Source organism: Macadamia integrifolia, chromosome 9, assembly GCF_013358625.1.
Source record: "Macadamia integrifolia cultivar HAES 741 chromosome 9, SCU_Mint_v3, whole genome shotgun sequence".
Classification (NCBI taxonomy): domain Eukaryota; kingdom Viridiplantae; phylum Streptophyta; class Magnoliopsida; order Proteales; family Proteaceae; genus Macadamia; species Macadamia integrifolia.
In genome coordinates this window covers 422,282-563,639 of record NC_056565.1, presented here as the reverse complement: position 1 = coordinate 563,639, position 141,358 = coordinate 422,282, and the positions used below count along the sequence as shown (strand labels likewise).

At 37.9% G+C, this 141,358-nt stretch overlaps 13 protein-coding genes, 1 long non-coding RNA gene and 1 other non-coding gene across 26 annotated transcripts; 9 read left to right on the top strand and 6 right to left on the bottom strand.

Annotated features, from left to right (window-relative positions):
- Positions 1 to 1,270: 1,270 nt before the first annotated feature.
- On the bottom strand, positions 1,271 to 31,351 carry LOC122088982 (splicing factor 3B subunit 3). Of its 4 annotated transcripts, XM_042658382.1 has the most exons (16): positions 31,092 to 31,230; positions 30,887 to 30,973; positions 29,643 to 29,777; positions 29,318 to 29,397; positions 27,938 to 28,021; positions 24,365 to 24,452; positions 24,047 to 24,210; positions 21,828 to 23,853; positions 14,983 to 15,293; positions 11,967 to 12,282; positions 11,702 to 11,857; positions 10,705 to 10,846; positions 7,951 to 8,027; positions 3,761 to 3,900; positions 2,400 to 2,508; positions 1,271 to 2,028 (listed from the first exon to the last, which is right to left on the bottom strand). In XM_042658382.1, the coding sequence occupies exons 4-16, from the start codon at positions 29,323 to 29,325 to the stop codon at positions 1,828 to 1,830; spliced, it is 3,822 nt and encodes a 1,273-aa protein (XP_042514316.1). In that variant the 5' UTR covers positions 29,326 to 29,397; positions 29,643 to 29,777; positions 30,887 to 30,973; positions 31,092 to 31,230; the 3' UTR covers positions 1,271 to 1,827. The 4 variants fall into 4 exon arrangements, with proteins under 4 accessions (XP_042514316.1, XP_042514315.1, XP_042514314.1 ...); XM_042658381.1 differs by lacking the exon at positions 30,887 to 30,973 and having other exon boundaries at positions 11,702 to 11,821; positions 31,092 to 31,351; XM_042658380.1 differs by lacking the exon at positions 30,887 to 30,973 and having other exon boundaries at positions 31,092 to 31,347.
- Positions 31,352 to 36,430: 5,079 nt separating this feature from the next.
- On the bottom strand, positions 36,431 to 39,892 carry LOC122088604 (IQ domain-containing protein IQM2-like). The gene is made up of 8 exons (XM_042657922.1): positions 39,603 to 39,892; positions 38,531 to 39,201; positions 38,379 to 38,444; positions 38,206 to 38,294; positions 38,007 to 38,097; positions 37,679 to 37,918; positions 37,471 to 37,572; positions 36,431 to 37,352 (listed from the first exon to the last, which is right to left on the bottom strand). Exons 2-8 carry the CDS (start codon positions 39,134 to 39,136, stop codon positions 36,633 to 36,635), a joined length of 1,914 nt encoding a protein of 637 aa, XP_042513856.1. The 5' UTR covers positions 39,137 to 39,201; positions 39,603 to 39,892; the 3' UTR covers positions 36,431 to 36,632.
- Positions 39,893 to 52,970: 13,078 nt separating this feature from the next.
- Positions 52,971 to 58,035, top strand: LOC122088190 (40S ribosomal protein S28). Its single transcript, XM_042657371.1, has 2 exons — positions 52,971 to 53,127; positions 57,643 to 58,035. Exon 2 carries the CDS (start codon positions 57,644 to 57,646, stop codon positions 57,839 to 57,841), a length of 198 nt encoding a protein of 65 aa, XP_042513305.1. The 5' UTR covers positions 52,971 to 53,127; position 57,643; the 3' UTR covers positions 57,842 to 58,035.
- A 3,326-nt stretch (positions 58,036 to 61,361) lies between these two features.
- LOC122088611 lies at positions 61,362 to 65,145 on the top strand. Its single transcript, XM_042657926.1, has 4 exons — positions 61,362 to 62,389; positions 62,616 to 62,864; positions 62,958 to 63,049; positions 64,102 to 65,145. Exons 1-4 carry the CDS (start codon positions 61,730 to 61,732, stop codon positions 64,895 to 64,897), a joined length of 1,797 nt encoding a protein of 598 aa, XP_042513860.1. The 5' UTR covers positions 61,362 to 61,729; the 3' UTR covers positions 64,898 to 65,145.
- A 98-nt stretch (positions 65,146 to 65,243) lies between these two features.
- Positions 65,244 to 65,316, bottom strand: TRNAK-CUU. The gene has a single exon. It is a non-coding gene; the product is annotated as a tRNA-Lys (tRNA).
- A 735-nt stretch (positions 65,317 to 66,051) lies between these two features.
- LOC122090141 (protein SOSEKI 1-like) lies at positions 66,052 to 69,211 on the bottom strand. Of its 3 annotated transcripts, none has more exons than XM_042659989.1 (7): positions 69,053 to 69,211; positions 68,545 to 68,717; positions 68,369 to 68,438; positions 68,160 to 68,287; positions 67,596 to 68,082; positions 67,409 to 67,510; positions 66,052 to 66,552 (listed from the first exon to the last, which is right to left on the bottom strand). In XM_042659989.1, the coding sequence occupies exons 2-7, from the start codon at positions 68,702 to 68,704 to the stop codon at positions 66,366 to 66,368; spliced, it is 1,134 nt and encodes a 377-aa protein (XP_042515923.1). In that variant the 5' UTR covers positions 68,705 to 68,717; positions 69,053 to 69,211; the 3' UTR covers positions 66,052 to 66,365. The 3 variants fall into 3 exon arrangements, with proteins under 3 accessions (XP_042515923.1, XP_042515925.1, XP_042515924.1); XM_042659991.1 differs by having other exon boundaries at positions 68,160 to 68,272; XM_042659990.1 differs by lacking the exon at positions 69,053 to 69,211 and having other exon boundaries at positions 68,545 to 68,855.
- Positions 69,212 to 74,510: 5,299 nt separating this feature from the next.
- Positions 74,511 to 76,708, bottom strand: LOC122088178. 2 transcript variants are annotated; one of them, XM_042657354.1, is made up of 2 exons: positions 76,176 to 76,708; positions 74,511 to 76,118 (listed from the first exon to the last, which is right to left on the bottom strand). In XM_042657354.1, the coding sequence occupies exons 1-2, from the start codon at positions 76,294 to 76,296 to the stop codon at positions 75,784 to 75,786; spliced, it is 456 nt and encodes a 151-aa protein (XP_042513288.1). In that variant the 5' UTR covers positions 76,297 to 76,708; the 3' UTR covers positions 74,511 to 75,783. The 2 variants fall into 2 exon arrangements, with proteins under 2 accessions (XP_042513288.1, XP_042513289.1); XM_042657355.1 differs by having other exon boundaries at positions 74,511 to 76,106.
- Positions 76,709 to 82,263: 5,555 nt separating this feature from the next.
- LOC122088248 (G-type lectin S-receptor-like serine/threonine-protein kinase SD3-1) lies at positions 82,264 to 85,997 on the top strand. The gene has a single exon (XM_042657445.1). The coding sequence runs from the start codon at positions 82,888 to 82,890 to the stop codon at positions 85,369 to 85,371; it is 2,484 nt and encodes an 827-aa protein (XP_042513379.1). The 5' UTR covers positions 82,264 to 82,887; the 3' UTR covers positions 85,372 to 85,997.
- Positions 85,998 to 89,159: 3,162 nt separating this feature from the next.
- On the top strand, positions 89,160 to 95,161 carry LOC122088834. Of its 4 annotated transcripts, none has more exons than XR_006143167.1 (5): positions 89,160 to 89,664; positions 89,730 to 89,888; positions 92,825 to 92,919; positions 93,798 to 93,870; positions 94,839 to 95,161. It is a non-coding gene; the product is annotated as an uncharacterized LOC122088834 (long non-coding RNA). The 4 variants fall into 4 exon arrangements; XR_006143168.1 differs by having other exon boundaries at positions 89,164 to 89,664; positions 89,845 to 89,888; XR_006143166.1 differs by lacking the exon at positions 89,730 to 89,888 and having other exon boundaries at positions 89,168 to 89,664.
- A 3,235-nt stretch (positions 95,162 to 98,396) lies between these two features.
- LOC122090110 lies at positions 98,397 to 100,667 on the top strand. The gene has a single exon (XM_042659953.1). It carries the CDS (start codon positions 98,725 to 98,727, stop codon positions 100,393 to 100,395), a length of 1,671 nt encoding a protein of 556 aa, XP_042515887.1. The 5' UTR covers positions 98,397 to 98,724; the 3' UTR covers positions 100,396 to 100,667.
- A 1,407-nt stretch (positions 100,668 to 102,074) lies between these two features.
- LOC122088753 (probable cytokinin riboside 5'-monophosphate phosphoribohydrolase LOGL1) lies at positions 102,075 to 105,067 on the bottom strand. 3 transcript variants are annotated; one of them, XM_042658077.1, is made up of 8 exons: positions 104,699 to 105,066; positions 104,472 to 104,569; positions 104,339 to 104,369; positions 104,155 to 104,254; positions 103,958 to 104,028; positions 102,433 to 102,576; positions 102,315 to 102,356; positions 102,075 to 102,228 (listed from the first exon to the last, which is right to left on the bottom strand). In XM_042658077.1, the coding sequence occupies exons 1-7, from the start codon at positions 104,792 to 104,794 to the stop codon at positions 102,354 to 102,356; spliced, it is 543 nt and encodes a 180-aa protein (XP_042514011.1). In that variant the 5' UTR covers positions 104,795 to 105,066; the 3' UTR covers positions 102,075 to 102,228; positions 102,315 to 102,353. The 3 variants fall into 3 exon arrangements, 2 of the variants coding, with proteins under 2 accessions (XP_042514011.1, XP_042514010.1); XR_006143130.1 differs by having other exon boundaries at positions 102,315 to 102,576; positions 104,699 to 105,067; XM_042658076.1 differs by lacking the exon at positions 102,315 to 102,356 and having other exon boundaries at positions 104,699 to 105,064.
- Positions 105,068 to 109,785: 4,718 nt separating this feature from the next.
- Positions 109,786 to 112,407, top strand: LOC122088335 (40S ribosomal protein S5). Its single transcript, XM_042657569.1, has 4 exons — positions 109,786 to 109,941; positions 111,325 to 111,596; positions 111,710 to 111,913; positions 112,150 to 112,407. The coding sequence occupies exons 1-4, from the start codon at positions 109,879 to 109,881 to the stop codon at positions 112,202 to 112,204; spliced, it is 594 nt and encodes a 197-aa protein (XP_042513503.1). The 5' UTR covers positions 109,786 to 109,878; the 3' UTR covers positions 112,205 to 112,407.
- Positions 112,408 to 114,896: 2,489 nt separating this feature from the next.
- Positions 114,897 to 120,239, top strand: LOC122088301 (WD repeat-containing protein 44-like). The gene is made up of 7 exons (XM_042657510.1): positions 114,897 to 116,936; positions 117,631 to 117,721; positions 117,826 to 117,983; positions 118,562 to 118,613; positions 118,799 to 118,875; positions 119,054 to 119,147; positions 119,288 to 120,239. The coding sequence occupies exons 1-7, from the start codon at positions 115,350 to 115,352 to the stop codon at positions 120,034 to 120,036; spliced, it is 2,808 nt and encodes a 935-aa protein (XP_042513444.1). The 5' UTR covers positions 114,897 to 115,349; the 3' UTR covers positions 120,037 to 120,239.
- A 1,431-nt stretch (positions 120,240 to 121,670) lies between these two features.
- Positions 121,671 to 136,599, top strand: LOC122089090 (importin-5-like). The gene is made up of 20 exons (XM_042658548.1): positions 121,671 to 123,111; positions 123,408 to 123,611; positions 126,735 to 126,839; positions 127,349 to 127,414; positions 127,500 to 127,664; positions 128,197 to 128,271; positions 128,366 to 128,520; positions 129,357 to 129,492; positions 129,585 to 129,654; positions 129,753 to 129,880; positions 130,002 to 130,058; positions 131,461 to 131,646; positions 131,729 to 131,821; positions 133,743 to 133,828; positions 133,923 to 133,989; positions 134,140 to 134,206; positions 134,320 to 134,456; positions 134,668 to 134,759; positions 134,912 to 134,978; positions 136,032 to 136,599. Exons 1-20 carry the CDS (start codon positions 121,885 to 121,887, stop codon positions 136,194 to 136,196), a joined length of 3,348 nt encoding a protein of 1,115 aa, XP_042514482.1. The 5' UTR covers positions 121,671 to 121,884; the 3' UTR covers positions 136,197 to 136,599.
- Positions 136,600 to 139,510: 2,911 nt separating this feature from the next.
- LOC122088515 (ethylene-responsive transcription factor ERN1-like) lies at positions 139,511 to 140,353 on the top strand. The gene has a single exon (XM_042657804.1). The coding sequence runs from the start codon at positions 139,511 to 139,513 to the stop codon at positions 140,351 to 140,353; it is 843 nt and encodes a 280-aa protein (XP_042513738.1).
- The last annotated feature ends 1,005 nt before the right edge of the window (positions 140,354 to 141,358 follow it).

Below are 141,358 nucleotides of genomic sequence, written 5' to 3'. Positions count from 1 at the left end.
CGGCATAGTTGCAGAAGAGAGCTCGTCAAATCAGGTGAGGAAGGAAATAGTGTGAAGAGATAGAACAGTTTCACAAATAAGGGGCAATGAAATCATTTCATGGGATTAAGACTCCTTCAGTGGCTTCTTGACAACCTTTTCCGTTCACAAAATACTACCAAGTAAAATCATAGATATGGCCCAATGGTTGAGAGCTTGCGGAACCCAACTCCACTCCTCAGTCAAGTCCACTCTACACTCATGACAAAAGGGCAACAGGGATGGTGACGACTAAAGACCCTACAGCAGAATTCTTTGGTTATAGCTCTAAATAGGATTTAAAAGCCACAGAATTTGAACTTTCCTTCTTGTACTAAGTTTCCCTTAAGCTGCCGGTTGAAGAAGGGTTTCTGCACCGATGGTTATAATTACCTGACTCACAGCCCACAGCCTTTCTTAGAGGCAACTTACATTTTTTTTTTCAATGACGAAAGCAACTTAACAGTATATTGTTTGCAGAGACATAACCACCTTCTTTATTGTCTCAACAGTTCATATTCATGATGCGTTATACTGAGATGTGTTCACGCTTGGTAAGAAATCAGGTGAGGGCAGTGATTACATCAAGGATGTGAATTTGAAATCGAAATTATACATCCAAACCGTAAAATCATTTATTAAATGGTTCGATTTTGGTTTTAAAATTGAAATCGTAATTCAATTTTGATTCTAAAGTTTAAATCGACGATAAACCATTAAACCAATTAAAATATACATAATAAGTTTAAATTATTCAATGTTAAATTTACATACATTTCAAAAAAAAATAAAGAAATAAATAAATTTATATTAGACAACTATTAAGAGAAAGCATATAAAAATAAACAACTCAATTAAATGCTACAAGTCACATTCATTTCATTAAAAAATTTAAAGATAAAAAGGTTGTTTGGATTAAAAATTAGAAAACATAAAAAAACCGTTTAATCCGGAACCAGTTATAAATGATTTCGATTTTAATATATGAAACTATTTATTAAATGATTTAATTTTACTTTTACCTAAAAATCTTGTCCCAAACCAAATCAAACCATCTACATGATTAACACCCTTACGTTATATAAGAGTCATAGACATCCATTCAGAACCACGAAGAATGGTGATTTAATAAAAGATGCGAAAGCTTCATTAACTGTAAAGAACAGAATAACAAGCATTATAGCATTTATGAGGTAAAACATCACCTTCATCTTGCACAACTATTTCATGATAATCTTGGATAACACATCACTGCACCATTAAGAGATCTTTGAGATTAATCAAATGAATAACATACCTGGAGAAAGCCATGAACACAAAAGTACATCATCAAGCTTTTTTTTTATGTATTATTATTATTTTTTTTTTTTGGGTGGGGGGGGGGTTTGTTGTGGTGTGAGGTGGAAAGCTACTGTTTATGTTACAAAAGCTATAACTAAATCTCTGAACTCAAAAATGCCCAATTTTAGGTTGAGATTGCCATTGATTCTTCTACAGGGAAGGCATTCAACCGAGTATAATCTCTTCATCCAATAAGTTTTTCTGGTTACAAATAGACAGTGCAATCATACACATTCATTCTCCTATCAGCAGCCGCATGAAGGTCCTGGTGATTGCAGGTAGAAACCCGACTTTATGAACAGTTATTCCAAATTGCAGCTCCTATAATTACTAGGAGTAATCCTCTTGCTGCCACACATGGAGATGTACATAGTACAATGGCTCATGAGATCTTTGCTAACTTTCCTTGCTTGAGCAAAATGTGTACAACTGAGGGTTGAAAAGAGCAAATCTTTTGCCGTTTAATGCTTAGTTAAGGGCGTAATGAAGTCGTTCAAGCAACTGGACAACCTTATTGACAGGGATGGGTGACCGAGAAGGTGGCTTTGAACTTGAAGATCCCACATCCATCAAGCCAAATGATGATACCAGGACAGCTTCTTGTTGCATACTTGTAAGCTCCAAGAACTGGGCAAGCATGTCCCCGTCAAGCATCTTGGGTACATTAGCCTGCAGAGGAACCAAAACATGTGGACTGAGCCTCGCAATCACCAATAGCACAAGGATAAATACCCTTAAGAGGAGAAACACTTCCCCAAATTACCCCTGCGGTAATACTCAATGTGATAATACTAATATTAACATACATAATTTCCTTTTCCTTCTTCTCTGAAAAGTAAATTGACTCTACAGTATAAAAAAAAAATGCACACAAAAAACATGCAAAAATTTATTTAAAACATCATAGCCCTCCAATTAGGATTTCAAGCATATGCACAATCATGGAAACTTAGCTCCGTGAAATGTTCTATAATGTATCCAACCATTAAGAGCTGATCAGAGAAATGCTAATTTCTAAAGGACTCACTGAAGATGCATACCAGTGATTCACGGCCTCGGAACTCACTATGGTCATTTCCAAGGATAGGAGAAGTCAGTGGGTGAACGACAAGTCTAGCTTGTACTGCTTCCAATAGCTCATGTTCTTCCCTGCATATGCATAATAATAAATTTAGAGGGATCCAAATTAAATTAAAACAAGAGAACAAAAAAAAAAAAAAACTATAAAACCATCCAAATCTGAAATGTGACAATAGTGTTTTTTTTTTTTTTTTTTTTTTTTAAATCCAACACACATCAAATAAAGCTTACACAATGTCAAAATATTGACCCTTGCTTTTTGAAGTTAACCATAATGATAAAACAACAAATTCCATCACCAACAGTCTATTGATAGAGAAGTATTACACATTATGAGCATCATCCATCTCACTTGAAACAGAATGCGATGAGTAAGGAAAATAGTCCTTAGAATGCACAAGATCATTAGTCATTATAACAAGCCAAGAACAGACGTACCAGTACCACAAAATTTAGAGTTCATGTAGTAAGGGTATTATGGGTACTCTGTTAAATAAGCTTGTATATTACCTCCTTAGGTATTCTTGTGTTAGTGTGGGGGTATTGATGTAATCGTATATGTTATTTCACAAGTTAGTAAATATAAGGGATACAAATCGATTTCCTTCATTACTTTGAACTTGGTATCAGAGCTGGTTTGAAAGTCGACCAGCATCTTGTCTCTCCATTGTGCCTTGGTTTGGAACTCACTTCCTCGTTACCACAAGAAAAGATTATTACTATTCCACGGTTAGATATCTGATTTGTGAAAATAGAACCAGTATTAATAATGAATTTATGATAACGGTGAGACGGTGATGCTGAACCTGATGATGATATCATCATCATCATAATAATAATAATAATCAACAAAAATAACAATAATGGAATAAATTCTTTATATGGCCTTTAGATAAGCTTATCTACATGGCCCATCACTTCTAAGCCATGTGGAAGGCCGATCTGGCTGATTCTACTGTTGGATAGAAGGAACACCCTCAAATCTTCCATGTGTCAAATTACATGCCTACCTCAACTATTTGAACAACCATCTCGGTATTTTAAGCCGTCAAATTCGTAGAGCATTGATGTAGCAATTCTAATCATTGGATAGATAAGGGACCATGTTGAATGACCATCTGACAAGTTATGAACCCAAAGACAATCATATGGCCCATGTTGTTTTGAATATTTCCCCAGCTGTCCAAATATTGACAAAAAGTTATATGCTAACCATGATTAAGATGCCTTTGTTCAGCCCCATGATTAAGCAATGCATTAATTTCCTTCATTAATATCAAACAACAAAAAGTTTCAACTATTTGGCTGCATTTGATCATACCTTGTAATAGGGATGAAGATCATTACACTTCCTAACAGTGTACTAGCCACGATAGTGTTGTGGGCCAAATCCATGATTGTGTTAGTACTATCATAGCCCTTCAATACATCATCTGCTGGAAGTTTGTATGAAAATGAGCCCTACAAGAAATAATAAGTAATTAACTAAGGATCATTTCAATCTTACCAAACAGGTTTGGATGTGCAGGGAACTAGGTAGAGAAAGAGATCTTCATGTGACAAGTGAAACAAATGCATGAAACAAAAAGCAGTGCACTATATATCCTTTTAAACACCATCTTAAATTTTGACCATAAAGTAATCTGAATGAAAGTATGAAACAACATAAGTAATTTGTCAGATGCTAGCATAAACTATTGCTCATGGCCGAGTGAAACACTTAATTAGGATTCATGAATAATTAAAACAGTCAAATCAAGTTTAGAGGCCTTTTTCGATTTTCTTTTTCTTTTTTAATTGAGGTGATCGAGTAGAAGAGATTTCACTGATGCGAGGTAAGGACATAGGAAAAAAAAAAATAAGAGGAACAGCGTTACTCAAAATGTGCAAAAGAAAACATCTACCAGCAATACATAGAATGTACAGGGAAAAAGGTATAGATTTAAATCCTCCTACCTCCATTATAAGGAATGGATCTAGAGCCATCTCTACAAATTTAGGCAAGTAATGCCCCTCTAATTCTTCGCTACAGGTACCCAAACCATCAAGAGGCAGCCTATTTTCAAGAAATTCTCACAGTTGGTCCTAAGCTCCCATAAGAAACAAAAATTTACATGTCTTGTACTCCATTCGTAACCACCCAAAAAATTAAATAGGCAACACCACCACAACATACTTGTCCATTTGCTATAATGCACTTACATAGGCCAAGAAAAAAAATACAGAATATGATTCCAACACCCCCCAGAGGGGGGTAATGATGCCATACCATAGTGGATGGAATAGCTTCAGACCACCCACACAATCTCACAATGAATAAAATAAATGAAGCCCTCTTTTTTTGTTTGCAAGTCATACATACATTTTCCACATCAAATTCTCAGTTGTGATAACGGAGCAAGTTCCATTGGCTTCATTGCGCGTAATGATCAGTACTATAGTACATAAAACAGCACTGATTTTGGTACTAGGCCATAAAAGAGCTGATATCAAGGTGGCCAACACTCCGGACACACCTCTCCTCTTTAACAAACCTATTTTAATTCTCTGAGCTACATCATCCTCTATATCACTTGCCTTTTTTACTTATGATTGAGCCCAGATACCTAAAACACATCACTTTGTGGAATCTTCCTCTCATTAATATTCACCACCTCTTCCACTGAAATAAGATCAAACAAAAATAAAAAAACTTTTTCACCAAATATCTCTGAAAAACACATTCCCCAGTAGATTTAAGCCTTCTACATCATTCAAGGCACAGACTTGAGAATTTGGGGCTTTCCTACACAAGGAAGGCCTTAAGTCACTTCATTTTTCCCCAAAATTTCTTGCAGGATTTAAAGAAATCAAGTGACATATTAGAACCAAAAAAAAAAAAATCATGGATTTGCATGATACAATGATGCATGAGGTGATTTATGCACCCCAAGAAAAATAGTAGTGCCCTAACAACACCCTAGGAGGCAGCTCGAAAGCTTCAAAACCAGATATAAGAGAAAATACAGAAACCAAACGAGACCAACACCAAACTACAGCAATGTATCTATCTAACAATGGGAATTCCCAACTTGACCTAATAACTCCATGCTTTGCAAGAAATCCGTAAACATGGACCCAACCAATCACAGTTGCTAACCTAATCTGATTGGTTGAGAAATGCCAATCTAGAGAGAGAACAGATCTACATATCCTTTGAATGATCTCATGGACTTGAGACAAATAGTCCCTGAAAAGCTGATATTCCTCCCTTCCCACAAACACCACATGAGTTTCCCCTAGGGCTAAAGCGGGCATACTGCCAAGTCCAAATCAACTCAACAACATCCTTAGGAAAGACCAAGTCCATATGAAAACTCAGCGAGAAATGGAAGCAAACTTTCCTAGCAACTGCAGAGGAAAAAGATTTTACATTTCTATGTCAAATAATTATATGTTAGCTACTAGGACCTAATCTACAAATATAAGTTGTTAGGCCTATTTTTGCATATGAATATTACTTAATATTTTTTCCAAAATATTACTTTGGTTTAAATCAATTTAAGATAAGAGATGGATCTATGCATTTAAATTAGATCTCCTAGATTTTATCACATTTTTATTCCAGAAAATCATATCTTTCCCACTTAATTTGATGTATATATTTATGTTGGTTCTATGATACATAGAAAATTAGCCTGCGGTCTAGATTATCCTAAGTTAAACCGAGTCTCTATCGCTCTACTCAAAGATCCAAATATGAAGCTTCATACACCTCAAAATTCATTCTTTTATTTGTTTAAAAAAGTCATCAATAATAAATTTAAGATAAATTACAAAAAGGTGAGAACTATGCATCTTAACTTACTATTCAACATACGGAAAAATATGGAAACAGCAAACGATTTATTGTGGTAGTTTTCATTTCCTTCACATAAACTAATACCTATTCCCAATTTAATCATAATAAACAATAATCATATAATAAATATTCAATATCATGAGGGGAATTTGTGGTAATGGAAATTTTAGTTTCATAAGCAACAGAAATTTCTCTCTAAAAAATATCTGTTCTGTTAAAATCAGTAGGAATAACAGTTAAACTAGGTTTCAAAATCAGAAACCTTTTTGGATGGCCTTCTCATGTTCTCTATCATTCCTCGATTTTGATCTTTGCTAAAATATCATCATCTAAAGTTTCAGAGTCAAATTCCAAGCAAAGCACCAGATTTTGCTGTGTTCATAAAATCTTCCAAAATCGCTCAAATTGACAGTTCCAGTGAAAGTTTTCAATCTTGCCAGATCATTTTGGTCAAACCAGGAACGCCTAGAGAGAGGAATTGGTAATTGTTACAAAAAATGGGTCATAAGACTCAAAACATGGCCATATGTTTCTTCAGGCTCCAAAAGTCATGTTATACAGAAGATTTATCCTCTACAATTTTTGGGGGTATGAAATTTGTGGGACCGAGGATCTCTGAAGGATGGAAGCAGCTGTTTTAAAAATTAAAAGGTACAAGGATTTCTCTAGTGGAATGGGTTTCAACTTTAAAAGAGTTCAAGCTGATTCTCTCAAGGATGATTTCAGATCCATAATATGGGAGTAATCTATTTTTATTTGTGAATTTGACATGGGATTGATTTACTTTTATTTGTGAATGTGACGTATATTTTCGTATTTGGTGTGCATAGATCATACATAAGTAAAGATGTACAACTTTTTCTTTGCCTTAAAATACTAATGCAAAATCCATTAACTATTTGAAATAATGGCAGATGTAGTTAACAGTGACAGAAGTGCCACAACAAAAAGATATATGACTACTTTACTTTAATGAAATAACAATACATAACTACCTATTTAAAAAAAAAAAAAAAAAAAAAAAAAAAACCATAACTTTTACACTTTTTTTTGGAGGGGGGGTGGAGAGAGGGCCACATGTCAGATATAGCCAGACAGTAATGAAATGGCCTCCGTCACTTACGGTGCCAGAAACCTGTAACCTAATGTTTCCTATGAATCATTTCAGAATATTTTACAGCATTTTCATTTTTTTTTTTTGGATTTTTCAATTAAGGATCAGTGAACTCAAAACCGGCTTGCCAAAAACAGCAAATCTAAAGTAGAGTTGTATTATGCATCCATAAAATCTTGGCTATGTTTTTCCAAATTCTGTATTTTCTGTTTGCCCCCTCCCCTGTTCTTTCCTCTTCGGTGGTTCGGTTTTCAACGCCATGATTTACACTCTTTGACAAGTGCTCCATTCTCTTCTAGATCAAGTAAAACTTTCTACCACCCAACTCCACCACCCCCCCCCCCCCCCAAAAAAAAAAAAAAAAGGGAGGGGGAGATATGTGAGTAGATGAAGATTTTTTTTGGCATTCATTGAATTGCATCACTAATGATGGCACTCACCGCAACCCACAATATCCAGTCTAATGTGATCATACTATGTTAACTAGACCCAAAATCTGCAGAAATAATTTCAGCAAATGAAACTCAGATTGCAACTCAATAGTCATAAGAGTTACCTTTGTGATGCTCATGGCTATCTCCCCTATGTAATATGAACAACTTAGAGTTAAGTTGCACTCAGGGCTTGCATTATCTGAGATGTAAATTAAAAGACAATAGGAATATATAAGAATGCAGAAGAAATGAATATTACAAGAATATATAAAAATGTCATTTAAGAGACTAAAACAGCACTGCTGCAGTGAAAATAAATTTCAACTGAAAACGAAGAATACAGAAGAGAGAGAGAAAGAGAGGGGTGGGGGAAGCTTGAATAGAGCAGAGAAGGTTCAAAAACCATCATCATCTACCAACCATTAACTTCTGATACACAATCCATAAAAAAAATAATAATAATAATAATAATAAAAAAAAAAATAGTGTCTGATGTTAGTACTAACCACAAGATAGAGCAGTAAGGATGACCAAAGACAAGCTTACCTAAGGCATCATCACAAAGAAGACCAGAAACTAAAAGAAAATGTTTTATTAGTCAGTGAACTGTACAATCCATGTACTTTTAAGCATGGTATCACAGTACTGGCATCAGATATTTTAAATCATGGTAGCAGATTAAAATAGGAGACACGGAAAACATTCTGGCAAAATATCAAAAAAACCACTGGAAAGGAAAAACCTAAAACAAATGCATTCTAAGGGAGGCATATATAAAGACAAAGAAACTCTTAATGATATATGTTATTGTTGGAGCCAATATTAAGAAATGACAGATGAAAACTACAAAAACTTATCAAAGAAAATTTTGTGCAACTCTAGGCATACAAATATAATGGTTTAAAACACTGGAATTCAAATAACTCTGAGATTTCTCACCAGTTGTCATGATCGCCCGAATAAAATCTGTATTGTCTCCAACAATATAGAAAAGAAAACCAAGGAAATATAGGAAAAATACGAAAGGGAATATTTAGGGAAACAGGAAGAATGTGGGGGAGTAGGCCTAGTGGCAATGAAGAAAATTCCAAAAGAACTAAGATTTTTGAATCTTTCTACTTAAATTTGGACAGGCTCTAAAAATCCTTTTGGAATTCTGACAAAAGCTTTGTTCATGATTTAGGTCAAACTAAGACTTGAAAACTTACAATTGCAAGTCCAATCCTTCACCAAGCCATACTAGCAAGGAAGTACAGCATGAAATAATTTCCAAACTTATTAAAAGCAACAACATAAGAAAACTACAAATAACAATAGAATGTCATTAACTTTTACAAAGGACAAAAGAGAAGAACAAGTTTATAACATGATCCGAACCATAGGAGTTCAATCCATACTGACAGAGAACTATGGTACACACTATTATAGTATTACCCCTCCCCCCCACTGATCGGGTCATAAATATTCATGAAATCAATATTCAATTGTTAATTTTAATTAGGTTTTCATGATTAATTTGACCACATATTGTGATGATCTTTGATTGCATGGCTTTCAAGAGATGTGCACAGGTTTGATGCTAAATGGACGGAGATGGTTCAGTCTAGAAGCAAGGGCAAAGGATCAAAGGCAGAGAGAGAAGAAGAGAATATAAAAAAAAAAAAAGAGGGAAAATTTAGGAGAGAGAGAAAACCCCACGATTCTCCCTATCTCCCTTTTTCACACGTTCTCCTCCTTCCCTCTCCTACTTTCTCTCCTCCTCTCCTTCTCCTACTTTATCTCAGCATTTTCTCTCTCCTTGTCCTAACTCCTAACCATCTCCTAAAATTTCTCCTAATCTTAGTCGATCTCTCCCTTTCTCTCCCATCTCACACGCACATCCCCTTCTCTCTTTTCCCTATTTTTTTCTCCCATGCCCATGGTAGCTATTTCTCCCTAGAATTTCTCTCTGTCTCTCTCTCGCCCATAAATCCCTCCCAATCCTTCTCTTTAGAGACACTCTTCATGCTTATTCTTTAGGACTTAGGCTGCCATATCACACCCCTCTCATACATCACCCCTTGCCAGTTTTTCTTTCTTGGTTCTCATAGCTCTCCTTTCTTCTTGGATTGCATATTCTTGTAGACGGATTTTCCTGGACAGCATTGCATTGCGCCAAGGGTTCATCATCACCATCATCATTGCTGCCCTTCATTCATTAGTACTATGAGTGGCTAAGTCTTCTTTTTATCTTTAGGTTTAGATGAAGTTTTGAGTTATTGTTATTTAATTTCTAGTTGGAATTCATACTTGATTGCTTGATGTTAAAGACCCCCTCCCATTGTGGATGATTTTTAATAGTTAAATTAGTTTAAAATATTTGTTTCTGTGATTAAGTTATTCTATTCAAGCAATCGTATTTTATGTTAATTTTTTATATACACTAATGATGGCCTTTAACCAATCAAACTAAGCGTGCTAAGAGAAAGTGATAAACGATAATGCTTGATAGGATAGGTCATACTTAGTGTAGTCAGAGATTGTGTTTTTGTGGTTGTTTTGGAACTTGTAGTTTCAGTGAACCGAAGTATGAACCATAAATTGGTAATAATACCAAAACGGATTCAAGACCTAAGGATAGCTTCTTCTCATTAATTCTTGTTCTTGTTAATTGGCTTACTTAGTTTTAATTTCAATTCTGAATTTTACAAAATTTGAATTTTAAAACAACGTTCCCTCGATCTTAGTAGATTTAGCCTTCTAGTTCCCTATGGGTTCGACCCCTTTCTTACCACTATCTCATAGTTTAGTTAGGGTTTATTTTGATTCGTTCAAGACAACGATCACCCACAAAAAAAAAAAAGGTATAGAAATTTATCCAGAAAGGGTTAAATCACCTTCTAAATGGTTTGTACATGACAAGACAGCAATGCTCCCCTTACGATCTGAGACAAAAGCAGTGTCCATGTCCATTAGAGTACAGTCCGCAACTAATCTCTGCATTGGATCACAGTAGAGCTGCTCCAGTTTTCTGAGATCCTGGTACATAAGAAAGCACAGTGGGCAAGTCCCAGAGGACCAGAATCACCCATCAGATCTATATCCTGTTTTGCATATCTAAAGAACATAGTCAACACACTAGTAATAACATGATACAATCTTCTTAAGAAGAGGAGGCAAGATATCTGTAACTCTATATTAATAGATTATCCTAAGCACATCGACCTATGTCTTAAAGAACAAACTGTTGTAGTGTTCCCGTGCTGACTGACCATTCCAAAGTCTGATTCAAGAAGAACCGAAATCCACCAGTACATCATCACTAATATTAAGGATATAAACAAAAGATGAAAGAAAAAACATTTGCACTAGCAGTTGAATTGTTGCTCATTAGGCAAGAGTTTCAGGTGTGCATTCCCCACTAGATTAATTATTTGAGTTGACACCATAAGGATGGTCCATACTCCAACCTTTTCGCCATCCAACCTTAATGGTCTGCCCTCCAAATTGAACGGATCAACCAACCTCTGTGATCAATTATCCAATCTCCTTCTCCCACAATCCATAAAAATCTGGATACGACATTTATATACTCCTTAAGATAAATAATTTGTAACCGTGCTTTTTACCCTTTACATATAACATGTTTCTTATTCCAATGAGGGTAAATACTGTCATTTCACATATATTGTGCAAGATAATGACAGTTTTTAATAATGGCATAATGATAAGTCACTTTCAAATTACTTTTGAAAACCCTTTCATACCTCTAATTTAAAGAACTTTTTGGAAATGAGACAAGAGACAATTAAAAGGTGTCAACTTCTAAATACACCTATAAAGATGTCATTTAGACAATGCCTTTATTTAAAGACTTAAGCAGTTCTAACATACCTCTTGATAGGAATAGAAAAGAATTCCGTCACGGCAATCACCAACTGCAATCCTTGTAAATTGGGTGGTTAAACATGTTATTGCAAAGCGTGTCCTCCCCAAAGCAAACTTTCTCACCCGCTGAGGATTCTCATTCAAAAAGCCATATACATAAAACTGAGAGAAAGAAATTTGACATCCCCATCAGCTCTTCGCATGATGAGAAAATTCAATAGACATATAAGCTTGGAATCTTGTGAACATATATAGTTGACTGCAGACTTACAATATTACCAGCAGACACCAAGAAGTAACGGTCGAGATATGGACATACAGAAAGTACCATTCCAGGCATATTGGTTTGGTAAGCTACACGCCACTGCCATGCTTCAGATTCTTCAAGTTTAACTCCCTCACAGCTATTATCATCAGGGCTACTGCAAAGGCTACTGCTTGAAAGTTGTTCAGTGGCATACCCAACTATTTCACGAAATGGTGACGTTAGTTGAGTAGATGAACTTGTCTTGGAACAAAAAATCCATGAACTGCTAGCAGAATTTTGTGTATGCTCAAGGCAGAGGACAAGTAGACGCCCCTTGGTACTGTCAAGAAACGAATAATTAGAACAACTATAGAAATGCAACATAGGCATATATTCGTATTTGAGGTTTTGGCAAAAGAGTTTGCATTGCACGAATAAGAATCAAGGCATGAATCAAATTGTAACACAACATATACAAAACCACAAAGAATAGGCATGCAAAGAACTGTATTTCCCCCAAAATTAGCTACACTATATTGTTAATCAAGCATCCAAATGGCATAGAGGAGTATATCTAATAGAAACTGATAAGTTATTTACCTATAAGAGCAAAACTTAAAATGAAGGCATGCAATTGACAAGATATAGTGATAGGAGAGCTGCGCCATAAAGTACAAAATGAGCAGGAAAAAATAAAAATAAAGCAAGCAAAGTACTATAACATTCCAAACTGATATTAATCGCATGACTTCAAGATTGCAACAACATATATGTTCCGAATTGAATAACAGAGGAACTCATGACATTTTTGTATAATGCCATATCCAAACTTTCCAAGTTAAAAGGAAAGAGAGTATTACCAGAGTTCTGAATATTAAAGAGTGCCACAGGATAAGAAGGAACACCCCTCATAACCTGAAAGGGATGAGGAGGGAGAGAACTCAGAGAAGAGAGAGGTGTTACATTGTCATTCCCACCCCCCCCCCACCCCAACCCCACCCCCCCCCCAAAAAAAAAAAAAAATTGAGTAACTATAAAATTCTATTGGGCACCCAGCAAACACTAAATGTACAGCAAACATGTCACACCTCTTAAGGGAGAAAAGAAAGCAAAAACAAAAATCTGATACCCTCAGAAGCCCCCCAATATACGAGTCCCCCCCCCCCCCAACCCTTCTCTGGCCAATAAATCACCAAGAGCCGCCATACCCCCATCCCCTAACGAACAAAATGTTCTTGTGTCCACAAAAGGACCTAGCAACTGCAGATACTGGGGCTAAAAAGTCCTCATTCTGCTGATAAGAGAAGAAGAGAGATAAAACGGCAAGAAACTAACACTTCGAATGAAAGAACAGACACGAAACTTAAGAGAGAGACTTAAGATTCAGTCGGGGAATCTAATATGAGACGATAGATTATGAAGTCAAAGCTGAATGTTAGGCTAAAACTGAAACCAGAGTAGGAAAATTAGCAGAAATCGACGTAATCAGAGAGACAGAATTATGGGAGACAAGGAGAACTGGAGAAGCTCAATAACTCGTAAAAGAATGGATCAGATGGCGACAAACTTTAAGTTGATTTGCCTTCAAGACAGGAACTTGTAATTATGTAAAAATATTTATTTAAAAAAAAAAAAAAAAACTAAACAAACGGACAAACGAACGAACGAACAAAAAAAAAAACACACACACACACACCTTGATTTAAAGAATGCGATTAAACAAAGCAGGCATAGGACGGCAGCTATTAGAGGAGTTTAAACTTTAGATTTATTAATCAGAAGAGAACTATTAGGAAACAATAATAGAATTTTAAATATTAAATCTCATATTTACTCAATCAGAGAGTGAGTAGAAAGCACTAACAAACACTGATAAGACCAAAACCTCCCTAAAAATAGGGATCAGGAACAGAAACCAACTAAAGAACTAATACACCAATCCAAACCTGGGATTTCAGCAGCACTCATGTGCGCACATGCACACACACAAGCATCCATTAATTTCACTAACTAAATCAGAATTCATTAATCATCAAGAACCATAAGGTACAGCAAAGAACTAACCCTTAATGGCTTAATTATATACTAGACTGACCTCTAAAACCTATTCAAACAATGACTTAAATTAGAAATCAAAATGCTATTAGAAAAACCAAATTCTAGACCTCTATTGGACTGGCTGCCTTGCCAATTTCTTTGTTAGCACTTTCCTAGGTCAAAGCATTTATTCTTAATTGTGAAAGGGCCTTATGATCTTTGCTGGATTGGGAAGGGCTCTACACATATATTATGGTGATCTTCTTACCGTGGCGGCGAGGCTGAGGACAAAGACATCATTGTCTTAGATTATATCCAGTCTTCTGATCATGGACCAAGCCCTATCTTTAGAGCAAGTAACTCGCAAAATTCTTTTGTCGGTTCTTTCCTTTTGGCATTGGATTGTACAGAATGCCCCTTAATTGTAGTTTCAAGTTCAATGATGCATTGCCACCCTTCCTGAGGGAAGAAGGCCCCTTTATGAGTATCAGGCAGAATATACCTCCCTCGAGGCTGTTTGATGCCCTGTATAGTTTGTCGTCCTGCATCACTGGCCCTAATATTTATTTGTTATAAGTCATAACCTTCTTGGAAAAAAAATAAAGTTGTCCTGCCATACTTGTACCTAACTAAAACAACAAATGTTCAGACAACTATACCCCTGTTGGCCTGTTCCATCAAAGTAAATCTACCTAAGGTATTTGATTCATCCCTATACCCTTCCAGTCTGACTACCCAGGGTATGGGGGGGATGACAAACAACATTTTTGTATTTAGAGGTTCAGGGCCATACATTGGTGGAACCTACTTGTCTAAATAAGTAACTTGGAAAAATATATCAAAAAAAAAAAAATGTAAAGCTGTCAAAGGGCATTTACGGTTTTCCTGTCACATTTTTCCAACTGAATTTCAGAAGTTTTATGATTAAAGCAGCAACTAAATGGCAACTGAATTTTTGGAACTAACAGGAAAACATATGATAAGCTTCTGGTAGGTATTTAACCTTTCAGCTTCCCCACTGGGCATTATAGCTCTTCCAGTAGACAGACTGGTCCCAACCACCAAGACTTGTTCATTTGCAACCTTCACTAACTGCATAGATTTTCCAGTTTCTCCAGGTTCAAGCTTGTACGTTGAAAGAACTGAACCACTAAGAGGATCTACGCAGCAAATGTCAGATGAACTTGACTCCGTGTTTAGGTCTGTCCTCATAACAAGTAATAATCTGCTTTCACTGTGATATAAGACCTTCCGAGGAGTACCTCCAAGATAAAACTTCTGGACATTAAGCCTCTTACAGTGAACCATCTCCACCTGTACTAGAAATTTAAGAAAAGTGACTTTTAAGGCTAATAACACAGAATGCTACTGATAAAGACAACTAACATAACATATAAGAAAAGCCAGCCCCTAACATGCAGTCACAGCAGTTCAAAAATTTCATTAACAGAAACACAGAAGTAATCCAGTTTCTGCCAGTCTGCAGACATCTAAAATGTTATATATTTGAAATCAAATGAATGCTACAGGTAAAAAAAATTTGTTTTGATGTTACACGTTTTACAAATGATGCCATTGCTTTTGCATGATTAACAAACAAAATGCAATCAGCAGTCCAAAACTTTTTCTAGGTGTTGGAATAGGAATTAGTGTGCCGCAGGGGCACGTTGGGGGTTTCCCCCCTCCACCGACCCTAATTAGAGTGGGGCGCTAGATGGGGGGTTATAATTATAAACACTTTGTTTGTTTTGTTTTGTACTCTTATCATGACTTATCATGATAGTCATGACTCCTATCATGAGTCTATCATGATTTTATAATATAAATAGAAGACTTGTGTGATCAGTTGAAGACACACAATCATTCTCCCATTCTTCCTGTTAACATGGTATCAGAGCCAAATTTCTGATCTAGGTTTTCAGTTTCTAAGCCCCTTCTCCTTCAAAGACTCGCAGAACTTCACTTTCCTTTCCATTACCTTTGTTAGCCTCCATCTTATCTTACCTTTGTCCCATTAACTCACCATAGGGCAGCACTAATGAGGTGATTCCTATGAATCTAGTGGTTGTCCTATAACCTACCTCTTACGCTTGCTGGTAGAGGCCTCACTGGACATATTACAGGAAAATTGAAGAAACCCTCTAATGAGGGTACCTCTCAAGATAAATGGGTCACTAATGACTCCTTGGTAATGTCCTACTTGATTGGTTCTACTCATCAATCTATTTCTCGAGGATTTTTTCTATTAGATACTGCTTCTTAGATTTGGGCTGCTGCCAAGGAAACTTATGAGCAACTAGGGAATGATGCTCAAGTATTTGAACTTCACAAGAAAGTTCGTATCACTACCCAGCAGGAACTCTCTATGTTCAAATATTATGCAGAACTTCGAGCTCTACAGTATAAACTGGACCATTATGCAGATTATCATCCAAAAAATGTTGAAGACAGTACTGCTTACACCAAACATGTGGACAAAATTAGGTTGTATGATTTCTTGGTAGGCTTAAACATCGAATATGATCAGATTCGTGTTCAGATACTTAGCAAATCTGTTGGTGTATGATGTCTTGTATTCCGTCGCAGTTTAATCCAGGGAGTATTGGTGCAGCACCTAGCGGTCCCGCTAGCCGGTTAGCGGGCCGTGGGGGTTGCAAGGGGGGCATCCTGCCCCCCTTGCATAGCAGGGGGTGTAGGGGGGGCAGCCCCCAGCTCAAATTTTTTATTTGAGGGCAATCGTAGTTTAATCCGGATTAGGGTTTTTTCGCTATATATTTGTAGCGAGGGTTTCTTTCTCTGTGATGCAAGCAATACTGAGAGGTGTGAGGACGAGCGCTGTAACCCTATTCTCCATTGATAGTGAAGCAGTATCTCATCTCACCGGGTACGTAGGCAACCTTGCCGAACCTCGTAAAATCCGTGTGCATTGTTTGTTTTGTTTTTCCATTATCTTCTACATCGTTTTAGGGTTGCATTTCTACAAAATCTCCCTTCCCTACTCTGGAACAGTCCTTTGTTATAGTTTATACGGAGGAATTTCGCCGTATCTTTATGCTACATACTCCTACTACTGAAATATCAGTTCTACAAACTAGATCCACTATTACCTCTGAAGGAGCAAATCGAACTAGTGAGTCTACCAAGGAGATTGTTAAATGCGAGCATTGCCACAAACGATACCATACTAAGGCCAACTGTTGGAAGCTCCATAGAAAACCTACTGATTTTGAGGCAAAGCGTGATCAGGGTCGATCCAAAACTAAAGCCCATCAAGCTAAGACTATAGACATTCCCCTTGCACCTGATATTGGACTCTCCCAAGAGGAACTTCAGGCTTTCAAACGTATGCTTAAGGCTTCCAATTCAATCCCTTCAGGTTCCAATTTTGCTCGCTCAGGTATCTTATTTGGTGGTCATTGTGCATCAGTCGTCTCCACTCCCTGGGTTATTGACTCCGATGCCACTGATCACATGACCGGTTCCTCCAGTTTATTTCACCAGTATTCACCCACCTCGGGCAGAGATTAAATTAGGGTAGCATATGGCACCCTATCATCTGTCTCCAAAAAGGGTTCTATTAAGTGTTCTTCTTCTATACCTCTGTCTTTAGTTTTATATATCCCTAATTTTACTACTAATTTGCTATCCATTAGTAGTCTTACTAAGGACCTGAACTATAAAGTAACATTTTTTCCTTTCCATTGCATATTTTAAGATCTGGTAACGGGGAAGATGATTGGATGTGGTAAGGTGCAGGGTGGTTTTATTTGCTTGATGATGGTTGTCTCCCTACTTCTGCAGCATCACCAACTCCTCATCAGCTATACTCTGCTTCTTCTGAATTGACTCAATGGCACTATCGTTTGGGACACCCACCAATTGGGATCTTATCTCTTTTATTTTCGCATTTAGTTAAATCATGTACTAGTGATGAACTCTTTCGCGAGGCTTGTACTCTGGCTAAACAGATTCGTTCTAGTTATTTACCTTTAAATAAAAGAAGCTTTTCTATTTTTCATTTGGTTCGCTCTGATGTGTGGGGTCCATCTCGTTAGACATCTATTTCTGGGAAAAGGTGGTTCATGTCCTTTATTGAGAGTCACTCCGGAACTACTTGGATTTACATGATGCAACACAAAAGCGAAGTGTTCGGTTGTTTTCAGCGGTTCCATAAAATGATTCAAACTCAGTTCAATGCAACTCTTAAAATTCTGAGTACTGAAAATGGAAAAGAGTACATGAAGGGTCAGTTTCAAAAATACCTAGCTGATCATGGGATTCTTCACTAGACAAGTTGTGTTGACACTCTTGCTCAGAATGGTGTGGCTGAACGCAAGAATAGGCACTTGCTGGATATTGCTCGATGATGTTTGCTAGATTGGTTCTACCTCAGTATTGGAGTAATGCTATCCTCACAGCAGCCTACTTAATCAATCATATGCCAACTCTTGTCCTCAACTCTCGAACTCCTGTTGAGGTTTTTCAAAGGACTACATCCTTCCTGGTTCCTCCAAATACTTTTGGGTGTGTCTGCTATGCTAAAGATCATCATTCACCACAAAAATTGGAACCTCGAGAAATGTATCTTTCAGGGTTACTCTCCTACACAGAAGGGATACAAGTGTTACCATCCTCCTACCCGGCGTACAATAGTAACAATGGATGTTGTGTTTCATGAATCTGTTGGTTACTACTCATCGTCACCTCTTCAGGGGGAGTCTGGAGTTACTACTGAAGAAGAGATTACTCTGAATCTACTTGCTCCACCAATATACCCACCATCATCACCTCAGGATCCTCATGCTCCACAAGATAGTGAAAGGTCAGAAGCGATTGTTCCAAATCAAGGGGAGATGACTCCATTTCAGAGAACTATTGGTGAATTCTAGAGACAGATTGATGACTCCACTCTTTAAGTGGGTGTTTGTGGTAAAACAGAAGATCGATGGTTCTGTTGACAGATACAAGGCAAAGCTTGTGGCCAAAGGGTTCACTTTGACTTATGGAATCGATTACGAGGACACATTTGCACCAGTTGCCAAGTTGACCTCTGTGCAAGTGTTACTCTCATGTGTTGTAAACCTAGGATAGGAACTCCAATAGCTTGATGTAAAGAATGTTTTCCTCCATGGAGAGCTCGATGAGGAAGTTTATATGAAAATCCCACTAGGTTTCTCTAGTACAAGAACTTAAGGCAAGGTATGTAAGTTGAAGCGTGCCCTCTATGGTTTGAAGCAGTCACCTAAGCGTGGTTTGGAAGATTTCACAAGGCCATGACATCTGTGGGTTATAAGCAGAATAATGCTTATCAAACATTGTTCATAAAGAGGTCCAGTGAAAAAGTTATTATACTCATTGTCTATGTGGATGACATCATGGTAACAGGAAATGATAGTACTGAGATTAATCATCTCAAGGGTATTCTGGGTAAAGAGTTTAACATAAAGGATCTTGGAAAGTTAAGGTACTTTCTTAGAATTGAAGTTGTCAGGTCCTCAAAGGCATCTTTCTCTCTCAAAGGAACTACATCCTTGATCTATTATCTGAGACAGGTATGTTGGCTTGTCATCCTTCTGATATTCCTATGGAAGCTAGTAGCCATCTCAAAGAAAAGGAGGGTGAACCAATTGACAAAGGCCGCTACCAATAGTTGGTAGGAAAACTGATATATCTCTCACATACACAGCCTGACATTGTTGTGGCTGTAAGTGTGGTCAGTCAGTTGATGCATGATCCTTATTCCTCTCATATGGAAGCTATTATGCATATCTTACGATACTTAAAGTCAGCTCCAAGAAAAGGGATCCTCTTATCTCCTCATAATCACCTCCAAGTTGAAGCTTATATAGATGTTGATTGGGCTGGCTCACCTGACAGAAAGTCTATCTCTGGTTATTGTACTTTTGTCGGAGGGAATCTTATCACTTGACGCAGCAAGAAGCAGAATGTGGTGGCTAGATCTAGTGTTGAAGCAGAATTTCATGCTATGGCACAAGGGATTTGTGAGTTACTATGGTTACGTACACTATAGGATGATATTGGTGTACCAATTCGTCTTTCTATGATGCTTTACAGTGATAACAAGGTTGCCATCAGTATTGTTCATAATCCAGTACAGGATGACCGCACCAAACACGTGGAGATTGATAGACACTTCATCAAAAAGAAGTTAGATGCTGGTTTGATTTGTGTTTCTTTTGTGGAGTCTGGTGATCAAATAGCTGATGTGTTCACTAAAGGACTGGTTGGAAAGCTATTTCATCCTAATTTAGTCAAGTTGGGCATGTGTGACATCTATACACCAACTTGAGGGGAAGTGTTGAAATAGGAATTAGTGTGCCACAAGGGCACATTAGGGTTTTCCCCCCTCCACCGACCCTAATTAGAGGGGCGGCCAGATGGGGGGTATAATTGTAAACACTTTATTTGTTTTGTTTTGTACTCCTATCATGATAGTCATGACTCCTATCATGAGCAGGGTCTAAAGTATCGGTCCGTATCGTACCATATCGGCCGATACGATATGGACCGATACGATATATGGAATTTTTAAAACCCTTTTATATCGATACGTATCTTACGATACGCACCAATACACCACCAATACGATACACACTGATACGCACTGATACGTACCGATACTCTATGGAAAATTCAAAATCGAAGTGAAATGTACGTTTCGGTATGTATCGGTGCGTATCAATGTGTATCGGTATGTATCGATCGATACACATCGATACGGTCATAAAATGGCCAAGATAGGTAATTTTTCAAAAAAACACAATTTTTTGAGGTGTTTTTGTTCCAAAGTTGCTGCCAACCATTTTTCTCTCTAACTAAAGTGGAAATCAATGTTGAGAACAAGGATTTTACATTTATGGGATAACTACACACCTTGGATTCTTATTGCGATACTCTTAATTTACTGTTTATGCATAATACATGTTATATGTAGCTTTTTTTAACTATTTTTTTATGCAAAAATGTATAAAAAAGTGTTTCCTACCCATTTACGTGCTTATCTTAGCATATCTCCGATACGACACGATGTCCTCCGATACGTGTCTTAATTTTGGCCGACCGATACGGCGACCGATACCGATACTTCAATCCTTGATCATGAGTCTATCATAATTTTATATTATAAATAGAGGACTTGTGTGATCAGATCAAGACACACAAGCATTCTCCCATTCTTCCTGTTAACACTGGGAAAGAAAAAAAAAAAAAAAAAAAAACAGGAATTGAGTGTCTCCAATATCTCCAAATAATAGAAACATGAACCAAATTCCAAAGAGATAGTTCAATATGTAATGGTTAACTAAGATGACAACTCTTAGTCACAGTTTTCAGAAACATGAAGAATGCATTTAAAGAAAGGTGGTTCAAAACGCATTACCTAACAAGAACTTGGAAAAATATACTGCTATTAACAAAGGAAGCAAGTTCCAGAAATTAGATCGCTTTCTACAAGATCTTCAACATTAACATTGCTACCTGTGTGACTATGTCAAAGTTGAGCAAACAGTATCGCTTCACCATATCATGAAGCGAACTATCCTATAATTCCACCTTTCCTTTTTATTACATGTAACAGGAAAAGGTATACTTCTGTAATCAATACGGCAATACCGGTTCTTCAGGTCAAAATGGTTCACATCCAATTAAAAAGCAGACAAGGAAGTAAAATATTCATTGTCTAGGCCTCCAATGAAATTATTCAATTGACAATGAAGAACAACTCTTGCAAAGAACATCTTGACGTTGAGAACTTGAGATATTCGACCAGCCAATAAGGAAAAATAACCCTAGAAAGGAATACTTCACAACAATAAGAAGAAATCTTACCAAATGAAGGCTGTTCTCTGCAACAAATAAAATTCCCTTAGGGCACTCCATAGAACAAACAGGGGTGACATGAGTTGCAGGTTGGAATGAGATAGACGTATATGAGAGACTGCGCCTTGCAGTTTGCAATAACCAAGGCCTGTCACTAAGAGCAATTATATCTGCATCAAGAGAATCACTCAAAGGAACCAGGAAAACAGGAGTAATTCCTATCCGACGGATGGCAATTAATTGTAGATCAACGGGAACATTGTCCCCTGCTCTTTGACCCTCGTTACTGGCACAATATTGCTGCCCAACCAAAGCTGGTGTGGCCATACTTGAAGGAACAGCATCCACATTTCCAAAGCATGAAGGAATGAAAGGGCTTTGGTTAGGCAATTCTGATGGAAATGCCATGGATGTAGCAGGCCACTCCATCCTAAGAAGCATTCCATTTCTCAAACCCGCAAGGATATAAAGTCGATCAACCAACACAAGCCTCACATCTTGAGGGACACACCCACTGATAGCAGTTCCTAGTGTATTGGTCAGGGAAACAACCCCTCTAGCAAGGACTCGTATGCCTTCTTTAGGTACAAACGACAGAATTTCAACTGAAGGTTTATGTGTACCAATAACAAAAGAATTACCAATCTCAACCCCAGCTGGTGTGGCAACCTCACGACTATTATCACCCATATTTAAAGTTGGTGGTTTGCATTCAAATCTTTTTTGTGGTATAGCTATGCAGGATAACTCATTTTGCAGCTTCACATGTTGCATTTCATATATTTCATAACGATACGCTGATAATGACCTGACCCCAAGAATATACAAGAAGCAGGGATTAGAAGTAGCCACAATTATCAAACTATGTCCAACTGCCCCTGAACTGATACTTGCTTTATCAGGGGACCATGACGTACAAATCGCAGCAGATAAAAAGATGCCTTCAGGATGAGCCGCAACTGTTGGCAAACAAAGTCTCACTGCATTTCCATGGATTTGGACCAGCAAGCCATCACCCACAAGACCACATGCTAAAGTGCAGACATCAGGCTGGAAACCAACTGCTTCGGTCACATCAGTAAAGCTTACACCAACTGATAGCACCCTAGTCTCTTCAACGAATGATAGCACTAAAAAGGAATGATAACGATCGGTTACTTTCATTCTCATAGTCCATGTACCAGTAATGCCTTGGTAAATTGGAGCAGTTCTCAAAAGCTTTTCTACACTGATACCACTACGAATAACCCTTAGTGATCCCTCAGGAGCCTTTCCACAGCAGGCAAAAATCTGGTCTTGGTTTTCATCATGGTAATCCACAACTGTCATGTCCAATATTGGAGCAATGTTTTGAATAGGGCTACTATAAACTAGCTTTCCATTTTCCAACTTTAAGACCATCCCATCCCCCATCTCTACAAGTGCAGCAACTAATTCACCTTCAACCCACAAAAGTGCCTTACAAGTTGGACCTCGGTAAAGACAATCAGATAAGTTAACTCTAATGCCTTCAGGATCAGAAGAAACTTCTATCATAAATAATTCGCCTGTATTCAGACAAAACATCAGCCTTGAATGTGTTGAGTTTCCTGGTTCCCAACTCCAAGCATTCACACATTTGGAAGTAGAATTCACTTTACTGCTTTCACTGTCTATACTCATAGGGTCATCACATTTAATGATTTCCATTTTTGAATCTCTGAGCTCCAGTAATGCACGAGCAGCAACATTAAAAATACCTTCATCATCAACATCAAGTCCTTTACATGGCTCTTGAACAGAAGTTTGTTCCTCGACTGGTGTAGATAAAAGACTTAATGTTGTTTTGTAAACACAAGAGGGGTTGTGAGGATCTCTAAGATCCATCAACAGAGCATCACCATCCCTAAACAAGAATGCAAACCCAAAAACATGAGGCACTTCAACGATGTCAAGTGAAAGAGGCCCGGCTTCGGTATACTGAGAAATAACATAAAGAGCATCTTCCCTCATGTTCCATTCCAATAACAACAGCTCATTCAGGATTCCTCCACTCCTGCAGTACCAAAACTTAGTCTTTCAAGTAGTCAAGAACAACCTTACTGTAAGAAGTCCCAATTTTTAAGTTAAAATGGGTAGGAAGTTACATAAACCATGACATGGAAAAGTTATTCTTGTACAAGACAACTGTTTGAGCATTGAAAGCAAGAACATAAACCTCCAGATATAGATAGTTAACAAAGCCATACCTGTTCAAAACAACTGCTACTATAGGATTGTATCCATCCCGATTGAGTTGACTGCAATCTTTTGATATGAAGCACATGCTCCAAATAACACCACAGATATTGGTTCTCTGGATGTCCATTGCACTGCTTGTGTCCCCATCAATTTCAGGTGGATAGAATATTTTCTGAAATTATGAAACGTGGAAAAAATCTTTAGAACTTAAAATGAGCAATATATCATATCATAGTAGCCTTAATGTAAGCACACAGGCTTGTCTACTAGCACTGAAACCCTTCAGTGTTGATTAAATAAAAAATGAATTAATCCAATGGTTCCACCTTATCAATGATATTGTTGCGAGCTGATATAGAAACAGAAAACAAAGCCAATCGGTCTTCATATGCACTAACAGCAACGAAACAGCCACTGCAAAGTGTGAAAGTTAGAAACATACACAAGAGTTCCAACGCAATTTATATTTGCTTCCCGTTGGATTATTTAAAAAAAAAAAACAAAAAAACAAAAATGGAAAACAAAAAATTAATGAAACTAAAATTCATCAACTAAATAATGGAGAAATGAACTACAGATTTGAAACATCAGAGACCAAAGCAGGGAGTTGGGGTGCCTCCATCTAAATCAAATTCCACGAGTTGTTAAAAGGAGTCGAAATGATTAAATTACTCGGATACATAGATGTATTAAAGGCGTTTCAAGCCCGAAGGGAAGATGAAAAATGATGGGAAATTAACCGAAACATTTTTCTTAGATTCTTCAACTAGTTCCGGGTAGAAACTAGAAAAGAATCAAAGCATCCTCAGATAAAGATAAACATAGATATAGGCAAACTCTCCAAGGATGAAAATCTTTCTTTGGATGGTCAGCCTGGTGCAATTTCAAGGTATATTATTCACAGGCATTAGTTTCCATCCACCTTATAGATGTGTGATGTAAAAGCAGGTTGAAGAACATGTGAACTACCCATTTGTCCACTGGAATGTGGCCATAGACATATGAACCATCTTCCTACTCTATATGGAATGGAACGTGACTTCATTATCCTTTTGGGCTTAGAGGTTAAAATATATAGAATATGGTCCATTCGCACTTTATAGTGGCAAACAAGAATGTTAGCCAATCCCTACTTAGAACCATGCAGAGGGATCGGCTGTGAATTCTGAATGTTGTTGATACACTGCGGATATTTGATAGGCAATGTATCTAAGATTACACACCAATTGAGGGAGAGAGAAGAGGAGGAGGAGGAGCAAATAGCTCAGAATTTCTCTCCAAAGATTCAGGTTGGGCAGGACAGAATTACTCTCCAGAGTTTCTGGCTGGTGGTATTCTTTAGAAGTTATAGTTTCAGAGAGAAACATAGACATCAAATCCTCCAGCATGGGGTTATAGATTCTATCCCAGGTTACACACTGGGGAAGAGAGAGAAGCGCATCTCACCACTTATTGATTTCAAGATCCTAATATGCCCATTCTCGTGATTAATCATGTTTTCCTCCATTGCTCATTATTACTCTAGCCAGCAAAACATAGCAAGCTTTTGTCTAGTGAATGCAATTTCAAATTATTTCAACATCTTTCACCTATCAACAATTAAGGAGGTTTTTCAGATAACACTACTAAGTACTAAGAGCTACTATGAATAAGTAAAACCTAATCATTTCCAATTCTAGTTTGTTCACATAGAACTATTCCACATATTATGGATGGAATCAAAGTCCATAACTTAGCAGAAGAAATAAAAAGGATCATCCAAAACTGTTCATTCAATAATTTTATGGTTCTGTGTAACCAATGATTGTAAGGGCATAGTTGTCGTGGAGGGAAGCCAAGCCAAAGCAGTGTCTAGGCCCCTAAACAGCACCTGGTTGCCTAAGGCATTACATATAAAGGGGGGGGTGTTCAGGTGTAAAATATTAACGTTTCTTCTTAGTTTTTTTGAATGGGGACTTGTGTAAAAGAACATATTTGGTTCCTTTTACTCATAAATATAAGGGGTTAAATGGCCAAAGAACGTACTCTGCTTAGACAAAAAATATACAGTGAAAAACAAATCGATTAGAAAAGAAGGCAGAAGATGTGTCTCCTTCCTCTGTCCTCCTTGATGCCTTGATGCGTAACAATGGAGATAAAGCTGAAAACCGATCCGAAGATGGATAATATGTGGAACAATTAGGTACTAGATAACCTGCCTCCTTTCTGCTTCTGCTGCTTCCTCTTGTTTGATGTAGATCCAGTCCACAATTGGACCTCCAAAGTTGGTTCACATCTGGTCCAACTTTGCAGTCCAATTAATTCCTCTGTGAAGCTGTCGACCAGATTTATTGAAGGTTTTGCGCCAGCTGTATAGGTATATTCCACCTGCAGATGTGAACTTCCAGGATTTTCTTCTTCTACAGCTAACGTGGATTTATTTCCCAGAATTTATAAGAATCTCGTGGGGCCCAGCCCGACAGCTGTATTTGCTGAACTACTACTGGCGGTAAAGGTTCATCGTGGGTCAAGGACATTATTTAGGGAAGAATAAAGCTGGAAATTAAAGCTTGTGGCCAAGGAAAACTGCCTTACGTGGACTGATTGAAGACTCTTTTTCAGATTCTATTTTTAATTGATTAACTATTAGTTAGGAGTTTTCCTTTGTAATCAGTTAGTCTCCAAGAAGTGTCGTACGAATAAGTCCTATTTTTATTTTCATATTTTGTAATTCCCATTGATTATTAATACAAGAAGAAGGGTAGACCAGCCCTACTATGGAGTTTGAGAAAAAATTGGTTTTATGCCATGGCTGTGAGATACAGTTGAGAGAGTGAGATGCCCAGGTCTTGAGTGGGTGAGAAGCCCAAGGGAGAGAGTGGGAGACTCAGTCCAAACCGATCTTCTTCTTTTCCCCTTCTCCCCTTCCATCGGCTCTCTTTTCTTTTCTTTATTTTATTTTCTTTGGCAATATTACTTCTGTCCGAAGGTGCTTACAGACTCCTTACAAGCTTCAAATTCTTATCTTTTATTGCTTGCTGCTGACTCACAGAACTTGTCCAAGCAGCCATGGTTCTGTTTTCTTCAACAAATTCTGCTGCCACATCAATTCTTCAATTCCGGGCAACCATCCATTATCTTTGGATGAGACTTGGAGGGCCACATCAGCACACCAAGAACTTCATTCAACCAGAAGTTCAGACCTCCTCCTTGTGGCCTGGTTATCGAGTTATAGAAAAATCCCCAAATTCAACCAAATTTCAAGATCTGAAGTAATTTGTGTTCTGTCCAGAATTTTGGTATGATAACTTTGAATTGTTTCCTGTCATAAAACCCTAGATTCGATTGGGATTTGAGCCCCAATTGCGGGTTAATTATTTGAAATTATTTGAGTTCTGATTACTACTATTTTGTTCTCAAATGTATCCTAATCTGTGACCTATCAGCTATGGTATATTGTTCTGGCTTGATGTACCTTCGTCTGGAGCATTTTCTTATTATTTTCGAGTGACACGTTGATCCTGCCTGGGTTAGGTTGTTGAGACAAAGCCTTACATTATCCTTCTTCCATTTTTTTCCTCATTTCCAAATTCCACCCAGCCCACCACCTTTTCTCCCCCTTTTTTTTTTCCTTCTTTTGGTCTAGGCGCCTTCGCTAAAACGCGGACTTACCGCCCTTGGGCTCAATGGCTGCCTGGCCACCAAGGCATTGCCTTGACAACTATGCCATGTGGTCTCCTGCTTTAAAAAATCCTTTTCAGAAAAAATACAATTGTACAAGGTTTTCACCCATGAAAGTTGATATAAACAGTAAAATTTATGCACGCCAATCCAAATATGGCCTAACCAGAAAATTTGACTTATCAAATAATTTAACCAAAACCAGCTTTCAGGAATCTCTATCTGTAACACCAACTTACTTGGAATCAACAGCTAACTTTCTTCCTAACTGATGCCTTTGGTTTCCAGGGTTGGAAAGTTGAACATGTGCAACTGGGAAGAACCTATGCAAGACAAAATAATAGATAAACAACATAAGTTCTCTTCACACTCAATCAGACGTATACTATACATGTGTAGAGTAGTTTTATGACCAGGTGGAATTAGCAAGCTTAGATGATCAGGCACCCTGATGAGCTACATCAAGGGCTGATGGCCACTTCAACCATTGGATTGGTGAAGGAACCCTTCGACTGGTCATATGTCAAATCTCATGGCCCATCATTTCAGCTGCTTTGCAGTTTCAGGCTTCATCTGCCAAAATGTCGATATTTTTAGCCAAAAACAGCCAAAAGAGAAGGCTTTATTTTGGAAGACATGATATACTGCTTTTCAGCTGAAATTTCACCATGAATGGGTGATAAGGGCTACATGTGGACCTTGTTCCAGGTTCAAGCTCTACACATTCCAAATGTGGGTGCCTCCATTAGTGGTGGACTCCACACTCATCTCACTACTTCAAGTTTGAAGCCAAAACGAACATGGAATATTGCTCAAAAGTGGCATCCAAGTGATAAAGAAAGATGCCACAATATTAAGGACCTCTTTGGTTTTTTTTTTTTTTTTTTTTTTTTTTTGATATTTTTTCATAAAAACGTTTTGATTGCATTTGGTATTATTTATGTGGAGCTTGTTTCTATTTAAAAAAAAAATTGATAACACACGAAAACCAAAAAGAGATCAAGAGTCATTTATGTGTTTTGGCCAAAATTGATTTTTAGTTATTTTTGCGCTGAACTTTAATAAGCACGTGCTTAAAGTCCCAATAAGGAGAGGTAAAGTAGTCATTTGTTTTGTAATTAGAAATCCAAGCCCCTTGCCCCCTCTCTTCAGTCCAAAGTGGAGAAAGTTAGTTGTAAGGAAGATGGGTGAAGGGAACATCTCTTCACCCATTTCTTCAAAAAACCATTTTGCACATAGGGATACCAAACTATTTCTCACAAAAAACCATTTTTGTCAAGTAGTTCCCAAACCATTTTTATGTTTTGATAAAAATTGGTTTTCATTAATGATTTTTGTTAAAGAGGTAAAAATCAAAAAGAAAGATGATACCAAAGAGGGCCTAAAATCACCAAGTGAAATTTCTAGTCTTGAAGCTTCAGACTCCCTTCAGAGCACATTCCAATTGTCATTTCGGGATAAAAATTAACTGGAGAGATAGGTACAGGATCCTCCATGGCATTGACCCACCCATGTCTGTCATGTGGCAATTTGTGAACTTTATCAAATCTCTCACCCACTGGGATGATTTTACAAAACCCTAGAGAAAGCGAGAGCTATTAAAAATATACATATTTTACCTGTGCATTTCATTGCAAAATGCAAGAAAAGAGAGCTTCCCAGACTCAGAAAGAACCACCAGAAGATCTCTTCCCTGTGTCTACAAAAGCAAGAATTACTCGCCATAATTAATTTAACTTCAACAGTTAAAATTCTGATAACTCTCTTTCAAATAATTTTGTTTAAGTTCTTTTTCATAAAAGACATAACTAGATAGAAACATCTTATAACATGATAACATCCATCCCCATTTATCTGTCCACAGAAAATACTTCGTAATACAAAATGCTTCATAATAAATCAAATGTGCTGGAAACTTAGTAGCGTAAAAAAAAACAAACAGACCTGTGGAATTGGTGCATGGAACTTTTCATTCCAGCGCACAATTGCAAGATCCTTTATTGTTCCAAACACAGCCTGTTCACAAATAGACTGTACCACCCCATCCTCACCAATTACTACCAACTCTATAGATGTTTCCTGATCAGAATATCGTCAAGACATCAAATACCATATAAAAAATATTGTTACAATGAAAAGGATCAGCTAATTGTTATATAAGCATATAAAATTCAAAAAACAACGTAACGGTACACCGCCCTGCCAAAAAAATCAAGCCAAAAAGGAACCACAAGTTAGCCATGTAATACTTCTAAGTTCTAAATATGTCTATCCTCCATTGACTAGAACAAGCAGTTTATTCAAGACATCCCACAGCTAAATCATTGCCCACTGGGCCCAAGTGGTATTCTGACAAATATTCTCCCATTTGGATCATACGGACAATGTAAAGAGTAAATGGTTTCCACGAGAATGTGGATCCTACATGTTTGATGTTTCTACTTTGACAATAACTGCATTCCTGCTAAATGCACCGAGCTTTGTTTGCACCATCAAGTTCTAAAATGCCCACTGAAGAGATGTGAAATGTGAACAATGTCTCAAATATGAATAATATTTACTATCCACATTTCATTTTATGAAAAATACTCAAAGACTGGATATAATGTAAGAACTCAACTCAACTCACTAAGCCTCATTCCAACTACATACCATATGCAATTCTTTAAGAAATAAAAATGTGTGGCATACATTAATATACAGTCATCAAATTACAATTTACCCTAAGTCATCCTATAATATTTGTTTTGTGCTATGTTCCACAATTGATTTGCCACAAAAAAAAAAAAGCATGTTCCACAGTTGTACATCAGGAGCAAACTTTCAATTAACTACCCTACAATATCACCAGACACAGAAGTGAAACAAACTAACTAAGACCTAGGCAGGAGCAATACTTCACGCCAAGAAATAACTTCTTGTTTCAAGCTCCTGTTAAAACAACGGGCTTCTTCAGAAAATGCATTTGTTTCTACTTAATAGAAATGGAAAAAAACTAAGCTCCCATTACTTCCGCAAAGTCGACTCTCTATGGTGCATAGATTGAAGGGTTTTATTTCAGGTAAGACTCTCCAAACTGGAAATTAGGCTAAACTCCCAAAAGACAACCACACCCTAAGTTTGATTCTCTTCCAACTTTTTGTACCATTTGAAATTAAATTTGAAACCCACGAAAATCTATCCCATACCAGGGAACAATTGAAGAGTGAAGCAAACGGCGAGTGACGGGCATCATCTCCTAATGATGGTTAAAGATGTAACACTCGCTATTGAATCTGGCAAAGAAACCAATGGAACTAATAAAGTAGGGTGATTTTGAAATTCATCAAAGGTTTTAAAAGGTATTGAATGACATCGCAGAGAAAGTAAGCATTTTCTTTTCCGAAATAGAACCTTCCCAAAGACAACGTCGAATGACGAAGAAGAGCGGAGATGTCCACGAACGGCCTGAAGAACTGCAGTTCCCTTAAGCACGCACTTTGCTACATAATGGACGCCTTTCGAAACTGGTCGGGACTGAGCAGAAGGCGAGTCTTCCTCTGAGGTAGCCATTAACGTTTGTCCCAAAACAGATCTCCTCTTAACAAATGTTCCGCGGCCTACTGCTTCCAAATACTTCTATTAACTCAATTACCCAAACCCACCACACAGAGAGAGAGAGAACCCGATTCTGATTCATCCGGGTTTGACCGGTTTTTATTGATCAAACCATGTTAATTTAAAAGGTTAAGGGTGCGAGATGAAAGTCTCATGCACGATTTTAAATGATAGAAGGAAATGAGGAATCCTCTTTTTTTCCCACTCTATTCGTCGTTTTCCTTTCTGTTACTTACGTACTTGCTTCTTTAGGATTTCTTTCCATGCCATGAATCCCCAAATTGGTTCACTTTCTTCCATCAGAGCTGGCATTTGTTAGGAACCTTCCCCACTTATGTGATAATACAAATATGAAAAGATATATTGATCAATTTCAATCCTTACCTCAACTTCATTCAAGTATCCAGGTGGGACCATAGGAGTAGCAATGGACAGATGACAACATAAAATGTTCCGAGTGAAGCACAACTTGTTGAAACTGTGAAAGTTTCAAAGCAAAGCTATGATCTTACAACAGTTATCTAAGACCTTGGATTTGTCTTAATATACTTTTGAGTAATATCCACGTAAAGCTTGAAGATTCTATATACATAGGTAAATTGCACCGGTTTAGAATACGTTTAATCTAGCATGGGCTACATAAGCCCCGAGTAGTTTATCGGATAAATTATGTTGTCAGGCATTCCTGGCCCACAAAGCTAAAGTTCTATTAAAGAGCATTTCGGTTCTGAACCACCATCCAAGCACTATTACCTTCATTTAAAAGAAGATCAATGAGGATTTCCTAGGAAATCAAGTCATAGGCACGGAGGTTCATAACTAGGTCGACTACTCCAAGAGCACTCATCCATAAAAATTAGTCACTAGCACAAAAAATACTCGAGAGATGTAACCTAAGGGTGTCAATTTCAAACTGAAATTGAATACCGAAATCGAAAACAAACCAAATTAACCAAACCAAAATCGAACCTAATTTATTCGGTTTAAATATGTGAGTATGCTATCTGGTTCAGCTTGGTTTCAGTTTAAGGTGTCAGAATTGTCGGTTCAAATCGAAAATCGAACCGAATTACTCTTATTAGGGGTGTCAATTCCTAAACCGAACCGGTAAAACCGGCCGGACCAAACCGATAACAACACGGACCGAACCGAACCGAAGCCTTATTGGTTCGGTTCGGTTTCGAGTATTGCAACCCCAAAACCAAACCGAACCGCACCGAAAACCGGATGAACCCGAAACCGGCTCAAAACCCGGACCGAAGCCGAAACCAAACCGGTAAGAAACCGAAACACTCCAAAATTCATTAAAAAAAAATCAAAATTTGCATAGTTTTGTATACATTTGTATGGAAAGTCGAATCCAAACTAGACCAAAAACCAAAACCAACCCGGTTACAAATCGATTTAAGAAACCGAAGACAAACCGAAATCAAACTGCACCGAAACCGGAATTTGCTTATTGGTTCGGTTTCGGTTTCAACTTTCCCACACCGAAACCGACTCAACCCGGACCGAAACCGAACTGGACCGACCGATTGACACCCCTAGCTCTTTTCATTCAAGAGTGTTTTCTGCAAGTTTTTTTTTTTTTTTTTTTTATAAGTGTTTTTTGCAATTTATCATCACATATTTACAAGCTAATATAACTTTGGACTTAACAATGGTCATAAGGCCCATAACTTAAGCCCACTATGGCCTTTGGTCTATCACAGTCATAGTTCAAAAGTGGAACAATTTTCATGACTGAATTAAAACTGAGGTATAAAACCGAATTAAAACTCCATACCATAACTGAAATCAAACCAAGCTGAATTGAATCGATTTGAGTATCTAAATACGGAATCGAGTCGATTCTCGATTCGATCATGATCCACTTATCATCATTTGGAACCGAGCCAAATAACCGAAACTGAACCAATTGACATGTAACCAACGGGAAACCACAACTGAATCGGTGACTTGGTTCCTAAGTTATGTAATACTCCACACGGCACACACGCGTTAACATTCCGTGTGAGAGAGAACAAAAATCACAATCTTATAGAACGAATTAAACACAGGTTTCTTTCCCGCGTCCCCTCCCTTTCATTCGTAGTTCTTTAAATGAGGAATAAAGTTGCAGATGGTTTATTTAGTTTATATCTCTATCTCTCTATCTGTGGCTTCAATTTTTCTAGATGACTAGCAGAACGAAAGCAGTGGATTGCTACCGTAGGCGAGGAGTTTGAAACTCTTTTGATCAATGCAGATATCTCTGGTGGATCGTATCCATGGAACAATCAAAAACAAGGTTCGAACTTTGATTTGTGAGGTTTCATCTGAGATCAGAGGATGAAACTCTTCCATCTCTAATGGTTTTTGTTAATTGTTAAAACTGCAAGAGTGAAATGTATAGAGTCTACTGTAGATTCATATATCAATTTTAAAGTGATACGGTTGATCCAATAGTATATACATCCATTGGAACAGTCTTTGTGTTATGGTCCTAATCACACATTGGTTACACAAGTGATTTGATGTGGGTTGTTGTGGTCTTGGGTTTCCTCATCGGCTTATCTTATAAGTCGAGGGTTTTTCTCTCTCTGTAATGCAAATAATACTGAGAGGTGTGAGGTACGAGCGCTGTAATCTTATTCTTCATTGATAGTGAAGCAGGATCTCATCTTATTAAGGACATAGGCAACCTTGCCAAACCTCATAAATCGGTGTGCATTGTTTGTTCTGCTTTCCATTATCTTCTGCATGATTTTAGAATTGTGTTTCTACAATTGCCCCCTAGTTTTATGCCATCTTGTATGTTTCGCTGTGGAGAGTGCAAATGAAAAGTGTTCTCCCTCCCATTTTATTATTATGGAATTACTTTTCCAATTATCTTCATTTAGGGTCATTTATTTTTATAGAATTATTTTTCTAATTATTTTTCCTACTGATTTACCTCATGGCTGGATAGATAAATGTTTTGATTTATGCAATTATTTTTTGACTGTGGTTGCTGAATATCAAAAGCTTATTACGCGGAATCCCATTATTTTTTTTTTTTCTTGGAACGAGCCATCTAGGGCCAAATTGAATCAGAATTTAATGCCCATGACTATTGACTAGGCTAGATCACTGAAATCTAAATGATTTGTCAATTTTATTGAGCTAACCATTTTCACTTTCATGTCATGGTTTCATGAAAATGTGGAGGAAGAAGATAAGAATCATCCAAAACCTATAATTGTGTTGCAAAAGAATATAGTCTTATCTCTTTTCCCAGACAATGAAGCTCGATTCAAATGGCACTAACAGTATAGTTCTTTCCTTAATCTAATATAAATAAATATATATATATCCCATATATCTATATATATATATATATAAATATATAAATAAAAGAATAAAGGTACGATCTTAACTTGAAACAAGCTTTGTTTATTGCAATCTTGTCTGTACTTAGTATATACTTTTGTCTTGGAAATGACTTGCAAGATAGACTTAATTAGTAGATAAATCTGTGATATGATTTTTTCGTAGACCACCCATGTTCACAAAGTTATAGTATTATATAGAGAGTAATAATATATCTAATTGTCTATATATACAATTCCCTTCTTCTTAAAGAGAGCATCACGAAGATAGTGGGAAAGGGGGAAGGGACCCAAAACACTCCAGAGAGAAACAAATCTGCCAATCAATCTTGGATGGATGCATGCCTACCTGCATGCTGTCTTGTATCTTTGGTATGATGACTTGGAGTAGTACTCCTAGGATTTGTTGTACAAATTAAAGGAGAGTTGATTAATTTCTCTTTTGTTCACTTTGCAAACATCACATGCTCAAGTAGTTTAAAATACATTTAATATATTTATTTTTTCAATATTTGCACATGTGCCCAAGGTTCAAAATCTTGGATTTTGGTTAGTTTTTGACGAAGATTTAGGCTAGAAAATTGGGTAAAAAATTGAGCCAAAGCAAGAGAAAATTACGGAATTTTCAAAATTCCGGTAATGTTAGGTTTCATTTCGGGGGCAATTGAGACATCCGAGATTTCAGAGTTCTTGAAGCATGAAAAAAATATTAAGATATTAAAAGTTATAGAAGTATAACCTAACATTGGTTATAGAAGTTCTTCATGAGGAATCCCTTTGAATTCAAAAGGGTAAATATAGAGTGGTAGGTAGTAAAATAATCCATTAATATTGCTTTTTCTTGAATGTGTTGACCTGGTTGGATGGAAGTTGACAAAATATCCTCATCAATTGATTGTAGTTTCATATTCATCCCATATTTCAAGTTGGGAAGCCAATGGTAAAACATCAGTATCCAGTCCTAATCAGTGCCTTAATTTAACCTGACACATATGTTCCCTTCAAGCCCTATCCACCAAGAAACCTAAAATATTCCAACAAACAACCCCTTAGAATACTGACTTTACTTGATAAATTCTGATGTGAAGGTTTAGTTGATGGATGAAAAGTTTTTAATTGACTTTACGCGGCAAGAATGGAAATGAAATTCTTCTACTTTGAAACACGTTTTCTATTCTTGCATCCCACACAAGACTTCCTCCAATCACAGTTAAAAGCATTTAGCAACTAACACTTAGCTTCTTTTACTTCCTCACACGGTTTCTAACTTTCTTTCTTATATCACGGACAAGACTTCCTCCAGTCACAGTTTAAGCATTTAGCAACTTAAGAACTTACTCTGTATCTACTCTGTATCCAAAATAAAGTCAATTATGCTAAACATATAGCTTTTAATTAGAGAATTAATAGCTTAAAAAATTTATATCATAGTTTCTTATACAAGGGTTGATTGTTTCTTCTGATCTATCTCTAAGCTGTAAAGCCTCTCCTCAAGAGGGTTTTGAAAATATGAATATGGAAAAAATCAGGAAAATTTATATCATAGTTTTCTTATACAAGGGTTGATTGATCTTCTCATTTTCCTTGTTCTCAAATCCATTGGTAAGGATTTATATTGAAAGAGGGAGATCCTGTGATAATTGGTAGAAATTATAAATGGCATCAGTAGAGCTGATCCATTGAAACAAGGAATCATGGGCTTCAAGGGTTTCAAAAGAAAGTTTTGCCTCCAATTGGTTTTGTCTGTCATAATTTAACCCTATCAGACATTGTAAGTTCTATTGATAACACTTCCGAACACCTGAGTTTGTTATTCTACTTCATTGCTGATTACAAATTGTCCAACTTCTTTCTTTGATGGGCATTCAGACCCAAAATATTCTACAAGTTATGTAAAATTTTTCACTGGTGTTCTACAAAAAGATAAAAAAATTAAAGGAATGCCTAATAACTTATCTACACAAAAGAATTTGTCTGAGATTTTCCCTCATCTGAGATCAGATCTTGTGGTTGCTGTTTTTGCTCTTCGCAATGTGCTTGGTGTTGACACCTTTGGGCTCAAGCCTGTTGAATTCCTAGGAGAGGAGTTAGCTCTAGCACTTCTGGGAGACAAGTTTACTTGCTCCAAAACACGGAATTGAAGCTCCGAGGGGTAGTCCCTCATACAGCCAATACGGGGACCAGCTCCTGTTGTCCATTTGCAAGATAACTGTTTTCCCAATTGATAAGAAGTCATTCCTTTATGTGAATTAATCCTCCGAAGGATTGATTCCTTGGGAACTATTTCTTCTTCATTTTCTTCATGATCTAAGTTCTGCTTAGGAACCATGTAAACTTGTTCTGTCCCTAATGATTTTTCAGCTGTTTCATAACCACCCAATAGAGACTCTGCTGAGAATTTTTCCTCTCTTGTAACTGCACACGGATTGCTGCACTCTGGTCTCTCAAATAGATCATTCCTTTTGGGTATTTCAAGGTTAGCCAATTTTCTATGCAAGCTAAGAGACCTCTTTGACTCTGCAGATTCTGCCTCACTTTTTGTATCTTGTCCCATTGAATCCGTTTTCTCTTGTTCCAAGTCTTCGTTCATGATGTCTTCTGTATCCAAATATGTCACCTTTTGGGTCAAGTACTCCCCAGATGAGTTGCTTCTAAAAACTCTCCTACTATGTTTGCTCATAGATTCTTCTTCTTCATCAGGACTTTTCTGAAACAGAACAGGAAATAAAGGTGAATCAGTGAGTGCCTATATGTTTCTCTTTTTCCTTTCCCCACTGGAGATATCTTAGATATTATTGAAAGCGAGGTAAGATTGTTTTTTTTACCTTCACATCGGAGAGATCCACTTTATGCTCCTTGAGGAATTGCACAAATTCCGCAAAATTTTCTTCTGTGGGTCGATAATGCCCACTGTGAGGCCACACAGCCTGTTAAAAAAAATTCAAATAGACACTTATTTTAGCAACATATCATTGTGGAAAACAAACCAGAGAAGATACACAATCTAATTGAGACATTGGCAGTCTTTAGTACCTTAAGTATACCATTATTTACAACCAATCTTCCTGCTGCAGAAGTGGCACCTCCAGCCAAGAAACTTGAATGCTGAAACCGGCCTTTTATCTTCTGGCCGACATACAATGTCTTTGATGTGCTGAGGACAAATATCCATTTAGCATCCTTGGCTCCTTCATTAGTGTCAAGGAGTTTCCCTGTCTGCTTGTAGAAAAATTTTCCTTCCTCCACCACAACCTCATGAGTCATTCTTTCTGTCTGCACTACAAACAAATATTTATTTGTAAGAAGACCCATTTAATCTAGGGAAAAATCAAATCAATGCTAGGAAGGAAGGCTGGCTCACCGGGCCGAGATACTTGATGCACTGTTGTTGAAGCTTTGATCGAGTGCATATGTCCACAAGATTGACCTCCTTCCCTTCCCCTATATCAAGCCTGCATTTTTTTAAACAATTCTTACTTCTCAAGTGAACTATTTTTTGAATCTCAGAACATAATTTAAACAATTCTTGCTTTTCAAGTGAATTAAGTTTTGAAAATTACCAGTAGAAGAAGGGTTGTCTGCTGTCACAATGGAGCCAATTAACATAATAGAATTGAAGATTATGTCCATAACGATGCCTTGGATCAATCTGTCAAGAAGAATAATATCAACATTAACGAATTGATACTCAAAACCAACATTTTGGAGGTATTGCTAAAGGCCCAGGACTGACCGCCTCAAGCCAATGCTGTAAAGCAAGTTTCCGAGCCTTGTCATCCTTGGACAAACCTTTACCCACCTGCAAAAGAACAAAACCTCTGGTTCAGATAAAATTTAAATTTTATCTATAAATAGAAAAAACATATCGATTCTACTAGAAATTACCTTGGCAGCTCGGGTTCTCGCTCTTGACCATCGTGAAATTGCAGTCTCTTGTTTATCAATATCGAAGAATGAACTTCGCTTGAGTTCTGCGAAGTCCAACAACTTCCACCATTGGTGCTCCACAAGAACCGCACAGTCTGCGAGCTTTCTTCTGGTTCGGAAGCTTTTGTATACTTTCTGCAACTTAAGTGCGGCTTCATGCTTGGGGCTGCCTGAATCCAACGTGGGTGTGTGGGGGATCTTCTCAATATTTGTTGCTGGAAATGGGTTAGTGATCTCTTTGCTCTTAGAGCTGACGGATCTAAGGATCACTTCATTCTCGTCCTTTATTGAGATCATGGTTTCCTTATCAAAGGAAGGAGGCTTTAGTGAGATCATGGTTTCCATTTCTGGCATTTTAAAGCTGACTGAACCTTCTAAGAGCATCTTTCCAGAGCCAAGGGATTTCAGTATTTTGGGTTCTGAATTTCGACCATTGAAACTGACTGATCTTACTGTTGTGCTCACGCTGTCACCGTCGAAACTCATGGATCTCACAGTCATAGCTTCAAAGCCATCATTCAAATCCTCAGAATCAGCAAAAGGGCAGGAAAAAAATATCCCCATATACCTAAACAAGAGGAGTATGTTTTTTCTACTGAAATCCTGTCTGATGGAGGACCAGATCTTCCCTGTTAAGGCAAGAACATATGAGCAAATCTTATAGCCAATAAAGAGAAAACAATTCATCTAAAGCTTATTTTTATTAAACTATTATCGCCCAATAACTTGAAAATCATTCTAAAAAACACTAAATTAAATGCTGCAAACCCAAACCAGACAACGAAACCCAATTTGAGTATATTTTGAAACCCAGACTCCCATATGATCAACCAAAGAGAGTACCCATATCCAAACAACCCAAATTGAATAGAAAACGAACAAAACCCATTTGCATATTCTCTACTTTCCTCCAAATAACTTCATAAAAAATCTTAATAAGCAAACCATGAGGTACCCAATACAGATTATCCAATGACAGAAATAAAAACAACCCATTAAACCATGTAAAACGTAGGGCTAAATATTTTACCTGGAACCTGCCGATTGACACGCAGAGATGAGTTAACTTTCTGTTTTCCGGTAGTGAGGGGTTTTGGAGGTGGAGATAGTAGAAAGAAAAATATTTGGATACAGAAAGAGGGAGAAGAAGAAAACACAAATGAGGAGATGCAGACTGGTGGGGGTATTTATAAATGCAGTAGAACCCGAATCAAAGGGGTTGGTTTGGATATTACAGAGTAGCTTCCATCGCTGAAGCTTGCTTTGATTTTTCAAAAACGTTGGCTCATTCGGCTTATCTTCTTCTTACTTAAATAGAGAAACTACGGAGAGAAAAGAGGATACAGGGTAACAAGTAATAACAGATTGACTTCAGGGTCTCTTCTTAGTTCTCAACCCCCCCCCCCTTCTTCTTCTTTTTTCATTATTTTTATTTTTTTTATTATTATGACCACCTCATCTAACACATAATCTCATATTTGATTAAGATTCAATAAGCCACCCACCAGGTTTTTTATTTTTTATTGTTTTTTGTATTAAAATAAATTAATTCATTTGTAGGCGAAGCCCTTCAATTCATCTATTTTTTTTTTTAGGTTTATTTTAGGGGAAAGCTTATGGCCAGGAGGATGTTCACCCACCATTCTAGGATTTTAAGTACTCTCCTTTTAATACGGGATTAAAAATACCAATAGGGTTACTTATCTCTTTTTTTTCTTTTTCTTTTTTGCATTTTTTTGCTATTGATATTAGATAGAAAAGTTTAGTGAATACTTTAGCTAGATCTATCAAAAAAAAATAATAATAATACTTTAACTAGTAAAAATTTATTCATGTTATACAATTAAAACCTTTTAATTTTTTTATACTGTTGTTTGCCATTTTTGCTGTACAGTTGTACTAGGGAGATATGAAAGATATCAACAGTAACTAATCAAAGGCTTTTAATTGGACCTAGACCTGGACCAACAACAATGTAAAGATTTCATTAAAAAAATAATAATAAATAACGTGAAGGAACTTTTCAATATTTTTGACTGCCTATGTATTTTGCGACTGTTTAAGAAAGAGGGAGCATTGAACATTCTATGCATTTTAAGGAATGCCCCAAGTAATGGTTTTGAATGTGACACTAAAAAGCAAACAAAGTTTCTCATAAAAGTCTAGCCTCTTTAATCATTAAGAGTTTTTTCAATAAGTGAAACATTTGAGGTGTAACTATGCATGCAAGGTTATAAGTAGTGTCAAAATTATCTGTAAATGTTGTATTGGTGTAGTGAATATGGGGAGGTTGGAAACTTTTTGAGATGTATGCCCATATGTTTTCAGTTGTCTAATGTTCATTGCACCTGACCGTTCACTATAGAGGATATGGATTTATAAGTATTATTATAAGAGGCCATACTAATCTCTGGTGGAATTGATATCGATACGTTAGTATTAGTATAGTTTTGGGCTATATTAGTCTAAGATTGAAATAAATTTGAAAAAAAGACCATCTATTGATTGATACCACTCAACACTGAGACAATCTTTTTTTTTTTTTTTTTTTAATGACAATCAAAGGTATTTCTTATTAACAATATAAAACATAATCTAATAGAATAGTAAGTTTTGAGTGGGTCGATCTTGGTCTTGCCTCCCCTTCATCAACTACATCCATCCACGACACCCCAACCCTCTTGAGTCCTAATTAAATAATAATGTTTTGCATAAAACAGTATATATGCATGCATGCATGTATGTATGTGTGAGTTATTAAAATGTCACTAAATGGTCCAAGTCAAATTGGTTCGACCGAGATTTATTTTCCCTAAAATGGAGGGAGGAAATAGCAAATTATAATTATTGTATATAAAATAAAGGACGTCGGGACAGTGAGAAGAGTCGGTCACTGGTCTTCACCGTCACCGACTGCGTCCAACTCCGACCAAAAGGTAAGAGGCGAAAAGTGGGGAGAAGAAAAAAGTGACTAAAAAGGGAGAAGTCAAACAAACCTCAAAAACCTTTTATGGGGTTGGTGGTGCGGGGAGAGAACGATCTTATAGATAGACAATTCATTGTCATCTCCAACTGTCTTTTCGAATCCCCATGCATCACCACCTCATTTTTTTTCAATTTAAAAAAATAAAAAAATAAGGAAAATAAGAGCAAGTGAGGGTACTTGGTACCGTACAGAGACTTTCAATGTTGCACTCTAACTCTCTGCTATATCTGATTCCTTGTAATTCCCAATTATCCTCCAAATGGATGCTCGTACTGTTTGCATTGGTCTAATATATGTTCTGGGAGAAATTGTGGAATACATTTTAGTTGAATCTCATTGTATGGGGTTGATTTCTATCCTCTTCAACCAAAGTCCCCCTCCTCCTATAAATGTGTTTTTTATTGTGCAAAATATTCAGCATATCTCTACTTATTTTCAGAATTATTCTTTCATTTATGTTCTGAAGAATACCACTATGGTTGTTGATTCCTTGGCTATGAAGGAATTGTCATTGAGATGTATGATAAATTGACCTATATCCACTCCATGACTAGTTCATATTTGTAATATTGACTCCATGTGTAGGGTACACCTATTCAATAAAATTTCTCTTTAAAAAAAGAAAAAAAAGAGAGGTTGCACTCTAACTACGTACACCTTTTATATATCAACGTGGCAGGACAGCGAACAACCATGTGGATAAACCCTTGTGCTATGTTTGCTAGCCTAAATAGAAAGACGAACGTCGCGGGTAGTTTCTTCTTGACTGCATATTATATTTGAAGATCCGTCAGTGGCATTTTAGTAGTTTTAAGTAACCGCCAAGGCTTTAACGAAAATTAAAAAAAAAAAAAAAAACCGGCCAAGGCAGCTGTATAGCACAACACACACTGTGTCCTACATTTATTATGAATGATTTGAGGGTTGACTATTAGGAGGAGGAACAGCTGTGCTGTACACCCTTTTTCCCATTTTTAATAATTTTTTAAAATTATTTGTTTATTTATAGGGTGGTGGGGTGTGGTGGACTTGTAGTTTTTCTATAAAAGAAATATTAAAAAAAATCTTCTCAGTCGTACTATTCAGCTCGGACAGATGTTGGAGTTTGCAGTGAGCATCACCGATTCCCCGACCTAATGACGACATCTCTTAGAAGTTAGAAGTACTAATCAAAACGCTCTCTCCCTCTCTCTCTCTCTCTCTCTCTCTCTCTCTCTTCTCTCTCCCTGCCTCCTTCTGTGTGATATATTAGAGGAGGCAGTGAGGCACTACCAATTAAGTACCAAGTCAAAGGGGGAGGGAGAGTCCATCGAGGCATCAGCACAACACAACGCGTTTTCTACTTGTCTTGTGGGCAGCACCGACGTTACGGTCAGTGGTCGACTGGTCCTCCCATCCCTGCGTAATGTTACCGTACTGTGATTTAAAAAAAAAATACAACAAGATCTTCATTATCCATCTACATCCTTCTTTATTAATCCGACTTTTGTCAGATAGTGAGAGGGAGGTTATCCAATGCACAGTTGCCTTACCACAAACACCCCGTCGCCTCTCCACTCCATGTACGCTCCATGTACATGCATGATGCAGACATGGTCTTTTGTTCTAAAATATAATTGTTAGATCAAATACCAAGAAACATAAATAATAAAGAGACAATAGATCTGTACAACATTGAGATTTAACGAGGTTCACACACGAAGGTGGTGTGCTACGTCATCAGGCGAAGAAGAAGATGATTCACTATGCAGAAGAAAGATTACACCCTAGCAGCGGCGAGAAAAAACTCGCCCTGAAACCCTAGCTGCGTGAAAACCCTATAATACAATGACTTTCTCAACAAGCAACAGTACATTATATATACTCCAAAATCGTGGGTCAACCCATCGGGTCGTGGTCGATCCGGTCGAATCATACCGCGGGGGCGTAGCTCTCGCACCCCCATACAAGATCAGTGATGGGCTCCGGGCTTGGGCCTATCAGGCCAACCCCTCTGCTTCCATCACAGATCTCATAAAAATTCCCATTTGGGTCGCCACCAAAATATGTCGGATTGTGTCAAACTTCAAAACGGGTCAATAATTCGAGACAAACTTAACAATAGTGTATATGAAACATGTATAGGTGTAATTGCATAAATGATACTTGATACGATACCATTACAATTAAGTAGTATTAGCAAAAAAATGACATTGCATGATTGGTATCGTGTCAATATTAGTATCGATAATGACTAATATGACTATTGATAATGATATCTATAATTGTGTCTACACATGTAAGTCATGTGTCAACATTTGTTCCACTTGTTGCCATTTAGAAATTGAATAAGAGCATTTTTATATAAACAAAAGATCGTCACTCATTTAAAGGAAAAATGTCATGTAAATTCCATCACTTTGTAATTGCGAGCTAACAACTTCGTTTTTTCCTTATAAACATTGCTATTCTTACTAAAGAGGGATAGATAGGCACACGGCTCTGTGCGTAACAGCAAGCTAGTGGAAGGATAAATATATATATATATATATATATATTTTTTTTTTTTGTTTTATCTACACAACTAGGAAACTGCCCAAGGGGACTTCACACACACACTAAAGGGGGAGGATGGGATTTAAAGGAAATGCATGTGGTAGGAATTGATCCCTAAACCACAAACCTGACGCCTGCTCTATAAACAGAATAATAATGAATGCTAACTTATGATACACCAGCAATGTGTCCAATGTTTTCCCAAAATATAAATTATAAACATGATCATCAGACTGGGTAGGTTGAATTTGGTAGACATCCTCAGTAGGTTGCAAGCGTCTTAGGAGGTCAGGGACTCACAGGATAGGTTTGAATTAATTCCATGTCTTCACTATATGTTCCAAAACGACGTCCTTGGAGGATGGGTCCATAGTCCCCTGCCATTGGTTGGGAAATAGGTTAAAAGTCTAAAAGTCTACCAATCAAAGTTTGAGTTTCATTTTTATTGATCGTTCCATGTAAGAGTGGGGTGGGTCCTCTACTCCTGTTAAGAGTCTTCATCATTCTTTCCAGTGATGTAATCGTAAAAAATTACTTAGGAGTCAGTATCAGATTGGTTGTGTCAGTTTCATAGTAATATTGGCGATGACTGCTATAAATTGATTGATTGATATGGTATATTATTTTATAAAAAAGATCCAATATGACCGATACATATTAGTATCAATACCCGACAGAAATTAGTATCATTGTAACAGTAGAGATATGAGAAGAAGATTGCAACAAAATGGATATGACATGTGGGACATTCGGTTTGGGTTCTTCCCACTGGGTGGGTCCTTGAACCGTGTCACCCACTTATCTGCCTCTGACTTGAATTCTATACACTTCTATGGCTATATTTTCTATTTTCCTACACTACTCAGCACGACAAGGAAAGTCTAGTGTCATGAAAATCCAATTCTTAGGTCTCGATCTCATTGTGATTGATGTTTTACATTAATATGAAATCGACCGGCTGACACTCTCATTGGAAGCATGAAATGGGTAGGGGACTCTGACAATAACTTTTAGACCTAAATATTCATAGAATTACTCAAGACCTTCAATTGGTCAAAAGAGTTTCTTTTAATCCTAACTTCCTAAGAAAAGAAAAAAAAGAAAAAAAAAATTCAGTTCCTTCATTCACAAGAAACTCTTCTGGTTATAATTATGAGCTCTAATATCCCTAGGACCCCATCTTGCATCACAGTTTCCCCATCACTTCCAAAATCTTGACTCGTCGTCCTTACATTCTCTTTCCATGCAAGTGTCTTTAATTGACCTCCCAAATCCATTAGTAAGACTATCATTGATCTGGGGTTAACTTTTTTTTTTTTTTTTTTTTTTTTGATGGATGACCTGGGGTTACCTTAATATTATATCAATACCTTTGATGTATTAGTCCATAACAACGGCAAAATCATTCACTACAATTCGTATCAGTCAATCCATATCAGTATCATTTAAATCCATGGTGGTAGCTTTCCTGACCGTGCTCTCCTGCTTTCTATCCTTTCCCAAATTCTCTTATCAGCCAATCTGATTTGGTATCATTTATATCTTGGGGTTACACTATCTTTGGAAGCCAAAAAAATAAAAGAAAAAATAAATTATTATGTCTTTTGTATTATTTCCTTGACTTCGAAAATAGTCTTACTTTATAGGTCAACTCTCTTGCTTTGGTCTAAGCCCAACCCAACTATCCTAGCAAGTCAAACCCAGCAGGCCCCCTCCTCCACGCATTTTGGTTAGAGTTTACTATGACCCTTTAATTGATTCGAGACAGGTTTAGCATGTTGGGCCCAACCCAACCCAGTTAACGAGCAAAGTTGTGTCTGACTTTCCTCATCCATCTCCACGTTCTCATGGGGAAGGAAGCCAACAAGAAAGAAGGTGAAAACTACAAAGCTATTTCTAGTTCTGAGAACTTGATGTGGCCACTCCCAAGTCCCAACGTCAGATAATTAGGGCATCCTTTCTAGCTAGTTTCTAATACTCAAATTTGACAATTTTGTTTTACTGGCCCATATGATCCCAAGTCCCAACGTCAGATAGTTAGGGCGTCCTTTCTAGCTAGTTTCTATTACTCAAATTTGACAATTTACTGGCCCATATGACCCCATTATGTATTGAATATATATATATATATATATTTTTTAATACACGACCTATGGTCTATCCTTATTATTATGGATAAATGGGTAAAACCCGGGTCCATGTAAGACCTCACAACCCACGTAAAATGAATCATGAAAAAATTTTCATCCGGGTGGTCCCAATGAGGTGGAGAAGAGATGAACATAGGAAGAGGTGTAGTCCTTGCAGAAGCACAACACTAAAATGATGTAGAAAAGAATGAGAAAATAAGAATAATTAATCACATAATGTACATAGATATTTTGAGGTTTGGCAAGATTACTTACATCATTGATGAGATGAGTTCCTACTTTGCTATCAATGGATAATAGAGTTACAATGCCCGTCCTCACACCTCTCTCAGCTTGCTTACAGAGAAAGAAAAATCGCTATAAAAATATAGCGAAACCCTTTATAGGAAATTTACAAAAATACCCATATAACCTATGGCCCTACGAAATCTGATTACTTTTGCCACGGATGAAATTTAAGGCATCATTTCCTCTAACATCTTTTTCCAAATTCCAACTAAGCTATCTCTTTGGGATTGTATTGAATATCTTTTTCTTTTCCAACTAAGCTATCTCCTTGGAATTCTATTGAATATCTTTTCCTTTTCCAATGCAGCCATAATTTAAAAATTATGATTAGGGATGACAATAAAATCAGAGAAATGGATAACCTCACCTCTTGGGGTTGGTATAAATATGGTGCATGCTTTGATGGGTAGAATTATGTTTTTTCTTGAATTATTGATCCGTTTTGAAGATTAACCCGCTTTGACAAAATTGGTGGCGACCCAAATGAGATTTATTTAGATCTATGACGGTAGCAGTGAGGTTGGGCATATAGGCCCAAGCCTGGTACGGAATGACCTTACTAGGAGGAGTATATATATATATGTACTATTGGCTCAACAAGTCATTGTGACATTTGGAATTTGTTGTTTTACGGTTTATGGGCGAGTGTTATAACCGTGATTTTGATGTTCTTGAGAAATCTCCATTGCAACTTTTCTTTCAACATAGTGAATCATTTTCTTTTTCTTCGCCTAAAGATGTAGCGCACGACATTGATGTATGAATCTCGTTAAATATTTATGTCATCTTGTACAAATCTATTTGAATTTCATCGTTTTCTTTAGTATTTGTTCTAATAGGTAGAAGTCAGGTTTGTCAACTATGGCTGAATGGTTGTTATTACCCAGCTATGACTTTCAAGCCATACCATATCTTTTTTTTTTTTTTTTTGGTAGCTAGAATTTCATTCAGATAATAACATAAAACACAAAGCAGATAAAAGCATGAAATACATAAGGCTTAGGTATGAAATACCAAGAGCCAAGGAATGTAATATGACCAAGATGTTTGACATGCCAAAAACACTGGTCTTCCATGCTAGGGTATGGTCAAAGTCAAAAAACTCCCTAGTGAACTTACTGTAGAAACAGCCATATTTGGATACAAATATCTCCATCATAAGAGGGGGAGATAGTTCTGTAAAATGCATTTGCACGGCACATGCCAGACACAAGGTGTCACAGTATGCATGTGGCCCAACACATGGCATGGTCACCCACGCAAAGGTAAGGGCATAACCGGCAATGCCAAGAAAACATGATGTACACATAGCATCCAATACAAGCTGAAACATGACAAGTGGTGACAATACGACAGTAGACAAAGGAGGCACGACAAACCAAGCGACCTACTTTTCAACTGGCACTTCTCCCAAAAAATCTCCCCTTCAGAATGGAAGAGGCTACTTCATCAACAAAACAACCCTAAGTGGTGGCTCTAAAGACAGTTCCAGCTTCATCAAGCGTCCTCTGATGTCGCCTACAATGATACCTCCGGCATCACCGCCACTACCTTTGCCATTGAAACCTTCGATAGTCACCGTTGTAAGGTTCTCTGTACCAGGCTCTAGAAACACAAAGACCTCAAATCCATTAACAACACCACCCATAACCAAAAAAACAACCACGACGATGCCACCCCCACGCTCTCCTCTAGGATTGCCATCCTCCACCTCCGCTACATCAATAAATCCGGTAGTGTCATCGGTCCCGAGGTCAAGGCGGTGATCCTTTGCGACGACAAAAACTTTGAAGAGGATGAAGAATGACTTGCGGAGGATCCCACTGCATTTCATTCCAGTGTAGCCAAGCCTTGACGGCTTGGAGATATATCTTGCCTTGCGGAATACACTTCCTCTAATCTCGATTTGGAGGACAAAGAGGACAAAAGATCTAAAGATTTGTCCACATCAAGGGGGGAAGAAAAATAAGAGAGAAAGTGAGAGTGGAAAGGAAAAAAAGAGAGTGGGGGCTTGAGGTTTGTCTTATATGTGAGAAGAAAAGTGAGAGGCAAGGTGAGAGTGAAAGGGGGAAAAAGAGAGAGATAATGGAAGACAAAAGAAAAATGAAAGAGAGAGGAAGAGAGAGAGATAGTTCTAAAGAGATGCGGTGGAAGTGGTAGTAGAGGTGAAGGCCGAGAAGAAAACAGATATGGGGATCTGTTCAACTCATTGTTGTCGTTGGTGTCATCACCCTATTCACCGGATGGGCAACCAAGGACCATGGCGAAAAATACGGAGGAAGAAAGAAGAGGAAAAGAGAGAAGAGAGCTGGTACTCCAGTGAGCAGCTTGTTGGGTCCTGATTGACACTGATAGGGGGTGAAACAGTGTGCCAAATATTTTTTCATTTTTCAGCCGTACCCCTGATGTGGCAATCACTATTTGCACTTCAATAGCACAGTCTACTGATGCTGCCCAGAGCTGCTATGTATACTACTGATCATTTTTACTATTGCACAGAACTTTACTCACATAACCTATATTGCTACCCAGAGCTATTTCATAAACCTCACACGGTAATTACTGTTACATACATACACAGTCATATGCACATCCACACTGCACCACCAAGTGGTCAGGTCTACCAGATGTACATACTCATTCTGCAGCTAAGCATTCCAATCCACAATACAAATACGAATATACACATTCACAACACAAGAAATACGTGCTTTAGCTAGTTGCCTACATACACGGAGTAATGCCCATTGTCGGGCTCAGTATTTACTCAATACTAATTATGACTGCACCCACAACCAAGGTAACAGATTCTCAGTTTCCACCAATGACATACAATGGCTAGGTCTTCACCCTAGTTTTCTCATAATGATATGAGAGGCTACACCCACGAAAAATAGGTTTAGGTAGTTGTAACTACCAAGGAACACATAGCCCTTGTGTCTAGCACCCACTGAACAAAAAAAAAAAATAAAGTTGGGCTTATAACAATGCCCTATAGTGAAGCACTCATACATGCAAATTTTCCCTCAAATAGATTACAATTATCACTTAGGCATTTTATCAAATATCTTGCCTACAATGATTTATAATAATGGAAATTTGGCAAAAGTGAGGTTGCCTTGGAAAGAAGTAATTGTCAGAGATGTAATAATGTCGATCTCCACTTGATGCGGACCATAACCACGTTGTCTAGGTGTCGTCAATGCCTCAACCCCGGTTGGCACTTGGGTTTCTTGAAGTAACTCACAATAACTAAATTCTAGGTTTTTCTTCTTCTTCTTCTTTCTTTTCTCTTTGTCTTTACTTTCATGGAGCAACAATGGCATTCACATTCACACACACACTCCTCTCTCTCTCTCTCTACTTCTCCTCTTTTAGTCTTCCTTGTAAATAAACCTTTAATGGGAAATAATATTCTCAACAAGAACCATCAAACTCTATTAATTGAATTTGAGAAAATCTTTATTGAGAGGCATTCAAGACACACACAAAGAGAGGGAAAAACTTCTTCTCTATTTCCCTCTTATTCTCTTCTTTTCCATTTTCTTTTTCTTTCTCTTGGCAACAACCAATAGAGCTTTCTGCCTTGGTTTCCAGCAGCTTCCTAAGCCTCTAATGGGGGCTATGGATGAAGTGCAAGAAGATGGAAGTCTTTTATTCAAATCCTTAGCCTTCCGTGAGCTTCAACTCATTTTGTCAACTACCTCAGAAATCCCTCTGCATGATTTCTTCCCTCGAGCGTGTAGAGATCAGAGAGATGAAGAATCTCTAACTTGAATCACCCAAATCGGAGTTAAGATGAGGGAGATATGACAATTTGAAGTTGGAGCAATGTGATAGCCTGAAATGAAATCTTCGTAGGGGTGCGTAGGCTACACCGGCAGTAGGCGCAACAGAGGCACAGATCTAGCCGTAGATCTCATCAAAAGGCATCTCTTATTCTGAGCCGTCCGATTAAACCAATGGACAATAGATCTAAACCATAGGTTTTGAATCTCGATGACATCATCATGACATACGCGCTGACATTGTCAGACATGTTGTCGATTACCGATTGATTGGTGTAGCGAGTTTCACGGTACGCTGTCGACTAACTTTAATAAAGCTCCATCGATCTTGACCGTTAGATCGGAACCGATCTGATATGATTAGCTCAGATCAAGATATGGAGAATCTCTTTATAGATTATATGCACTTACGTTACACACAATCAAGACTCAATATGGTGAAGCGCCACACCATCATATCTAATACACTCCCCCAATGAGAAGCCTCGGGTAAGCATCTTCAACGCAAGCTCTTGCACGAACCATCACATCTGAATCTGACAGACGTGGCTCAATCTAATCCGTGTATTAAGGATCCCTCTGATTCTCTTATATACATATAAGCCCCTGCCTTTATGTTTTCAGTGCTAAAAAATCCCCTGCAACTCAGACCTTTAAAATCTTGAAATTACATAAAAGCCCTTCAAATTTCAAAAATAAATTCCAAAAAATCCACCCAACACTGAGAGCAACTGATGAATTTTCGATTTGGATTTTCGAACCGGTTTCACAGAAACACTTATAACTTTTTCATACAATATCTAATCGAGATGAAACTAAGTACATTGGAACCGTGACTGGATGCTCTACAACTTTTCAGAAGATCAGATCATCTGACTCAGCAATGTAAAAAGACCAAAACGCCCCTAGACCTTTTCCAATGATGCGTCTTTCTCATACGGAATCAGAAGGCGATGAAATCAGAACCGTTAGAAAGATTGGATTTTTTTCGTATCGTCACATGGAGAACACTTATTTTAAAAAAAATTTATTCAATGTCGAAATTGCCCTCGACTGCCACAAATGTTATAACTTCTTCATATAGTATCGAAATGTGATGAAATCAAATGCACTAGACTAGGTAAATTACAATATATCATTTTCATGAATAAATGATCTAAAAATATAATTTTCATTACCGAAAATGCCCCCAAGCATAAATAGGCTAATTTTACTAGTTTTGACCCAGAACCCCGCACCACCTACTAAGGATGTATCAAACCACTCAATGCATGTCATGCCGTTCTGTTATTTCATCGGTGACACTGGATACTGCCATGTCATTATTTTCATCTATGTCACCTAAACTGGCCACACCTTCACCGCCACGTGGTCGGGTTGCGAACAAAGACAACCATAAAACAACACAGCTGACCAGAAGAGGTCACGAGGACCTAATGAAAGTTGGTACTCGCCTTGAGCGTTAGACCAAAAAAACTTTTCGAATCCTCTAAAGATTTGTTCTGCAACCCATATCTATTCACGAGCAGCAACATTGTCATCATCGTCATCATCGTCATCATCGGCGGTTTCATCACCTTCGCTGACCCGACCATAGGTCATGGCAATGACCAGTAAGGGAGGGCACTAATCAGCATAGCATAGAGATAATGGAGAAACCACACACAAAGGCAAAAAAAGAACACGCACAAAGGCAAAAGTATAACACACACAAAGGCGGAAGGAAAAACAAGCACGACGGCGGGAAGCTAAGGAACAAGGGAAAACCTAACCCATCGCCCGGGGGGGGGGGTTGGGGTGAGGGGAATTGGTCAAGCCATACCATATATATACCTTGCTATATGTCTCAATGGTAGAACTATAGTTATCCGTTTCAATTTTTTTTGGGTGGAAAGTTCTCCATTTCAATCAACCTGCACTTTGGGCCAGTGTTGGATGCCTCATCACTTGCTCCGTCCAACTCTAATCAGGGTGCAGTTGCAAGTGAAAGGACCATATCTTTAAGCTGATCAGTTGGGTAAAAGCCTATGTTAACATCAATGGACTATTCAACCAAAAGGATCAAAATCATACAATCATAGGAAAGTCCATAAGTGGAGAAAATCACCTAATTTAAAGTACAACCAGAAACTTTTCTAATAGATTGGGCTGAAAATGCATATAAATATTTCAAACCTAAACCTTGATCTATTGTAAGGCAGCCAATTAAATAGTCAAACAAGTAGGGAGTTGAAAATCAGATCTTGCCAAATTTGAGTCTGATTTCAGACATTTTCAATTCCATGAGGACTAAACTGTTATATTCAGTTTAAAATCGAATTGAAATGATAAGAAATGAGACAAATGTTTAGTGCTCTTCACTGTTTTCAGTGAAAATTAAATGGTTCTCCCCAGTATGACCAGGTCCATGTGGTTGAAGGCCTAGTCAGGCTAAAGATATCCATTATTAGCTAACAAAAAAAAACAGAATACAAGTGTTACATCATCATATATGTACATCTAGGTGAAAATGGGAGCAAAAGATGCATTTTCCTTATCGTAGACCGGTCCAGTGAAACCCGAGTCAGAATAACAGAACTAGGGGTTTGTAATGGGATGGTTTGTAAGAACTAAGAACCGACCAGCGTAAACAGAGGATAGAGTTGTCATTTAATATGATATTAGGGTTAATATTTTTCAGAGTCCAAATAGGAATCGGGCGGACCTCACCTCACCTCACCATTAAGAATCATCGATACTAGGGTTTTTCTCCAAATCTTGGCGAACTGGTGTAGCGGCGGCTGATTTTCCTCTATCATCAGTGCTCAGGTATACTTCAGATCTCCACTTTATGTGTCTCATTTGCTTTTGCTCAGTCAGCTAAGCTTCCTAAAATTGGATTCTCACAAGCTCTGTAAAAATCCTTTTTTTTGGGTCAGTGTTATATTCATGTCTTCATTGTTTTCTGAGGTGTTCCAATCCGTATTGGTATTGGGTCATCTTTAGTTGGTATGTTATTATCTACGTTATTTTACTTTGGTGGGTTGTGAGCTGAAACTGTGGTAATTTCTAATGTTCTATGTATCTGTTAGATGCACAACTTGTGGTGTTCTGAATCGTTTTTTTGTTTTGAATTTCTAAAAAAAAAAATCCACTTTTTTGTTATTGTTGAAATTAGATACTGCATGCAAGATCCTTTCTATTATTCAGAAGTGCAATTTACCGGTGTGGCATAACGATCGTTTCTATTAGTTATGATTCATTCTTATTTTATTTTGGAGGTTAGTTAGTGTAACTGTGATTTGAGTACTGAATGCTGTAGTCATCAATTTATATAATAGGAACCATCAGCTTTAGTAGTTCCTGTGTAGTTGGACAATTCTATGCAATGAATTATTTGGAACTTGGGGATGGTTATTGACTCTTGCATTTGTCTTTAGATGACTACGGGATGGGGCATTCATGAGACACAGATGTCTCATTCTGAGAGCGAAGCCATGACATAGACTGATCCTCCTTGTCAAAAAATTTAAAATGACAAAAGTTATGTAACAGTTTTTACTGATTGATTAGCTTAAATGTTGAAGGCACGGAAGTTGTTAGATGAGCCGGGGGGATGCTCCGGCCAAGGGGCTCCTACCTAAGTCAGTTTTCAAATAATAATATTTCATCGGATAAGGGGAGAGAGATCTGTCCTTTTTCCTTTTATAGTATAGGTGTCATGAAGTCCTAATCCCCATGAGGGGTGAAATACCTTATTTGCCCTTGGAGGTGGGTGTCTTGAGTTGGGAGAGAGTCCCTTGGTTTGTGGTTGAATGCCATGTGTCCTGCACCTATTAGTGAGTTGATTTTATGGAGTATCATATTGCGACAAGGGCAAAGCCTATCCTCTTAAGAGAAGTGAAGACCAAATGGAAAGCTACAAGACCAAAGTCCTATCCTCCAAAATAGGTGAAGACCAACGGAATGCGACAAGGGCAAAGCCCTATCCTCTATAGAGAGGTGAAGACCCATGGAAAGCAACAAGGGCAACGCCCAGGAGTTGACCACAACGAAGATCTCCAAGGGCAATGCCCCAACAACATGCCAACCACAACGAAGATCGACGAAGATCTCCAAGGGCAATGCCTCAACGACATGCCACGAGTGTAACTACAAGGGCAACGCCTAGGAGCTGACCGCAACGAAGATTGGCGAAGATCTCCAAGAGCAATGCCCCAATGACACACCACAGGCGTAACTACTAGGGCATGCCCCAAAGAGATACCAAAGGAGAATCTCCAAGGGCAATACCTCAAACGACACGCCAATGGTGAATCTCCAAGGGCAAGGCCCTATACGAAATGCCAAAGGCGCAACACTATACCCCATGAGAGTAGTGCGCCAAGGGCAGGACCCCATACTCCATACAAGGCCGAAACGATGGGCACAACCCAATCTTCATATAAGCAACGAGCAAGAAACTACACCTACTGCACCCCTAAACATCAAGCTGTAGCTGCACTTGGTCGGGTCGGCCTTGTAAGTTTTGGCCGGCTCACCTCTACATGTTCTGATCGGCCTCTACTTCATTTGCTCACTTCTCCCTGGTCTTTAACTCAAATCATCATCTCAGCTCATCATTTTGGCTCTTCAGCCCTTCAGTTCACTTAGGGGTGTCAATTTGTGGCCCGAACCGGGTAAACCGACCGGGACCGACCGTTTAAAGACCGGCCCGGCCCGGACCATTTATTAAACGTGTCGGGCTTGAGCCCGGCCCGTTTATAAATGGTCGGTCTCGGTTTTGCTACTTGAACCGTCGGGCGCCCGACCGAGACCGACCGAATAACGCCCGACCGAGACCGGCCTATTGTGCACCGACTTGCCCCGACCCTTTAATGATTGTAGAATACCTATTTTACCCCCCAAATTAAAGAATAAAAACTAAAAAGTAAAGACATGTTCACATTTTAAATAATGGTTATATTTTGTATCATTTATTGATTTATTGTCATTTTTTTGGGCTTGCATAAGTGGGCCGGAATATAATAGCACATTTTAAAGAGGGCCCGTTTAAAAACCGGTTAAAGCCCGTTTAACATTAAACATGTCCGTAGCCCGGTTAAGGCCCGATTAAAGCCCGATTAAGGTGGCCCGATTATAACCCGAGACCGACCGACCGAATATAAAGTGTACCATGCCCTTAATAACTAAGCCCGATTAGTTAAATGGGCGGACACGGTGTAGCCTTTGAAAGTCTTCAAGCCCGATTAAGCCCGACCGAAACCGAACCGGCCCGACCGGTTGACACCCCTAAGTTCACTCATGCTCGAGCTCTTGACAGTTAAACTACCACAATCAAAAAAAAAAGGGGGGGGGGAATATACTCCCTCGATGTTTTACAGAACCTAAGTGAGTGGGGGCCATCTGATACTCCATAAATCACCTCTCCAATAGGTGTAGGGCACGTGGCATTCAAACACAAACCAATGGAATCTCCACCAACTCAAGACACCAATCTACAAGGACAAATAAGGTATTTCACACCTCATGGGGATTAGGGCTTCACGACACTTATCCTATAAAAGGGAAAAGGAGGGCTAAGAAAAAGAGGTCAATCTCTCTCCCTCTCGCTCCACTACTCCTATTAAATATTGTTGTTTAAAAACTAAGTTAGGTATTGAAGCCTCTTGGCCGGAGCACCCATCCGGCCCCTTTTTTTGCAGGTCTCTCTTGGAGCTGATGGTCGGATTTCTGTCACAGCCGGTTGTATTTCGATTTCAATTCAGATTTGTTTTTTAAAGTCAGTCAACAAATGGATCTTTGGTCAAGAAATCGAAATTGTTTGGTTGCAAAAGAAATCCGTTTTGGGGTTAGAATAGGATGGGTGACAAAGGGAGGTGGAGGAGGAAGAACCTTAAGGGGATGGACAGTGGCAGTTTCATATTTTATTCGACAGCATGAGCACAACAGTCGTCTCCTTGGGCTTCCTTGGGACAGCATGGCAATTGCCTCATGGCAGTGCAACCTGAGAAGTGCCAAAAATAGTAGAGTCGAACATGATGGCCTTGTTGTTTAGGGGGTGCCAGGATGAGGTTCATCGCTGATACTCGCGAGGTCTCTGATGCCAGCTGCCAATTCCCCGTGTATTTGTCACCAATATCCTAATACCATTGTAGGTGTCATCTTGGGTGTCTCCTAGCCCTCCGGCATTAATAGGAGGTTCAAAACCAATCCTTCCATGGAATGACACTTCCTTGAAGAATGCAGGTTGCAAGAAGGGGTGGGGTCAGGGGTTGGGGGAGGGTAGGGCAGGGAGGGGTGTGTGAGCAGGGCACTGTGTGGGTTAGGAGGAAGAGGGTTGAGGGCTGAGAGAGTTGAAATCCCGATATAGCTAGGGAGCTAGTTTGGAATTTTAACTTCTATTACATTCTAGTGCCCATAAACAGGGTGTGAAAATCATATCAAACACCCTAAAAAAGTTGAAGTCACTCCCTGAATGTGAATTTGAAATCCGACCAAAGAGTGCCTTGGAAAATGTGGTGCGCGTGTAAATCAGTATAAGACTTTGTGATTGAGGAGATATGGGCAGTTTTGCTTGGGTAATGAACTTGAGGCTGTACATTGGAGAATTGTTTCAGCACGGGATGGGGCTAGGCCTTAGGAGCTATAGGCTAGGCTAATCTTTAGTTTGTATTTAGTTCCAATTTAGCCTTTTCTCGACTTATTTTTGTCTATTTACCCTTTAATTCAGCTACAACTAATGCAGTAGCGTGTGTGGGGTTTCCTAGACCATGTACGCTGGGTAATACTGTTCCCGTGATGCACTACTTTTTTGAATGATATCCTTTCAACACCTTGCACACATACCAGAGAGTGGTTGTTGGATTATGAAGAGCTGACTATGGTAATTAGGAAATTTCACTAGTTTAGGCTGTGTGTGACAGTGTGGTAACCAAGAAAATAAAAGAAAAGAAAAGAAAATAGTACAAAAGACATAATTAGACAAAAAAGAATGAATACACAATGATTTTTTATGTGTGTCTCTCTCTCTCTCTCCTCAAATTCAATTTTATTTTTGAATTTTTTCTTCTCTTTTGTTTTCTTGGCTTTGCTTCCGAACATAGCCTTAGTGTTTGTTGAAGGTATTGTCTTAATTTATCTAGGGTTTGTTGATCATTTCTGTTTTGAAAACACTCAACTGCCATTTTTCTAAGTTGTATTCAAGTGAATGCAGTTTGTTATATTCATTGGAGTTGCTTGATGGTGGGCTTTAGATTTTCTATGTAATTCTTATGCTGTTGCTGTACTTTTCAAACAACCCTATTAAATTCCTTATTTTTCTTGTGGATACCGATCATACAGGATGGATTCCCAGGTGAAGCTTGCAGTTGTTGTGAAGGTGATTGGTCGAACAGGGTCCAGAGGTCAGGTGACCCAGGTGAGGGTCAAGTTTCTGGATGACCAGAACCGACTCATTATGAGGAATGTGAAGGGACCTGTCAGGGAGGGAGATATCCTCACCCTGTTAGAGTCCGAAAGAGAAGCGAGGAGGTTGCGATGAGTACTGGTTCTTCGGTATTAGGATTTAATTTCTCTTTATACTGTCTTAGCCTTGCTAGGGTTTAGATGGTATTTTTGTGGTTATGGAAATACTTGGCAATTGAATCTTCACAGTACTGTTTTGAAATTGTAGCGAGGATGGACCTGTAAGAGGGTGACTGTTTTTTTGATGAATTGCTATTATCTCTTCCCTTAGCCTTTTCTCTTTTTAATTGTTGATGTTTTGGTGAGGCATTTAATTTTTTTGATTATGCGGTGCTGAAAGTATGCTAGTGAGTAGTTTGCTGTTTTTTGGTTGAGCATTCACACGATGCTGGGGAGTTTTCCTTCTACTAATCTGCTTAGAGGGCTCCGTCATCCCATTTGCGTAAATGTTGTATCATAGTTGTTAAAATTGCTTCATATAACTTGGTCGAAGGTGTCTTTAAGTCCTGATATTTCTGTCCGGTTCCAAATCAAGCAAACTGAAACAACCAAGTGCTCACCGTGGAAGAGGGAGAAGTACAGCAGGATGGCCATGGAGTTGGATTGGGTTTTTGGTTTTCCGAAGTAATTTTTTCCTGTGTTTATATGCGTTATACTTAATCGTGTTTGGTGAGGAAAAGAGTTTTAGGGGGTGTTTAGTTCGGTAAATCAAATGATGTATGTATCGGATATGAATGTTAATCTTTTGATAGACATTTTTCTGAATTATGTTTCTTTCTGAAAAATTGTTTGGTTGTCTTAAGGCTAGTACATGTCTCTCGCAGGTTGAGATATTGGCTTCCGTAGAGAATGTCTTTCCGCTTTCTCCTTTTATACTAGGTGGTAAAAAGGGGAAAATAATCCTCTGTTTTTCTCATTCTTGTTTTTCCTTGTTTTGTTACCTGCAGAACACGACACGTGGACAACTTTAAGGCCAACGCACCGGATGTAATAATCCTCACCCAACCTTGACCGTTGGATCTTCTGTTGTCCACGTGTCGTGTTCTGCAGGTAGCAAAACAAGGAAAAACAGAGATGAGAAAAACAGAGGATTTTGATCCGTAAAAAGGTTGCTCAAATTTGAGTTTAAGTGTTGAGGTAAACTCAGATTTGCAACACATTCTTTATAATATGGTCATTCATGGGAAGTAGGATGTTCACTTATGAGGGTCATCCTAGTGGAACCAAACAACTCAAAAAATTAAGAATTATTATTCTAAAGAATGTCATCCCAAAGATTTATTGAACCAAACACCCCTTAGTTATTCGGTTGGATCTAGAGTGAGCTGATCTGCTTTCGACTTTTTTTTTTTTTTGGCTTTCAAACTATATTCTGATGATGTTGGTTTCTGGGTCGGTCTCATTCTCCCCTGCAATCAGCGTAGGTTGTCTTTTCTAACATATTCTTGCAACTGGTGTTGGTTTCAGATTTTCTGTTGGACTCTTCTTTTTTCCTTTCTGTTTGTTCTCTCTTAGTTTTGGAATATCATCTCTATGAACTGGTAAGTGTGGACCTTCCTGATCGAATCGGGGTGAGAGAGAGAGAGAGAGAGAGAGAGGTTATAAAAGGAGAGGGGTTATTTGGTTCTTATCAACTGAAGGTTTATACCCATTAGGGGCCGAATAAAGTAACCAAAAAAAAAAAGAAGATTAGGAACTGCAGTATTGATTTTGGGACTTGGGATAAATTAATAATAGGTTTTAGAGAATGGTAAAAAAAAATGCCCCATTGTCAGTAAAAGGCTAGAAGCTGTTCCAAAATGACCCAATTATTTATGCACTGCAGCTGATGAGCATGGGTTCAAATTCGAGACTTTCTAGTGAACATGAGTTTTGTGCACTAGAACTGCACCAATTGAATAGCACAGTTGTTGGATATGAATAATCATACCTGGAAAGGTATTATAAGGTGATCAAAACTAAACTTGGACTCCATGTTTTAAAACCCTGATTATGAGTTCATAGAGGTTGATTCTGTTGCCTATTTGATTAGATGAACCATGGCATAGAGCCATAGACTCACTCAATAAATATTCAGAGGAGTGGAGATACCCCGTGGTTATGGATCAAGGTATCAGTATGTTAATGTTAAGTATTAGTTGATATGTATTGGTAAGGTTGATACCCGATACTGATGTGAATCTAGATTATCGAATAAAAAGTGGACTGGAGTACAACCCAATCTGTATTATATCATTGATCACCATCGTTAATTATCGATACGTACCGATGCCTATAACCCAGCGGGAGGCCAGCCATTTGATTATAGATTGCTGAACCGTTTTGATTTCAAAAAGGGGGAAAAAAATTCTATTTATTTATTAAGGATTTATTATTATACCTTATACGTGGACACCAGACTCACCACGACGGAGTGGTTAGGAACAAAATCTGATTGAGGGAACAGCCGTTTATGAAATCTCTCCTTCCTGATATTAATTATTCTGGGTGTCAATGGGAGACACGACGACCATGGCTACAAACCAAGAAGAAATAGTCTCCTCTACCAACGTGTTATCCTCAACCAAAGTCTCAATTGTTGACTCCTGAGTCAGGAGCACAATTTTAAGTATAGATATCTGCAGAATATATCGATACTTTTTTCTATTTTTTCATGAAGAATATTTTGGTATTGGATTCACTGATTCCACGATACCAATTGATCAATGTGGTATAAAATAGGTTTTTTTTTTTTTTTTTTTTTTTTTCTTTAAAAAAGATTATTGCTGTAAGGTAGCTAATTTGTGGTCCATGTACCACCACAGGCCAGTAAAAAACATGCATGAACATCAATAAAAATGAATTTTTTATATTTCAAAGAGGTAAAACTATCATTTTACCTCCTCTATGTAGGTGTTATGTATTAATTTGGATTTTAGTAAAAAGATTATCGTCGGCCATTCTGGCAGATATGCATCGTTACATATATCGATACTGTAAAGAAAAAAAAAAAAAAATCGATACCAAAATCCATGACCTGATGGGCAAACTTTTAACTTTTTGACATAATGGGAGTTAAAATAGATTATGGCCAATTAAGAATTGATTTAAGATGACCTGTAGATTTGGGGATTTAATTTAAGATGAGATTTAGTATGACCTGTCGATTTGGGTATGGGCTCCCACTCCGTTAAGCCTGAGAAGATAAGGTTTAACATCTGACCAAGTCCCATTTTAGATTCAGTCCCATGATGGAATTAATGCGATTAATGGGATTAGATCCAACAATTAATTACACTTACCACACCAGACAAACATATAAATCCAAAATACTAATCTCGGGCCCATCCAATAATGGTATACTGTATACTCCATGTGGAGCGTTTTCACCAGGTACAACATCTCAAAATCCTAATCTGCACGGTTATCAACAACCGTTAAAATAGCATCCATACACTCCATCACCACACACAGCTCACATCCATCCCTTAGCGTTCCCTCTTAGGAGTAGGACGGTAGGACCCATAAGGCATTACCTGTCAAATCGTTGTCTTAACTGAATCGCTCAGTTCGATTCTGGAATATCAAAATCCTCAGCTTTGGCAACCGCGCATCTCTCTCTCTCTTCCTGAAACGTCTGAAAGCGATAGGCGAAGGAAGAGAATTTCGAAGTCTGATAGAGATAGAGAGAGAGAGAGAGAGAGAGAGAGAGAGAGAGAGAGAGGTCTTATCCAATCCAATGAAAGCAATGAAAGCACGAAATCAGAGATTTTTTGAGTCTCTCGACGACGGAGAAGTGTTCCTTCCTTTTTAAATCTTTTCCTCGTTGTCTTCTTCCGCTTCTTGCACCCAATCGGCATTCTCCTCGATTCCCGAGTCTCTCGACGATCCATGTCACGTGATCTCTCTCCTTCCTCCTCCTAAATAGAGTGAGAGGGACGCTCAATGTGTTGTTGTTGCAGAGAAGAACTTAGGGACCTCTCTTATGGCGTCGCTTACGCAAGGCGTGCTCTTGAAACTACTCCAGCATGCCAGCGACAAAAATGTTAAGGTCACCGGTGAGCACCGTTCGCCTCTCTTGCAGGTGCTCGAGATTGTCCCTGCACTTGCTGCCGGCGATGATCCCTGGCAGAGCAGAGGTTTCTTCTTGAAGGTCTCCGACTCTTTGCATTCTGCTTACGTTTCTATCTCCAATGAAGACCTCGATTTGATCTTCAGTGATAAGATCCAGCTCGGTCAGTTCCTTCATGTCTCTCGCTTCGACTCTGCTTACCCTGTTCCTGTGCTTCGTGGTATCAAGCCTGTCCCTAAGAGGCGGCCTTGTGTTGGTAACCCTATCGATTTGGTCTCCAGCGACTGGTTGATGGTTCGACCTAATGTTGATATCCCAGCGGCGGCTCAGGTTTCGGAGAATGTAAAGAGCGCCGGGAAGACAGATGGATTGAAGAAGACCAAGGTGAAGAGGTCGTCAGATATTGAAGACAAAACCAAGTCGAGACGAGCTTCGTTGGGAAACAATGCGAGGGTGGAGGACCTGGAGTTGAGGAGACTAAGCTTGGATACCATGCGCAAGGGATGGGACCATAGCCCAGGATCGAAGAATGCCAACGGCGTACGTTCCTCCAGTTTCTCGGATACTGCTTCTGTGAGTCATATTTATTTCATGGATTCTTTACTTTGATATTTCTTCCTTCCTCTGTTTTCTGTTCCAAGTCCATGGACGGGATTTATTGTTTGGGTTGGAATTTTTAGCTCTTAAATTTATTTAGGGACTTGCAGAGATGACTGTGGGAAGAATAGCAGCAACTCTTCTTGTGAGCTAATATATTTCGTTCTTATAGTTAATGATTTTTTTTCACTTTGCCCTATAGGTTCTTTCTGATAAGAAGGCTTCTTCCAGGAGTAACTCTAAGAATCAATGTTTGAAGAACTCACCACCATCAAATAAAAGCAATGACTTGTCACCGATAATACCAAAGGGGCCATTAAAAGGAGAGATCAAGCCCAAGGAGGGAAATAGTCCATGCAATCTTGTAAAGGTTCCTGTTGGCACTAAAAAACCTTCGGATCAAGGCATTTCGTGGGAGTCACTGCCATCTAGTATTCATGCTCTTGGAAAGGTATGTAATAGAATTTATGTATATGAAATTTCAGAATTTCAGTGTTTATCATCACCATTGTTTAAAATTTCTCATAACTGGCAATGCCTCTAGGATGCTTTGCGTTATAGAAATGCTGCATTCGTTGCTGCAGTAGATGCATTACAAGAAGCTTCGGCAGCAGAGTGTATAATCCGATGCATGAGGTATGGCGCATATCCTCATTGTTTCTTTTTTCTTTGCTTGTAACCTCATTATTTTTCAAATGATTTGAGACGTGTTTGAAGCAAACTGTTAAGAATCTGCTTCATCATGCAGCCTAGGATTAGGGTTAATTGGAGTTTCATATGGACCATTAATCCTTGATTGAAGTTGCACTAGTTCGGATTGAGTCGCATAATATAGCCACAATTTCTAAGAACGAAATATTTATTCATTCTTTATTGATGGCTTTTTGTTTGGAAGGGGGGGGGGGTGTAAACCCCATCTTACTGCATCATTACAAAGTTTTAATAGGAAGCAGACTGAAATTATTTCAGAACATATGAAAATGAAACAATCAGTTTTACACAAATTTAAGAATAACAGCTTGGAACTTGAAGGGGGAGCCATGATTCATGCACTAAATTGGATTGTTTTGTTTAAGTGACAATCTTTTCTTATATGTGCCTTTGGGGTTATTCTCTCTTTCTCTCACACAGACACACACATTTATTTATCATTGGCTTCTTCTATTTGTTTCATTGCCTCTAGCTAACTTATTTTATGTCTTTCCGTAGTTCTTTTCGCTGGCTTTTCAGATCTGGGAGAAAAATTAAGTTGAATACGTGCAGCCATATTGTTCAGACATCAATGTTCTTGGATGGCTGTACCAATTCCCACATCTCTCTTCTTAAGATTAAGATAAGAGAATTTATTTGGCTACTTTGTGAGTGACTTCGAGTTAGTACCAATGACTAGAATAGTTTGGGTAGTTTGATTAGTGAATTGTTCAGGACAGCAACAACAACAACAACAACAAACGCCGCCCTATCCTAACTTAATGGGGTCGGTTCTCCATGGATCCTGGCAAACATATTATCAGTGCCAACAGAATAGATAAATGCATGTGTTTTCATGGATATTAGGGTGATATTAAAGGAACTGGCGATTGCAACAACTGCCACCTCTTTTATATGTTTCATATCCCTCTAGCTAACATGTTTTATCATATGTTGTTATTGTTTTCTTGCTTACTAATTTTTCCCTTTTGCTCAAGCATGTTTTCGGAACTGTGCGACTCCAACCTGCATGATTCTCCTGGAATCTTAGTGGAGCGATTTCTAAACCTCCATCAGAGCATGCAGCAAGCATCAACTGTTGTAAATTCCTTATTGGCAATAATATCTTCTGAAGGGAAAACCAATTCTACATCACCGGAAGCCTGCACAAACTTTACTGGTAAAGCCATGGATGCTACATCATGGGTCCAAGCTGCTGTAGACACCAATCTTTCCAACTTTTCTTTGTTTGTCAAGCATGATAGGAAAGAAACTCAACAAAATGGAAAATGTTATTATGTTGTCTTAGAAAATTCTGCCTCAACTAAAGATGTCAACCGTAACAGCCCCTCACCTCAGAACAAACAAAGCCCCAAAATTCAGGGAAGCTTGTGTGATTTGAACACCAAGAAGATGCCTTCTCCTAGAAGGGGGGTTGTGGTTCCTGCATTGAAGAAGACAAACACTGAGAAGGGGAAATGTTTACAAGGAAGTGGCTTGAAAGATACAGCATCTCTAGCCAAGCGGCTGCTCTTGTTTTCTCGTGGATGGTTCTTGAAATACTTGGAGGATTCATTGAACAATGGATTTGGATTAAAACAGGGGGAAGAACATGATGAGATCACAGCTCTCCTTGGGCAGTTTAAAAGAGTAAATCAGTGGTTGGAAGATGCACTCGGTGACGACATTGAGGTTAACAAGAGAATAGAGAGTTTGAGAAAGAAACTATGTGGATTTCTACTAGAGCATGTTGATGCCAGCGCACTTACTAGTAGACATGGAGTCTGCTCCTAGAAGGTCACTGTGTTGTTTTTCTTCAAAGAGTTCAGGCTATTCAAATTTCAGATAGCATATATTAATGCTACTAACAAATCTGTTTTTTTCTTTTCTGAATATGGGTGGGAACCTTGTCTTTGGTGCTTACTGTTACCTTTTGTAAGTAGAGGATATACTGAAGGAAACTCTGGAGTCCCTCTCTTGTATTCCCCTTACTATGAATTGTACAGTTGAGAGTTTAAACTTATTAGCTGTTTTCAAAGAAATTCTTCTCATCTTCTCCTTCAAAGTACATCAAAATCAAAATAAGAACAAAGGGGCGAGGAAGGAACATCACTTCTTATTGGTTTTGAAATAAAAAAATCGCCCACCGTGGGGCTCGAACCCACGACCACAAGGTTAAGAGCCTTGCGCTCTACCAACTGAGCTAGACGGGCGTTGCTATAATCAAGTTTTAATACATTGTAGTAATCTAAATGAGCCTGTAGCTTCTTCAAGCTCTGAAAGGAAAAAATAGCTGTCTAAAATTTGAGAAGCCACTTACATTAAATCCGCTTGAGTGGCCTATTAAAATTGAACTAGCTAGCCAGGTTTAGATTGGTAACCCAACTTTAAAGGTAAATCTTGTTTGGTCTCCCTTTTCTAGTCAATTGCTAAAGTTGGATTGGTATTCATTGAAACAGTATTCTCATCTATGCCAAACTTTTCTTACTCATAAAAAAAAAAAAAAAAAAAAAAGACAATTGGATGGATGGATCCATGTTATAAAGGTTACTTCATTTATTGATTTATAAAGTTTCAACATTAAATGATTATAGAAAATAATAATCATACCACTAAGGCACTAAGCTTCATTATTTCATATTAGAGTTCATGAAATTCTTGTAAGTTTTCATAGTTTTAAACCATGATTTGACCCACATTCTATACTTGTGTGGGACTGGAATTCGTCAGTGAGATGGGCACATGAGTTAATGTAAGCAAGAGCCAGGAGCGAGCCGGATTTCAAATTTCAAGTGAAAGAGGGGTTGGGGGCAGATTTAATAAAAGCTGTTGATTACTCGGATTGGGTCTCGCATCTCTGTGCCCAAAAATGATGGCAAGTTCGATTCGAGTGTTGCCGGAAAAGTGGAAAAGAGCAGACATACCAGGCAAAGGGATTAACAACTAGTCTCATCATTCTATTTGCATTTCCTCCCCTGCTTATGCACCTTTCCTTCCATTCTTTACATGATGAAATCAGCAGGACAAAGATTTCAAGAAGAGGAGAGAAATAGACTACTGGAAAGAGCAAAGATGGGACAATGTGGTCTGGAGTAGTAGACCATAAAAATAGAAGAAACTCTCCTCTTATAGAATGAAGTGTCTGAAACACCCTTAGAATGATGATTTCTATCCCTCCTGTGGTCTCTCAGACCAACGAAACCTATCCTAAAAACAAGAAGAAGAAGAATTTGCACAATGAAATGATTAAAGAACATGTTAATTAGCAGGTCAGAAAATAGGTTGATGCTTCCTTTGATGTGTCTGTTGATCTCCTTGATGATGTTTTCTCCAGGGTTATAGTAGCAGCAGCAGCACCACCACCACCATTCTTGTTTAAGCTTTTCATGCCTTTGCAAGACTTCATATGGGAATGCAATTTCTCTGGTTTGAATGCTTTTCCACATTGCCTGAAAGTCAATTCATGCCTTTCTATGTTAGTATATACTCTTAATCCAAAAATTCAACTAGCTGTGTATGATCTTAATTTATTACTGCCAAGTGCTAAGAATCTTGTTTGGACAGTTAACTAGGGGCTTAGTTTATATGAAAATGCTAATCTCACGAGAGGAAAAGTTACCAAGGGCTGCCTAGTTTTGACAAAATTTTCCCCAAAACTGCCTGAGCTTGACATAATGCAATGAAGAAGTCTAGATAAACTCCACAGGCCCTAACAAATTAGTTTTTGAGTACAATCTTATACCATATTGGTGATCAGGTTAATCATTTATGTCAAGGTGAATGTTTCAATTACAAAAAAAAAGGGGAGGGGTGGGGGTGGGGTGGGTGGGGTGGGGGGGGGGGGGATATTAATATTTCAAACTAAATACATAAAAAAAGTAAGAAAAGAAAGAAAAAAAAAAAGAATACTTCCAAGTTTGTTTAGAAGGTTTCACATGGCATCCATGACGGGAATAGAATCATTATTTCAACCATGATGTGATCTTATGAGTTGATTATTAGGTAAATGAGTTTCATCATTATCTCTCACCCCTTATTATACAAAGTCGAAATAATTTCCTCAGTCCAATCCAAAAGTCAAAAGTCATGGTTTAAGATCTTTTTTTTTTTCTTCACCGTCCATAAAGGAAAACTTAGCATATAAAATTAAGTTAGTTTTTAGGAAGGTGTCCATCCAAAGAGTTGTGTGATCAGAGAAAAGAGCTGCATATAGGCTTTAAATGACTCTTGAAAAATGATTTGAAAAAAAAGCATGCATGACTTGGGTCTAAAATGAATAGATTCTGTTCTTTTGCATGAACTTACGAGCAATTAGGCTCCACGATTGGCTTACAAGCGGCAGAATTTTTCTTCTGATTTGCAAGTTCATTCATGCTCTTTGGAGTCTTCACTCCAGTAAAGCTTTTCCTGATAATGCGATAACAGAGGTGGTCTCAGAGAGCTAGAAGGGATTGAGACAGACGATTAAATTGAAATTATTCATATCATTGACCTGGAATTCTGTTGACGCGGCTGTTGATCCCAAGCATTACCGAAGATCCTCTGAGACCCACCCATAGTCTCTGCTTTACAAAACCCTGCTTCATTTGAAGCATTCTTCGTAGTTCTATTTACCCGATTGATCGTCATTATGGCTGATTCGTTGGTGTCGACCACATCACACGTGAGTAGGTTGCGGAATACGTAAGAAGTTCCGCTCGAGTAGCTCTTACTCTTGGAGAAACATGTAGAGTGCGTCAATGGTGGTTTGGTCTTCTCTGTATTCTTTTCACTGTTGTTTTCTTCTTTCTCTGGCTTTCTCGCATTCGATTTCATTGATTCGTCCGTCGTTGTTGACCTCTCTGATTCAAACGGTTCTGATGTTTCCTCGTCTGTTACGATTTCGATTTCTTCGGAGGTTTTAGGTGACACCTCCATTTTCTTTTGTGGGTTTTCTGTTGAAGCTTTCTTTTCACCGCAAGGACGAGCATCTGTAAATCCTGTAAAACCAACCCAATTTTTTTGGATTCGAAACTCTTAAAGAGTGATTTTAATAAGACTGATAAGAAAGGATTACCGAAGGGAACAGAGTAGATTTCAGATCCTTTGAGGACGTATTCGTTATCAGATATTGGAGTAATGAGGTCGTCATCCACCAAATCTTGCCAGACATAACTTCTCTTGTACCTCCTGCGATTAATTAGACTCTGCAAGTCACTTTTAGGTTCTGAAAGAGACCATTACAAGTATGAACACAGAACACTAGAAGCTACAAGGTTTTCGAACCTTTTGTAAGACCAGGAAAATGAATCAGGCATGTCTTTTCCTCGTAAATCCGAGAGCCATCTCTTCACATCTTCAGACAAAAATAACCAAAAGATCAAAGAGAATCAATAGGAAGACAAAGTTCAGAACAAGAAGATAGAAGAGGTGAAGAAAATAGAGGGAGAATGATAGGGAACCTCGTAAGTGAACGCCATTTCGACTGAAATGATGAACTCGGATAAGGTGAGGATGCTCTATTCGTCCCATCCGACACAGAAAATAAATTACATTGATACGCCTCACTTGATTCATCCCCTCCCATGCTTCTGCAGCCGCAACACTTCCTTTGGCTTCCATTGTTCTCTGTTCTCTGCAACCACAGAAACCAAGAAACGACCGAATCTTCGTTTCAGATTGTTTTTCACTTCTCAATCAAAACGATAAGAAAAAGAAGAGTGAATAAACCCAGAAGGGTTTATCGGTGAATATGCTCGGCCTATATCAGAAAAAGCCGAAAAGCAACCGGAAATCCTTCCTCATGTTTCACCCTTCCATCAATATTTCTCAAATGAAATTAATAAAAAATCAGAGCTTGGACAAGCATGGCTGACAGAAAACTAAAACGAGAAGATAAAAACCAATAATCATTCACGCCGAATCGAAAAAGAAAAATCGAAATAGAGTCTCGAGAGTCGAGATTATTACCGAATGTTTTTATAATTTTTCTTTTCTCTGGTTCTCTTTGTCCTAGAATCCACTTTTCCTCCTTAATCGCTTCAACGATTTCGTTCGATACTGATGGAAGAGAAAAGTATGGAGTGAGGAAAGCTGAACGTCGACCGGATTCAAACCCATTTATGTATAAAATTTCCTAAAACTTATCCAATTCTTGTTCTGATTTCCCGCGATTATCTTTCCTTCTCTGCTCTCTTCGGTTCAACGGCCTCAACCCAGAACTACTCAAAGTACAGACAATACCCCTGGCTTAATCCTTTAAATTGAAACATAATCCGGTTACAAGAAGGGTATTTTGGGAACCTAAATTAATCTTTTTTAAGGGGTACCGTTTGTATAACAGAAATTCGTTCAGCTACTCTGAGTTGTTCTTCGAGTCGTTTAATTGTGAAGTTGATTAAATCCTCACCCTCAATTCAGAATCGGATGGTTGGATTATGATTAAATGGCTTGATCTTTCTTTTTTTTTTTTTTAATAAACGGATCAGGTTCACGTACGAGAACATTCTCGTACGTCCTTGATCCGTGGATTTAAAATCCAGTAAATGAAGAGAGAGAAAATTGATTCTAAATCTATGAATCAAGGCCGTTCTCATACATTTTCGTATGTGAACCTGATCTGCTCTCCCAAGTAGAGTTGAACTCACGGCTTCTTTAGTATGAAGTGTTGGTCTTGGTCCTCACCAATCAAGATACTCTCTTATTCACTTAAATTGTTATTATACAATTTAGTTAAATGATGTCATATATGTGGTATTTTTATTCAATCTGACGGCTTATATAGACGAGAGAATCTAAATACTTCCACTTGGGCTGTGTTTGGTAGCCAAAAAAAAAAAAAAATGAAAAGGAAAAGAATCTAGAAAAGAGAAGAAAAGAAATAAAATGGTAAGAAAAAAAAATATATGTATGTTTGGTTATGTATTTTCTTATGTTTTTGATAATATTTTTTTTTTTTTTTTTTTAAAAAAAAAAAAATTCACTATTCCCAAGGTGAATTTTAAAATAAAAAAATATCTTCTCTTAATTCAGAACATGTCAAGCATAAAGAGAATTTCCTAAATTAAAAAGAAAAAAAAATTATACGTTTTTTCTTTTCTTTTATTCTCTTGACTACCAAACACAGCCTTAGTGCAAGTAATTACTTTTCATAATTCTTAAAAAAATTTGGTTAGTTATGGAGATGGGTGCTGGGTGGTGTAGCTAATCCACTGGAATCATTATCATTATCATTATCATTATCATTAATTGATTTACTTCCACTCTTTCTTTTGAAAACTATTTTTGTTGATATACTCTCTCTTACTCAATGAAAATGAAAGATCAGCTGTGTGTGAGCTCTCTACATTGATGGGCAGTTGACCAAATGGATGATAATCCAATAAGCATTCTAATTAATTACAATATATATATATATATATTAATATTAATATTATTATTATTATCAAAGATATTTTTTTTTTTTTTTTGTTCTTGAAAATATCTAAAAAACCTTATGGCTGGTTGATATCCTTCAAGTTGTAACTTGTAAGATCTTAAGAGTTCAACGAATTATTCTATTTTTTTCTTGTGAAAAATGGTATTTCCCCTTCACCTCCCCTCCCCTTCCTTTTTTGGTATATAAATCCTCTGTTGCACTGCAATGGTGCAGTGAAAATCTGGACGACTGGGAGAACTCGGGCATAGATCACAGAAGATGTGAACTCCCTTTCTCGTGTGTATTGATACAATTCTACCAGAAAAAAAAAATCAACACGAGATGCTGGTCAAATCTGAATCATCCAAGACCAGGGAATGGTGACAACCTCTTCTGTGATTATCTCTCTCTCTCTCTCTCTCTCTCTCTCTCTCTCTCTTCTTACTTCCAATCCGCCTTGAGAGATCCTGAAACAGCAAACGAATGATCTAATCCTCTTGTCCTTAATTCTTTCATAATCTATTTCCCTAAGAAATCTCAGAATGGAAAGTTAATTTGGCGATGGATCAAGGTAAACCAGTATTAATCCATCATCTACTACTTTGGTTTTGGCCTTTTCTTCATCTATATAGTTTAATTAACTATAGGTGTCTTCATTCGCTATTCATGGATGGATGGATGATCCATTTTAAGATCGTCTCCCGTGGCTTAAAATGCACGGTAATACGCAAATGGGTTAATAGAAGTATTAGTGTTCTCTAATGGACACAAACAAAAGAACAAGACAATAATGATGATTGTAGGAACTAGCTAATCCGATAAAGTTAACATCTCCTTCTCTCTCTAGGAAAGCTTCTGTTTTTTTTTTGGTAAAAACGGGTCTATATATTTGTGTGTGACCAGCGCAAAGAGTCCGATTTACATAGATCAGAAATCCAAGGAGTGGAAGAGGGCCAATCCATCCTGCATGCTAAGGAGGTGGCTTTCTGAGCTAAGGAGCCAGCGACGTTGTTAGTCTCTCTAGGAACATACTTGAATGAAAAAGAAAGAAAATAGGTAGCCAGATATTTGATGTCCGTTCAAATACCGAAAACTTCAAGTTTGGGATTTGCATGGTTGCTGCTTAGGATAGTGGCAAGCTCAAGATTATCTATTTCCACTTCAATGTTGTCAATTGCTTCAGTAATACTATGTAAGAGCCCACACCGGATTGCAATTGCTTCTCTTTGAAGAATAGATGAGAAAGAAATTGGCTCAGAGACAGCAAACATGGGGACACCTTCGGAATTTCTCAGAATAAAACCCACTCCAGTCTTCATCTTGGACATGGTAGCATCAGTATTGGGTTTATAAAAGGAGGACACCAATGTACAAAACGGTTAGAACCAATTTGTTGTGGATTATGAGAAAAAGGTGTATTGGGTGCATGGCTACTGCAAAACTTATCAAACTCTTTTTCAGCATATGAGATTATCTCCCTGGGTGAGTGATCTCTGCCATTGAAAATGAGATCATTACGAGCCAACCATAGAACCCAACAAATGTAAGATGCCAGACCAGATATCTCATTCCCCAATCGCTTTCTTGCAGTTGAAAAATAACTCCACCCTTGAATTGTATCGATTAAATGAGGATCTGAAACTAAAGGAGAAAAATGAGATATCTGAAACTTCAACAGAGAACAGAAAAGAAGTGAAGCAAAGACCACAAACTGCTCCTTTATTTTCTCATATGTAAAACTGAACTACATAAAGCAATTTAAATAGATGAAAATAAGTGAACCACTTCTACGTGTTCAACTCCTAAAAACTCTCAACTACTTAACAAATGGCCATAAAACTAGTTCTTACCCACCTCTTTTATTGACACCTCACTGTTCTCATAACATATTGCACAACGTCTCTCAACATTTCCCTAAAGACTAGAATAAACTAAACAACTCTCTAAAGACCAGGACTACCTCAACAACTAATGGAATATTCATTTTATGATGCACTAATTTTTGACACTCCCCCTTAGTGCATGCTTACAATCAAGTAAACCTAGCGCTTTTCTAAAATTCTCAAACTTTTCCTTTGCAAGAGCCTTTGTAAAAATGTCTGCGGTTTGATCAATGGTTGATACTGTCTTCAGCTTGATTTCTTGTGCAAGCATTTTTTCCCGAACAAAGTGATGTTGAATTTCGATGCGTTTCGTACGAGCGTGAAACACTGGATTTGCTGCTAGCTTGATTGCGCTTTCATTGTCGCATCTAATAGGAACAGAATAGTCAATTTCATCATGAATGTCGCCAATCACTCGCTTCAGCCAAACACATTCTTGAGTGGCCTTAGTTGCTGCAACATACTCTGCTTCGGTGCTTGAAAGTGTCACATTTGGTTGCTTCTTGCTGCACCATGAAACTGCAGCTGAACCTGTACTAAAACAGTACCCTGTGGTCGAACGCCTATCATTCTTGTCGCCTGCCTAATCAGCGTCGGCGAAACCACGTAATAGGAAATTTTTACCTTTCTTGTACATCAGCCCATATTCAAGAGTACCTTTCACATAGCGTAGGATTCTCTTTGCTGCATCCAAGTGAGAAGCTTGTGGAGTCTCCATGAATTGAGAAATAACTCCAACTGAATATGAGATGTCAGGCCTTGTGATAGTTAAATAAATTAGACTACCCACAAGTTGTCAAAACTTTCGTGCATCCCGCAGTGACTTTCCTTCATGTTTTTGTAGCTGTAGACATGGTTCCATGGGGGTAGCCATTGGTTTTGCATCTCCCATGCCAAAACGTTCTAGCAAATTTTTAGCATACCTCTTCTGTGATACAAAATAACCATCTGTTATTTTGTCAATTTCAATACCAAGGAAGCATCCAACCTCTCCTAGATTCTTCATCTCAAACTGAATTGACAAGTCATCCCAGAGTTGTGAGATTTCACAATCATTGTCTCCGGTGATAATCATGTCGTCACATATAAAAGAATTACCACTCGCATTTCTGCCTTCATTTTCACAAACATACTTGAATCTGAATCTGAAACTTTAAAGCCACAGAAGATAAGATATTGAGCAATCTTACCATACCATGCGCGTGGAGCTTGTTTGAGACCGTACAACGCCTTCTTAAGTCTACAAACATGATTAGGAAATTCTTTAGAAATGAATCCCTGTGGCTGCTCCATGAACACTTCAAGATCCAACTCTCCATAAAGAAAAAAGCATTCTTCACGTCGAGTTGCCATAGTTTCTAACCTTTACAAGTTGCTAAAGAAATAAGGGTTCTGACCGTTACCATCTTCGCAACCGGACTAAAAGTTTCTTCATAGTCCAGTCCATGGTGTTGTGAAAAACCACGAGCAACCAGCCGTGCTTTATATCTATCAATAGTCCCATCCATCTTCCTTTTTAACTTGTAAACTCATTTACAAGTTACTGGTTTAACATCTTCTGGCTTTAGCACGAGTTCCCAAGTATCATTCTTCATTAATGCAACAATTTCTTCTTGCATGGCTGATTCCCATTTAGGAACCCCTTTAGCTCATCATGGAATGAAGGTTCATTGCACTCTAGTGGTCCCACAGAGAAGCAAGCAGTCACTGTACAAGGATTCAACTGAACATCATAATCTTCTTTAAGGGAGATGGGTTGCTGCTTCTCTCTTGTTGACCTTCTTAATGTGAGGACACCTTGTTTATCTCCTCCTTGGTCTAATGGTTGCATATTGACCTTTGGAGATTCATCACTCCCCCTATTTCTATGTTCATCTTGACTAGAGGAGGACCCATCATTCTGAGGAGCCAAGTGCATGCTTGCTGAATCATCTTCTTCATTAGTGACTTCAGTAGCGAACCTTTGTGTTATGTAATATGATGACACCTCATCAAAAACAACTTCTCGCGAAGTTACAAACTTCTTTGTCTCTGGATCCATACACCTCCAACCTTTCCTGTGTGAATCACACCCAACAAATACACATTTCTTTGCTTTTCTGTCCAATTTGGTTATGTTGCTCTTAGGAACATGAACATAGCAAACAGAACCAAATACCCGAAAATAACTCACATTTGGCTTTGCATCAAATAAATACTCAAAAGGAGACTTGTCCGTACCTGGCCATGGAGGTAGCCGATTGATTACATGGCATGCACAATGCATTGCCTTTGCCTAAAGCTCTCGAGGTAAATTTTTGTCATGCAACCACGATAAACTCATCTCTGATATATGTCCCAACTTGCGTTCAACAACTCCATTCTGTTGTGGGGTTTGAGGACATGTCATTTGCCGATGAATCCCATGATCATCACAGTATTTGAAGAAGTCAGTTGACATGTACTCTCCTCCATTGTTGGTCCTTAGGCCTTTGACCTTCAAGCCAAATGTTTTATCCACTGTACCTGTGAACTCAATAAACTTAGAAAGAGCTTCACTCTTCTCCTTCATAAAGTATACCCAAGAATACCTGGAGAAGTCATCCACGATCACCATCAAGTAGTGAAAACAATTATAGCTTGGTGTTCTAGTTGGGCCCATCACATCTGAATGGACCTACTCAAACAAACTTGATCTTCGATTCGACATCCTCTTGAAAGGTAGACGATGTGATTTTCCATATTGGCAGCCTTGACAAACCACATCTCGTTGTACGTCTTTTAAAATCGGAATGCCATTCACCAGCTTCTTGAAAGAGATTTCTTTCAACATTTGATAACCAATATGGCCCAATCTAGCATGCCATATTGATGCTCCATCATTTCGACTTGTTGTCTCCACATATGTCTCACTAGCTGACATCATAAACAACGATTTCTTCTTACCGACAAGTAGAACATCAGCAACAACATTCTTCACATTGTCAAGAATCTTTACATCTTCTGGGCCAAAGAGGACATACTTTCCAGCATCAGTTATCTGAGAAACTGAAACCAAATTTTTTTTTTAACCCAGGCACGTAGTAAACATTCTTCAAAACAATGTCTCCATCTACATTAACATTGCCTTCTTTTTCCATTGGGTGTACAGAATTGTCTGCAGTGACAATCGCTCGATCACCACTATGCAACTGAAACTTAGAGAACAGAGAGTCATTCCCAGTTATATGGTGTGAGCATCTAGAGTCAATAATCCATTCCTTCTCATAGTCAATAGAAACATTTGCTTGACATGAGACAACTTCTTGTTTTTCAACTAACACAGTTGAAAAACATTTCTCCCAGCTTGGTGGTTCTTTACCTTCATTGTCATCTTCACAAGCTATGCTTGTACTTCCGTCCAAAAGCTTCACTCGACAATTTCACCTGATGTGACCGGTTTTCCCACATCTATAACAAGTGATCGGTTTTCCACTTGTATTTTTCTTTGGACTCGAGCTGAATGTAGAACAATATCCACGACCTTCTGATGAATTTCCCTTTGAAACAAGGACCTCTGCAGGTTCAGAGATTGATTTGCTTGACATTTGCTTGGCCAATGCTTCTTGGTTGGAGAGCAAATTTTCCAAATCAATGATAGATGGTTGGTTCACCCATCCTTGCAAAGATGTGATGAATGGCATATATTCTGCCCTTAGACCACGAATGAGATACCGCCGAAGCCGTGCATCACTAATGGGTTCCTCTGTATCCAAATCTGAAATTTCAACGCAGATATTTTTCACTTTCAAAAAATAATCTGAAATCGACATACCTCCTTGCGTTAACATCGCAAGCTCATTCTCAAGCAGCTGCAACCTTGCTATATTTTTCTTAGAGAATAGCTTCGCAAGAGTCTCCCAAATTTCCTTTGGTGAATCGAAATTACGAATCATGATCAATAAACTCCTTACTGATTGATGTCCTTAGTGCAAATAGAGCTTTCCCACACTTGATCTTCCATTTTCGTCGTGCTTCAACATTGTCTGGAGTATCGTCAAGAATCACCGAATCATTTCCAGCAGTAAGCTCCCATAAGTCCTGTCCTTGGAGATACGCCTTGATGCACAACTGCCAATACTTATAATTTGTACCTACAAGCTTCTCCACGCCATACTGTGCAAAATCGTTCCCAACCATGCTTGGATCCATTTGTGAACAAGAACTTTGATAACAGAATTCTCCAACAATTAGTTGATAAAGTTCAGTGCCTCCAACCAGGCTCTGATACCATGAAACTAAAGGAGAAAAATGAGATATCTGAAACTTCAACAGAGAACAGAAAGGAAGTGAAGCAAAGACCACAAACTGCTCCTTTATTTTCTCATATGCAAAACTGAACTACATAAAGCAATTTAAATAGATGAAAATAAGTGAACCACTTCTACGTGTTCAACTCCTAAAAACTCTCAACTACTTAAAAAATGGCCATAAAACTAGTTCTTACCCACCTCTTTTATTGACACCTCACTGTTCTCATAACAGATTGCACAACGTCTCTCAACATTTCCCTAAAGACTAGAATAAACTAAACAACTCTCTAAAGACCAGGACTACCTCAACAACTAATGGAATATTCATTTTATGATGCACTAATTTTTGACAGATCCTCAGATGGAGGGCTGAAACCCAATCTAGAACCATACCATACTGCCCGAGCAAAGCTACAATTAAGAAAAATATGATTTATATTCTCATTCTCATATCCACGTCGAGGGTAAGTTGGATTGAGAGGAGCATTCCAACTAATCAGAGCTTTAGTTGAAGGGAGACCATCAGAGCATGCCCTCCAAACCAAATGTTTAACCTTGGGCATAGCTTGAGCACTCCATATTTTTCGCCAAACTTCTTTCAATGGGAAGTATTGAAGTCTATTGGTAGAGGAGGAAGGAACAAGACATTAAGCATTATCTTTCATATTGCAGATGTGATGATATCCAAATTTAACTGAATAAATGCCATTCTTTGAAGCTACCAGTACTCGGCAGTCTTGGTGAGGGAATAGACTTAATTGAATCTTCTTAATGGCAGCAACATCCTCAGGGTGTAAATGAAGTTGTAAGAGATCCTCTCTCCATACCGGATTCTTCTCATCAATTATGTCTGACACACATTTGCAACTATGATCATTATATTCAGGATGTTGAACCTTAAAATTAGGAGAAGATGGAAGCCAACCATCTTCCCAAATTAGAATATCCTCTCCAGATCCCACAAACCATAGTAGTCATTTCTCTAAAACCTTCCTACCTTCAAGCACACTTCGCTAGCCCCGAGAAGGAGATGAACTCGTTGTAGCATGGAGAAAATCAGTATTTGGGAAGTATGTACTTTTCATCATTTGAGCCCAGGGAGAGGTAGGGAAATTCGACAACCTCCATGCCAGTTTGCCTAGGAGAGCTATGTTGTGTATGGCAGGGTCTCTGAGTCCCAACCCTCCTTTGTCTTTAGAGCGGCACATTCTGTCCTAAGAAATCTAGCAGATCTTGTGCTTATCATCGATCACATCCCACAAGAAATGAGTTGCCGCCTTTCAAAGAGTAGAATAGTGAGCCACAAGCAATTTAAAATGGGTGGCAACATAGGTATTCATTGAAAGAGCGACTGATTTCAACACAGTTTCCTTCCCAGCATATGACAGTAATTTGTGTTTCCAACTCTGCATTCAACCTTCAGTTTTTTCATTGATTTCCTTAAACAACTCAAGCTTGGAAGTACTGGAATGTATGGGAAGTCCCAAGTATTTCTTTGGAGGAGCTCCATAAGGGATTTTCAAGATACGCGAAAACCAATGTTAGAACTTTGCCACCGTGTTGGGACTGAAGACTAAACAAGATTTTTGGAGGTTGACTTGCTATCCACTAGCCAAACAATACAACTCCAGGCAAGACTTGATATTCTGAATTTCAGTAGGATTGGCTTCCGAGAAGATTAGAGTGTCATCAACAAAAAGTAGATGAAATAGGGGTTCACCTCTATTAAGAATTTTCATGCAATGTATAAAACCAACATTTCTAGCCTTGTGGAGAACTCTACTCAAGGCTTGGGAGCAAATCACAAAGATTGCCGAAGACAAGGGTTCGCCTTGGCGAATGCCTCGTGAAGGGGTTATAGCACCACAAACCGAGCCATTAATAAGCATCTTATATGAGACTGAAGAAATGCATGAGAGAACCATTGAAACCCACTTCTGGTAGAAACCCATTCGAGTGAGTAGCCCCTCTATAAATCTCCATTCGAGTCTATCATAGGCTTTCTTCGTGTCCAATTTTATTGCCACATATCTTCTTTTACTTTTCTTCTTATGAGAAATATAATGGAAGGCTTCGTGGGCACAGAGGAGGACGTTATCAGATATAAGGCGATCAGGAACAAATGCTGCTTGTGCAGGAGAAATGACTTTATCAAGGATGATCTTCAAGCGAGATGCCACAACCTTTGTCGCAATCTTCATGACCACGTTACACAAGCTAATCAGCCTGTAGTGGTCAACAGATTCAGGGTGGTCACGCTTAGGAATGAGACATATCATAGTATCATTAAGATCTTTAGGCATCACTCCATCACTGAAGAACTCCTGTACAAAATGAAAGATATTAGTGTTGACAAGGTCCCAATAATTCTGAAAAAAGGCTGGTGGTAGGCCATTTGGCCCGGGAGATTTAAGGGGGGCCACGGACCCCAATGCCGCCTTGATTTCCTCAAGCCCAGGTTGTTTACACAAAGATTCATTATCAGCCACATTAATAACAGGGTATATAGTCTGTAAGACAACTTGGAGAACAGGTTCATTAACTCCTTTAGAGCAGAGAATGGTTTTGTATTGATCCACCACCTCATGAACTATTTCCTCTTCATTTTGAGTCCATTCACCAGAGCCAGTTTTGATTTCATTCCTATTACGTCTCTGAAGGGTGAAGGCATGGAAAAATTTAGTGTTTTGGTCCCCACTCTTCAGCCAAATAGCTCGCGACTTCTGCTGCCATAGAAGTTCCTCCCTGTTCAACTCAATTTCAAATGATTAGAGACTTCCCACTCCCTTTCCTGAGATGTTGGCATTGGATTTTCCTGTAGATCTCTAAGCTCCTTGAGATATGTCTTGATTCTGTTTTGAATATTTTCGAATGATTTCTTGCTCCAAGCCGTAAACACCTCTTTACTGTTTAGGGCATTTTTACTAATAGAAAGACTAGACTTGTCAACTGTTGCAATAGACCATGCTTTGGCTGCAGTGGAGGCAAAGATACAAAACTCTCCAACAAAGCTATCTTCATACTTATAAGAAAGACTCAAAATAAAAAGATACAAAGGGGATTTAACTCGCCTTATTCCTAGTCAAAGCAAGAAAATGTTCATCCTCAGAGTTGAAACTTATCCCAAAAAACCCAAGAAAACTAACATTATATAAGTAACTCTAGGAGACCAACTCTGTCTTCATTGGTAATATGAATAAGATCCCTTGGAATAATAGAATTACCCTCAAAAGTACAATTGATTAAAGATATGCAAGCCAAATTTGCTAACCAACTAATTTACACTAATCTAAAGAATTTAGAGGTGTCAATCAGTCGAGTTGATTTGATTTCAGTCAGGCTGAATCAGTTTCAAACTGGTACTATGAAAAATTGAAACCAAACAATTAAATCAAAAGTCGGTTTTGCCGGTTTGGATGATTTTATTAGGTTAATATGACAGGCTATTATTGGACTCCAATCGATTTGGGTTTGATCCGGACTAGATCGACCTATTCCAGGCATAGTTAGTAAATTCACGTATAGTACGCGGATTTGTTCCGTATTCGAACGTTTCAATCAAAAATTCATAATTTGGTGTAACAATAAAAAAAATCCGTATTATACACGTATTTTATAGGTAATTGTATTATACGTGTTTTAAACGCATCTAATACGTTTAATTTAAAAAAAAAAGAGGTCAAAATGACACTTTTCCCTTTCCATAGGTTTCTCGATTTTGAGAAAAAAAATGTGGATGACACGCATCTTCCTTTCTTATTTTATTAATTCCAACAATTCTTTCCATATTGCCGTTCCCTCTCTCCTTTATTACCTTATATCCTTTATTTAACTTCATTTCAAGCTTATCCTAAATTTATTAATCAAGAACCTTATTGTTCACACTCTTGTTACTATCCATTAGCCTATTAAGTCTACTTAATTATAATTTTGCCACCCAATTTAAAATTTTACCTTAATTACGAATATATTTTTGGTTATTATGATTGAATTATTTAATATCTGAATAGACCAATACGTGATCTGATTTCGATTTTAGAATACGGATCCACATCAGTGGGGGTTACTGTCGAATTTCTTGTTTTATACGATAATATCAATGATGATATTTTAATTTGTTAGATGATTATCTACATGTTATTATTATTATTATTATTATTATTTTGACAAGTATATGTTATTATTTACTATGATAAAAAGTGATTGATGCCTATCAACATTGGCTATGATAGACATGATTAAACTTAATTAATATTAGATGTAAAAGAAACATAATTGAGAAATGATCCCCAATTGTAAAGCTAGATTGGATTTAGATGATCATGATAGTATGGGATGTTAGAATTTAGTTGTAAACAACCAGTTTTAGTTCATTCTTAATACAAAAAAAAAAAAAAATCCCGTATTTTTTGTTCTTGGATTTTTACATAGCAATCTTATTAAACACGTATCGTATCATTGCTGTGCACATTTTATTAAGCCAAATTTCTGAATAATATTATTTCCCTATGGCCCGTTTGATTGCCATACGTATCAATTTCCGTTTTATTGCCATTCCCGAACTAACTAACTATGATTCCATGTAGGGGTGTCAATTCTGAGACCGCACCGGCATGCCCGATTGAGCCAGACACTTTTATTAAATGAGAGTTCACAGTGCAAATAGCAATCCTATCAGGCACCCGACCGAACCGACACGTTTATATGCCTATCTTTAACTTACTCGTTGTAGTCCGACCCAACGTGACCACCTTTAATATTACATAAAATTTCTATTTTGCCACTAGTAGTAAGAAAAAAAAATTAAGCTTTCTTACCCTTGCTTTGTAATAGAATTGCTTTAATTAAGCTTTATTTTGTAAGTTGTAAATGTCATAATCTCTTCTTTATCTTTGTAAGAACAACCATAATCTCATATCATTTATTTTTTTTATTAAAGATTTGCCTCACATATTTTTGAGCATTCAACCAACTGAAGAAAATAATTTTAGGATAGGCACATTTAAGGCTCATTTAGACTTAAATAGGTATGTAGTTCGGTTAAAGCTTGGTTAAGACCCGTTTAAGAAAGCTTGATTAAAGCTTGACACCAACTGACCCGATTATAAACTGTACCATACGCCCCAAAGCTAGGTCCGTTTACTTAAACGGGCGTTTACGGTGCAAGGCTTCCAAGTGGTCAAGCCCGATTGAGACCGGCCCGGCCCGACTTGTTGACACCCCCAATTCCAGGCATCTAGGCAGGGTTTAAAAACAGTGAATCGGATCAGGAATCAGCTTATTCACATGAGAATCGGCACTGACCAATTCCCTCCAATTAATGACTGGTATGGCCAATTTTAGCCGAGAAAGATCAGAGAGATTCGGGATCGACTCGAGGAAGTAGTACTCTTAAAAGCTTCTATCCTGTTCATGTCTGCAGAAACCCTTGTCACTCACTCACTCACTCACTCACTCACAGGTGATCTGAGTCTGACGATTAAGATGCTATGGTCATTCAGGATTATTAGTTATGGATTGAATGGTCATGAGACTCATGACCAAGGATAAAATGCAAACATGCACTGTATAGCTCAAGTTCAAGTGGATCCACAGATACATGCATTAGTTATAGGGCTTGTGTTTGTATTGTTTACTTTCAGTCTCACACTGTTTGTTTTTGGGTGACTTGTGACCCTTGTCTTTTTGCATTAAAACCTGCAATTTCAGCACAAATCTCCAAAGAGAAAAAAGTGAAACCTGTCTCTCCCCAACCATGTTTTCCTTATTGTTTAGTTCCCCACCATTATTCCCTCTTTGATAGAAGAACAATAGTATCTATTAGTTAATTTATCCATTCTCTTCGTCCCAACTCTGATCATTTTGTCAAGCACTAATCTACAATGAACTCGATTTGAGAAATCTTAAATTCTGCCTTTCTGTCTGCTTAATCCTATCGAGCCATCATGGAATGTGGAACAAAAAATTCTCTGCTACTGTACTTAGTGGGATAAAACGAGGATGCCACTCACTAGGAATCAGTTATGAAGCTGTCCCCAAAAAGATTTGAATTTTGTATTGTTGCCTCTCTACCCAATTCCCAAAATTCAAAATCTCGATTCTCGACTACTGAGGTGTCACTGTTGGCCCTTTTCCATTTTTTTTTGTTTCTCTCCTCTCCCTCTTTTATATCCACCTCAGAGCTTCAGCACACCTTATCTACTTGTGTGTACAACTGTGTGAGTTTGATTCGACATGAATCTCTCATTATTCTTGGCTGAAATGTATGAGGTTTGGATAAATCGGCTCAAAGCAAGAGTACCCGCTAAGTGCTTTGAAGGTACGTTCTGTAAATGCTACTCTTTTGAAGGTTCTGGTTCTGTTTTAGCTGTAATTGTTGTTTTGGGTCTTTTGTCTGTTGGGTTTTGTGAGAATTTTCCAATGGTTTCGGTTCCACTTGGGTTTGAGATTTCAGAGTTTGAAAGCAAGACTTGGGTTTCTGAAAATGGGGTTTTTACATTTGGGTTCTTCGATGATTATCGCAAAGATTATGATGGCCTTGCAGTTGGGATACGGTATAACTTGGGAAACAGAGATGCAAATGTGCCTGTGTGGACTGTTGGTGGTGGGGTTAGGGTTTCTGAGAACTCTATTTTGAGGCTTTCTATGGATGGAAGATTGGTCTTATTAGATAACCTCAGTGGTTTGATTGTTTGGAGCAGTAATACTAGTGGTTTGGGTGTTCAAACTGCTAGCTTATTGAACAATGGTAATCTGGTTCTAATGGGTAATGCACAGGAAGTCCTTTGGCAAAGTTTTGATAGCCCTACCAATACTCTTCTTCCTGGTCAGGAACTCTATTTCCCTCAAGCCCTTCGAGCTCCTTCCACATCCTTCATTTCTAGCTACTACAGCCTTGTGATAAGGCACACAGGAGATCTTGCACTTATCTGGGAAAACAATGTGACTTACTGGGGTAGCCATTTGACTTCCTCTGTTGATGTCAAAGAAGCAAGGTTTGAGCCTACAGGGGTTATTGGACTGTTTGATGCTACTGGCCAATCAGTTTGGTCCAAATCAAGTAAAGACTTTGGAGACCCATCTGTATTTTTGAGGCATATTAGGATTGACTCCGATGGAAACTTGAGAATTTACTCATGGGACAATGCTCTCCATACATGGAAGGTAGGATGGCAAGCTGTTGAGAACCAATGCGATGTTTTTGGTTCTTGTGGTTTATATAGCATCTGTCAGTACAATTCAACTGGACCTGTTTGTGAATGCTTATTTCATGATTCCTTGGATTGGGGAGGTGGGCCTTCTGGGATGGATTCAGGTTCTTCTGGGTGCAAGAAGATGGTAGATTTGGGGAACTGCAAGATGGGTACAAGCATGATGGTTCTGAAACAGACTGTTCTTTATGGTCTTTATCCTCCACATGATATTGATATCATGTTGAGTGAGAAGGCTTGCAAGAAGTACTGTGCAGAGGACAGTTCCTGTATTGCTGTGACTTCGAAGAATGATGGTTCAGGTCTTTGCAAAATCAAACGAACTAGCTATATAAGTGGGTATGGGAACCCATCTGTCCCTGCGACTTCATTCTTGAAGGTCTGTTTAGTTCCTCAGGCAGCCTCCACCACAAAAGCAAACCCACAAGCTAATGCAGCAGAATCAATGCAAATGCCATCCGAGAGATCCATTTCTCATGTTGACACTAGGAAAAGTTTTATAGCTGTTCTAGCTATCATAGTGTTGGTCACAGTATGTGCTTTCCTTGCTGTTGAAATGCTAGTGTTTTGGTTCATCCACCAGAGAAGGCAGATTAAAGCCCAGAGGAGGATTCCCTTTGGAAAGGATGCTCAGATGAACCCACACTACAGTGCCCTTATCAGATTGTCCTTTGAAGAGGTGAAAGAATTGACAACTAACTTCACAGACCAACTTGGGCCAACTGTATTCAAAGGTGTCCTACCCAACAAAACTCCTGTAGTTGCTAAGGTGCTAAATTCTGTTGTAGCATCTGAAAGTGACTTCCGAATGGTAGTTTCTACCTTGGGTGGCACCCACCACCGAAACCTTGTACCTTTAAAAGGCTTCTGTATTGAGGCACAGCACAAGATTGTTCTCTATGAGTATATCCCCAATGGTTCTCTTGACAAATGGCTATTCAACACGGGAACAGACCAAAGCAGGTTGAGTTTGCATCATAGGCTTGGTATTGCTCTTGGTGTTGCTCAAGCCATGGCATATTTACACTCCGAATGTCGACAATGCATACCTCACAGGAATCTGAAGCTTGAGAATGTGTTGCTTGATGAGAAATTGGTTGCTAAGGTTACAGATTTTGGGCTCCAGAGCCTGTTAGAAAAAGGCGCATCTTCATCAGAGTTGCTGCCAGACAAGGATATTTACATGTTTGGTGAAATGTTGTTACAGATTTTGACTGGTAAGAGGGATGTACTTCATATTACTGGGGACAATTTACTCAAGCTAGTGCAAGAAATGTATCAAGACAGGAATTCAGAGAGTGGTGAGGAGCATGAAGGAGTTGAAAGAATGTTTAGGATAGCCTTATGGTGTTTACAAGATCAACCATTCCTTCGACCTTCCTTCAGTGAAGTGGTTAAGATATTAGAAGGTACTTTTTCTGTAGACAGGCCTCCACCATGTTCTGCTTTCATGAAAGAAAATAAGATGGATGAAGCAGACATGACCGAGGTTGATGATGCATCCTGATTAACTTGACAGTAGAGTAACTGTGTTGGGCTTTAGTTTCTGATAAGCTAAATCGGTTAGATTTCTATGTTCATCAGTGGTGTACTGGGAGTTCAAATTTGAACTGTTGGGAATTCAAATATGCAGGATTGAAGCTTCAAAACCTTTGCACCTCCATTTATGTATCAGATCAAGACCAAGAGAATGAAATGTTATTTCTGACTTTTCTACAAAGCACTCTTCAGAAAAATTTTATCTTGTTTTTCTTCTGTTGTAAAGATTACAAGATGCTGATGAATTGGAGCACCATTGAAGAGTTATATTTCGATCCAGTCTGATACAGTAATAATTGAAGCGTTCTTCAATCTGGCCTGCCTTGATAGCAGGGACTCCTGGCCCTCAACCTTCCTTATCCTTCACCTCTTCATCTTACCATGAACCCAAGAGTGTTTCTCTTGCATATGTCTTCTTTGCCTGTATTTAAGAGAGAAATTGATTTTTTTTTGCCTCGTCATCTCAGTGTCCCATATGATCTTCAATGCTTCACGGGAGGAGACTCTTCTGTATTTATATGATATACAGCTTCTTGTGTTTCCGTGTTATTTAAAATTTGGAATGCATATATTCCGTTCTTTTCTCCTTTTTTATTTGGTTTGTGCAAATTAGAGATGAATCCAACTCTTAAGTTCATTAATTTGAATACATCTTTTGATTTTATTGCATCTAGTGATACTGATAATTACGTAATAATAAATTATTTTCCTTACCTAATAAAAGAATATATATATATATATATATATATTACTTTTAAATTATTTTTTGACAACTCTTTTTACCATTAACTTAAGATAAATGACCGTCAAACGAATGTAGCAAGTACTAAATAAACCTATAGAGGTGTCATCTGCACAGTCCATTTAAGATAGTTTCACAATCTTCGTCACCAAAGATATCATTTTCCTTTTAAAAAGGTTCCAATTCTCTTCCCTTCCTATTACTTGTAACCCAAGGATTTAAAAAAGGGATCAATGACCACATAAACAGCTACCAATATCAATCCCATCCTTACTTGGATCGGTTGATACTTGTGGGAATCTACTATGTCATACAATCGGTCAGATTTGATCGGCCATGAGATTAAAAACATTTTTTTTTTTGTTTATGTGGGTGAAGCATAGTTGTTAAGATACATTTAACCTACACCCTCTCATAGGGAGGGCAAATTGAGTCCCCCAATTATGACCAATGCCTTGACCGATTCGACATAGGAAAAAATAAACTAATTGGGCAATGAGAGAGTGTACAAAAGCATATTCAACGCATATTAAGCTTGGGTAACATCATCTTTTCACACCCTACATAGTGCAAGCGTTTTTTGTGCCAAACTAACAGATTTCTATTCCCCTTTTAAAAGGTCACATGATGGTCTTTTCATACTCCCTATGTCTTAATGGTTAGGAATCGTTATTTTTTCTTTTAAAGAATTAAATTTCTTTGAAGTTGAAAGGCAATCTATTAAACCAGGAACCATTATTTTTCCCTTTAAAGAATTAATTTCTTTGAAGTTGAAAAGCAATGTATTAAATCAGGAACCGTTATTTTTCCGCTTAAAGAATTAAATTTCTTTGAAGTTGAAAAGCAATGTATTAAATCACAAACTATTATTTTTTCGTTTAAAGAATTAAATTTCTTTGAACTTGAAAAGCAATTTATTAAACCAGGAGCCAATACTTTTTCGTTTTAAAAATTAAATTTCTTTGAAGTTGAAACGCAATGTATTAAACCAAAAATCGTAATTTTCCTGTTTAAAGAATTAAATTTCTTTGAAGTTGAAAGGCAATGTATTAATAAAGTGCACAGCCGTTTATTACCAATAAAAAGAAAAAAAAAGCCTAGTGTAGTAGGAGGTCTCAGATTCGAACCTTTTGATTGTTATCTCATCCTTTCCTTAACTATCAAAAAAATAAATAAATAATAAAATAAAATAAAATAACAAGAAGAAAGGAGAAGTGCACAGCCACTGCCCGCCCACTTTGAAAGTGGCGTAGTGCGCCGCACCACCTTTCGAATCCTGGTTCCCGCTTCAAGTCTTCACCTTTCAAAGCCCACCCTTTCTCTCTCTCTCTCTCTCCAAAACCTCACCGATATGGAACTAAAAATATTTAACTTTTTGAATGGTTTTACTCTCTATCTCTCTATCTTTCATCTTGAGGACCTTACCAAAAAATATATCATCTTGTGGAGTCCTAAGTTTTTGTCACGTGGTACTACAGAATGAAGAAAGGAGCATGCATGTACTCAAGCGGAGATGGAGACATGATGGAGTTTTTCTAACACGAGACCAACCACTTTTTCTCATTCAATTTTTGAGAATCAAAGTGTGAATATCCAACACAAGACACCTACACGACACTCCATTCAATTTGAGAATCAAAATGTTATATAGTTATTTATATTGGCGTTCATGCAACTCAATTCCATGCCATTTTGAGCTCCAATCCAACATTGTCATAAAAAGTTCAAAGTAGGTGTTCCAAATCAATTTAGGTGTTAATTATCGTTAATTTTTTTATTGCCTTTTTCTTAGTCTCTTTTTTAGATAAAAATGTTTACAACATGTTTTTTTTTTTTTTTTTGCCATTTTTTAAATATTTCATTGTATTTTACATTGTCCTATTTAGATCAAGTGCAGTTGACTCTTGTGGAGAGTCTCAAAGTCTCTCCCCATATATCAAATTTCAGTTCAAAGTAATTTTTGTTTTAATAAAAAAATTGTAAAATTTATATAGAATTTACCAAGTGACAAAATAGATGTCAATATTCGTGGGTTTAAATTTAGTTGCCTGTTCATGTATAAAGTTTCAACCTAAGGCTATGTTTGGTAGCCAAGAGAAGAAAAGAAAAGAAAAAAAGAATCTAGAAAAGACAAAAGGAGAAAAGAGAAGAAATTGTGAGAAAATAAAAAGAGTATGTATGTTTGGTTACCAAGAGAAGAAAATAAAAGAATACAAAAAAATTTGAATTTTAAGAGAAATAGACACATAGGTAATCATTGTGTAATCATTCATTTTTTGTGTTATTAGCTTTCATATATTCTTATGCTTTCTTGTGTTTTTGGCAAGAAAATTGTTGGAGGAGCAAAAGAAAACTTCACAATTCTCAAGAAGAAATTTGAATTTAAAAAGGGGAATCTTCTCTTGGGTGAAGACATATCAAGTGCAAAGAAAAATTCTTAACCTAACGAAAAAAATACAGAGATTGTACATTTTTCTTTTCTTCTCTTGGCTAACAAACACAGCCTAAGTGAAAATTTTCCTTTTATAAAAGGTTTTCTTCCTCTCACTATGCTTGGTGAAATATAAGATTTCACTATTTGCTATATGACAATACATAGATTAGTTCATGTGATAGAGGATCAAATAAACATCTAATTAGAACAATTAATCTTAAAATGAATGGAGAACATAACTAAAATTACAAAAGATGCTATTTTGTATTTTATATTCATCTCAAATTGATGGCATTTTGGTCACTTTACTAAAATTTTATTTTCAGAGTTTAAACAACTTTCGTTACTTACTTAAGACCAAAATTTAGCTATTAAGATGTATTAGGTCATCTATCACATAGACTAATCCATATACTACCAACAAGTGGCAAAATAAATGCAAATACATGTGACTTAAGTGTTATATTAAGTAGAAGAAATAGTTATTAAGAGCAGTGAATACTCTTATCTTGGATATTAATTACAAAAGTGTTTTAAGTTTGAAAAAATTTCACTTTCCTTCCTCCTTAATTCTCCTGGCAACAAAAACAGAAGTCTCGCATTTACCAAAAGAAAAAACTAAGCCTCACAATTTATTTTTAGATCTTCAAATTTTTTAAGTGAAAAATTGCAGAGCTAAAGGGTATTTCCTGAGATCAAAGGGAATATATGTGTAGGATACTAGGATTAGTCGGTAGTCAGACTGAGAGCTTCACAACGGTCAACTTCCAAAAATTCCAATTGCGAAGGAGGAGAAGGTATAAGGTTTGGCTTCCCCAGGTACGCCCTGATCCGAAAACTTCATTTTGCTCACACCTCTTCTGGTGATTAATGTCACTGGGGAAGTGCACGTCAACTTCCAAGAACAGCAACTAGGTCCTAGCTGCGAGGTGAGAGGGGCTAGGTGTGGCTCCCCCAAGTACCTCCTGATCTGGAATTTCCATTTGTATCTTCCTTCTTCTGCTGATTTATAAACTGCGGAAGAATACGTTTCAACTTCCAAGAGCGGCAGGAGGTGGGAGGTGCGAGGTGCGAGGCTCCCTCAGGTACGCCCAGATCTGAATATTCCACTTGTTCAACCTTCTGATGATGATGATTTTATACGCTGCAGGAGCGTAATCAGATCTACTACCTTCCGTCATCTTTTTATGAATGTTTCCTTCTCGTCTTTGACAAAAAAAATCTGATCTTTGCCGGCTCATGTGCATTTCTCGACGTGGTTCTAGATGAAGTTGATGCAGATGATGTTCTTGTTGTTTCTCATATTTTGGTTAGTAACCGTTTATTTTTTAACTTCGCTCTTCTCCCTTTGAGCGAAGTTATAGAATCGATTGAAATTTCCGTCTCTGCTATGGAGAACAAAACGAAAAGACATTACTATTAACCTGTGGATTGCCAGTTAAATGCTTAAAGCTCATAAAACTAATCTAGTGATTCAAGATGTTAATAAATAAAGGTCTCTTCTTTTACTGATATGCAATCGATGAAGTCAAAGATTTTTCTAGATTTGTAGATTTTTTTCTCCTTCCGCTTTTTCTATTTCTTTTTCTTATTCCCTTTCTCTGTTCGATGCTCTGTTTCTTGGTGAGCCTGAGTTCAACAAGTCTGGCGACTTTCGGACCTCGGCGAGAGCGCAGGTGGTAGGGCAAGGAATGCTGAGGTTTCAACCATGGCAGGCTTTGTACGCTGCGAGCATATTCTTTGTTCCTGTGCTTCCGCGCCCAGCTCGAATTGCTCTCTCACTTGTTGAAACGGAGAAGACCCTTCGAGCTCGAGGTGTAAAGAGTCCGGATCGTCAATAACTATGTTTTTACGTACAAGTCTTTGCTTGGCACCTGTCCGATCCTACGATGGAGACATCTCTTTTTTCCCTTTTTTTTTTTTAATCTTCCCCGAAGTTTTTCCCCTCTTTCCTCTTCCACTATCTACGAAATTCAATGCTGAAAGAAGCATATTCTTCACGGCTTGATCCAATATCGGTCTCTCTCTCAATTACTTTTGTCACCCTCGATTTGTGGCTGTTCATGTCGGTTGCTCCGGCGTGTGTGATTTATCCATCACTGCTCTTTGTTTATGCGGGATAAGGTTGTATCAGATCACCTCCCCGTACTGTAATCTCTGTTTCTCCAAGTCTCCATGAAGGCATGAATGACTCCGATACTCCCAAATCTCCTCTAAAAGCATATCAAAATCTTTGAAATCTCGTTTCTTGAATCATTGATTTCTATTTCTATTTCTAAAAATAAGTGAAACGAAACAGTTTTATCAAACGCTTTTTGCATCGTTTCTGCTATTTCTAGAAATAGAAACACGTTTCTTGAAACGTTATCAAACGGACGCCTAAACTGCACTCATTCAATAACTGACAAGTTTTAATTAGAAGTCAAAACCCATGACTGGTCGTAACTAGGAGGGATGAATCCCTTAAATCTTTTAGCAAATTAAAACCCAACTGATCACAACACCGAATTCCATCCACCGACTCAGAAATGCTGCTGTCGTCCTATGCGACAGATTCTTCAACATAGGCGCCCATCCATGCACCACCATATATATCTCGCTTTCTTTCGCTCGCTCGCTCTTCAAACCTTCCTAGCAATATCTATGCTCTGAACTCGCCTTTAATGTCGACCCAATTGGAGGCCTCACGACGGGTATAGGATAATCCCAAGTTTGAGTTTTGTTGTGTTGGAGGATTTGAAGCTCGCATAGCTAAATCGGGAAACTGCAGTTCCACCCAGTACTGGTGCAAGGAAATAAATTCAAAAGGTTAAAAATAAAACGAATTCATTAACTCGCAGCTATGTAGCCATCAATGCCTTCACAAACATTCCAAGTCAAAGTTCCAGCACCTGTATAGTCTTTGTTGGTCTTATCGGTTCCGCTCAAGCTTTTCCACTTTGACCTGGTTTCACACCCTTGTGTGGGACCACACTGCAGTTTCTCAACCTACCACACCCTTGAGATTGCATGGGATCCATAGTCCATAGACCATACCGGGAGCAAAATCTCTTCTGGGGAGTGGACCCCTTTCACGCACACTCTGGATGAGGATCAACCTTGCGTGGGATCCACAAGGCAATGAAATCTGGGTCCAGCTCTAATACCATGGTGGTTTAGCCACGTCCAGCGGCGGGCAACCCCTCGGAATGCATGTCCAGATGTTGGGTGTAGCTTCGAATCTCTTTGAATGGATCAAGGTACATTCTCATACATCCCTGGTCCGTAGATTTAGAATCTATTAAATGAAGAGAGAAAATTGATTCTAAATCCACGGACCAAGATTGTTCTCGTATATTCTCGTACGTGAATCTGATCCGCTCTATGAATCTTTGAGGTGCTTCCAACTATTGGAGTTGCCCTCTAGGAACCAAATCGACTTCCCCAAATGGCGAATGAATTTGACCATCACAAGCAACACTAAAAATGAGCGAACCTGGTAAAAGTTGCTCTGTTACATAAATAAGTAAAAAGAGAGTTACCCCCACAAAAAGCAGTCACCCAATGTTTCCGGGCACACACGTAGAGGCATGATTAGTTCCACGAATCTCACTGCACTGACCATAGTAAATTCCTTCTCCTTGTACCGAAATAGAGGTCTGATTTGAACGACCAGGTACAGCATCACATTTGACACTGCGCTGGAGAGAGTCCAGCGCTACTAATTTCTTAGAATACAATGCTTCCAAAAAACCAAAACTAATTCATTGGTATGTCAAATTAATTGAATTCTTCTCTAAGATGTGTGAAGAAAGAGAATTTAGCTATCTAAGTAATAATTTGACAATATGTTTCTTTATGGGACGAATTCTAGTTTCTTTCTAGGGAAAATTTATATTAAGTGGATATTAGGGCAATATATCACTATTGCTTCTATACCCATTTCCAATTTACCAGCCAGATTATTTAACAAGAAAGGTTGTAGAGGTAGATTTAGATTGGAAGATTTATTATAAGAACAGAACTGAATGGTTTATATATATCATGAAAATACTTAAAAGGAAACAATACAAAGGTGCATAAATTATTTGAACTTTTCTTTTCCCCTTATTTTTACCTTTATTTTTATTGATCTCAACCTATCTTGTCCATTTTGATTTTCCTTTATTTTCTGTATAGGATGGTAGATTCCTCATGTTTATGGATTTATCCTCTTCTAATAGATAATTGACAATATTATGTGTATTTTTTTATGTGGCTTCCTAGATTTAAAGCCATGAACTGGATTCAGCGAAAGATCTACCTGTACAATGTCACTTTCGGACCATATGGGTTGGATTGGTGGGAAAAGTACATATTCAGTATCCTTTAATTTAGTTTTCTCTCTCTCTCTCTCTCTCTCTCTCTCTCTCTAAGCATTTCTTAGGTTTTATACTTGCTCATTTGGGTTTGGTATTTGGAGGGAACCACCAACATTTGGCATTTGCATTTTAGTAGTGTTCAGACGTAATTGAGAGCAAGTTTCAATTAAACAGATTAACAAATTGAATTAAAGCAATCCAAAACTCTATTTATTTTTTTGAAATAATTCAAAAAATAAGAGGTAATAGAATCATAAATTAGGGGATTAATGAGGATTTTGCTATCTAAGCCTCTACGGGTGGAAAAGATTTCGTTTGTTTTTTGAGGCATACAAAAAGATTCAGATTTACTGAATATGTCTTCTAAGATTAAGTAAAGGTTGAGCTAATAGGTATATGAGAATAGGACAGAAGAAAAGGGAAAAAAAGCTAACAAAGGGATGCACTTGCACTGTTAATGGGGAACACCGAACAGTACAAAGGGATCATGTGAGAATTGGTGTTGAGGCAGGGTAGGAGAATGTAGAAAATAGAGAGGAGTGAAGAACGAACTCCAGATTTGCTTGATGCCCGATTGGGTATCGTTTTGATTGGATTGCATGTCTGTTAATGATCATGCCGAAGGCGGATGAACAACTTGATTTTCAGGGATTACTAATAAAAAATAAAAAAAAATAAAAAAAAAAAACCTACCTTTTTAACATGTTCAAACATATATGATTATCCAAACACAATTAGGTTCTTCTTTTTAGAAAAAGGTTTTTCTCCACTCATGGCAAACTTAAAAAGTTACACAAGTTTAGAGTTGAAAGTAAATCCTTTTTTTTTTCCCCTTAAAATTTGATGTTATTGTGGTTGTGAGCTCTTAACTCCTGTAGATTTATTGGTGATCATGTTGCTCTGGTTTATTTGCTACAATGGATCACGAACTGCAGCTGAGTTTTATAGAAGGTAGTTTTTTTAAATTTATTTTTCTTGTTAAGTTACTTGAGGTCAGTTTACAAACTGCATGTTCTAGGGGTTTGATAAAGCTCTGTTTTATTTTGTTGGAGTTCTGAATTTTTAAAAGTTCCAAGATTTGTTTACCTAAGGAAACTCATTGGATATCATGAGAACACCATTTGAGAAACATATAAGTATGTGTTTGTGAAGTCTTTCTTATGGTGGGCCTATGTAAATGTATATATACTTGCTGCTGAATGCATTTGGAATGAGTAAAAGAAATAAGTGCGCATTTAGATTTGGTCATGTTCATTGTTCAATCAAGGAGAAGAAAACTTGAGTGCTAGCTGACATTATCTTTTTTTGGTCAATAAAGATTGTGGTTGTTACCTTGGTTGGAGGTTTGTGTTTTGTCTGTTCTTAAAATAAAAAAATTACCACCCCTCTCATCCACTATCTCCAAGAAGTCTAAAACAAACATCTGTGGGCCTCCAAGGATGTTGGATGGTAGTGATTGTTTGCTTTGTATTCACTTTATGAATAAATGATACAAAGTATTCTATTCTTAATGATGGTTGATGCTTCCATTTGGAAATGAAATTTCAAACAAGAAAATAAACAAGTTTTTGAATATATAGAACCCAACAATGCCATACACCCCAAAAGGTTGCCATGGTAGGTGAAATCCTTATTGAAAAAAAAAAAAATGTATTATATTAAAGAGTAAAAAAAGTAAGATTACAAATAATTTGATAAGAAAAATCCTTTAATTAATTTCATGCCTGCAATAGCTATTTAGACTTTTTTTTTTTTTTTACTGAGCTTTCATTGTAAATTGTAATAAGGTTATACTTCTTTTACATTGTAACTTTTAACTTATTTTATGTCCAATTGTGTGAAGATTATATTGTTAACCAACATGTTTGCAGTAACTAATGCTTGGATTATTGTTCTGATTAAGAATTTATTATTTTCAGCCATCTCAAGGTTATGCTTGGAATTGGAGAGTGATATGATTGTTGAAGGTAGAATGGAAGCAGGGTGATTTCAATCAGGATTGCTCTTTGGGATTTGTTGATATTGCAATCTGCCTTCTTTGTTATGTGCATTTATGTAGATTATCTTTTTAAACTATTATGATTTTCTTTTAGTGCAAATGTTGTTTTTATTTTTCATCCAGACAAGACTTTCCTACATGGGCAGCTGCATCTTGTAAAGACCATGTAAAGACAATTTGTAGAAAATATCCAAAGTACTGGACATAGTTAATAATTGAAAAGTAAGGAACAGAATGTACAAATTTCATTGTTTTGAATGAATGCATCTAGCCTGGTTGGTGATGCAGGAGGTGAGGCACTGCATCACTAGGGCATATCAAACAATATTAGTTGTCCTTTATATTATTCTATGCAAATAGCACTGCTGGAGCCCTTCTTTTTTTTTTTTTTTTCATATATATTTTTATGTAAGTTCTGTTGGAGCCTTTGACACTGAGAGATGACCACCTAAGAGATGCAACACTAGTGCATTTTAAAAACTCTATTCATTTTAGATTTCCAATTTTATAGTTTTTGGATGTATCCTTGGGTTCATAGAACATGAGTGTAATGAAAAAATAAGATTTAAAAAAAAAAAAAAGTATATATTATATGGGAAAATAGAATAATGTCCCAACTGTTGCTTCCATTCAGTTTCACTTTTTGTTCAAGTAAGTATAACACATAAAATGGAAGGGACTGAGTTTTCCAGTGCCCAAGATCAACGAAAATTCATTCATCATGGAGATTGAGATACGTGTAGAGAGTGTCGGAAAGGTATTTTGGGGAATATATTAAAATCCTAAGCGGTTTGTGTACCCTAAGATAGTGGATGAATTTTTCTCTAAGAGTAAAGGAAAACATTTTCAAAAAGAAAATTTTGGAAGTAAAATTTTGTATAAAAAATAAAATTTTTATTAAGATTTTTTTTTATGTTACATGATTTAATTACACCTAAAAACCAAAATAAGCTCAACTCAAAACAAATCTAAAAAAAAAAACCCTAGCAAGCCCGTTGTGGCTATGGTTTTAATCTACGTTATCGGATTGAGTATTGTTCATCTACAAAATCAATACCATACCAATATGTATTGACACGTATCCGATAAATATACCCCAATAGGAAGCCCATTGTGGACTGTTTTACCTTTGGTCCGTACTGTTCAACGATACAATATCATTATGGTATCGGGATCGGAGTCCTGCAACAGCTGCGATACCAATAGGAACCTTGCAATATAGATTTAATAATTCCTGCCACATATGGAAAATATAAATTCGGGCTCATGTGAATCTGTGATAAGCTAAGGTTTGAAAATTAAATACTATGTCTAAATACTAAGAGTGGGGTTCCTAGTCTTAGATGCCATGGAAAAATTCTTGGTGTACGCACCCATATCAGCCATTTGACCAGGTGTCAATGGAAAAACATCAGTATTAGTATAGCCCAAGTGAGAGATTGTTAGGATTTTAATGTGGGCTTAACTGATACCGATTGATTCATTGGGCCAAAGCAATTATAGACCCACTTTGATTAGGAAACTTCTAGCCCAATCCATTGTGAGAATGAATTAGTGTTTTAGGAATTTTATTATAAATAGAAGTTAAAGGTCCATGCAGCTATCTCTTTTATCTTCATGGTTTTGGAAGCACGGACTCTCTTCACAGGAGTAGTGCATACGTGAGAGAATTTCAAAGGTGAAAGACTGTAGAAGATCTTAGCATATGAAACTCCATTGAGTAGTTCTTCATCATCTTCATTGGAGTAATCTTCGAGTGACGGGCATCGATCATCTTCAGCACACTAGGTGAAAGGTACAATTCAATCCTCTATGATTTGATCAAATCAATTATGCTTTAATTAATATTATGTTCTAGTTGTCTATATGAGAATCGATTAGGGTCCATTGTAAAATCCTAATTGTTCTAACATGGCTGCCTGCCTTGATCGCTCATTGTTCACGGTAGAGCTATTTGCCCTTATCCATGGCTATTGCCCTTATGGGCTTACCTTTGAGCGGAACGGATTGTCTTATAGCTTTTATACGGATTTAGAGCCCATACTTGGCACTGGCCAAATAGACATCGCAACGCACGGTTGCCACTACTTGCTTTATCACCCTTAACGTGAGCAACCTTATAGCTCAATGGTAAGCAGCTGATAAATGAATGTGGATCAAGTTTTTATACGAGAGTCATTTTCGTACTAATTGATCCACACAAATAAAATCCACCACAGAGTTAATTGTTGGATGAATTCCATCTATACGGAATAGCCTTAAACAAAAATAATTCTCATATGAGGACTTGATCCACTCTCCTGATGAGTGTGATTTAATGAGCTCCTTGCTGATCACTTATGGGTCTCTCCCTATATATCCCAATCTAGGTGCAAATACCAAAACAAATAATTGAAGAGACTTACACCACCAGAAAGGTTCGTAAGTCCCCACATGAAAGGGCGTGCCATTGCACGAAGGATTTATGATGTATTTTTAAATATGAAATCTGTCATGTGGTTTATTCTGATCATCATTAAATTTCCAATGGTCCAAATTTGCCACCTCACTTCTTCACATGGAACATATAAGAATGCAACATAATAACATTTTCTCATACTTGTGAGTTGAAGACTTTTTGAAATTTGAATCTAAATAATTTCATTTTCCATTTGTTTGGCCTGTGATAATAGTAACAATCACATTTTTTACATTAGCATCTAACGACATTCAAAAGAGATTTGGCCTGAACGCTGGCGCTGTGACCATATAAGCAATCAAGTTTTCTTGCCCTAATCTTTAATAGAGTTGAATGATAAAACAAATTCATGTAGCCATTTGCATATAGTTGGAAAAAGACTTTATAAGTTGAATCGAGTAGAGACTCTATCATGTTTCAAAAGTTTGAAAAATGACAGATTAAACAAAAAAAAAAAAAATAGGACTAAGTTTCATAAGATCACAATGAGCGGGAATATTCATTTAAGCCACTAGAGAGAGGGAGGAGGAGGAGGAGGAGGGCACATCCAGGATCTCGTCCCTTCAATCTACTTGGTGATATTCATTGAATGGTAAAGAACAAAAATTTCCAAAAAAATATCTCTTTTTCATGGATAAAGAAGATCGAGACTGGTAAGATACAAGAAACTTTATACAGGTCATCAAATGTGATCTCGAAATAGTCAAGCCCATGGGTGATGGAAATTTTCCTTCATCACCAGGATCAACTTTCAGTTCGCATATCCCTTTCTAGGGATGACTCATTGACCTCTAAGTTCTAACTGCTATTAACTTCAGAATGTCTTCACTTTACCTACCTACTTCCACCTTATATTGTCTTCGCTCAAAAGAAAGAGAAAAAAAAAACGCCTAGATAGCTACTTCTCATCTGTAAGAATCGGACCTTAGTTTTGATGTACAGTCCTTTAAGCCGACAATCCGAATCGATTCAATCAATCCGATTCCGGTGTTTAGATCCTTGATCCACAGTGCATGCCCCATTTTATATACATTCTTAGTTTATTCTTAGTTTTCCTCTCTCTCTCAGTGGTCAGTGGGTCACTACAGAAAGATTTCTTGAAAACTAAGCGAGGAGGGCAGAGGGGAAGAAACAGATCTCGTTCAGCCTTAGAAGCCACCAGAGATCTATGGTGAGTGATCCCTAACCCTAGGAGTCTTTATGGTCTATCTCCTTTATCTGCATTGATGTTTTTCATTTAGTTTATATATCCCAAATTCGTTTTCTCCCACTGGGCTTCGTTTGAAGCGATCAAATCAGAGTTAGACACCGTAATTAGCATTTCAGGGAACCCTAGAAAGCAAGCTCCATGAAAGAAACGACTTCAACAGAGCCTATAGGGCAAAATCTTATCAAACTCATTAGCAATGTCTGCTTCTCCGTCTTCGTCTTCTCTGTTCTTCTATTTACTGTAATTGCCATCACATACCAACCTCCCGATCCCTGGCTTGAATCCTCCAAAGCCATCACTAAGGTTTTAACCCAAGTGGAAAACGCCACTTTCACAACCGATTCTTCGATAATCCAGACCGGCGAGGATCTGGTCGCCCTCGCCCCTGCTGTCTCTCCTGCTGCCGGGGTTCTCATCACCACAGACACCATCGAGAAGTCTGAGGAGAAGATTGCTAATTCCAGCTCGACTTTGGACTGTGACTATACCTTGAAGCAAGTTAATTGTTCGGATCCGCTTGTTCTCATTGCGATAGAGAAGTTCAATCTCAAGGTATTTAAGTCCATCGTCTTCTTAAAGTATCAGACCCCTGTGAATGGATCGAAGCCGAACGAATGTGATGTGGCATGGAAATATCGGAACAAAAAGGAGAAGTCTTGGCGAAAATATAGAGACTTCAGGAGATTTAGGCTTGGCATTGGAGAGAACTGCACCTATGAGGTAGCTGGAGCTAGAGGTTGGCATTCAGGGACTAATGCCAGGCGGCCGAGAGGTAAGATTTCGAGTTCTCCTTCAAGGAGTGGCAGAACTCCAAGGGTTCCATCGCCTGTACGTGATGAGGAGATTAATGATACGATACCCACTCTTCAGTCAGATACAGCTTTCACAAAAGGGAGATATTTGTACTATTCTCGGGGTGGGGATTACTGCAAAGGTATGAACCATTACTTGTGGAGTTTCTTGTGTGGTCTTGGTGAGGCACAATATCTGAACAGAACATTAGTGATGGATCTGAGCATTTGCTTGGCTGCTACTTATAATCCAAGTAAGAAGGATGAAGAGGGCAAGGATTTCCGCTACTATTTTGATTTCGAGCATCTTAAGGAAGTAGCATCAATTGTCGAGGAAGGAGAATTTCTCAGGGATTGGAAGAGATTGGAGAAGGCCCGTAAGAAAAGGATCCCGGTCAGAAAGGTTGCAAGCCACAAGATTACGCCGATGCAGCTAAGTAAAGATAAGAGCACAATCATATGGAGGCAATTTGATGCACCTGAGCCTGAGAATTATTGGTACAGAGTATGTGAAGGTCCGGCTGCAAAGTATGTGCATAGACCATGGCACGCCCTGTGGAAGTCAAAGAGGCTGATGAATATAGTTTCTGCGATTAGTGGGCGGATGGACTGGGATTATGACGCAGTTCATGTGGTACGAGGAGAAAAAGCTCAGAACAAGGAGCTCTGGCCCCATTTGGATAGCGACACATCCCCAGATGCCCTTGTTGAGAAGCTTAAAGGGATCATTCAGCCTTGGCGGAACCTGTATATTGCCACCAATGAGCCATTCTATAATTATTTTGACAAGTTGAGGTCTAACTACAAGGTTCATTTACTTGACGATTATAAGGAATTGTGGGGAAACACTAGCGAGTGGTACAACGAGACCAAGCTCTTGAATGATGGGCACCCCGTTGAATTTGATGGGTATATGAGAGTTGCCGTGGACACTGAGGTACTTTACAGGGCAAAGATTCGAGTAGAGACATTTCATAACTTGACAATGGATTGCAAGGATGGCATTAGTACATGCTGATCCAGGTTGAGGACAAAGCATTATAAGGAATACATTTAGAGCAAGGGATTGCGGTAAAAGATTTATTGGTCCGTTGCTTGAGACGTCTTGTGCTTATTTCTGTTTCTTGATCCGGTTCTTGGGTGAAATATACTGAGCGGCTTCTTTCTTTCCTATTATGCTTACTTGCTTTCATTACTTGTATTCATTTGTCATTCAGCAATTGGATGAGGTTCATTTGTGTAAGATGTTTTTATCCCCATATTCAAGATCTCCTTAGAAGTTGAAAGAAATGCCTTCCATATTTCTCACTAGCTGGGTTGCTTAACCACACACTTTCAAAGAACCTGCGGCAAATATCAAACTTCACGATTGAATCCCTTACTGAGTTATATCCCCATCTCTCTTAAGATCCCCTTAGTTTTTTAACACAGGGCCTACTTTTCATATTTGTCACCGGTTCTGTTGCTCAACCACACTTTCAATGAAGTAAACCAGGGGGAGGTTGGGGTGTGTGTGAAGGGATCAAACCTACAGTAGATGTTTGAGCAACTGGTAATACATTGAAATACCTTGAAAGTCCACTTGCACTAGATGTGAAAATTCATGAAGCAAAAGAGAAGCTTGACGGGTTGCACTGATATGATTGGACGGAGATGAAATTTTTTTCTGAATTGTGTTGTGTGCTGCTACTAACATATTTCCTGGCGGGTTTGGTGGCTGTGCATCCATAATAGCTGGTGTTTCAATGTTGTCTATAATGTTAAGTTCCTTACAAACACTTTGATGTTTTGCTATCATTCTGAACATGAATTTGTTTCAGCACAAAAACAGGGACCTCTCTACCTCAGCAATTCTGGTGTTAGAAAGGCAATTGGTTCTATAGGTTTGATTATTGCAATCACTTTATTTTGTGAACATACGAAGTAAACCGTTTTGGGCATCATATCCCCACAGGTATATTAGTCATAATGTTGTTGACTCCAAACGATTGGATAGGGGATAAAAAGATTCCACCCCCGCCATCAAACCATTATCAAGTTGTCCTTGTCATCCAAAGTCCAAGACTAGAGGTTGGACTCCGAGATCACTTTGCTTGGATGCTAAATTCATTGAAAAAGAAAGCCATATGCCAGGAGACTCAGGACTCCTCCACTGTGAGAGAAAACTTGCAGATTAACTCCCAAAAATCTCAAGAAACATGACACCTTGATTATATTAGAACAACATAACACAATTCAGCTTTATCCCAACTAATTGGGGTCGTCTACTTGAATGTTTTTTTTCAATCAGCCCTATTCAAAATCGTACTTATTACTAGTCTTAAGCTATGGATGTCTTTCCCCACTCCTCTTAAGAGTCATTTTGGGCCTATCTTTAGCTCTTTCAGCTCCTTCAATGTGTGAATCAAACCATCATAAGCACCCTTCCATACTGGACTATCGAAAGAATTCCATTTATATGATGCTTATGCCACCTCAAATGATTTTTTTTTTTTTTAACTATCAAGTATCAGGATTACTGTTTAATTAGCTTTAATTTGCACATATTTTATTTTATTTTTTCTACTTTTATATTCTCTAAGCCTTTCTATTAGTCTCATTCTTATGTGATCGATATTTCTAGCATAGATTTTTTTTTTTTTTTTTCCTGTGCAAAGCATAGAATCAAATTGGGTGCAGACCGAAACCAAGCACCAAGCTTGAATGGGTTAATTCCATTTAATTTCACTGATGAAATTGAGTGACAAGAAAGTATAAAAAGGGCAACATTCTTTCAAGAGGTGGAACCAGCAGGTGCTTCCACTTTCCAGCTTGTACTAGCTGTTCCTTGGTCATGCATTGGCGTGTATTCCTACACAATCAATTAATGGAGGTCAATAAACAATAAAGCAACACAAAAGAAGGGAAATAATTTGAGGGTTGGGGGAGAGGCCAGACCTTCAATGATGTAATACAAGAAGGGCTTCTTTGTATGATTCACTTAGTTAACAAAATAAATAAATAAGCGTTAGCAACCTTGTTTGCTATGATCTGAAATTATGAATGATGGGCCTACCTCCATTTTCTCTATCAGCTCTCGGGGGTTCTCAGCAGAGACTACAATATCCCTTGCAGAGGGTTTTATGAAACCTTCCTCAACGCCTTTGTCGAAAAGTCCAAGCAAGCAGTCATAATATCCATCAACATTTAGAAGACCAACCTGAATGAATGAACATAATAATATAGAAAAACAGAAAGAGAAAATTTCGATCCTGTAGATCATGAAAATCCAATGATATATATCATTTAACCATCTGGGATTATAGAGCTTGATGGATGAGTAACCACCTTTGGATTAAAATTTAAGTTACTTATGTCAAGAACAATTATTGTTATTATCTACCAAGTATCAACGGAGGACAGGCCTCGACGCAACGGTAAAACTATAAGGGTGTTCTATTGCAATCTGGTAGTTACAACTTTGAATAAAGAAACAGACTTTCCACAAAGCAGAGGTGTGACACCTTACTTGTTCCTGATAAAGACTTCATATAACTTACACCTCGCCCCCACCCCATGTCCCCCCCCTGGCAAAAAAAAAAAAAAAGAAAAAAAAAAACCTGTGCTTTTCTTGTTCCTAACAAGGACTCCATATATCCTGTGCTTAAATCCCAATATTATATATATTGTGTTTGTTCACAACGTTTTCTCTGCATATATGACAGGAATTAAGCGAAGAGAGATGAGTGCAGTAGAATCTCTGCCTATTCTCTCTCCCACTCTAATCATGTGAGTCCCATGTAAATGTTTCTGTTATTCGCATCACAATTGGTGTAGCATACAGATTTTCCCCCACATTAGCGTCCTAGGGAATCCTCTCTTTTTATTATTGAAAAATGAATGTGTAACCTACAGAGAAGGTATCTAAGGTCACAATGTTACCCACCATATGTATTATCATAAATGCCCTTTTCCCTCAAGTAACATGTTTAGGTAAGCCACTCGCTATCCTATATTATTCTAGGAGGCAGCAGTAACTGCACTAAAGGTTTTGCTAAGGTCACAAATCCTTGATTGATGCAACTTAGGCTCTCCAAAAAATACACGCATTTATGGAAAAGAAAAGAAAAGTTATGGGATGCCTCCAGTTTTGTATATGAGGAGGGCCCACATGGTTAGAGAGAAGAGAGAGTGTGTCAAGAAAGAGAAAAAAGTATAAGATAACGCTTACTGCCGGCAGTGTGTACATTATTTTCCCAAATGTTACCTACTCAACAGCTTATAATGAACCCAAATTTACTATGGTTGATACTTGATCCTGGTGATGTTGCATGTCCTACTTTCTTGTGCTGTGGCTTATTTGTTCTGAATTCTGATGCCTTTTTGTAAGGTTATGTTTGTTCTACCATAGATAGCCTAATGAGGGGAAATAAAAATATATATGATGCATCTATTCTAGACTCATAAATTGCAATTGATGATGATCTACACTGCTAAACCATATTTCAAGGATTGACATAGAATTTAATTCACTAAAGAAATTGAGATTAAGAAGTTGCAAATAAAACCATATATATGGGAATAGCAAGAAGCAAACTTACTGGTTTATTGTGGATTCCAAGCTGAGACCATGTTATCACCTCAAGCAACTCCTCCATGGTTCCATATCCTCCTTCATTAATAGCAAACCAGTAACACATTCTTTAATTTTCAATCTTTGTCCTTTCCAATCCTACAGTACTTTCAATTATTTCCTCTTCTAAATCTGTGTTCCCTAACTGCTCAGTCAATACAATACCCGGAATTGCGACGAAAGCATCAGCACGGTGAGACATCTCAGCCTTACGTTCATGCATGTCTGAGACAACTAATACTTGACCCACTGCACGGCCTGATATCTGATAACAAGCTTTTCATGAACATGATGTATAACTTTGAAGCTAGAGAGAGAGAGAGAGAGAGAGAGATTAAGTGGATCATACCTCGTGTGAAATAAGAGCTGTTGGAATAACTCTGATCACAAATGAAAAAGAAAATAGAAATTCAAAAGTCATTTTATGAATGAGAAATATAGAAATTGTAGAGAAGCAGGAATTAATATTTTCTCTGTCTTACCCAAGAACATTACATCCACCATTGAAAACAGTCTCAGACACCAAACCCATAAGCCCAATACTTCCTCCTCCATAAATCAGATCCATCTTTCTTTCCACCTGTACATCATAATCCTAAAACTTACCCTTCAAAGAAATCCAAGAAAAGAGCCAAACCCAAAAAGAAAGAAAGAAAGAAGAAGAATCATAAAATTAATAAACCAGAAAGAAAAAGAAACATCAACAAACCAGTTCTCTTCCAAGATCAAGGGCTGCATCACTGAATATTTTTCTATTCCCTGATTTACTTCCACAGAAGACACAAACCGTTTTGAACTTCCCCATCTTCTTCTTCTTCACCTGCAGTACTAGTGGAATAGAAATCCAAGCCTTCTTGAAGCCTTCAATGGCCAGCAAGGGTACTAGTACAATATTTTACATCATTATCATCTTTCAATTTGTGAATAATAATATTAGTAAGGTTGTTAATGTGGTCAGGCCAAGCATGATAAGTGACAGATGAGGTCCATATAACCCATCAATGAATAGAATTGAATCAATTAAGTCAATGTAGATTCTGTCCTTCTTTCTCCCCCATCTGTTTGGAGCCAACAAAAATGTCATCTTCTCTTGATCTCATTTGGAAATCATCAGTGAGTGATTCATCTCTCTTTTAGTAATTCATTGCAAGCGTGTTCTTCTTAATCACACAACCCTCATGGGTTTTCACCCAAAAAAAAAAAACCCTCATGGGTCGGACCGGTTTCCATGAACCAACTACATTGTTGGGTTCTAATTATTCCATTATTAGAGGCAGGGTTTAAAAGAACGCAATTGGGATCTGGGTCGGTCCAGTCGAATTGGCATCGGTCTGGGTTGGTCTGGAATTAATTAGAATCGGCCAAATAAATATGCCCGTACAACCAAAAAAAAACCTAGAAATTTTGTATGGATCGATCTGATCCTTACTTTTAAAACCCTTCTTAGAGGTCGCTTGACTTTAGTGAACTGGACCCATTTCGGTTCATTGTCTGGTTCCTTTTTTTTTCTCTGAACCATGGTACTGCAGCCCTGGATATTGGGCCCAACCCAAGCCTTCTTCTATTTTTTTGCTTTTATGGCCCACAGGATGCGCTTGGTAACTAACAGAGATTTGCATATGCCCAAGGAAGAGCCCCACAGACCACCATCCTGGGCCCTACCTGGAAGATAGTGACATGCTATATTTGTTAGTGGGTGGTTCACATATCATTAGCCTTGCACAATACCCACAATTAACAAGCTATATTCGTTGGCCAAAGTAAACCAAAGCATTTAAAATGTGGGCTCAAGCATGCGTTAGAGATGATGATGGAACTGGGCCCAATGTGGGTCTCATCCTCCTAAGCTCCTATGAAAAGCTGTATGGTGTTGGTTCCACATACAAAGAAGATATGAACATTCAAATTCAAATATAGTTGTATATGTAAAATACACAAACATAAAGAATCCATTTCAGTTGGAATGCTTTGATCTTAGTTGGGTCACCACTGAACATAAGAGCAAAGCCCATTTACTTTTCAACCTCCACTTTGTCACTTACCTATATTTTGAATCAATAATATTTCAAAAGTCCATTTATTCATCATCATCAACAAGAACAAGAACAAAATTATCATTATTATATTTACATAATATAAGAAGATTTTTTTTTTTGGTGAAACATAACATAAGAAGACATGATATGACTTGGGTTATGTTTGATAAATAATGCAGCTCTCCATTATTTTATTAGGTGGAACTGGGATTGGGGTTGGGGGTAGTGATGAGACTTGGACTATGTTTGATATGTCTACTCAGAATAGATATATTTTGAAACGAAAAAAAAAAAAAAAAAAAAAGGTTTTAGAATGTGTTCTAGACCTAGAATCTATTCCAAACAATCATACCAAACATAATTTGATTGCTAAGATAATGGTTAACTCACTTAATTCAATGGTTAGTGTGACTAAGTCTAGAATTAGATAGAGACAATGACAAATATTGATGCTACAACTACGGACCCTTGGGTTGGAATGGGCTTAAGTAAGTGTGGAGCCCAAACAAGGTTAATTGGGCCTAATATAAGCAAACATCAAACACTGTGATATAGGAGCATCAAGCATGGATAGTTGAAATAAACATCCTCCAATAAACAATGTGATATAGGAGAATCAAGACTGGGTAGTTGATATAAAGATCCTGTATTCAAGGTTTGACTTTTGTTGTTTCCGTCATATATTTATATTTATAGGGTGGAGAATGTATTAGCTCATTCTATTTCTAAATGTGCGACTGATTATCCTTATAAAGGTCTTTGGGTATCCTCGTATTCTAAGGATTTGTTGGATTTTGTTCTGCAATTTCTGTCTCGAGGGGCTTGTTAGTTTTCTTGCCCAGGCCAGAGCAATGATAATTTTTGCATTTTAATTATGGGAGAGGGATAGGTATGTCGTCGATATCAAGTATGCTATCGGATAGCACCAATAGAAACACATGATGGAGTATAATTCCGAAAAGATATGAGCGTCATTTCAGAAAAAAGAGAAGAGAGAGATAGACACAATGGATGCTAGCATTCATGATATCGGCGGCAAACCCAACCTTTTCCCTTTAATTATATAGATACTAAAAAATGTCACAAAGGTTAGTGGATTGCCGGTCTATACTCTATATCAGTAGGAATCTCACAATATCAAATATGGATGGCTTTTTTTTTTCCGGAGAAATGGATGGCCCATGTGACAAGAGAATCAATCCTATATGCCTAAATGGCTAAACGGGAGAGAGTATGTTACATCAGAAGGAAACACCGACGCATAGAGTCAGTCACAGTCCCACCTTTGGCAGAGTTAAGGGGTAGGGATGTCATTACACAATGAATGAGAGATAGATTCCCAAACGTAGGGTAACTTCTTTTTCCTTCTATTTTTCAACATTATCAGTGAAATTCATTTCATTGATAACTTCTTTCGTTCTTAACAGTTTTGACAATCATCTTAATCTATGTGATATATATATATATATGTAATCTTTTGAAAATTAGACTTTGTAAGATTTGAACTAAGTATTACATATGGCCTTAATTCTTATTGGTATAAGCGGGTGACGAGTTGGTTATTGATATTGTTTAATAGTTGCACCTCCAACGTAGTTGTAGCCTTAAACCTTCAGAACAATTATAATGGCTGCTACCATTGAAAAATTCATATTGTTCTTTTACTTCCTGAAACATATGATTCATATTGCCAACTGATGAAATGGTGAAATGAAATTGCCCTCCTGATAATCTCATGAGCCAGTTGTTGGCTCCATTCAATGGCGACGTACATGGGAGATTCAGTGAGGAAGATGCTAACTAATCTTTTCTCATGATACAAGCAGATGCTAAATAAAATTTGGTTGATTCTGGATCCAGTCTCAACTCCCTCCGATTGCATCTTTGTTCTTCTCACTAGAAATCTGAAATTGGTCCCATGGACTTCCATCTGCTGAATAATTGATCAATGGCTAGTATGGGAACTGTTTCTACAGTCATTTTCTTGTTTTTCAAACAGGTATTTGTAGAAACGCAACCCTAAAATGATGCAGAAGATAATGAAAAAACAAGAACAAGCAATGCATACAGATTTACGAGGTTTGGCAAGATTGCCTACGTCCCCTGTGAGATGAGATCCTGCTACACTATTAATGGAGAATAGGGTTACAATACCCGTCCCTCACACCTCTCTGTATTGTTTGCATTACAGAGAAAGAAACCTTCACTACAAATATATAGCGAAAAACCCTAATCTGGGAAAGTACACAATTGTCCTCAAATAAAAAATTTGAGCTAGGGATTGCACCCCTACACCCCCGCTATGCAGGGGGACCTCCTGCCCCCCTTGCAACCTCCAAGGCCCCGCTAACTAGTTAGCCGGGCTGCCGTCTTGCCTGTCGAGTCGTTGCACCAGTGCTTCCTGGATTAAACTGTGACAGAATACAAGACATCGTACACCAACAGTATCCCCTTAACATCACTTGCTCTCCCTCAAACATTTATGACTTAGTTACATGAAGCCCCAATACATTGCAGAACAAGAACTCCTGAACCCGCCAAGTGCACAAGAACGAATTTCCAGAATGGAAGGCTCATTCCTGCAGGATTTAGATTGCATGGACAATTCATCAAAAGCAAGCTTTATGACTGCCGCCGATTCTCCATACTCATCTTTGCAACTACAAATGTGGATGATGGTCACCCTCCTATTTGTGTTCCTGACGAAGACAAAATCATAAACCACACACCCAACCTCCAAGCGCCAGTCCTTTTTAGCAAATGGTCTCCTCCAAGGTACCTATGGAGGGGATTGTCAGTTCTAATCTTGACAGGACAGGTTTTTAACAGGACTCTGAAGGGAAGGATCCATTGGACGAACACCCTTCAGCAGTTAAGAGAGAGTTGGTCCAAGATCAGTTGGGTTACAAGGTTCCATTACAAGGGAGCATATTTTTGCCCATACTAATATCATATAATCTTTATGATTATTAATGGATTGTGGTCGTCTTTAGGTTTATACTTAAATTTATACTCGATTAAGGATAGAACTAGACACCTTGTTTATATGGTCGTCACACCATGTGATTTTCAAAATGATGAATCCAAAACACTGGTGTGCTTACACATATAATGTGTGCATTTTATTGAATCACACGAGAATATTGCATGTGTCATTGCTAGTTGATTAGAAATAAAATTCTCATTTAAAAATTTTGATTGTCCCTTGACTTAAGAGGTCTTTGTCGTTGTGGTATGTACGTTTTTCTCCTAGTCAATTCTGGCCAATCCATGTGGATATGAGTCGGATCGACTCTATCGGGTTCCCATTTGGGGTTATTGAACCTTAGCTTGATCCAACAAAAAAAAAAAATGTTTTTGAACCGTAACTTGATCCAACCAAAAAACCCTTAGCTTGATCAAATTTCTTGTTTGACTATCATGGTTGTTCCTGTTAACCACAAGGTGGGCCTGCAAGGGCTCGAGCCAACGATTAACCATTTCAAATCCAACCCATATGTGATGTGGCCCAGCCCATTAAAACTCGTTTTTGCTTTTTTGTAAAAGGCCATTACAATTTGTTAATAGCCCTGTTTAGAGGCCTGACCACACGAGCCCACTAAGGTATTCAACTGAGTATATTTCCAATGCTTTTCAGAACTACCAAATTGTGTAGCGTAACGGGTTTAACCTCGTCGATGGAAATACCAAAATGGCCAAATAGAGGATCTACGGTCAGTTGAGTCAGTAATGGGTAATCTATGCTGCTCTATATATAAGCATAAGTCGAAAAAAGGTTCTTCTTTGTTATTTTCTTCGAGTAGGCGTTTTAGGGTTTCAGAGGACTCAGCAACTCTGCTCCGCATCGGCGCCAATGGCGGTCGTAGCTCAACCGGAAGTGAAGCTTTTCAACAGATGGACGTTCGAAGATGTTCAGGTCCGTTTACTCATGTCATCAACACTAATTACTTCAGTCATTCTGCGACTTATATTCGATGATATTTCTGGATCCCTAGAAATGACAAATTCCCAACTTTCATCGTTTTATTTTCATTACCTGATCTCATAGTGGACTGTCGCTGGACTTCTGATGCGTAGAGGCAATTTAGGCTGTGATAATGGTGAAGTCTACTGTTAGCGATAAGCCATCTGAGTCCAAGAGATCTCGGTAGCCACTTTGATAGATTTTTGCTCTTCATGCTATGGATCTAGTTCGAAACAATATTGTTAGCCTTCTTTATTCTTTTTTTTAATCTCCGAGTTTAGGATATATTCTGAATGATGTTATCCTAGCTTAAATTGAACGTGAGATTTGTGAGATCTGTGAAATTTGATGCCCCGCGTTTACTTTGCGTTGCGTGTATGGCTCTTAACATCCGATACTGAGTCTTTTATTTTATTTTATTTTTGTGGGAAATATCATATCATTTGCTACTTTTATTGGGTTGACACTATCTCTCTGAGTTTCAACTCAGAATCTCTCTCAACTTGCATTAGAGATTTTACTGTAATCATTTTGATGTTTATCTGGTGTAGAGAAGGATACTGAACAATAGTGATATTTATGGCGTCAAAACTCTGAAACCTAAGCAATTTATGGCGTCAAAACCCTTTTCGGTGAATAGTAGTCATGGACCATAGTTAGCAAAAACGGGAATGGTAAAAAAATGGAAACTGGCGATATGGGTTTTAAACAGTGAAAAATTCCAAAGGATATGTACAAAAAGAAAATGGGGGATAGCCTTCTTAGAAACTAAAGGGGGAAAAATGGGAATGCCTTCGTTCTTTTGGTCAAGATATTTCTGCACATAAGACAGTGTTTACCGGTTTCCCTCTGTAATGGTAGAATTCTGGTTGATCAAAAGAAAATGAATGATTGCACAGTAAATCTAGGGACCGGTAGAACAATCTTCAAATGCTTGATATCTTACGCACTTCAAGTTTCTATAGAAACTTGACTTTGACTTTGAATAAGTTTTTTGTTTGATATCCTATTCCTGACCCATCAAATACGTGAAGTACCACTTCATACTAGGTGAATAGGTTTATATGGAATCTCATGAAGGAGGTATGATAAAAAAGAATCCATGATTTGCTCCCTGTTGAAGTATTGATTTTGAGGTATGTGGAAGTTATCTTCACCTGTGCAGTTCGTGTTGACACAGTCAACGAGAGTTGAAATCATAAACCATGCATTAGGATTCAAATGGTTAGAATTTTAATGTTTGAACTGGGGAGAAAATTAGCCAATTGTGAATTGCTCATGGTAATTTTTATGTATTTTTTATGACTTTGATCATGTTCTTGGGATTCTGCGCAGGTTGGTGACATTTCATTGGTGGACTACATTGGGGTGTCTCCATCCAAGCATGCCACCTACGTACCACACACAGCCGGGAGGTACTCCGTGAAAAGGTTCAGAAAGGCACAATGCCCCATTGTGGAGAGGCTGACCAATTCTCTGATGATGCATGGGAGGAACAACGGGAAGAAACTAATGGCTGTCCGAATTATTAAGCATGCTATGGAAATTATTCATCTCCTCACAGACTTGAACCCCATCCAAGTAATTGTTGATGCAGTGATCAACAGGTATCTAGTCAGAAGTTTCCCCCGTTGTGTGCATTAATCTACATGCTTTTCCTGTATGTTAGATCTGTCATGCTTTTCCTGTATTTTAGATCTATCGGTTATTGTTTTTGTAGTGGGCCAAGAGAAGATGCTACTCGTATTGGTTCTGCTGGTGTGGTGAGGCGTCAAGCTGTTGATATCTCTCCTTTGAGGCGCGTTAACCAAGCAATATATCTTCTTACAACAGGTGCTCGTGAGAGTGCTTTTAGAAATATCAAAACTATAGCAGAATGCTTGGCAGATGAGCTCATCAATGCTGCCAAGGGATCATCCAACAGGTAAAGAAACAAGAAGTGCTTTCATCTATGACCTTCAGTTGGGAAAAATAGAATTCGTAGAAAAATTAACAGATAGACTATAAGTGAGGAGCTGCCGCAGGCGCATCAGTTAGATTTGAGCCAAAACTTGTTAATACTCTATCAACCTCACCTCATGCTGCTTCCACCTGATTGCCATCTATCATAACCCTGTGTGTTTATTATTATATTAAACCTTTTATTTTTTGCCTCTGCAGTTATGCCATCAAGAAGAAGGATGAGATAGAGCGAGTTGCTAAGGCCAACCGTTGAGAGGCATTTAGTTTACTGAGGGTGCTGATGGCACAAGGGATCATTTTTGTTCTGCTTCTGTTTATTGAACTTTCCTGCATAGTTGATTATATGGATCTTTTCCAGTTTTGTAGTAGGTAGTTTTGTTGCTAAATATGTATTTTTGATTTTGAGGATTGTTGTGGGATTCTCTTTTCAAGTATCAAACATTAGATTATCTTTCCTATAAGTGCGTCATAAGAATTTTCATCCTTAGGGTAGGGAATTTATTTTAGTGCTCAACATCAAGTATGAAGCGGTGCTTCGAAAGATTGTGTCATGTGAGCCATGGCAGGTTGTAGTTGCATAAACGATGTATACGGTATACCCAACCGCACCAGTGAATCGAACCATTGAGACCTAGCGAGGGTCGATTGTTTAGAATCTGATCGGCTGTGATCCCCGTAACATTAAATTTGGTTTGGACCCATATAAGCTACTCCATGGACGATCTATTTTATTCACGTATAGATTGGTTAGAATCTGTTGATGAGCAATTTGTTAAGAATCAGAGTGTTCTGATCTGCAGAGGAGCAGGATGTCATACACTCTGTGTTCACCTGGTAGACCAAGCCAAGGGTTCAAATTAGGGAATCTTCTGAACCTGGAATCGGTCCTGGGGTTTGTAAACTCAGCTGAGTCTAGGCTTTATTGGCCAGAATCGACCAAGTCAGAATCCTTTCTAATTTCAATTCTTGAATTGATCTGTTATCGGTTTGATGGATTGATCCCTGATTAGGCTGAGTTTGGAGTTGGGTAGCCAAAAGAGAAGAAAAGACAAAAAAATTATGTCTCTTTGATTGAAGAAAGCAAAAGAAATTTTTTTCTATTTTCTTGTATTTTCTTATGTTTAGGTTATGTTTGGTAGGCAAGAGAAGACAATAAAAGAAATGAAAAAAATTCTAGAAAAGAGAAAAATATAAAAAATGATAAGAAAATAAAAATATTATCTGTTTGATTAACAAATCTTTTTTGATAGCCAATAAAACTTCATTATTTCCTAAATTAAATCTTGAAATTCAAAAAAAAAAATCTTCCCTCCACATATCAAATAGGTTTAGAATTTCTTAAGCTAAGAAATAGAATAATGAATTTTATATATATATTTTTTCTTTTCTTCTCTTCTCTTGGCTATCAAACACAGCTTTAGGCATTACATTTTTTTTCTGGGTAAACTTTACCATCCTCCAAGTTGACAGTTTGAAATTCAAAAAAAGAATATTTTCTTGAGGCATATCAAATACAATTAAAATTTCTTAAATTCTATATATATATATATATATATTTAAGATTTTCAAACAATACTTTTTTTGAGATTCAAAAAAAAAAAAAAAAAAAAAAAAATCTTCCCTTGATTCAAGACATATCGAACATAATGAAAATTTGTTAAATTAAAAAAAGGGAGAGCGATAGGCATGCTAGCAGGATACCCAGGTATCAGGTATGCTAGCAAGCCTTGACCGTTGGATTAGAATTTACACCGTTGGATACTTGTTGTCTTACCGAACCTACCCAGTCCCAACATTCTACTGTCACTTTTCTTCTCCCTCACTATTTCCGGCGATCATTCATCTGACCTTAACCCTTCTCCAATCAGCGACCATTTTCCTCATCTCTCTCGTTTTATCCTCATATTTTTTTCTTTATCTCTCTTTGAAACTGTTCTGTGAAGTAAACTTTTTTTTTTTTCTGCAATAGATTAGTTGCAGCTCCATGCGGGAAGAGGGGAGAGAAAGAGAGGAAGAAGAGTGAACGCCTCGACCATAAGGTCGTCAATCATGCCAAGGCCAAGATCTTTGAAATCGTCCCCTTAGTTCCCTTCCTTTCTTCTCTGATCGAGACAATGAAACCCATATCTCCATCGTCGTTGATCCCTAACCCTAACCCTTCTTCGGCCGGCGACCATTTTCATCATCTCTCTCGTTTTATCCTCATATTTTTTTCTCAATCTCTCTTTGAAATTGTTATGTGAAGTATTTTTTTTCTTTGCAGCAGATCAGTTCCCTTCCTTTCTTTCTCTGATCGCGATTGCGAAACCCATATCTCCGTCGTTGGCGATCCATAACCCTAACCCTTCTCCGGCCAACGACCATTTTCTCCATCTCTCTCTGAAACTACTCTGTGAATTAAACTTTTGTTTTGTTTTTTGTTTTTGTTTTTGTTTCTTCTCTGCAACAGATCAGTTTCCTTCCTTTCTTCTTTGATCATGACAGCGAAACCCATATCTCTATCGTCGGCAATCCCTAACCCTAACCCTTCTCCGGCCAGCAACCATTTTCCTTATCTCTTTTGTTTTATCCTCATATTTTTTTCTCCATCTCTCTTTGAAACTGTTCTGTGAAGTAAATTTTTTTTTTTCTGCAACAGATCAGTTGCAGCGTTGTGTGGGAAGAGGGGAAAGAAAGAGGGGAAGAAGAGTGAACACACCCGACCATGAGGCAGTCGATCTCGCTGATGGTGGTGATAGAGACAGAGACGGTGATGGTGACGAAAATGGAGATAATGAGGGAGAGAAAGAGTGATGGTAGAGCGTCAAGACTAGATAGGTTAAGTAAGACAACAAGTATCCAACGGTATAGATTTGACCTTTCTAATCCAATAATTAAGGCTTACTAACATGCCTGACACCTGACTATCCTACTTAATATGTCTGTCCTTTTCCTTTAAAAACAAAAAAAATGTATATTTTTCTTCTTTTATCTGTTTTTTCTCTTTGAGTACCACAAATAAATCATGATTTGCGCCGTTGTCTTTTTGTCTTCGTAAAAATCCTAAATTCCACTGGGAGGGAGTATTTTGCTTCCAAGCCACAAAAACCGCACAAAAGACAAAACGAACAGAAAGTATACTTTTATTCGCAATTTTGGACGTCCTACAATTAAGGCCTTCCTTCCTGTCTTCTTCTCTCTTCGAACACAAAACAAACTAAACGCCACCGATCAAACAGATCTTACCCAAAAGAAAAATAGGTCTTTCTCCCCTTGACCATCCGTCTCCTTCTCTATGGAAACCAAATCCAGATTTTTCTGAAAGAAAAGAAAATAAAAAAAATCTCTCTTTCTACATTGCCTCTTTCTTCTCCCTACCATCTCTCTCCCCCCGTCGTCCCACTCCCCAGTGTGGTGCAATGGCCGACAGGAAATTAATGGTGATGATCAACTGGGACGGGTTGGGAGAGGATGACGATCAATTCTTCGAGTCCTTCGATCGGATGTCCTCCGCATTGGCCATGGACATGATGGCTTCTTCTGGCTCTGATGACGATGAGGACCAAGACTACGACGACAACCGCATCTCTTTTGCTTCATGTATTTCAGCAGCTCCACCGGAGGAATTCCGTGGCTTCACCAGAACAGCAGCACCCAGCAGAAGAATCACTCAAATGTCTGAAGATTACGATATGTGGATATCCGAACCAGGGTCCATCCAGGAGCGCCGCAAACGTCTTCTCCAAGGCATGGGCTTGGCCGGCTCTGCCTCCATTAAACAAGGCTTATGTCTACGTTCGCCCTCTGTAACCAAGGTCTCCACCACAAAAATCGGAGAACAACAACAAGAACCAAAACAAAAACAAAGGCAAATTCAACCTTCACCCTCTCCTTTGTTGATTCCTTCTACTTCCATTGTTCGATCAAAATCGGATGGAAATGTGGCATCTTCTTTCATGATTGCCCAACAAAGAATGGAGGATCTTCTTGGTGGATCATTGAAGAAGCATCGTCTTCTCCGAACCGCTTCCGGAGACCGCAAAACGCAGTTACAGAGCCCTAACTCTGCTAATCTTTCTCTGGATCGATGTGGAAGCCGTGCAAATGCCTCGCTTTCATCTCTATCACTAAATGGGAGAGGTAGTGGATTTGTTGTGATAAAGAATCTGGATACAGGAAAGGAGTTCATCGTCAATGAATTTGATAATGAAGGCATGTGGAACAGACTCAAAGATCTCCAAACAGGGAAGCAACTGTCCAGAGAGGAATTCGAGAAGAGTGTAGGGTATTCCCCAATCGTTAAGGAGTTGATGCGGAGAGAAAATGTGTCTAGAGATCTAAGCATGGTAGCCACTGAGAGGAAGGCCAGTATGAATCTACAGAATCTAAATCCCATCATTGGAAGGAGCTTGAGGAACAGCAAGAGAAGAGGAGCTGCATGGTTGAAGAACATAAAAGGTGTGGCCAATACGGTAACCGGACTGATCGGCGACACGGAGCAACGGTCGGTGAAGAACCCTTCACAATGGACCAAAGTCCGTCAACAGGGGAAATCCTATAAGGAGCTTACAGGGTTATATATGTCCCAAGAAATCCAAGCTCATCAAGGTTCGATTTGGACAATTAGGTTTAGCTTCGATACCCATTACCTTGCGAGCGCAGGAGAAGATCGTGTGATTCATATATGGGAAGTGATGGATTGCGATGTGATGTCGTCAGCTTCGAGGTCGCCAGAAGAAGGGAGATCCTGTTCCAGTACCCCAATCCATCCCATGGCTAGTGCAATTGTTGCCAGCCAGCAAGATCGATTACCTCTAGGAGAGGCTCAAGTGATGCCATCGGAGAAGAAGAGGAAAGGGAAGCTGTCGTCCAGCAGCAAGAAGGGTGGAAGAGTCCCTGACTATGTGATGATGCCAGACACTGTTTTCTCCCTCTCGGAGAAGCCTGTTTGCTCTTTCCAAGGTCATCTAGATGATGTCTTGGACCTCTCTTGGTCCAAATCTCAGGTCTGCCTCCTCTAATATTGAAGTTTTCTGTTAGTTTTCGGAGCCAGCGGCTCAACCAATGGAAGGGTTGAGATGCAAGGGACATGGGGATCATCATTTGCTAAGGAGAATGAGAGAGAGTGACACAGGCTGCACACCCAGCAGCATGCCCAACCTTTTCTCATGAATTTTTTTTTTTTTATAAATAAAAAAAAGTGATGTTCTGATCTAGAATCGGGCTAGATATGAGCGGTATCAACTGTGATCAATAATATCACAAATACCGCAAACTAAATCCATTCTCATGATGCTTGGATTACTGAGATAATCCATGCCGATATGAGGGAGGGTTTATATATATATATATATATAACATTGATAATTGTCATATAACCTTTTCTTTGGCTACCGCCGGCTGCCACCCCTGTTGGCAGCCAAAGAAATGGAATCAAGAAAGTTATATTTTAAATTACTAAAATCTAAGAAAAAATATCTGTGAACCCAAAGGTTAAGGTGAAATATTTGATTTCTTTGACTGCCGGTACGATTGCAGGCTACAACCCAATATCCTATGGATAATCTTTTCCATGAAACTTTCTTTGCTAAATTTAATATCATCACTGGTACTATAACTATAGTTTGTTATATGCGACTTTGCTAAACTATTTAGGTGATTTTCTGAGCCAATGACATAAATAAGTCTATGGTTGTGCAGCAATTACTTTCTTCTTCGATGGACAAAACTGTTAGGCTCTGGGACATGGAAAGCAAGACTTGTTTGAAGCTGTTTGCGCACAATGATTATGGTGAGATGGGTGACTTACTTCATTATAATTTGAGCATAATATTGTAGTTTATTATTTCATTTTTTTTTTTCTATTTTTCATTGTAATTTCTATTTGTTTTGCAGTTACTTGTATACAATTTAACCCAATAGATGATAGCTACTTCATCAGTGGTTCATTGGATGCAAAGGTTAGATTATGGAGTATACCGGATAGACAAGTTGTTGACTGGACTGATCTTCATGAAATGGTCACGGCTACTTGCTACACTCCTGATGGACAGGTTCACTTTTATTGATTTTGGACTCATTTTTTTACCCTTTTTTTCTTACCAACATTGTTTGGCACTTTAATTGAACATAAATATCAATACTTACCTGGAAGTGGTTAAAAACTCTGTGATGTATCATCACTATATTGGTAGCATTTGTTTTTTTACAACAATGTATCATTTTCGTCATGTGGTAAGTCAGATGCATGAACATACATTAAAAGGGTTTGCCTTTTCAGGAATGGCGAAATGGTTGAATTTGAAACTGGAATTTGACTTATGACTAATCTAGACAATTTTCCACACGACAGAATGAAAGCCATAGTTACAATTAACGCATTTGTCACCAATGTGGTGACAGCAAGATTTTCTCAAGCTTAGTTGTATTATAAAGAGACTTTGGATGAATTCCTGTGGTTCCCAAAACTTGATCGAGTTAAAAAAAAAAAACTTTGTCAATAGAAACTACTCCAATTGAGGAATGTAGTAATTTAGATATTTTCCTTAATTGCTAATCGAGTACTTGATTGATATGCAATTTTAAGTTTATTTCTGTTCTGATTTTTCTTTTTCTTCTTTTCCCATTGAAGGGTGCATTGGTAGGTTCACATACAGGGAGTTGTCGTTTATACAACACATCCGGTATGTTTCATTCTTATAATTTCCATTTGCTTCTAAAATAACTCGTGTTTGGTACACCATATTATTTTATTGAAGAAGTTTCTGCTATTGCAATTACATAATTTGGATATAAGAGTGTCTAAAGATTTCTCATTTATTGGTAGAAATTAACAAATGAGAAATCTTATCATTTTATGATTTTTCAGAATGTAAATTGAACCAGAAAGGTCAAATAGATATCCATACCAAAAAGAAGTCTGGGAAAAAGATTACTGGCTTCGAGGTAGCTCCTTCTAAGTATCCTTACTAAAATTTTTAGAATATATACTTATTTATATCATATATTTTTTTGGACACTAATGACTATTTACCCTGTTGCTCTTTTTAAAAGATGTCTATTCTTCACATTTTCTTTGCTACAATTTGAGTATTACCAATTTGACTAATGCCCTTCAAAACAGTTTGCCCCAACTAATCCATCTGAGGTGTTGATAACCTCTGCCGACTCAAGAATCCGGATATTCGATGGTTCTGATATCATTCACAAATTCAGAGGTACGTACCATTTACATTAATCTTAATTTGTCATATATAGGTAGTCTATTTTGATTAAGATATATAGCTTATTTATGTATGTATGTATGTAACATGGCTGCAAATCTAACACATAGTAATACTATTGGTTGGCATGGCAGGTTTCCGCAATACAAGTAGTCAAATATCTGCAGCATTCACTGCTGATGGAAAATATGTTGTTAGTGCAAGTGAAGATTCTCAAATATATATGTGGAAGCGAGACGAGATAAAAAATATAGGTGGTGGTGGTGGAAAAAGCAAGGGTATGATTACTACACGGTCTCACGAGCAATTCCATTGCAAAGATGTTTCAGTTGCAATTCCATGGCCTGGTTGTTCTACAAAGTATGAACCACCGACGTTGCCATTGCAATCAAAGAGACACTCAAAACGTTCAATTTTGCCATTACTTCCACCTTCAGGGGTCTCAAGTTTAAACCTTGAGGAAATTGCAGGCATGGTGAGCAACAACAGTAGAAAAAATCTTCCACCTCTTCCTAATAAGAAGAACAACAGCATTTTAGAGAGAGCCTCATCTAGTGTAGTAGATGAGAGGCTCAGTAAAACACCTTCTAGGACAGACTCCGGCATTAGTGCGAGCTCCTCATTTAGTTCAGATTCTGGTTATATGAAATATGGTGATTCACCTTCCAGTTCTGGTTTAGGCAAATCTTCATCCTCGTCTTCAACTTTGTCATGGCTTGATGGTGGTAGTAGCCACAGCACTGGGAATAATTGTATACAAGCAACAGCTTGGGGTCTTGTAATTGTGGCAGCAGGGTTGGGTGGTGAACTTAGAATATATCAAAACTTTGGGCTACCAATTCGGTTAAGTCGCCAAAGCAATCTCTTCAGAGACCATACATAAATGAGTCTTTAATTAATAGAGAAGGAGAGACCTTTTTTTTTCTTTTTCTCTTTATTTTCGGGGATGGGAGGACTTGTATATGTGTATGATATATATAGTTGTTATTAGCAAAGAAAAAAAAAAAAAGATCATACAAAATGTAGAGTTTAGAAGAGCAATTTTCCCCCCTTTCTCTCTATAATTGACTGAACTATTACATCTGAGCAATTGCCTAGTACATCTATCACTTATTGGTTCTATTAGTGCTAGAACTCTGTGGGCATGTTATATTCCCCACATCCTCTGCATATGTTTTTAAGTTTTAAATTGATTGATGTGTATTATAATTAATCATAACACGTCAATCTTTTTGTGTGGATCCTTGCACTTGTCTTTACTTGGATCTTCATGTAACCGACCTCATTGAGTTGGAATAAGGTTTTAGATGTTGTTATTGATCTTTGGGAGGTGCATGCCAACCCCCGAAAAAAAGATTGGTGAGTAGTTTCCCAATGGATAAACTTAAAACCTATGCAATTGGCCAATGGATAAATATTGGTGGCCTCTCATCTGTTTTTCGGTTTAAAAATGAAAAAAAAAAAAAATTATATATATGCATTATTTTACAGTTTTTGTGAAAGATTTTTTTATCATTGTCGGTCAATTCTAGGTCTCAACATGGAATTGTCAAGATTTGGACTAATGGCTCCAATGATTTAGAGTAGTTTGCGTCAGATAGGGGTGTCAATTAGTCGAGCCAGACTGGTTTTGAATCGACTTAATCAAGCTTCCTCACTTTAAGATATTACATTGTAATCAACCATTTTAAGTAATTGGTCTTCATATGGCAACAATGGTTCTATTTATAATTAGATGGTTGGATATCTATATTTAATCGGGTTTTTAATAATTGGATTTTAAATGAGTTAATGATAAATTTATCTCTAAATGGACTATAATCTGATTTTATTTTAAACGTGTTGACCTTAATAATGGGCTCTAAACAAGTTTTAAGCTAATTATATATAGACTTTAAACATGTTGATGCGAGTCGGGCTATTGATTGGTATGTCCTAATTGGATGCTCATCGAATAACACCCTTGCATTAGAAACCATCGATTATAATTAAATTGGGTGAGATTTCACTACGTTTATTAATCAGATCAGATCAATTTGGGCTTTAGATGGTGAAGATGGACCAAGAATTGACACCCTAGTTGACGTACTTACTTAGACATAAATTTTACATAAAACATAAATATTGGAATTTGAGTCAGAAATTTAACGAGTGATTTAATACATGAATAGAATGAACATTCCCTTGATTATCAAATAAATAAATGACATTCCCTCCCTGTCCCCTATATATGAAAATTTAGACAGGTCGAAATTAGCCAGATTTCAACTGAACCTTAAAATCGCCGGCTCCACTTTTTTGGCTATGAGATCGGTAAGACTGACATAAAGTTGTGTGTCACGTGTGGATACAACGGCTGTCTCCTGCTCCCAGTCCCAGAGTCAGGCGGGGGTGGAAGTTTCACCGTTGCTCACATTCACCCGCGTCGTTTCCCTCCAAAATAGATAAAATCCCAATCATAAAATATTTACTTACCCTAATAAAACCCCTCCAAAGCCACCCCTTTTTAAGCCAAAAAAAATCAAACAAAACCCTTCTCTTCCGGACACACACACTCTCTCTCTCTCTCTCTCTCTCTCTCTCTCGCCTCGGAGGCACAGCGTGAGAGAGCGAGAAAGGGAGACAGGCGCCTCCATCTCTGTCTTCTATCCATCTGTATCTATCTATCTATCTAATTCTCCATATCGCTTCCCAGCTTCCCTCACTCACTGCAAAACCCTAATTAGTTTCAATGGATTCCAATTCGTCTCAGCTCCAACAAGCTCAGGTGGCTGCCATTCTCGGCCCCGATCCGGCTCCATTCGAAACCCTTATTTCGCATCTCATGTCTTCTGGCAACGAACAGCGATCGCAGGCCGAGGCTTTATTCAATCTCTGCAAGCAGAATCATCCCGATGCATTGTCCCTCAAGCTCGCTAATCTTCAATCCTCTCCTCACGTCGAGCTCCGTGCCATGTCTGCGATTCTCCTTCGTAAGCAGCTAACCCGTGATGATTCCTACATCTGGCCGCGTCTCTCTCCTTCTACGCAATCCACTCTCAAATCTCACCTTCTTTCTTGCGTTCAAAGAGAAGACGCTAAGACCATATCCAAAAAGCTCTGCGATACCGTCTCCGAACTCGCCTTGGGAATCCTTCCTGATGGTGGGTGGCCTGAGCTCCTTCCCTTTATGTTCCAGTGTGTCACCTCCGATACCCCTCGGCTTCAGGAGTCCGCTCTTCTGATGTTTGCGCAGTTGTCACAGTACATTGGGGAAACCCTAATTCCCCACCTCAATACTCTCCACTCCGTCTTCCTTCAGTGCTTGGCTTCTTCCTCCAATTCCGATGTCCGGATAGCCGCCCTGGGCGCTGCTATTAATTTCATTCAGTGCTTATCGACTCCCTCAGACCGTGATCGGTTCCAAGACTTATTGCCGGTGATGATGCAGACTTTGACGGAAGCACTGAATTGTGGTCAAGAGGCTACTGCGCAAGAAGCGCTTGAGCTGTTGATTGAGTTGGCCGGAACGGAGCCCAAGTTCTTGAGGCGGCAGCTGGTCGAAGTAGTTGGGTCGATGCTCCAAATTGCAGAGGCTGATTCCCTGGAGGAGGGGACACGTCATCTTGCCGTTGAATTCGTGATCACACTTGCCGAGGCCAGGGAGAGAGCTCCTGGGATGATGAGAAAACTGCCACAGTTCATAAGTAGATTATTTTCGATCCTGATGAAGATGCTTCTAGATATCGAGGATGATCCTGCATGGCACAATGCAGAGAGTGAAGACGAGGATGCTGGGGAGACCAGTAATTACAGCGTTGGCCAGGAGTGCTTGGATCGGTTATCTATCTCATTGGGTGGAAATACGATCGTTCCTGTTGCTTCGGAGCTCTTGCCACAATACTTGGCTGCTCCTGAGTGGCAGAAGCACCATGCAGCACTCATCACCCTAGCTCAGATTGCGGAGGGATGCTCGAAGGTATTTAATGCTCTGTATTTTCATTCTGTTTCCAATTGGTATCCCTTCAAACTTTTGTTCCGGTACTTAATTTTCAAAGTTATTTTGTTTCTTATTATTATTTTTTAAATTCTGAAGTAATTCTCTGTTCGTGAAGTTGTTCCTCCTTATTGTCTTATCTTTGTTATGTTTTACTCTTTTTTGATATATGATTATAAAGAATAACTTTAGTAGATATTTCATCTTTTAAGTTGTTATGTTTTAATTTTTGTCAAGATTAGATTTAGTATATTCATTTTCTATCACACTTGATGTAGGTAATGATAAAAAATCTCGAGCAAGTGGTGAACATGGTTCTGAACTCATTCCAAGATCCCCACCCGCGTGTGAGATGGGCAGCTATTAATGCCATTGGCCAACTTTCTACGGACTTGGGCCCAGAGTTGCAAACGCAATACCACCAACGGGTGTTGCCTGCACTCGCTGCAGCGATGGATGATTTTCAAAATCCCAGAGTACAGGTCAGTGGATGATGGTGGTTTATACTTGGTTATATTTGGGTGCCAATTTTTCTTGTGAACTCAGTTCTTTTGCATTTTTTTAGAAGAGTGAAGTATTTTGAATTGCATGCCCTGCAAGCTTATAGAACTTATTATGGTGATTGTTTTCCGATGTATGCCGATTCTCCACTCTGAGATGATTGCTAATTAGGTGCTCATTTTTGCATGGTAATTTAGTAATTATGTATCATATGTAGCATCCTTGACTTCAGAAGGTGGAGGAGGGTTTACTGTTGAATGCCCTCTAAAGGTGTGAATTGCATCTATTTATAAATAAAATCAACTTAATTCAATATAGTAGTTGGCAGAAGCTCTCAATATCAATAGTAATTTTCCATATGCAATTTATGAAATGAAGAGCATCATCTTTTATACTTGTGGTAATTTTGACCATTTGCAGCCCTCTCAAGGTGTGAATGGCATCTGCTTACAAAATAGACTCAACTCAAGACACCATTGTAGTTGGTGGAGCTTTTGAAGCCTCCTAGTGATTTTCCGTATGCAATTTATGAAATGAATAGTCATTTTCCATACTTCTTGGGTATGCTATTAGTCTATTTTTTTAAGTAAACACTTGTAGGGGATTTTTTTGGTTGTTGTGCTTTGACTTTGGTGAGTATATGCACATTTAAGTGTTTGCATACAGTGATGACTGGTTGTTTGCATACAGCTTTTGAAGCCTCCTAGTGATTTTCCGTATGCAATTTATGAAATGAATAGTCATTTTCCATACTTCTTGGGTATGCTATTAGTCTATTTTTTTAAGTAAACACTTGTAGGGGATTTTTTTGGTTGGTGTGCTTTGACTTTGGTGAGTATATGCACATTTAAGTGTTTGCATACAGTGATGACTGAGTTTGATTATGTATTAAGCCATATTTGAGACTTATCTGTACCAAAAAAAACAAAGGAACTTAAATCGGGGGAGAGATGGTTGGGTGTTATAATTTTCTATGGCCTTGACCCCTAGTTATTTGAGCTGATCAAATTTTTTATATTACGAGGCTGGAAAACTAAGAATATTTTCAGTGGTGGGTTTCCACAATGATCACACTAAGCCCTTTGTTCTACAATGAACTGTCTCAGAACGAAAGCAAAGGAACCAGAAAGGTTTATAATGGGGGACCGGTGGGCCCCAAAAGATCCAACTAGGATGGGTGTGGGCCCACCTAAATAAATAGCACAAATATCAGAATCAATGGCAGTTTTGTAAATATTAGGACTCTTGTAATAGGGTGGCAGACTTGTAAATAAAAAGGAATCTTGAAGGGTAAATGAAGGTTCAAGCAAATGATGAGATATAGAGGGAATTAGGAATTATTGTGAATGGGTAAATTAGGAAGCAAAACTAAGGCTAAGGTTGGAGGTAAAAAAGAGGGAAAAGTAAGGGTATTTTGGGAACACAAAGGACAAAGAATAATAGACAAAAGAAAAAAAAAAAAAAACACCTTTTTGAAGGAGGAAGCTCACAATTCTTTATTTTGGGGTTGTCTTCAACCTCCAGCCAAGAAGATGGAGGCGGAAGATCTGAAGGTGAGAGAACTCCCTCAATATTGCTCAGATGAGTCTGAAATTTCAGGGAGAGATACCGAACTCATAAAGCTTTTGATTGTGAGCAACCATAGGGTTGAACCACTAGTGATTGCAAGATCTGGGGCTGCTGAAAACAGAACTGACGGTGGAACTTAGGTTCATGTCTGCAATCTAGTTTTCGTCTCAAGATGGAAGGAATTTTCAAGCAAAGTTTCCCATTGTTCAGGTCGACCTTGGGAGTAGAAACAAACCCCTTGAAATCCCAGGCCAGATCGATGCCCACTTGAGAATCTGAAGCAATTCTTGAAGACTGCTGTTATCGCCAATTACAGGGAAGGGAAAACAGAACCGTGAAGAAGGAAGGGAAAGGAGGAAGAAAGAGAAGAAGAATAAGAAGAAATAAAGAGGGAAAGAAGAAAGACAGCAGAAGAGGGAAGGGGATTCTCGCAGAGGAAGAGGAGAAAAAGAGAAGAAGGGGACAGGGGGGGAGAGAGAAGCAACCACACAGGCAGTAATCGTAATTTTTCTTCAATAATCAACTAAAATTATTGTGGCCCATGACCTTACATAAGTAGGAAAAGAATTACTAAAAAAATGAAATGCTAAATATGAAATTGATCTAACATAGAAGAAGTTTCCTAATTTAAAATATAATAGAAACACAATAAACTAAAATTGAGAATTTCTACTTACCTAATAGCTACCCCAAAATAACCTAAAATAAAAGATAACAAATATCCTCAAAATAAAATAAAATCCTAGAATATTCTATTAACCCTGAACCCAAATAAGTAACTTGGAGCCAAATTGGATATGAGTCTTGGTTCGGGTTCTGGAGCGGGTTTGGGTCGATCCATCGGAGAATTGCTGCATCAGTTTAACATGGCAAGTCTCTGGTCATAAAATTTAACAATAAAGTATGCCATTATTAATTTGAAGCAAGCTAGCAAGAACTCTATTGGTAGTGTACTCAAAAGTCTACAATATGTAGAGTTAAAATGGGCATAGACTGCTAGCTATGCAGTCTGCCTTATTGTATGTGCTTGAGCAGGTAATGGGTGGTTACACACCACATCTAATAAATCAGAGCAAGAAATTGTCTGGGTTTTGCAGGATTTGACACATCTCATACCTGTACTGCACTTACAATTGGAGGTGCTTAGAGGCCATCCATTACATGGATATTACTTTCTTGATATTATGTCCACTGGGGGTCTTATTATGTTGCATGTGATTTTGCATTCACATTTTTTTTTTCTTTGGGCAATAAAATTTGTCAGTAGAAACCAATAGATTTTCGTTTGTCTTACCAATATGTTTACCGTCCTCAGTAATTTTGGAGTGCTGTTTATTTTTTCTCTTCCTAGTATGATTCTGGGCCATATGAATATATTTTTCTTCTAATTCTATGCCATGTTTCTAACAGCTAAGGTGAGAGTGGGCCTTCGTGGTGCCTCTGGTCTTTTTGTTTGTTAGTCCTATTAGTGTGGCCTTTCCTCTGCAAGAACATTTGTCTCACTGTTATCTTCAAATCTTTTGAACTCTCTATAGGCGCATGCTGCTTCAGCAGTCCTCAACTTCAGTGAAAACTGTACACCAGATATCTTAACACCTTACTTGGATGGGATAATAAGCAAATTGCTTGTACTTCTACAGGTATGTCTTTATTGATTGTAACTGCTTGTACGCCAGATAATCACCCACATACAAACATAGTTATGAACATTTTCATACTCCCTGCATCCCTCAATGATTGTCTCTTTTTTTTTTTTTTGGGGGGGGGGGGGGTTGGTGGGGGGGAACCCAAAGTCAAAGGGAAAGTGGTTAAAGCATTAAAAAAACACTGTTTTCTAAAGTTGACCTTTCATTACTTGGGACAAAATGCTTTTCAAATTGGATAACATATGAAATGGTTAATGTGGTAAAATATCCTAAGAATTTATTACTTGTTTTGTGTAATTGAAACACTTTGGAACAAAAAAAAAAGGGAAGGACGACTTTCTTTACGCAGTGGAGAGAGTACTTTTTATGTTTACTTGGATAATTATATTTACACATGTACAAATACGTCAATGTTACCAAGACACATATTTTGGCTGTTTAAGCATACATATTCTGGAGGTTTATGTGGTGGAGTAGATAACTATATTATGTATTTGGTCCAGAATGGGAAGCAAATGGTGCAAGAGGGGGCATTGACAGCTTTAGCATCTGTTGCAGATTCGTCACAGGTAGTTACTGCAATCTCATTTACTTTATTGATAATGCATTTTTTGTTTGAAATGATATAATCTTACACTTTGCGTTCATCCATAGGAACACTTCCAAAAGTACTATGATGCTGTTATGCCTTATCTGAAAACTATCTTGGTTAATGCAACTGACAAGTCTAACCGTATGCTTCGTGCAAAATCAATGGAATGCATTAGTTTGGTTGGAATGGCTGTTGGAAAGGAGAAGTTCAGGGATGATGCCAAGCAGGTGATAATTAAAAGTGTTTCTTCTTCATTTGGCATTCATTTATGATTATTATTATAATGATCTGATTGCCGTGCAACTTAGGGCCACCCCTTGGTCGGATGTTAAAATCTCAGGCTGCCAGCGGGATGACGCTGGATTGAGTCTGAGAGTGACCACTTTGTGCAAAAAATGCTGAACCTTAGGACTGACCTCAATCCACCCCTCCTGGGTCCCTGCAAAAGTGGGAGTTGCACCAGGTTTGGTCCTTTTTGATAAGCGTGCAAGTGTTGATTTCTTAAAGTTCTCCGGAAACAAAATCAAGCTCTGATCAAATTCCTTTGATTCTTTAATTTGGTTTCAGTTGAATTAGAATTGTAGTTAATGCTATGTAGTTGCCATTGTTATGGATTTGGAGGATGATATATATATATATATATATATTGCTTTGGAGCTATTATACTTCTCTAATTTATATTTCGGATAACCAACCAGATTTTTGTAGGAGTATTAAGGCCTGTGGGGCTCATCTTTGGTTTTTATTGCTTTTTGGAAGGTCATGGAAGTGCTTATGGCGTTGCAAGGTTCTCAAATGGAGACAGATGATCCAACGACAAGTTACATGCTACAGGTATGTTCATTCATTTAAATGTTCTAAACTAATCTGAGGATTATGCTGGTAATGTCTTCCATGCATTATGTAAATTTCTTTTGTCATCTTACAGGCATGGGCTAGACTCTGCAAGTGTCTAGGGCAGGATTTCCTCCCTTACATGAGTGTTGTTATGCCACCACTGCTTCAATCTGCTCAGCTTAAACCTGATGTAACCATTACATCTGCAGATTCTGATGATGATATTGATGAATCAGATGATGAAGGGTTTGCCTTAAATTCCCGAAGTTCATTAAATTGCTGAGATCTTTTTTTATCAATGCTTTGGATTGTTATAGTAGTAGATTCTTAAAACTTTTATTTCATGTTGATGCTACTAAATGTGGATAAGTTCAGCTGTTTTGAGGCCCAGAATGGACAAAAGATTCCATTACTTTCAATTACACTTTTTTATTACTATTGTCACGGATTTGTTAGATTAAGCAGTTTAGTTTTTGTTTCTTTATGCTTGTTGGATATGCCTGTTCTCAAAATTGAAATGATGACAGACCATTTTGTGGGTGCCATTTGTTAGCTGACATTTCTTCTATGGAGTTATTTTATGAAAGCTTCCTCAGAATTTAAGATTTTTGCTTCTCTCCATTTGTTTTCCCCGGGGGGTGGGTGTTGATTAGGCATGAACCTGAGAAATAATTTTTTTAGATGATTTATGACTTTCGTATGAAAGAGTCTTAAACAATGAGTTGTTTCATCTCCTTATTGTATAAATTCAAATTAGTATTATTTATATCTCTTTAAAAATATAATTAGAATTATTTATATCTCAAAAAAAAAAAGTATTATTTATAGTTATGTTCTGTTTCTATGTATGCCATCAGGCAGATGGCATCTTTGTTTAATTTTATCATGTTTTTTTATACGCAACATTATTCCACCATTCCCTTTCTTCTGCTTTCTTTAAATCTTGTTCTTTGGATAACATGGACTTATAGCAATTGGATAAGGAGAAAATAACAATTCTCAGCGTGGTATTACGTATTTGGTTTGCTTACTTATGTAAGGATTTCGGCTTCATTTGCTTAGTTGCTGTATTTCTATTTCAGTATTGAGACTATAACTCTGGGGGATAAAAGGATAGGGATCAAAACTAGTGTACTAGAGGAGAAAGCTACGGCATGCAATATGCTATGCTGCTATGCAGATGAATTGAAGGAGGGGTTTTATCCATGGATTGATCAGGTTGGTTGATGATTGATGCAACTGTATTTTTATTTTCCTTCTCGAAAACATTTTTTTTTTTTCCTGATCAACTGAGTTCATAAAATGTGTAGGTTGCTCCTACTTTAGTTCCACTTCTCAAATTTTATTTCCATGAAGAAGTTAGGAAGGCTGCTGTTTCAGGTATTATAGTTTTATTATAAGCTTGTAGACCATTTTATCTTGTACAAGTTTCTTCGATTTTCTTGGCTTTATATTTAACAACCATTTTTTATTTTTAGCCATGCCGGAGCTATTGCGTTCAGCTAAATTAGCAGTGGAAATGGGGCAAGCGCAAGGTCGGAATGAGTCATATATTAAGCAGTTGTCTGACTACATAATACCTGCTTTGGTGGAAGCTTTACACAAGGTCATATTATAGTTTGTATTCATTTTTGTTCTCACTTTGTACTGCTTTCTTACATATTTCTCTATCCAGTGCTTATTTTTGAGGTATTGATGTGTCCTCTGACTTTCCATTGGTGTTTCAGGAACCTGAGACAGAAATTTGTGCAAGCATGCTGGATGCTTTGAATGAATGCATTCAGGTTTGTGATTTTGTTGGATTTACCGAATCCCGAAATATATATGTGGTGCATACTTGTTTTCATTCTTTTTGTTCCCCCTCCCCCAACTCTCTCTCTCTCTCTCTCTCTCTCTCTCTCTCTCTCTCTCTCTCTCTCTCTCTCTCTCTCTCTTTTTTTTTTTTTTTTAAATACTGCAAGAAAACCAGACTCGTATCAGAATTTGATGATATGAAATAGATGGAGTATGTGGGGCTGGTTGACTGAAGAAATTGGATTTTAGAAAGTAACAGCTTCATGACTGACTGATGGGGGTATAGGGTTAGGGATGTTGATTACCATTTAAAAGGTAAAATTATAAGTTTTCTGAGTGCTGGAATGAACTACATTTGGGGCAGGATTTTGGATCTGACTAGGAGAATCGCTGAATAAAATTAAGATTACATAAGGATGTAATAACATCAAATGCAAAAGTAGAATTCATTTAGCGAAAGAGTGAATTTATATAGAAAAAAAGGGGGGGGGAGAAAAATATTTTCCCGTTTTTGAAAAATGAATTGATGTATTTGATTTTATAATTCAAATGACTTTTTTTTTTTCTCTGGGTCAGCCCATTCCACAGCCAATGAAGAAGAAGAAGAGTTTAATAAGCCTATGTTAGGCTGAAATGTTTAGTGCTTCCAAAATTATGTTTTTAATAGTCAAGTTTCGGTTTGATAATATCTGTTTTAATTTGCTATCTGAGAGCTGAATTTTTGGAAATTCCAATGAAATAATATGACACTTTACAATCTGGGAGAAAAAAAAGATGGTAGATGATTTAGATAGAGAGGTTCAACCAAAGTCATACGGCTGCTGAATCTATCCTTCACACCTGGGGGACCTTGGATGCATCATACTATGAAGAGATTTGGAGGGAAAATCACATGCACATCATACAACCACAACAACAAAACGTTTTCCCAACACACATTCACATCATAGTAGCAGAAAATATTCATTAATTTATGTGAAAATGAGCTTATCCAGATAACTTATATGAAAATGATGTATATGAGATATTAATTTACACTTCACTCGGTTAGACTCCTTATTTGACTTGAGTTGCTGAACAGATTAATGGTGCACAGATTCTTACCCTGCTGGTACTTTGGTTGTACTATGCAAATTGTGTCTGAGTCATGTTACCTTGGCTTTCTTAGATGGGTTTAACTGAAAAAAACTGGTAATAATTTCTGTGGAATACTGCGTCTATCATTATTTCTTAAAAATTGTTAAACTATCAAGTAGATTCTGATCCTCACTATAGCACCAGTGAATTCATGAACCGTTTTCCTGAGATTGCATCATGTTCTCATGTTCCACTAGCTCGTTCGAAAAGAAGCCATTATATCACTTATGACTAAATTCTTATCCTCTCTTTCAGATATCTGGACTACTTCTGGATGAAAGCCAGGTGAGATGCATAGTTGACGAAATAAAGCAAGTAATAACAGCTAGTTCAACTAGAAAAACAGAAAGAGCAGAGAGGGCCAAAGCAGAGGACTTCGATGCAGAGGAAGGGGAGTTGCTTAAAGAAGAAAATGAGCAAGAAGAAGAAGTCTTTGACCAAGTGCGTTTCCAAATTACTTTGTTAATGGATATTTTAATATCCAAGTTTGTTTCCACATTGACTTATGTTACTTCTCATTTAGGTTGGTGATTGCTTGGGCACATTGATCAAAACATTCAAAGCCTCTTTCTTACCTTTCTTCGATGAGCTTTCATCATATATAACACCTATGTGGGTGAGTGATTACATGACTCCATTTATTCTTCTAATCTGCAAATATTTTCTTATAAATTTAAGCTGATTTAGCTGTTGGGTCATTAGTAAGCAATTTAGTTGTTTTAGTAATTGTTGCCTGCAGTGTTAGCTGAAAATCCCCAAGGTTGAAGATTTCGGTTTTGATTAGGATTTCAACCTTGGCCTGGCACTGAAATATTGTCCATTTCGGTGAAAAAAATTGAAACATCCTCAATTGACATGCCAGTTCGATTCAACAAGTGTCGAAACCATCAAATTTTGAACCATGGCATCCCTCTGTAGTACAATTGTATGATGCAGTAACGATGGCATCTATGACCATGTAATATCACTTTAGAGGGAAGATACGCCTTTCTGTTGTAGCCATTTCCAATTGGAGTGCTAATTTGCACTCTGATAAGTATGTCACTTTTAATTTTGGCTTTATTGTTGAACATACTATTAGTACTACCACTGCCACTATTAGTAATTTAATTTTGGTAAGACTCATTGATGAGAGATTACAAGTTTGCTTTACAAGTCCTGCTGTCAGCCATAAATCTTGAAGTGGAATGAGAAAAGCAAGTACAGCATCCACATATAGTAGAATTGGCTTGTTTTCATATTCAGCAATGGATGACAATGTTAAGTAATAGTTTATTTTTGTCCATCTCAATAAAGTCCCAGTGTTTCTCTCCTCTCAGACGGTTTAAAAAATTGAGTGGCAACATTTGGCAAACAAGCTATAACCAACTCAAGCAAGCACTTGGTTGGTACCAATTTTATCCACAAAGAAACAAAAGAAATGAAGGAATTCCAATTTTGTCAAGTTTTAGTCCATTAGTATCAATGTGAAAATCTGTGTATTATTCACCTCCCCAAAAAAAATGTGTATAGGTAGTTATGGATTCCTGACATGCTCTGCTCACGGGTACATGTGAGAGATAACCCTTCATCTATGTAACCAAGTATTTACCCTTAGGTTTTCTTGTGTGCAGTATGTGGCTGTGCACATGCAGGCAGCAGCTTCTTTTTTAATCCTTTTTTTTTTTGTTGGGTGGGGTTGGGGGGGTTGTCTGGGTAAAGCCTGTTAAGATTTCTCTAGGAAGTTGTAGTTATCTGCACTTAGAGAGAAGAAAGCTCACTGCGGCTGCCTCAAAGCCCACGCTGGCAACACTCAAAATCAAACTCAATATCCCATTCTGTATTTTTACATTGGGTTGCTTATAGTGCTTCCCCAAACTCTAAAACTGAAATAGAAGCAAAATCAAATCCTATCTCCTAGTTGCTACTAACGTATCCAACTTCCAACCAAAGTAAAACAGAATAAAATAACAGAAAATATTACAATTTCAACCCAAGTTAATGTTTTAATAGCCTACAGACAAAAATCAGATTTGGACCTGGTTCTCGGTCTTGGCTTTCAAATCAGCTCAGGCCGGTCCACAGAAGCGCTACTGCGTCTGTTTGCTGATTCTTCAAATGATTGGAGTTGTTTAACCTGGTTTTATTTGTTTTGAAAATGTGAAAGTCTCATCTTCAAGACCTTATTCCTGTTTGTCCATTTTTTATAGAGATTTTCGCAGAATGTTACCTCATTCATTGGTTGCCTGATTTTCTTTCTGGGACTTGGTGTGATAACGTTGTTGATCTTGAATGTCTGCAATGATATATTTATCTTGGAGACGCCTATCTCTGTTGCCCATTCTTGCATTCTGTTTGTCTTGTTAGACTTTGTTCTCAAAAAAATAATTGGTTGTCTTTAGAAATTTGCACCAGTTATGCTTTATTCAGTTGAATGAGCCTTTTAGTAGTAGTTTTGTTGTCAGCTTTGGATATCTTAAGGAGTTCAAATTTACCTTGCAAATTCTGAATATCTGTCGCTAAATTTTGCATTTTGAATAAAATGCTTTTCGATACAGGGCAAGGACAAAACAGCTGAGGAAAGAAGGATTGCCATTTGCATATTTGATGACGTTGCAGAGCAATGCCGAGAAGCAGCTTTGAAGTATGCATTCTCTGCAAAATATTTCAGCTTAAATTCATTTTTTAGCTCTTTTTTTTTTTTTGCATTATATTCATTCTCAGTATTGATGGAACAGGTATTATGATACTTACCTTCCTTTCCTATTGGAAGCCTGCAATGACGAGAACCCAGATGTTCGTCAGGTTTGTGTTTTGACCAGCACCTATGTTGCTTCTGATTCTTCGTAAGTTCAATTGTTCCCTTTCTTTTTCCCCCTGCTTAAGCTAAATTTTATCTCTCATTCTCCATTTTGGTTGGGGGTTGGGGGATTTTTCTTCACTTTTTATTTACAGGCAGCTGTATATGGCATTGGTGTTTGTGCGGAGTTTGGTGGATCCGCATTCAGACCTCTTGTTGGAGGTACCTCTTATTCTTTTTGCATGTCTTCAAAAGTTAGGCCCCTTTTTGGTTGTTATGTAATTTTGTGACTTTATATTCTGTGTATGAGGACTTTGTTCTACTTGGCATTGCAGAGGCTCTTTCCAGGCTAAATGTTGTGATAAGGCATCCTAATGCACTCCATTCGGATAATGTGATGGCGTATGACAATGCTGTTTCAGCTCTTGGGAAAATATGCCAGTACCATCGTGATAGTATTGATGGTGCTCAGGTACTTTCATCTTTCTGTTTGATATATCTAGTTTTGATTTTTGTGGCATTAATTTCTGTTTTGAAACCTCTGGCTATAGCATTATGAATTAGTATTTTTCCTTAACCATCTATTTTGTTTAACATTACAAAAGTCTTTGGCTAGCCATTATTATTATTAAAGTAAATGCCTTTTTTTTTTTTTTTTGTCACTCATTTATGTTTTATGGCAGGTTGTTCCTGCTTGGTTGAGCTGCTTGCCAATAAAAAGTGATTTGATTGAGGCCAAAGTTGTTCATGAACAGCTTTGCTCAATGGTTGAAAGGTAATAATCTATATCATAGAGCATATTGAAGTATGATTTTATTCCATGCTTCTGCCTTATACTGTTATACCTAGTTGTACAGTCAATTTTTTCTTTAGATGTGCTTTCTCAGCACGTTCAAATTCAAGTTGGATATTCATGTTTATTTACAGGTCTGATAGGGAACTTTTGGGCCCGAACAATCAATATCTTCCTAAGATTGTTGCAGTCTTTGCCGAGGTATGTTTATTTATTATTGGGGTACCTCCACCATGCCTGTCGTCGTTTCCCATTCCATCATGTTCCCACATTTTTGGCCACGTGGATAAATGATTTGGCACTCTGACCCCGTTGGATAGACTTTGGACCACCTTGACCGGACACCTATCAAGTTTGGTGGCCTAACATAGCCATATGGCTCACAATGTGCGGGGTTTGTCCCTTGATTTTCATCTGGCTACTGTCAAGTTCACGTTTCTTGACTAGATTTCTCAATCTCATTTAAACCTTAACTATAACAAGTGTGCTTCACATTGATTTGAAAGTTAGACCATGAATAGATGCTGGCTGGCATTAACAACATGTCCACCAAATTTGAGGCCCACCTGAGCTGTCACATGGCAGTAGTCATGGGTGTGAAAAGCCTTGTGGAAGCGGTCATGATGGCATTCCACCCCCTTGTTTATTTGGTTCTTATTGGCTGCCAATAATATGTCCACCACCCTTTTCCTCCCGTTCCCTCTGAAGAAAAACCTGTAATGGTGTGCCACCTGTTTATCTGCCCAGTAGTCTTGGTATGGCTTTTTCCTTGTAATAGACAAACCATTGCACTATTAATAAATTTGCTTTGGTCGAAATAATAAAATGTGGTTCTTGAGATTATGATGCAATTTGTTAATGTTTGATGGGTTTTATATGTATGAAAGTGCTACTAGTGCTACTCTGTTTATGGAGAGATGTTAGGAAATGTGAAATGAAAAATCCTTGCTTTCTCCTCGTCTCTTTTTCAGACTTTGACATGACAAATTTAAAAAGGCATGTGGTCTGTAGTAGTCCACTTTTGGACCTCAGGACCTGGTCCCAGGTTTCAGGTATTGGAGTTGGATTGGCTGGATTAGCCAATCTGATCTGATCTCCCCAGTCCACTAAGACAACGCCCATACCCAAGGGGAACTCACCTGCCATTCAGCCCGTCTGTTTCTTATAAACTACTAGTGTCAGTCAAGATTGGGTTGGACTGAGCTAGGTTTCAAGTATTATGTATTCATTGTGATGATTGGATGTTTTGTGTAGGTTCTATGTGCAGGCAAGGATTTTGCTACAGAGCAAACCGCCAGCCGAATGATCAATCTTTTAAGGCAGCTACAGCAGACTTTACCGCCTTCTACTCTAGCATCAACTTTGTCATCCTTGCAGCCTCAGCAACAGCTTGCATTGCAATCCATCCTCTCATCATAGTTCTTGGGTATTTGTGTGGGACTTCTCATTGTTCCTTTTGGAGAATTGCTGCTTCCAGTTTGTTTTGTGTCTATTAATGTTCATTACCCATTCTTTCCATGATGTGTTCTCCATCGTTCCTTTGGCTTGGGAGCTTCTGACAATGCCAGATGTTTTTTGTCAGTTGAGGATGAAAGTCTTGCGGGTGGAAGAAAAATGTTGTGTAGATTGTGTATATTACTCTAGCATTTATTTATTGTCCGGTTTTGTCCTGTGTCCTGTCCGGAGGATGGAGGGGGGAAAAAAGATATGGCTGGTTGTCATTGAGGGTGTCTTTTGGTTGCGGGGTTGAGGATTGCTGTGATGAGGCAATTCTTGTTGCAGTTTTGGTGATCTTTAATATATTTTAATTTTTTTTAGCCAATCTATTCTTTCTTTGTGCAATTGTGAGGAACCTTGATAATATGTGAGCTTGCTATTATGAATCTTCTCAATGATCGTTCACTAATAATAGAGCAATCTTGTCCCAGATGTTTGTGGCGTGGGGGGTGGTCGGCAATATAATGCTGCCAAATACCCTTTTCACTGCAAGATAAGTAGAGAACGAATTGAAGATTTCTCAGATTGTCACTATTGTTTAGAAGGAATGAAATTGCAGTTGGTACCGTGGAGGGCCTTTTATTGCTTGAAAGGCTTGACAGCATTAAAGAAACGTTTGGAGTTGTCTTTCTGCCGTGAATTTTGAGGTTTAGTTTGATGGAAATGTTTAGATTTAAGACTCACTGCTGAGTTCCAATTTCCAACCATTTTAAGTATTGGGTTTGCATATTCTCTTGTTACCAAAAACCAAAAAAAAGAAAAAAAAAGGTTTGCATATTCTCTTTAGCCTGTCTGATTGCAAGGGAGACGAAGAGAAGGAAAGTTAAAATTAAATCAATCTAAAGTGAATTTTGTAACCATATGTTAACAGGACGGTGTAATTAATTCTGAAATATATTAAATTTCAGGTTATAACCTTAGATTAAAACAAGTTTTTTGTTTTTTGGTAAACCTTCCTTTTGAACAATGACAGGAGAAGTATATTTTACACAAGATCAATGTAGGAGTAGGACAGTTAAATGAAAATAGATTTGATCAACTATGGAGCTCCTTGTTGAAAATCTGCTTGAAATGGCTCCTAATGAATTTTTATGACCATCAACTCATCAAGGTTGTTTTGGTCATGGGAGTCCTCTTGAAGGTTGCAGCATCTTCCACAAAACCTGAACTTTGATGGGTAATCTAGGGTAGACAAATTCTAAATTGGTACTATGGGGAATGAGAATTGAGAATCCGGGGAAAAATCCTTTTATTCTCTCTCTCTCTCTCTCTCTCTCTCTCTCTCTCTCTCTCTCTCTCTCTCTCTCTCACTTGGATGACTATTATTTGAATTATTTCATCTCATCGATTCAATAGTAGCCTGCCTTCACGGGTGGTTTTCTTATTAATTTATTTATTTATGTTCTTTTTCATTCATATTTTGCGTTAGTGTAACTTATCATCATAGAAAAGGCGATCATTACTGAAATGAAGTTGACAAATCTTATATCTCAATTATCCAAAATACCCTACCTCCCTTATCATACGGAGGACGAATCAAAGGATGATGACAGTTCCATGTAACCGGTGCATGCATGACCCTGAAGATACAAATAAAAATAGATGTGTGGCCAAGCACAATTGAGAATTGCATAAGAGGGGACCCCACCCTGAGCAAGCTCTTAGGTTGTTTTGGTGAAGATGTGCAAGTATGTTATCAGGGATATTTGTCCATTTATTTGGGGACCTTGACCTAAATCATTTATATTAGTGTCTTAAATAGTTTTCAAATATCAATAATACAAAACAGATATTTTTTTATTAGAGTTAATACAGGTCCACTTATCCTTAGATTCTTTCACAGGAATTGGTCCTGCTTGACATAAATCATGGAAACCCACTTTTTTCTTTTCTTTTTTTTTTTTCTCCTCCAATAAAAATGAAGATTGTAAAAGATCCATATTTGGGTAGCATTGAAATGAGACCCATAGAAATGCCTTACCAAAACAGGTATTTATATAATTATATATCTTTTCCATTTCACAAAAAACCTAAAACCATTAGAACATTATACATTTTTTTTTTTTTTTTTAATCTTTTTGCATTAGTGAAAGAGACATTTTGCCTTGCAATTGTATTTTAATCAAACGAAGCCTGCACGATAACAGATTCTCTCCTCTGGTCATTTACCATCAAACCATATGTTTTGGCCCTTCTGGGTCCCATTTCAATGGATACCCAGTGAGCTTCCACGTGGCAACTCTTCGTGCCTTCACGCCTTCTCTGTTGGAGTTGACCAAGAGAGGGAGAGAGATTCTAGGCCCCAAAATGACTAGCTTCATAAAATTATACACTTAAGATGATGAGAAGGTCCACCATGAATAAGACTGAATAAATTTTCAAATTTTTCTTCGAGAGTGCCCTTTTTTTTTTTTTTTTTTTTTTGAATGAATAAAATTCAATAGACACAAAAGAATACAATGAGACCCAAGAAGAAGGGGGAGCCAAAGAAACAAGGAGAAGAAAAAAGACATCATACCTATTTCTAGGAGATTCAAAGTAGGAGCTAGTCTGAAAATCGAGCTTGCTTTTAATTTCAAAAAAATAGGGAGTTGCAGAATTGTAGAAATGTTCTTGACTTCCTAGACCATCTTCTCAAGTTTCATTTTATCAAAACATGACAGATGACTACGCAAAACACAAAGTTACCCATGTCCCTTATGCTTTGATAATTAGCTTTGTATCATTTATAAACAATCAATTCAATCCCTCTCATGTTGTCAGTCTGTGGTGATCACAGAAAATTGATCCTATGGAATCCGCTAAAATTAATCTGAATTAAGCATTTTTGTGATGGTCATGAGACTACTAAGGAGCAACATCATAATCTGATTTGAGTTTCTGAAACCCTTAAAATCATGGCATAAGGGCAAAAGAGACATTTGCCAAGAGAGGGAACTGACATGTTTGGCATAAAAGAAAATCCATTTTTGAGATACCATTCACAATAGAATAAGAGGATAAGCCCCATAAAGACCTTAATATAATATTGTCTAACTATTTTGTGGGAACTCATATATAGTCATCCTTAAGAACACATAAATCCAATTGACAGCCAGAGGAGGAGATGAGGATTGGCTCTCCACTACCATGAACCTAGAGAAGCTCATCATCCTTTGTTTGTTTTCCTTGTTTTAAATCAAACCCATTCCTCTCTTTTTAGTTTTCAGTCATCATCTTCTAAACTGATCTCAAAAATGGAACTTCAATTCCAACCACAGCAGCAACTGCATCAACAAGGAGAGCTTTCTGTTAATAAAGGAAACAAAATCAAGGGGAGAGGAAAGACCAGTGGCAACAAGAAGTTTGTTGGAGTAAGACAAAGACCTTCTGGGAGATGGGTAGCAGAGATCAAGGACACTACACAGAAGATAAGGATGTGGCTTGGCACATTCGAGACCGCGGAAGAAGCTGCTCGAGCATACGATGAGGCCGCCTGCCTTCTTCGGGGATCCAATACTCGCACCAATTTCATCACCCAGGTCTCCTCCAATTCCCCTCTCGCATCCCGAATTAGGAACCTCCTTAATCATAAGAAAGGTCTAAACCAGCAGGTTAATAATACCTCCTACAGTACTAACAACAATACCACTACCACCTTCACAACTACACCACCTTGTACTAATAGTACTGGGACTATTATTAGTACTAATAGCAGCAGTATCAATGATGGTTGCGTCTCTTATGAGAAGATTCAGGGGAAGCAGATATCTGATGATGCATATAGACCAGATTTAAGCAATTGTAGCAAACACTTTGATCTGGGTTCTTCACAGTCTGAACTCTCATGCATATTTAGTCCAGCATTTGATCGGTATCCAGTGACCCAAGGAGGGTTGGAATTGCCAAAAAATGTTGGCTTTCCTGAGACACAGGAATCAAACATTATGGACTTGGAAAGGATGAGAGTAGAGAGACAGATATCTACATCACTCCATGCAATGAATGGGGGGGTGCAAGAATACTTGGGTACTGTTCATGATTCAACTGACGCTTTCTGGGATCTCCCCCCTCTCTGTCAGTTGTTCTGTTCAATTTGATCCTTGGTTATCTCTCTCTCTCTCTCTCTCTCTCTCTCTCTCTCTCTCTCTCTCTCTCTCTCTCTTTATGCTTCTTAACGAGGAACTTGTAATGTTGCATGGTTTTGTATTGGATGCAGAAGTTCCAACGAAAAAGGGATCTTCAAGGTAAAATGAACTGTGAAATTTCCTTGTGGTTAGTTCTTACCATTTTAACATTTCTTGTGCAAGAATTATTCAAAATATTTCACTCTCATCAATCAGGAGAATCCTCTGATCACTCAACTACTCAGCAACATAACATTATTTAAAGCAACTACTATGTCTATCTGTTTTCTAATTTCTCCATTATTTTTTGTTAAAGAAAAGGTTTAAGATACTTCCCATATAACATAACTCGGGTATGATCTCATGGGTTGGGTGGGGGAGAGCCCTTAACACTTTTTAGTTAATCACTGATATATGGATGGTCACTATAATTTAGAGGTCATCACAGGGGGAGTAAGCTAAGGAGGTATCATCAAAAACTAAAGGAATGAGAAGCAATACCCAGGGAGTTAATGAAATATTTTATACATAGACATAATGAGCAATATTGAGTTCTAAGTGGTTTCTAGTGTATCTGATTCACTTCTGCAACTCTTCATTGTATGAATTTTTCAGAGAACAAGTGGTTCATGTAGAGACAGGAAGGCATACTCTCTGGATTTTCTTTGTTGCCCTGTACGTAAATTGGTTCGATTCCTGATCAAAACGAATCAGTCACAGATGCCCTTGTAATTTTATTTTTTTTCATTATAAGAAAAAAAATATTTATTTTATATCGGCCGATCCCTATCAACCAAACATCAGTCACAGATCATATACGAATCAGTCGATGTCGATTCCTAAATGTGTGAATGGAAGCAAGGATCAAAGGTCCAAGAGCAGATCGGGTTCACGTACCAAAATGTATGAGAATGACCCTGATTCGAATATAGCATCAATTTTCTCTCTTTATTTAATAGATTCTAAATCTACGGAACA

Bases quoted from the DNA above. Each gene is read 5' to 3' on its own strand.
- LOC122088982 (XM_042658380.1), bottom strand. From the start codon at position 31,250: ATGGCTACCTCAGAGGAAGACTCGCCTTCTGCTCAGTCCCGACCAGTT. The intron at 29,778-31,091 runs GTTCTATTTCGG...TATTCTGATCAG, and splicing joins TCGACGTTGTCTTTGGGAAG to GAAACATCTATAGAGTTGGT. The intron at 28,022-29,317 runs GTAAAATATGTA...TGTCTTGCATAG, and splicing joins TTTTGCAATGAAATGCACAG to GTTCTTCCCAGTTGCACATG.
- LOC122088604 (XM_042657922.1), bottom strand. From the start codon at position 39,136: ATGGGGATATTTTTTTCCTGCCCTTTTGCTGATTCTGAGGATTTGAAT. The intron at 38,445-38,530 runs GTAATTTCTAGT...GTTCTTTTGCAG, and splicing joins CGAGAACCCGAGCTGCCAAG to GTGGGTAAAGGTTTGTCCAA. The intron at 37,919-38,006 runs GTGAGCCAGCCT...TTTGTAGTGCAG, and splicing joins GCATCAAGTATCTCGGCCCG to ACAGAAAGAATGACTCATGA.
- LOC122088190 (XM_042657371.1), top strand. From the start codon at position 57,644: ATGGATTCCCAGGTGAAGCTTGCAGTTGTTGTGAAGGTGATTGGTCGA.
- LOC122088611 (XM_042657926.1), top strand. From the start codon at position 61,730: ATGGCGTCGCTTACGCAAGGCGTGCTCTTGAAACTACTCCAGCATGCC. The intron at 62,390-62,615 runs GTGAGTCATATT...TTTGCCCTATAG, and splicing joins GTTTCTCGGATACTGCTTCT to GTTCTTTCTGATAAGAAGGC. The intron at 62,865-62,957 runs GTATGTAATAGA...CAATGCCTCTAG, and splicing joins GTATTCATGCTCTTGGAAAG to GATGCTTTGCGTTATAGAAA.
- LOC122090141 (XM_042659989.1), bottom strand. From the start codon at position 68,704: ATGGAAGCCAAAGGAAGTGTTGCGGCTGCAGAAGCATGGGAGGGGATG. The intron at 68,439-68,544 runs GTTCCCTATCAT...TTTTGTCTGAAG, and splicing joins AAATGGCGTTCACTTACGAG to ATGTGAAGAGATGGCTCTCG. The intron at 68,288-68,368 runs GTTCGAAAACCT...TGACTTGCAGAG, and splicing joins TTTTCCTGGTCTTACAAAAG to TCTAATTAATCGCAGGAGGT.
- LOC122088178 (XM_042657354.1), bottom strand. From the start codon at position 76,296: ATGATTCGTAATTTCGATTCACCAAAGGAAATTTGGGAGACTCTTGCG. The intron at 76,119-76,175 runs GTATGTCGATTT...TTGAAATTTCAG, and splicing joins TGCGATGTTAACGCAAGGAG to ATTTGGATACAGAGGAACCC.
- LOC122088248 (XM_042657445.1), top strand. From the start codon at position 82,888: ATGAATCTCTCATTATTCTTGGCTGAAATGTATGAGGTTTGGATAAAT.
- LOC122090110 (XM_042659953.1), top strand. From the start codon at position 98,725: ATGAAAGAAACGACTTCAACAGAGCCTATAGGGCAAAATCTTATCAAA.
- LOC122088753 (XM_042658076.1), bottom strand. From the start codon at position 104,794: ATGGGGAAGTTCAAAACGGTTTGTGTCTTCTGTGGAAGTAAATCAGGG. The intron at 104,570-104,698 runs GTTTGTTGATGT...TATGATGTACAG, and splicing joins TTGATCTTGGAAGAGAACTG to GTGGAAAGAAAGATGGATCT. The intron at 104,029-104,154 runs GTATTGTATTGA...CTATTAATGAAG, and splicing joins TGCTTTCGTCGCAATTCCGG to GAGGATATGGAACCATGGAG.
- LOC122088335 (XM_042657569.1), top strand. From the start codon at position 109,879: ATGGCGGTCGTAGCTCAACCGGAAGTGAAGCTTTTCAACAGATGGACG. The intron at 111,597-111,709 runs GTATCTAGTCAG...TTGTTTTTGTAG, and splicing joins GTTGATGCAGTGATCAACAG to TGGGCCAAGAGAAGATGCTA. The intron at 111,914-112,149 runs GTAAAGAAACAA...TTGCCTCTGCAG, and splicing joins GCCAAGGGATCATCCAACAG to TTATGCCATCAAGAAGAAGG.
- LOC122088301 (XM_042657510.1), top strand. From the start codon at position 115,350: ATGGCCGACAGGAAATTAATGGTGATGATCAACTGGGACGGGTTGGGA. The intron at 117,722-117,825 runs GTGAGATGGGTG...TTTGTTTTGCAG, and splicing joins GTTTGCGCACAATGATTATG to TTACTTGTATACAATTTAAC. The intron at 117,984-118,561 runs GTTCACTTTTAT...TTCCCATTGAAG, and splicing joins GCTACACTCCTGATGGACAG to GGTGCATTGGTAGGTTCACA.
- LOC122089090 (XM_042658548.1), top strand. From the start codon at position 121,885: ATGGATTCCAATTCGTCTCAGCTCCAACAAGCTCAGGTGGCTGCCATT. The intron at 123,612-126,734 runs GTCAGTGGATGA...AACTCTCTATAG, and splicing joins TTCAAAATCCCAGAGTACAG to GCGCATGCTGCTTCAGCAGT. The intron at 134,207-134,319 runs GTACCTCTTATT...TTGGCATTGCAG, and splicing joins ATTCAGACCTCTTGTTGGAG to AGGCTCTTTCCAGGCTAAAT.
- LOC122088515 (XM_042657804.1), top strand. From the start codon at position 139,511: ATGGAACTTCAATTCCAACCACAGCAGCAACTGCATCAACAAGGAGAG.